The 144,179-nt window shown below is 37.1% G+C and overlaps 1 protein-coding gene across 1 annotated transcript; it reads left to right on the top strand.

Annotated features, from left to right (window-relative positions):
* Positions 1-48,329: 48,329 nt before the first annotated feature.
* On the top strand, positions 48,330-102,812 carry LOC309861960 (butyrophilin subfamily 3 member A2-like; the record flags this gene model as incomplete). The annotated part of the gene is made up of 4 exons (XM_082725227.1): positions 48,330-48,566; positions 93,876-94,223; positions 98,809-99,090; positions 102,805-102,812. Exons 1-4 carry the CDS (start codon positions 48,452-48,454, stop codon positions 102,810-102,812), a joined length of 753 nt encoding a protein of 250 aa, XP_082581353.1. The 5' UTR covers positions 48,330-48,451.
* Between the last annotated feature and the right edge of the window lie 41,367 nt (positions 102,813-144,179).

The following is a 144,179-nucleotide window of genomic DNA, read 5'->3' as shown; positions in this document are numbered from 1 at the left end:
TTACAAAGTTGAAGTAATCATCACAGTATTATACTGGTACAAAAGAAATAGACATATAGATCAATAGAATGTTACAGAAAGCCCAGAAATAAAAACATGATTATATGGTCAATTCATCTTCAATGAAGTAGGCAAAAATATACATTAGGGAAAAGGAAGTTCCTTGAATAAATATTCCTGTAAAAACTAGACAGCTACACACCAATGAATGAAACCAGATACTTTCTTAAGTTAATTTAATCTATTTAATTTATTATTAATTTATCAATCATTAATTATTAATTATATAATACTCATAAATGTATAAAATATATTAAATATATAATAATTAATTATTATATATTTATATTACTGTTTGTTATCTATAATACTAAATTATTGATTAATAATATTATTAAAATCGTGTTGATTTATTAATTTAATTAAATTAATTTAAAAATTAATTTAAGATGTACGAAGTACCCAAATATGATAACTGAAAAAACCTGAAAGAGAGCACAAAAGGTAATTTTTTTGTCATTGGCTATAACAACACCTTTCTAGATATGCCTCCTGAGGCAAGAGAAGCAAAAGCAAAAATAAACTATTGGGACTACATAAAAATAAAATGTTTCTGCACAGCAGAGGAAACAACCAACAAAACGAAAACGCAACCTTACTGAATAGGAGGATATATTTGCAAAGATCATATTTAAGAAAGGATAATTATCTCAAATATGTAAAAAACAAATAAACTGACTTTTAAAATGGGCAGAAAACATGGAGACATTTCTTCAAAGAATACATGTGGAGGTCAATAGACATATGAAAAGATGTTCAACATCACTCATTATCACAGCAGTGCAAATCAGGACCACAATGAAGTAACTCCTCATATCTATCAGAATGGCTAAAATGGAAATCAGAAAACAAAATAAGTGTTGATGAGAATGAGAAAATGGAGTGCTTATGCTAGTGCTGATGGGAATGCAAACTGGAATAGCCACTGTGGGAGATAGTATGGACATTCTTCAATAAATTATGAGTAATCCAATAATGGCAGTACTCTTTATTTCCTTAAAGGATGCAAAATTACTAATTCAGAAGGAAATATGGACCCTTATGTTCATTTCACAATTAATTATAAGAAATAAATTATGGTAGACACCTAAAGTACATTGATAAATAAATGGGGAATGAAGAAATAGTATGTATTGTGCAATTGCAGGGTCATAGGGAAGCTCTATTTTTAATTTCTTAAGTAATCTCCACACTGTTTTCCAAAGTGGCTGTACCAACATGCATTCCCACTAATAGTGTAAGAGGGTTCCCCTTTCTGCACATCCTATCCAACACACATTGTTTACTGTCTTGTTAATTGTGGCCATTTTAACTGGTGTAAGGTGATATCTCAATGTGGTTTTGATATGAATCTCCCTGATGGCTAATGATGATGAACATTTTTCATGTGTCTGGTTAGCCATTTTTATTTTTTCATTGGAGAAGTGTCTGTTCATGTCTTCTGACCTTTTTTTGACATGATTATTTATTTCGTGTGTGTTGAGTTTGAGAAGTTATTTATAGATCTTGGATATCAGCCATTTGTCTGTAGTGTCATTTGCTAATATCTTCTCCCATTCCATGGGTTTCCTCTTTGTTTTGCTGACTGTATTCTTTGCTGTGAAGAAGCTTTTGATCTTGATGAAGTCCCAAAAATTAATGTTTGCTTTTGTTTCCTTTGCCTTTGGAGACATATCTTGAAAGAAGTTGCTGTGGCTGATATCGAAGAGGTTACTGCCTATATTCTCCTCTAGGATTCTGATGGATTCCTGTCTCACGTTGAGGTCTTTCATCCATTTCGAGTTTATCTTTGTGTATGGTGTAAGAGAATGGTCAAGTTTCATCCTTCTACATATAGCTGTCCAATTTAACCAGCACCATTTATTGAAGAGACTGTCTTTCTTCCACTGTATATATTTTTTTCAGCTTTGTCGAAGATTATATGACCATAGAGTTGAGGGTCCTTATCTGTGCTCTCTACTCTGTGCCCCTCGTCTATTTTTGCTAGCACCATGCTGTCTTGGTGATCAGAGCTTTCTAGGAAAGCTTAAAATCAGGCAACATGATGCCTACATCTTTGTTTTTCTTTTTCAACATTTCCTTAGCAATTTGGGGTCTCTTCTGGTTCCATACAATTTTTAGGATTATTTGTTCTAACACTTTGAAAAATGCTGGTGGGATTTTGATCAAAATGGCATTGAAAGTATAGATTGCTCTAAGAACTATAGAGACTTTTAAAATGTTTGTTTTTCCCATCCATGAGCATGAAATGGTCTTCAATCCTTTTGTGTCTTCTTCAATTTTTTTTTTTCATGAATATTCTGTAGTTCCTTGAGTACTGATCCTTTACCACGTTAGTTAGGTTTTTGCCCAGGTATCTTATGGTTCCTGGTGCTATAGTAAGTGGAATGGATTCTCTAATTTCCCTTTATGTGTTTTCATTGTTAATGTGTGGGAAAGCAATGGATTTCTATACATTGACTTTGTATCCTGCCACATTACTGAATTGCTGTATGAGTTCTAGTAGTTTGGGGGTGGAGTCTTTTGGATTTTCCAAATAAAATATCATGTCTTCTGTGAAGAGAGAGAGTTTGACTTCTTTATTGCCAATTTGAGTGCATTTTATTTCTCCTTGTTTTCTGATTGCTCTTGCTAGGACTTCTAATACTATGTTGAACAAGAATGGTGAGATTGGGCATCCTTGTCATGTTCCTGATATCAGTTGGAAGGTTGTCAGCTTTTTTCAATTGAGGACGATATTTGCTGTGGATTTTTCATAGATAGATTTTATGAAGTTGAGGAATGTGCCTTCTACCCCTATACGTTGAAGCTTTTTAATCAGGAATGGATGATGTATTTTATCAAATGCTTTTTTCTGCATTAGTTGAGAGGGCCTTGTGGTTCTTCTATCTTCTCTTATTGATTTGTTCTACCACACAGATCGATTTGCAAATGTTGAACCACCCCTGCATCCCATGGATAAATCCCACCTGGTCATGGTGGATAATCTTTTTAATGTATTGCTGAATCTTATTAGCAAGGATATTGTTGAGAATCTTAGCAACCATATCCATCAGGGATATTGGCCTGAAATTCTCCTTTTTGGTGGGGACTTTGCCTGGTTTGGGGATCAGGGTAATTCCGGCTTCATAGAAAGAGTGTGGAAGTTTTCCTCTTGTTTCAATTTTTGGAAACAGCTTCCGGAGAATAGGTATTATTTCTGCATTGAATGTTTGGTAGAATTCCCCAGGAATCCATCAGGTCCTGGGCTCTTGTTTTTGGGGAGTGTTTTGCTCACTGCTTGAATCTTGTTACTAGATATTGCTCTGTTCAGGTTGTTGATTTCTTCCTGATTCAGTTTTGAAAATTTATAGGTTTCCCGGAATGCATCCATTTCATCTAGTTTGCTTGACTTATTGGCATATAACTGTTGATAATTTCTGAGGATTGTTTCTATTTCCTTGGTGTTAGTCATGATCTCTCCCTTTTAATTCATGATTTTGTTAATTGGGGTCTTCTCCCTTTTTTTTAGGATTAGTTTGGCCAATGGCTTATTGATCTTATTAATTCTTTCCAAAAATTAGCATCTAGTTTCATTGATGTGTTCTACTTTATCTCTAGTATCTATATCATTGATCTCTGCTCTAATCTTGATTATTTCCCTTCCGTTTGTGGAGTTGTTTTAATTCATTGGTGATTCTCCAGTTCTTTAAGGTGTAAAGAGAGCTGGTGTATTCTGGATTTGGTATTTATCACAAAGATACAGATGTAGTGAAAAGAAGGGTCATCTGCACCCCAATGTTCATAGAAGCTGTGGCCGCAGCAGCTAAACTCTGGAAAGAACCAAGATGTCATTTAAAAAATGAGTGGATAAAGAAGATTTGGTCCATATATACTATAGAGTGTTATGCCTCCATCAGAAAGGAAGAATACCCAAACTTTTTATCAACATGGAGGGTCTAGAAGAGATTATGCTGAGTGAAATAAGTCAAGCAGAGAGAGTCAATTACCATATGGTTTCACTTATTTGTGGAGCATAAAGAATAACAAGGAGGACATGGGGAGGTAGATAGGAAAAGTGAATTGGGGAAATCGGAGGGGGACATGAACCATGAGAGACTTTGGACTCTGTGAAACAAACTGAGGGTTTTGGAGGAGAGGTGGATAAGGGGTTGTGTGAGCCTGGTTGTGGGTATTATGGAAGGCATGTATTGCATGGAGCATTGGGTGTGGTGCTTAAACAATGAATTCTGGAACACTGAGAAGAAATTAAATAAAAACGATTTAAAAATCAGTCAATGACATACACAAAATAAATAAAATGGCTTATAAATTTAAAAAAAATAGTATGTATATTCAGTGAAATATTATTCAGTCATAAAAGAGAGTAAAAACATGGGTAGATGTATAAAGTATAATGTTAGTTCAAATAAATCAGTAAAAAAAAAAAGATTCCCATATGCTTTAAGTCTTATATTGAATTTCAGAAACAAAAAAGCAAATACAGGGAGATAAATGGACATACCATTAAAGAAACCCTCAGCTCTAGGGAAGAAACTGGTGATTACCAGAAGGGAAGTTGAAGGAGAAGGATGAAATAGGTAAAGGAAATTAAGAGTACACTTAACTTGATGAGCACTAGCTAATATATTGAATTGTTGAATCATTATATATTACACCTTGAAACTAATATTACATGAATGTTAACTACACAGCAATTAAACAAAATGAAATAAAAGATATACCTAAAATTGGAGAAAAAATTATCTTCTAAAATTAATACTTCATTCTCTCTTGTTTCCTTTCTTATTTTTAATTTATTTTTAATTTATTTTCAGCATAACAGTATTCATTATTTTTGCACCACACCCAGTGCTCTATGGAATCCATGCCCTCTATAATACCCACCACCTGGTACCCTGACCTCTCACCCCCCGCCCCTTCAAAACCCCGCAGATTGTTTTGCAGAGTCCATAGTCTCTCATGGTTCACCTCCACTTCCAATTTCCCCCAACTCCCTTCTCCTCCCTAACTCATCATGTCCTCCATGCTATTGGTTATGCTCCACAAATAAGTGAAACCATATAATAACTAACTCTCTCTGCTTGACTTATTTCACTCAGGATAATATCTTCCAGTCCCGTCCATGTTGCTATGAAAGTTAGGTATTCGTCCTTTCTGATGGAGGCATAATACTCCATAGTGTATATGGACCACATTTTCCTTATCCATTTGTCCATTGAAGGGCATCTTGGTTTTTTGCACAGTCTGGCAACTGTGGCAATTGCTGCTATAAACATTGGGGTACAGATGGCCCTTCTTTTCAGTACATCTTTATCTTTGGGGTACATACCCAGGAGTGCAATAGCAGGGTCATAAGGAAGCTCTATTTTTAATTTCTTGAGGAATCTCCTCACAGCCTCTCCAAATAGGCTGCACCAACTTGCATCCCCATCAACAGTGGAAGAGGGTTCCCCTTTCTCCACATCCACTCCAACACATGTTGTTTCCTCCCTTGCTAAGTTTGGCCATTCTAACTGGTGTAAGGTGATATCTCAATGTGGTTTTAATCTGAATCTCCTTGAGGGCTAGTGATGATGAAAATTTTTTCATGAGTCTGATAGCCATTTGTATGTCTTCATCGGAGAAGTGTCTGTTCATATCTTCTGCCCATTTTTTGATGTGATTGTCTGTTTTGTGTGTGTTGAGTTTGAGGAATTCTTTATAGATCCTGGAGATCAACCTTTTGTCTGTACTGTCATTTGCAAATATCTTCTCCCATTCCGTGGGTTGCCTCTTTGTTTTCTTGACTGCTTCCTTTGCAATGCAGAAGCTTTTGATTTTAATGAAGTCTCACAAGTTTATTTTAGCTTTTGTTTCCTTTGCCTTTGGAGACATATCCTTAAAAGAAGTTGCTGTGGCTGATATCGAAGAGATTATAGCCTATGAAGCTGTGACCACCAGGACATCATGGTACTGGCATAAAAACAGACACATAGAGCAGTGGAACACAATAGAAAGCCCATATATGGACCCTCAACTCTATGGTCAAATAGTCTTCGACAAAACAGGAAAAAATATACAGTGGAAAAACGACAGTCTCTTAATAAATGGTGCTGGGAAAACTGGGCAGCTATATGTAGAAGAATGAAACTCCACCATTCTCTTACACTGTACACAAAGATAAACTCAAAATGGATAAAATACCTCAATGTGAGACAGGAATCCATCAGAATCCTAGAGGAGAACATAGGCAGTAATCTCTTTGATATCTCTCTTGTTTTCAATAATTATATGGCGTGAAACTATGTCCTGACTTTGGGAATTTGTCTGAGAACAATATTAAATCCATCAAAAGCCTAAAAAGTAGCAATATTGTGTTGCACCTGATTTTAGAGGGAAAGCTATTTACCTATTTCATATTGCTTTACCTGCTAACTGAGCACTTCTAAGAAAGTTGCTTATTCTTAGAAAAAAAAAACTGCGCTAGAGATGTATTATCAATCATACTTAATATATGAGGAAATTGAAAACAACTACATTCTTATTTGTCACAAGGATTCCAAATATCTGACAGATTTTTATTTATATTCTTACTCTATATTCCATGTTAATTTACAACAGAGTACTATAGGGTAGACAAATTATTTCCCTGCAAAATAAAGAATTATTCTTATTGATGTCCCCATCAATATTCCCCTATTTCCATTTCCATTTTTCTAATGATTATTATTTTATCTGGGTTATTTTTTTAATAGACTTACACATAGTGATTCTTAGTAATAAGCTCAATGTACTTTCCCTTAATAACATAGTGATAAGCTTTTCTATCCACAATTACAAGTGGATATTGACCGCACTTTGTCTATTAATAATTATAAAGAATGCTTACAGCCTTATCTGCAATACTGACTGCATGGGGTAAATTCCACTGATTATCTTTATTAGGGCAATTTACTTTCATTTCCATGCAATTTCATTTGTTTCCACTAGCAGATGCCTCATAGAAACTGCAGAGGAAGATATATTCAGGTAAGAGTCCATCTTTATCCAATGAGAATTAACAAGGCACCAAATATTACCCCCACCGTCTGGTTTTCCTTTTCAGTAATAGTAGTGATTTATTTATTCAAAATAATCTTCAAATCATAGTTGTATAAATATTTAATAATAAGTTAAATTTCAAGTTGAAATTGTGCAGGCACTAGAGAATGTACATTAATGGAGTTAGGACCTTTAGTTCCTGTTATTTCAATTTATGGGGAATAAACAATTTTCAGAAAGTGTCATTAACTTTATAAAAAAGATTTCATTTATTTATTTGATAGAAAGAGACACAGTGAGAGATGGTATACAAGAAGTGTAAGTGAGAGAGGAGAAGCAGGCTTCCCGCCAAGCAGGAAGCCTGATGCAGGGCTTGATCCTAGGACCCTGGGATCATGACCTGAGCCTAAGGCAGACACTTAATGACTGAGCCACTCAGGTGCCCCAGTGTCATTAACTTTTGATCCTTCTACAAGAGATGGTACTTTAACATAATATGAATACAAGAATTGTACTGAAGGAAACTCCTTTAGTAGTAGAATTATGTTATTTTCCGGGGCACCTGATTGGCTCAGTGGGTTACAGCCTCTGCCTTCACCTCAGGTCATGATCCCAGGGTCCTGGGATTGAGCCCCACATTAGGCTCTCTGCTCAGCAGGGACCCTGCTTCCCCCTCTATCCCCCTGGGTGCCTCTCTGCCTACTTGTGATCTCTTGCTCTCTGTAAAATAAAAAAAAAAAATCTTTAATAAAAGAATTATGTTATTTTCTGAAATTGAACATTGTGAGAAAATTAAATTGATAATGAAGAATTGTTTAACATTTATGATAAGAGTAAATGTTCAGTATTTATGGTATTTACATACTATGTAATAAACCCTAAGGCATTTTCAAATAACAACACCTCAATTTTACATGTTATGAAATACACATAATTGGAAGCAGGGACACTCTTGAAAAAAGAACTTGGAAAATAATGAGTATGACCTGATGAAAGAGAAAGAACATTAGCTTACTAGTGACTGAGAGAACACAATCATAAGATTTAAAAATAGTGGGTTTACCACAACTAGGTGGAAAGGGGAGGATTCTTGGGGAATACTTTACAGATTCCCCTGAGCCAGACAGCAAATGTAACACAAATCTTGACGTCAGCAAGAACTCTCTCTAAAGACAGGGGAGGCTGGAAGATGTCATCTTTGTGTTCTCCATCTGCCTTATTCCAGTTTGGAAAATGATCATCAGGAAAACTGCCCAGTATTCCTGAGTGAGGCTGATTAGAAAATATTAAAAGCTAGAGCCTGAAGTTCTGACTTCTAGTATAATACATATCCCAGGAGCTTAGTCCAATCTCTGGAAACTGGAGATGCTGGTTTGTTCAGCAAATGTGTTATTTACCATGCTTCAAATTGATGGCATCTCCCTGTGAAGATTTTGTGTATTCTCAGTCACCTCACCTATTGTAGTTATGACTCAAGGGACACACTTTTGGTTTCTAGCTCTGGTATCCCACAGATTTACATTCCCAAGGGATTATAGCAAGAGAAGAAAAAAGAATCTTAAGTACCTATACTCTCAGGGCTCAATTAAGAGAGAAAAGACAAAAACCTCAATCTCCCAGTCTTTCTTCAAAAGCAGCCTATTTTCACACTTTAAATTCTGCCACCATAAGGTCTCACCCTCTATTAAACTGCAACTAGGTGATGAATGAGAGCCTCCTCTTCAGGATGCTTACACATCTTAGACCATACTCAACTACTAGGAGTCAATAAAAGAAATTAGATATCTTGGGCAATAATAATATTTTGAAGACAGCCAAAGATTAGGGCCAAGATGAATTAAAAATCTCATTCCCTATATGGTACCACTCTGTCAAGACTTGGAAAGGTAACTTTTCTCTGTAATACAGAGAAACAAACACAGTGGGTCACAGAAATAAAGAAACAGGAATTCCCAAATAAAAGAACAGGATAATCATGTTATATCCCAGAAATAACCCTTAATGAAATTAAGATCACTGGTTTACTTAATAAAGAGATAAAAAGAGTTCAATATAATGGCCACCAGGATGCCTTCAGAGGTCAGAAACACAGTGCATGAAGTAAGTAAGAATTTCAACAAAGAGTTGGAAAATATAGCAAATACTAAACTTAATTCACAGAGCTGAAGAATGCATAACTGAGTTGAAAAAAATCACTGGAGGGATTCAAGAGTAGGGAGAAAAAATGAAATACTTACAAATATCAAAAGACTAGAAAACAGAGCACTGGAATTCATCCATTAATTGGACAAAATTTCTCTCTGAAGGATACAGAGCATTTGGGTGGCCATGGAGAAATAGAAAGGTCGTTTTTAGGCAGCACCTGGGTGGCTCAATCAGTTAAGCATCTGACTTTGGCTCATGTAATGATCATGGGGTCATGGGATGGAGCCGCATCTCAAGTTTCCTGCTCCACAGAAAACCTGCTTCTCCCTCTTCCTCTGTCCCTCACACTGTTCATACCTTCTCTCACTTTCTCTCTCAAATAAATAAAATTTTAAAAACAAACAAACAAGAAAATGAAAGTTCATTTTGGAAGATGGAATAACATGAGTGAATACTAAGGTAAAATGTGATGTATTATTCCCTTGTTTCATAGTTACTGAATGCCTTCCATGGATCAAATATTGGGATATTCATTGGGATTACACAAATAAAAAGGGAAAGTCATTTTGTATAAAGAAAGAAAAGATCTAGTATTGAGAGCATTTTCTGAGAAATGAGGAGTCATATATAACTAGAATGCATACAGAATTTCAGAATGTAGGATGGGAAAAAGAAAAGAATATGTCCTGAAGATCCACATGCTAATACAACTTGAAAATTAGCATTATGATAAAAAAGTAAGAATCCATTAAAGATTTTTTAAAAATAAGTTGTTTGCTAAATAGTGTTTTAGGAAAATTCCTCCTGTTAAACTATCAGAGGTAAATTGTGCTAATTGATTGGTTAACACAAAAGATCAGCCAGAGACTCTTCTGACAAAAAACAAACACATATGAAAACCATGCTATTTTATTGTGAATAGAAATGGAACAGAAAGTTAGGCTCTAGGAACTTTTAAAAAAAGTGAGTGGGAATTGGAAAATAAATGGAAATGTTGGATGACTGCTCTTTAATCTTTCAGTGCAGGTAATTTGGCTCTACTACATTTTATATTTAACTCTTAACTCTTGAACCCTAAGTAGGCAATGTTATTAACAGGAAATTTGAAGTAACAAATGCCATGAGATATTCCATTCTGATCATAAATCCTATGTTTCCATTTTTTACCCTGTTGCTCCCACTATATAAATTATTCTAATTAAACACTAATCAAGGGGATTTATTTTACCTCTACCACCACATTCAGTCTTCACTTTTGTTACAGTCAGACCATGAAACCTCCACCACTTCAAATATGATCTTATAAAAACTGTCAATCCTCTTGTTATTTATTGAGAATGGAAGGCAAATCACTAACCCTGGATTAATTTAAAGTGGCTATTTATTTACTTTTTTTTTTCTTAAAAGCAGATGATTAGGCAAAAAATCAAATGGCTATACTGAAGACCTTTAATTTCAAAAATATCTGTGCTGTAAGTCGTTTCTTTTAAAAATTAAATATTTTCCTGACAGGCATTCTTTTCCACCACTTACCACCTGAAACTATATCAAAGTTGGCTAAACTTCTCATTCCTTTATACCACTCTGATATTTAATCTGTTAAAATAATCTTGTATCCTCCTTCAGACTCTACAAAATTGCTTACTATCCTTTTGTATTTCATGTGTCAAGGAAATTGTTTGTGTACTTTCTACTGATCATTTTCCAATCCCTCTTCTTGATATCCTTCCATTCCACCTCTTTTGGTGACAGCATTTCATGTCATGTCTTATCCTCTTTCATCTAAATTTGACCCTCATGTTACTAAAAATCACACAAATCACTTTATTTTCTATGTGTCCTTGGAATATGCTTCTAGATATTTTCTTGGATATTTCTTGCATACTGGGACACTTCCCCTAATTTATTACCACCTGGTCGTAAATAAACACTTCATTGCCAAATCCAGTCCATATATCCAAAAGATTTTTTTTCCTTTTTATTATCTGTTTGGTGTAAGAGTCTTTAAATACAGAGCCCAAGGTCTGAACCCCCATGACCAAATATAAAGATGGGTCTTCTCACCTGGGGACAGTCTGTGCCTTCTGCCTATGATGTCTTTTCCAGCACATGACTTGTGTGAAAGTCACAGTATAAAACTCTCATTGGGTACTGCACAGTTTATTTCTTCATTCACACATTTATCCTATAACAAGGCACTGAGTTGGGTAACTTTTATAAAGTCTTCCATATTGTTTTTCAGGCTACCTTGCCTTCACTTCAACTTCTACACTTCCAGACCCTTATTCTTGATACAATCTTAAAAAGTTCTACCATAATCATATTTAGTTTCAGCTCATTGACCAAATATAGAGACCCTTAATGGTTCATATTTATCTATATAGTTAATGCACAGGAGAATATGATTTGTGAATGAATTAACATATAACATAAAAAATCACATAAACCAAAACATAGGCCATCTGGGTGGTTCAGTGGGTTAAAGCCTCTGCCTTTGTCTTGGGTCATGATCTCAGGATCCTGGGATTGAGCCCTACATCAGGCTTTTTGCTCAGCAGGAGCCTGCTTCCCTCTCTCTCTCTGCCTGCCTCTCTGCCTACTTGTGATCTGTCAAATAAATAGATAAGATATTTAAAAAATAACAGACCAATGAAACAAGAGAAAGAGTCCAGAAATAAATCTACAGATATATAATTAATTTTTTATAAAGATGCCAAAGGCACATAATGGGGAAATGATAGCTTTTTCAATAAATGATGCTAAGAATACCGGATATTTACATGAAAATGAATGATAAGTGTTTTGTTTAAGATGGTTCTATGCAAGATCTTCAACTTGCCTCTTCTCACAGACACAACAAATCTAAAACTACACATGGAATATTGCCTCTTAAAGTGACCTGAAAATTGAATAAATAAAGCATCCATAAAGCATAAAATTATTCATTGAGATAGGAAAGTGCCAGAAACATAGGTTTACTATGGCAGAAACTACACCTCATTGTGATGTGTCACAATCAAGAGGGATATCAAAAATACAGAACTTTCGCTAAGGGGTGAGGGATTCAAGCCCTATATCAGGTATCTTAATCCATATATTCTACAAGAAAAGTACCCAAATCAGTAAGCACTGACAATCAATGGGGATTACATTCAAGAAAATTATAAAACTATAGGAACCCTTAATGGGCATTCATGAGGACTCACTCAAGTTAAACCCAGCACTAAGACATCATTTTTAAAATTTTTTTAAATTTATTTATTTTCAGAAAAACAGTATTCATTATTTTTTCACCACCACTCAGTGCTCCAGGCAATCCGTGCCCTCTATAATACCCACTGCCTGGTATCGCAACCTCCCAACCCCCGCCACTTCAAACCACTCAGATTGTTTTTCAGAGTCCATAGTCTCTCGTGATTCACCTCCCCTTCCAATTTACCCAACTCCCTTCTCCTCTCTAACACCCCTTGTCATCCATGCTATTTGTTATGCTCCACAAATAAGTGAAACCATATGATAAATGACTCTCTCTTGACTTATTTCACTCAGCATAATCTCTTCCAGTCCCGTCCATGTTGCTACAAAATTTGGGTATTCATCCTTTCTGATGGAGGCATAATACTCCATAGTGTATATGGACCACATCTTCCTTATCCATTTGTCCGTTGAAGGGCATCTTGGTTTTTTCCATAGTTTGGCGACCGTGGCCATTACTGCTATAAACACTGGGGTACAGATGGCCGTTCTTTTCATGACATCTGTATCCTTGGGGTAAATACCCAGGAGTGCAATTGCAGGGTCATAGGGAAGCTCTATTTTTAATTTCCTGAGGAATCCACACATTGTTCTCCAAAGAGGCTGTACCAACTTGCATTCACACCAACAATGTAAGAGTGTTCTCTTTTCTCCAAATCCTCTCCAACATATGTTGTTTCCTCCCTTGCTAAGTTTGGCCATTCTAACTGGTGTAAGGTGGTATGCCAATGTGGTTTTAATTTGAATCTCCCTGAGGGCTAATAATGAAGGACATTTTTTCATGTGTCTGATAACCATTTGTATGTCTTCATTTGAGAAGCGTCTGTTCATATCTTCTGCCCATTTTTTGATATTTTTGCCTGTTTCATGTGTGTTGAGTTTGAGTTCATTATAGATCCTGGGTATCAACCATTTGTCTGTACTGTCATTTGAAAATATCTTCTCCCATTCCAGGGGTTGCCTCTTTGTTTTTTTGACTGTTTCATTTGCTGTGCAGAAACTTTTGACTTTGATAAAGTCCCAAAAGTTTATTTTCGCTTTTGTCTCCTTTCCCTTTGGAGACATATCTTGAAAAAAGTTGCTGTGGCTGATATCGAAGAGATTACTGCCTATGTTCTCCTCTAGGATTCTGATGGATTCCTGTCTCATGTTGAGGTCTTTTATCCATTTTGAGTTTATCTTTGTGTATGGTGTAAGAGAATGGTCGAGTTTCATTCTTTTACATAGAGTTGCCCAGTTTTCCGAGCACCATTTATTGAAGAGACTGTCTTTTTTCGAATGTATCTTCTTTCCTGTTTTGTCAAAGATTAATTGACCATAGAGTTGAGGATCCAATTCTGGGCTTTCTACTCTGTTCCACTGGTCTATCTGTCTGTTTTAATGTCAGTACCATGCTGTCTTGGTGATCACAGCTTTGTAATTAAGCTTGAAATCAGGTAACGTGATGCCCCCAGCTTTATTTTTGTTTTTCAACATTTCCTTAGCGGTTCGGGGTCTCTTATGATTCCATACAAACTTTTGGATTATTTGCTACAGCTCTTTGAAAAATACCGGTGGAATTTTGATCGGAATGGTATTAAAAGTATAGATTGCTCTAGGCAGTATAGACATTTTAACAATGTTTATTCTTCCAATCCAAGAGCATGGAATGGTCCTCCATCTATTTGTGTCTTCTTCAATTTCTTTCATGAGTTTTCTGTAGTTCCTTGAGTACAGATCCTTTACCTCTTTGGTTAGGTTTATTCCCAGGTATCTTATGGTTCTTGGTGATATAGTAAATGGAATCGATTCTCTAATTTCCGTTTCTCTATTTTCATTGTTATTGTATTAGAAAGCCACTGATTTCTGCACATTGACTTTGTATCCTGCCACATTACTGAATTGTTGTATGAGTTCTAGTAGTTTGGGGGTGGAGACTTTTGGGTTTTCCATATAAAGAATCATGTCTGCGAAGAGAGAGAGTTTGACTTCTTCATTACCAATTTGGATAACTTTTATTTTTCTTTGTTGTCTGATTGCTGTTGTTAGGACTTCTAATACTATGTTGAACAAGAGTGTTGAAAGTGGGCGTCCTTGTCTTGTTCCTGCTCTCAACGGGATGGCTGCAAGGTTTTTCCCATTGAGGATGATATTTGCTGTGGGTCTTTCCTAGATAGATTTGATGAGGTTCAGGAATGTTCCCTCTATCCCTATACTTTGAAGCGTTTTGATCAGGAAGTGATGATGGATTTTGTCAAATGCTTTTTCTGCAACAATTGAGAGGACCATGTGGTTCTCTCTTCTCGTATTAATTTGTTGTATCACATTGATTGATTTGCGAATGTTGAACCATTCTTGTAGTCGAGGGATAAATCCCACCTGATCACGGTGGATAAACTTTTTAATGTGCTGTTGGACACTGTTTGCTAGGATCTTGTTTAGAATATTAGCATCCATATTCATCAGTGATATTGGTCTGAAATTATCCTTTTTGGTAGGGTCTTTGCCTGGTTTGGGGATCAGGGTAATGCTGGCTTCATAGAAAGAGTCTGGAAGTTTTCCTTCTGCTTCAATTTTTGAAACAGCTTCAGGAGAATAGGTGTTATTTCTTCTTTGAAGGTTTGGTAGAATTCCCCAGGGAATCCGTCAGGTCCTGGGCTCTTGTTTTTTTGGAGGTTTTTGATCACTGCTTCAATCTCGTTATTAGATATTGGTCTGTTTAGGTTGTCAATTTCTTCCTGGCTCAATTTGGTAGTTTATATTTTTCCAGGAATGCATCCATTTCATCTAGGTTGCTAAGCTTATTGGCATGTAACTGTTGATAATAACTTCTGATGATTGTTTCTACTTCCTTTGTGTTAGTGGTGATCTCTCGCTTTTCATTCATGATTTTATGTGGGCTTTCTCTCTATTTTTTTGGATTAGTGTGGTCAATGGTTGATCATTCTTATTGATTCTTTCAGAAAACCAGCTTCTAGTTCATTGATACATTCTACTGTATCTCTCGTTTCTACCTCATTGTTCTCAGCTCTAATCTTGATGATTTCCCTTCTTATGTGTGGAGTTGGTTTGATTTGTTGTTGATTCTCCAGTTCTTTAAGGTGTAGAGACAGCTGCTGTGTTCTGGATTTTTCAATTTTTTTGAGGGAGGCTTGGATGGCTATGTATTTTCCCCTTAGGACGGCCTTTGCTGTATCCCATAGGTTTTGTACTGATGTGTCTTCATTCTCATTGGTTTCCATGAATTGTTTCAGTTCTTCTTTGATCTCCTGGTTGATCCAAGCATTCTTAAGCAAGGTGGTCTTTAGCTTCCATGTGTTTGAGTTCCTTATGAACTTTTCCTTGTGATTGAGCTCCTGGTTCAAAACTTTGTGATCTGAGAATATGTAGGGAATAATCTCGGTCTTTTGGTATCAGTTGAGTCATGATTTTTGACCCCGTATGTGGTCTATTCTGGAGAAGGTTCCATGTGCACTTGAGAAGGATGAGTATTCTGTTGTTTTAGGGTGGAATGTTCTGTATATATCTATGAGGTCCATATGGTCCAATGGGTCATTCAACGCTGTTGTTTCTTTATTGATTTTCTCCTTTGATGATCTGTCTATTTCTGAGAGAGGCATGTTAAGATCTCCTACGATTAGTGTTTTCATATCAATATGACTCTTTATCTTGATTAACAGTTTTCTTAAGTAATTGGCTGCTCCCATATTGGGAGCATAGATGTTTACAATTGTTAGATCGTCTTGGTGGATAGTCCCTTTAAGGATTATGTAGTGTCCTTCTTTATATCTGACTACAGTCTTTAGTTTGAAGTCTAATTTTTCTGATATGAGAATCGCTATCCCAGCCTTCTTTTGAGGCCCATTGGCATAAAAGATGCTTCTCCATCCCTTCACTTTCAGTCTGCGTGTATCTTTAGGTTCAAAATGGGTCTCTTGTAGACTACATATGAATGGCTCCTGTCGTTTTATCCAATCTGCAACCCTGTGCCATTTTATGGGTGCATTTAGGCCATTCACATTGAGAGTGATTATTGATAGATACGTTTTAATTGACATCGAGTTACCTTTGTCTTTCTTTCTGTAGACTGTGTCTATATTTCTGTTCAATGCTATTCTTGGGATTTTTTCTCTTTTATAGAACCCCCCTTAATATTTCCTGCCATGTCGGCTTGGTGGTTGCATAGTCCTTTTAGCCTTGCTGGTCTTGAAAACTCTTTATCTCTCCATCCATTTTGAATGTCAGTCTTGCTGGATAAAGTATTCTTGGCTTCATGTTCTTCTCATTTAGTGCCCTGAATATATCTTGCCAGCCTCTTCTGGCTTGCCAGGTCTCTGTGGACAGGTCTGACGTTTTTCTGATGGGCTTCCCTCTGTAATTAAGGAGCCTCTTTGCCCTGGAGTCTTTCAAGAGATTATACCTACAATTATATTTTCTCAATTTGACTATCAGGTATCGTGATGTTTTTTGGAATGCATAATCTTGGGTGGAGACTGTTCAGCCTCTTGTACATAAAGGCTGGTTCCATTCGTGAGATTGGGAAAATTTTCATGAAGGACTTGTTCCACTATATCTTCTAGACCTCTTTCTCCTCCCCTTCAGGGATTCCAATAATTCTGACGTTGGAATGCTTCATGGCATCATTTATTTCCCTGATTCTATTCTCCTGGTTTCTAAGCTCTTTATTCCAGGCTTCCTCCTGATCCTTACTCTCTATCTGCTTGTCTTCCAGATCACTAATTCTCTCTTCTGTCTCAGTTACCCTAGCTTTGAGAGAGTTTAGATTAGATTGGAACTCTCTGATAGCATTGTGAACCTCCTCCCTGGTAGCTTTAAGCTCAGCCTAACATTGTGAACATCCTGTCTGGTCGCTTTCAGTTCAGCCCTAATCAATTCTGTTTGGTCATCCATGGCTTTCTCCAACCTAGCTATTGCCTGGATAATTGTTAGCCTGAATTGTCTTTCCAACATATTGTCTATGTTGATAGCCGTTAGCTCTGTTGCAGAAGGTCCATCCTCTGTATTTTTCTTCTGTTGGGCATTCTTCCTCCTAGTAATTATGGTGGGAGATGACTGAACAGATGTAGCTGGATGTATCAACTGTGGTGCAGTCAACATGCACCCTGGAACACTTCTGAGCAAACAGGTTTCTTCACCCAAACGAGAGACAAAAGAAAAAGAAAAAGAAAAAAATGAAGAAGAAAAAAAGAGAGAGAGAGAGAGACAGGAAAGAAAGGGAAGATTAAAAAGAAGGTTCAGCCCAGATGGGCCCCAAGGTAAGATTTATAAAGTAGACAAACAAAAAGAGATGAAAAGACTAATACAAGTATATGACAAGAGAAAAAAAAACACAAAAAACACAGAAACACTGGTGGAAGAAGATTGGAAAGTTCTTATAAATTCTCAGTGTGTGCGAGGAAGGTTGTTTTGATTCTTCTTGGATGTATCTTGATATCTTTATTAAAGGACTCAACTTTCCTAAGATAAAGGGGATTAAAAATTGGTTTACCTATAGGGCTAGTATTGATTGGGGAAAGGGGATTACTTTGAAGTTCAACTCTATATGAATATTAGAGGATAAAAATAAAAAGGAATAAACTAGACTAAACTAAACTAAAATTTTAAAAAAGGAATTCAAAAAATAAAAATGCAAAAGAAAAACATAAGTGTTTGTATCAAAAATTTCAGTTTATAAAGGTATTATGGAATTTGATGTACTATACAACTCGCTGTGATGGTAAATAGGTTAAAAAAATTACTTATGTGTAAAAAAAAAATTAACTGGAATAGTGGGAACGAGTGAACAATACAAGTTTTCCTATGAAGTAGTGGTTGTTCTCTTGTAGTCCTTTTTTTTTTTTCCTCTTTTTTTTTTTTTCTTTCTTGGTTTGTTTTCTGGGGAAGGGGCCTGCCACTTGGGTTGTCAGTCAATGATATTTCCTGAGTTAAATCCTCCCGCCCCCCTCAAGGGGTTGGGCTCTGAGGAAACTGGGTTTTTTCAGGCTTTTGTTCTCTGGAGGTTTTTATGCTTGTTCACTTTTTTTTCCTCTCACCTTGACAGCCTTTAATGGTTTTTGTAGTTTTAGAAGAAAACAAACTGCACCCTGATCTCCCTCTCAGAGAGAAGCCTCAGTCTGGGTGCAGAGTTTAAATAAGTCCCCCCTTGGCGGCTGGCAGAGCAGGTTTGAAGTTGCAGACCCTGGGGGCGCCGGATCTTGTGCTTGTACCCAAAGCCAAGTCAGTGGCAGCTGTCTTGGAGCTCCCGACCGCCAGAGAGAATCCAAGCAGCAATCGCACACTGAGATTTTGCCGCTGTCCCGGGCTGTGAGTGCCCGGCTTGCGGGCGCCTCTTTCAGAGGCGGCTATGGGTCGGGCGCACGTCTTGGGCACTGAGAATGGGGCGCTGGTCCATAAGCACCAGGCTGGGCTTTTGCGCACCTCTGTCAGGGGAGAGTTTGGGGTGCATGGCTTAGGCTTTGAAACAAAGAGCACCAGCCGGGCCTTTGTAACTCAGGGGAGCATGAGGGATGTGCACACATATCTCAAGTTTTGTGATAGGGCCCGCGTGTTCTGCCACCGGCGTGGCTCCATTCCCCTCACAGGAACTAGACTCACATTCTCGGGCACGCTGGCGACTTAGGGACCAAGACCTGGTTTCTCTGCTGCACTTTCTCTGCCTAAGCGCTGGGGAGGCTGTCCTGGGGACTTAAGCCCCTGTCCCTAGCCACCCCAAACCCCATAATTCCCCCCCCATGATCCTTTGCTCTTTTGGAGTGCTTTCAACCAGTCTCCAAGTTAATGCTGGTCTTCAGACGCAGGGCACTCTCGCTCGTTTGTGGTATTACTTTCTAACCAGTCGCCTCTGGTGGCTCCCTCCCCCTTTTCTTTATCTTCCGATATCAGTCAGCCGTTTCTGCTTTACCTGCCCACTGGCATCTTCTACCACTATAGAGAGCCAGACGTGTATAATTCTGATCTCAGGCTGATTTCATGGGGGATCGGAGTTCTTTGGTAGGTAATCAGCTCACTTTGGGGTACCGGCTGAAAAGGCACCTCCTCCTACTCCCCCGCCATCCTAAAAACACCAATTAGAAAAGTGCATAGATAATACATAAGGAGGCACATTTGCTAACCTTAAACTTCCTGCCACAGAGAAAGGAAACAATAGGGATTCTCCCTGGGAACTAAGAGAGTAGAAGTAACCATTTTGTTATTTTAGTTTTCTTTACCAAAACTAGTACTAATATGTGCTATTTTGGAATTCTGCCTCTAACCTACTAACATCAGTGGTTATATTCTGCTAGGAGCCACCCACCAATATAGCATAGCAGCAAAATACACTTAGCCCTGCCAAGCAAGGAACAATACCATCCACCAAGGCAAAGCACTAGTCCTATAACCAGGAAAGGACTAAACCTGTCAATGTGCCAGAGCATTAAAAGTCTTCCTGAATTCCAGTGGAGTGCCAACTACGCACTCCAAAATGCCACAATGGCTACCCTGCCTTTAAGAAGAGAGTGTAAATCTCTCACAAAGAAAAAATATTAATATCTGGTTTTGGTGGCCAAGAAATATTGTACTTCTAGGCCCTATGGAACATCTTTTACATATGGACACTCCTTCAAGAATGAGAAAGATACCTGGCATACCTCTTAATAGAAACAAACAGGCAGAATGAGTAGATAGGTATATGTTCCAAATAGAAAAGCGAGACAAAACTCCAGAAACAAATACTAAATGAAAGAGAAAGAATATTGTACTTGATAAGAATTTCAAAGTAATGGTCATAAAGATACTCATTAAAATTGGTAGAAGTATAAACACAGTGAAACCTTCAGCAAAAAAGATAGGAAAATTGGAAAATACTAAACAAGTTATATAAACTAAAACACACTAACATGTGTGTTTAGACTGGTGAGAAGAAGAAGGACTGGTAGAAGTAGAATGATGCAGCAGTGATCTGGAAGACAACAATAGTACCTATCCAAACAAAAGAGCAAAATTAAAAAAGAAACTTAAAAAGAGTGAAAATAACTTAAGGGAACTTTAGGACATCAAGTGGAATAACATTCACATTATAGGGATCCAGAAGGTGAGAGAAAAAGTCAGAAAAAAAATATTTAAATAAATTGTGGCTGAAATTTTTTCTATCTATGAAAGGGATCAGACATCCAGCTCCAGGGATCCCAGATAATTCCAAATAAGATAAAATCAAAGAGATCTATATCAAGTCATATTATACTTAAAATTGTAAATGTTCAGGATAGAGAGAAATTTCTAAAATCAGCCAGACAATACAACTTGCCACATACAAGGCAAACCACACTATGTTACCAGCATATTTTTCAACAGAAAGTTTACAGAATAAAAGAAAGTAGCATGACAGTCAGAGTTCTGGAAAACAAGAAAAAAAGCTGTTAAGCAAGAATGATTTGCCCTGCAAAATTAACAACCAAAAATAGAGACATTAAGAGCTTTCCAGAAAAACAGAAGCAGAAAATAACATCACCACTAAACTGGTCCTGCAAAATATATTAAAGGGATGTATTTATACAAAAAAAAAAAAAAAAGACACTAGATAATAGTAAGGAAACATAGATAAGTAAAAACCTCACAAAATTAGCAATCTTTAACAAAAGTAGTACATCAGTCACTTATAAAACAACGGTAAAGGTTTAAGAAGTAGTAAAATTAGCTAAAATTACAATAATTAGTAAAGCGAAGCATACAATAAAAAAGAAAGAAAATGTGTCATTAAAATAATAAATGTAAGGAGTATAAAAGGAAAGATTTATAATGTGTTTAAAATTAAGGTGTTATGAGACAGATCATTGAAGGAGGAAATCAATAAAGAAACAAGAGAATTGAATGACACATTGGACCAGATGGACCTCATAGATATATATAGAACATTCCACCCTAAAGCAACAGAACACTCATTCTTCTCAATTGCACATGGAACCTTCTCCAGATTAGACCAAATAATGGGTCACAAATCAGAACTCAACTGATACCAAAACACCGAGATTATTCCCTGCATCTTCTCAGATCACAATGCTTTGAAACCGGAGATCAACCACAAGGAAAAGTTCAGAAGGAACTCAAACACCTGGAAGCTAAAGGCCACCTTGCTTAAAAATGCTTGGATCAAGGGAGGAGTCAAGATGGCGGAGAAGTAGCAGGCTGAGACTACTTCAGCTAGCCGGAGATCAGCTAGATAACTTATTAAAGGATTGCAAACACCTGAAAATCCATTGGCAGATCGAAGAGAAGAAGAACAGCAATTCTGGAAACAGAAAAACAACCACTTTCTGAATGGTAGGACCGGCGGAGAAGTGAATCGAAAGCGACAGGAAGATAGACCCCGGGGGGAGGGGCCGGCTCCCAGCAACCGGCGGAGCAACCGCGCACAAAAACAGGACTTTTAAAAGTCTGTTCCGCTGAGGGACATCGCTCCAGAGGCTACACGGGGAAAAGCCCACACGGGGTCAGCATGGCCTCAGGTCCCGAAGGGTCACAGAAGGATCGGGGGTGTCTGAGTGTCTCAGAGTTTGCGGGTATTGGAACGGGAAAGCCGGCTACAGAGACAGAGCTGACAGTAAGCTCGCAGCTCGGTGTTACCTTGAACCGGTCGCAGGCTCAGTGAGCTCAGAGCGCGGCCGGAGGTCAGGCAGACGGGAGTAACTGGGTGCTGTTCTCTGGGGGCGCACTGAGGAGTGTGGCCCTGGGCTCTCGGCTCCTCTAAGCCGGAGACCAGGAGGCCGCCATTTGTATTCCTGTCCTCAAGAACTCTACGGAAAGCACTCAGGGAACAAAAGCTCCTGAAAGCAAACCCGAGCGGATTATTCACCCCGGCCCTGGGTAAGGGCAGTGTAATTCCGCCTGGGGCAGACACTTGAGAATCACTACAACAGGCCCCTCCCCCAGAAAATCAACAAGAAATCCTGCCGAGACAAAGTTCACCTACCAAGCAGTGTGGATTCAATACCAAGGAGAGCAGCAGAATTCCAGAGGGGGAGAAAGCCAAGCACGGAACTCATGGCTTTTTCCCTGTGATGTTTTTTAGTCTTGTAGTTAATTTAATTTTTTTCTTTTTCATTTTTTGTTTTTTTTTTCTCGCCTTCGGGTAAAATTTTTTTTTTAACTGTTACCTTTTTCTTTTTTAACGATGTTTTACTAGTTCATCTAATATATATATATTTTTTATTTTATATTTTTCTTAGGTGTTTTTTTTTAATTCTTTTTTTTTCTTTTTTCTTTTTTTTTTTTCAATTTTCTTTCTTTCTTCCTTTTTGAACCTCTTTTTATCCCCTTTCCAGCACTCACAATCTTGGATTTCTACTAATTTGGTTAAAGCATATTTTCCAGGGGTTGTTGCCACTCTTTTAGTATTTTACTTGCCCCTTCATATACTCTTATCTGGACAAAATGACAAGACGGAAAAATTCAACACAAAAAAAAGAACAAGAGGCAGTACTGAAGGCTAGGGACCTAGTCAATACAGACATTGGTAATATGTCAGATCAAGAGTTCAGAATGACAATTCTCAAGGTTCTAGCCGGGCTCGAAAAAGGCATGGAAGATATTAGAGAAACCCTCTCGAGAGATATAAAAGCCCTTTCTGGAGAAATAAAAGAACTAAAATCTAACCAAGTTGAAATCAAAAAAGCTATTAATAAGGTGCAATCAAAAATGGAGGCTCTCACTGCTAGGATAAATGAGGCAGAAGAAAGAATTAGTGATATAGAAGACCAAATGACAGAGAATAAAGAAGCTGAGCAAAAGAGGGACAAACAGCTACTGGACCACGAGGGGAGAATTCGAGAGATAAATGACACCATAAGACGAAACAACATTAGAATAATTGGGATTCCAGAAGAAGAAGAAAGAGAGAAGGGAGCAGAAGGTATACTGGAGATAATTATTGGGGAGAATTTCCCCAATATGGCAAAGGGAATGAGCATCAAAATTTAGGAGGTTCAGAGAATGCCCCTCAAAATCAATAAGAATAGGCCCACAGCCCGTCACCTAATAGTAAAATTTACAAGTCTCAGTGACAAAGAGAAAATCCTGAAAGCAGCCCGGGAAAAGAAGTCTGTAACATACAATGGTAAAAATATTACATTGGCAGGGCGCCTGGGTGACTCAGTGGGTTAAGCCGCTGCCTTCGGCTCAGGTCATGATCTCAGAGTCTTGAGATCGAGTCCCGCATCGGGCTCTCTGCTCAGCAGGGAGCCTGCTTCCCTCTCTCTCTCTCTGCCCGCCTCTCCATCTACTTGTGATTTCTCTCTGTCAAATAAATAAATAAAATCTTTTAAAAAATATTACATTGGCAGCTGACTTATCCACAGAGACCTGGCAGGCCATAAAGAGCTGGCATGATATTTTCAGAGCACTAAATGAGAAAAACATGCAGCCAAGAATACTATATCCAGCTAGGCTATCATTGAAAATAGTAGGAGAGATTAAAAGCTTCCAGGACAAACAAAAACTGAAAGAATTTGCAAACACCAAACCAGCTTTACAGGAAATCTTGAAAGGGGTCCTCTAAGCAAAGAGAGAGCCTACAAGTGGTAGATCAGAAAGTAACAGAGACCATATACAGTAACAGTCACCTTACAGGCAATACAATGGCCCTAAATTCATATCTCTCAATAGTTACCCTGAATGTTAATGGGCTAAATGCCCCTGTCAAAAGACACAGGGTATAAGAATGGATAAAAAAAAAAAAACAAAACCCATCTATATGTTGCCTCCAAGAACTCATTTTAAGCCCGAAGACACCTCCAGATTTAAAGTGAGGGGGTGGAAAAAAATTTACCATGCTAATGGACATCAGAAGAAAGCTGGAGTGTCAATCCTTATATCAGATCAATTAGATTTTAAGCCAAAGACTATAATAAGAGATGAGGAAGGACACTATATCATACTCAAAGGGTCTGTCCAACAAGAAGATTTAACAATTTTAAATATCTATGCCCCCAACGTGGGAGCAGCCAACTATATAAACCAATTAATAACAAAATCAAAGAAACACATCAACAATAATACAATAATAGTAGGGGACTTTAACACTCCCCTCACTGAAATGGACAGATCATCCATGCAAAAGATCAGCAAGGAAATAAAGGCCTTAAACAACACACTGGACCAGATGGACATCACAGATATATTCAGAACATTTCATCCCAAAGCAACAGAATACACATTCTTCTCTAGTGCACATGGAACATTCTCCAGAATAGATCACATCCTCGGTCCTAAATCAGGACTCAACCGGTATCAAAAGATTGGGATCATTCCCTGCATATTTTCAGACCACAATGCTTAAAGCTAGAACTCTACCACAAAAGGAAGTTTGGAAAGAACCCAAATACATGGAGACTAAACAGTATCCTTCTAAAGAATCAATGGATCAACCGGGAAATTAAAGAAGAATTGAAAAAATCATGGAAACAAATGATAATAAAAATACAACGGTTCAAAATCTGTGGGACACAACAAAGGCAGTCCTGAGAGGAAAATATATAGTGGTACAAGCCTTTCTCAAGAAACAAGAAAGGTCTCAGGTACACGACCTAACCCTACACCTAAAGGAGCTGGAGAAAGAACAAGAAAGAAACCCTAAGCCCAGCAGGAGAAGAGAAATCATAAAGATCAGAGCAGAAATCAATGAAATAGAAACCAAAAAAACAATAGAACAAATCAACGAAAGTAGGAGCTGGTTCTTTGAAAGAATTAATAAAATTGATAAACTCCTGGCCCAAATTATCAAAAAGAAAAGAGAAAGGACCCAAATAAACAAAATCATGAATTAAGAGGAGAGATCACAAATGACACCAAAGAAATACAAACTATTATAAGAACATACTATGAGCAACTCTATGGCAATAAATTTGACAATCTGGAAGAAATGGATGTATTTCTAGAAACATATAAACTACCACAACTGAACCAGGAAGAAATAGAAAGTCTGAACAGACCCATAACCAGTAAGAAGATTGAAACAGTCATTAAAAATCTCCAAACAAACAAAAGCCCAGGGCCAGACGGCTTCCCGGGGGAATTCTACCAAACATTTAAAGAAGAACTAATTCCTATTCTCCTGAAACTGTTCCAAAAAATAGATATGGAAGGAAAACTTCCAAACTCATTTTATGAGGCCAGCATCACCTTGATCCCAAAACCAGACAAGGATACCACCAAAAAAGAGAGCTATAGACCAATATCCTTGATGAACACAGATGCAAAAATACTCAACAAAATACTAGCCAATAGGATTCAACAGTAGATTAAAAAGATTATTCACCATGACCAAGTGGGATTTATTCCAGGGCTGCAAGGTTGGTTCAACATCCGCAAATCAGTCAATGTGATACAGCACATCAATAAAAGAAAGAACAAGAACCATATGATACTCTCAATAGATGCTGAAAAAGCATTTGACAAAGTACAGCATCCCTTCCTGATCAAAACTCTTCAAAGTGTAGGGATAGAGGGCACATACCCCAATATCATCAATGCCATCTATGAAAAACCCACCGCAAATATCATTCTCAATGGAGAAAAACTGAAATCTTTTCCGCTAAGGTCAGGAACACGGCAGGGATGTCCATTATCACCACTGCTATTCAACATAGTACTAGATGTCCTAGCCTCAGCAATCAGACAAAAAAAGGAAATTAAAAGCATCCAAATCGCCAAAGAAGAAGTCAAATTATCACTCTTCGCAGATGATATGATACTATATGTGGAAAACCAAAAAGACTCCACTCCAAAAGTGCTAGAACTTATACAGGAATTCAGTAAAGTGTCAGGATATAAAATCAATGCACAGAAATCAGTTGCATCTCTCTACACCAACAGCAAAATAGAAGAAAGAAAAATTAAGGAGCCAATCCCATTTACAATTGCACCCAAAATCATAAGATACCTAGGAATAAACCCAACCAAAGAGACACAGAATCTATACTCAGAAAACTATAAAGTACTCATGAAAGAAATTGAGGAAGACACAAAGAAATGGAAAAATGTTCCATTCTCCTGGATTGGAAGAATAAATATTGTGATAATGTCTCGGGTACCTAAAGCAATCTACACATTTAATGCAATTCCTATCAAAGTACCATCCTTCTTTTTCAAAGAAATGGAACAAATAATGCTAATATTTATATGGAACCAGAAAAGACCTCGAATAGCCAAAGGGATATTGAAAAAGAAAGCCAACGTTGGTGGCATCACAATTCCGGACTTCAAGCTCTATTACAAAGCTGTCATCATCAAGACAGCATGGTATTGGCTCAAAAACAGACACATAGATCAATGGAACAGAATAGAGAGCCCAGAAATAGACCCTCAACTCTATGGTCAACTAATCTTTGACAAAGCAGGAAAGAATGTCCAATGGAAAAAAGACAGCCTCTTCAATAAATGGTGCTGGGAAAATTGGATAGCCACATGCAGAATAATGAATTTGGAACATTTCCTTACACCACACACAAAAACAGACTCAAAATGGATGAAGGACTTCAATGTGTGAAAGGAATCCATCAAAATCCTTGAGGAGAACACAGGCAGCAACCTCTTCGACCTCAGCCGCAGCAACATCTTCCTAGGAACAACGCCAAAGGCAAGGGAAGCAAGGGAAAAAATGAACTATTGGGATTTCATCAAGATCAAAAGCTTTTGCACAGCAAAGGAAACAGTTAACAAAATCAAAAGACAACTGACAGAATGGGAAAAGATATTTGCAAACGACATATCAGATAAAGGACTAGTGTCCAGAATCTATAAAGAACTTAGCAAACTCAACACCCAAAGAACAAATAATCCAATCAAGAAATGGGCAGTGGACATGAACAGACAGTTCTGCAAAGAAGACATCCAGATGGCTAACAGACACATGAAAAAGTGCTCCATATCACTCGGCATCAGGGAAATACAAATCAAAACCACAATGAGATATCACCTCACACCAGTCAGAATGGCTAAAATCAACAAGTCAGGAAATGACAGATGCTGGCTATGATGCGGAGAAAGGGGAACCCTCCTACACTGTTGGTGGGGATGCAAGCTGGTTCCGCCACTCTGGAAAACAGCATGGAGGTTCCTCAAAATGTTGAAAATAGAACTGCCCTATGACCCAGCAATTGCACTATTGGGTATTTACCCTAAAGATACAAACGGAGTGATCCAAAGAGGCACGTGCACCCGAATGTTTATAGCAGCAATGTCCACAATAGCTAAACTATGGAAAGAACCTAGATGTCCATCAACAGATGAATGGATCAAGAAGATGTGGTATATATACACAATGGAATACTATGCAGCCAGCAAAAGAAATGAAATCTTGCCATTTGCGACAACATGGATGGAACTAGAGCGTATCATGCTTAGCAAAATAACTCAAGCAGCGAAAGACAACTATCATATGATCTCCCTGATATGAGGAAGTGGTGATGCAACATGGGGGCTTAAGTGGGTAGGAGAAGAATCAATGAAACAAGATGGGATTGGGAGGGAGACAAACCATAAGTGACTCTTAATCTCACAAAATAAACTGAGGGTTGCTGCGGGGAGGGTGTTTGGGAGAAGGGGGTGGGATTATGGACATTGGGGAGGGTAAGTGCTTTGGTGAGTGCTGTGAAGTGTGTAAACCTGGTGATTCACAGACCTGTACCCCTGGGGATTAAAATATATGTTTATAAAAAATAAAAAATTAAAAGTAAAAAAAAAAAAAAAGGAATGCTTGGATCAACCAGGAGATCAAAGAAGAACTGAAACAATTCATAAAAACCCATGAAAATGAAGACACTTTGGTCCAAAACCTATGGGATACAGGAAAGGCTGTCCTACGGGAAAATACATAGCCATCCAAGCCTCCTTCAAAAAAAAAAAAATGGAAAAATCCAGAACTCACCAGCTGTCTCTACACCTTAAAAAACAGGAGAATCAACGACACACCAAACCAACTCCACACTTAAGAAGGGAAATCATCAAGATTAGAGCTGTGATAGATGAGGTAAAAACCCGAGATACAGAAGAATGTATCAATGAAAATAGAAGCTGGTTTTTTGAAAGAATCAATAAGATTGATAAACCAATGGCCCACTAATCCAAAAGAAAAGAGAGAAAGCCCAAATACATAAAATTATGAATGAAAAGGGAGAGATCACAACGAACACAAAGAAACAATCATCAGGAGTTATTATCAATAGTTATATGCCAATAAGCTAAGCAACCTAGATGAAATGGATGCATTCCTGGAAAACTATAGGCAAAAACCCTACAAAAAAGGAGAATTTCAGACCAATATCACTGATCAATATGGATGCTAAAATTCTCAACAAGGTCCTAGCAAACAGGATCCAACAGCACATTAAAAAATATTATCCACCATGACCAGATGGGATACATTCCTGGGCTACAAAGATGGTTAAACTTTCACAAATCAATCAAAGTGATAGTACAAATTAATGAGAAGAGAGAAGAACCACATGGTCCTCTCTGTTGATGCAGAAAAAGCATTTGACAAAATCCAGCATCTGTTCCTGATTAAAACAATTCAAGGTATAGGGATAGAGGGAACATTCCTGAACCTCATCAAATCTATCTAGGAAAGAGCCACAGAAAATATCATCCTCAATGGGAAAAAGCTTGTAGCCTTTCTGCTTAGATCAGGAACACGACAAGGATGCCCACTCTCACCACTCTTGTTCAACATAGTATTAGAAGTCCTAGCAACAGCAATCAGACAACAAAGAGAAATAAAAGGTATCCAAACTGGCAGTGAAAAAGAAAAACTCTCTCTCTTTGCAGATGATATGATTCTTTATATGAAAATCCCAAAAGGCTCCACTGCCAAACTACTAGATCTCATACAGCAATTCAGTAATGTGGCAGGATACAAAGTCAATGTGCAGAAATCAGTGGCTTTCTTATACACTAACAATGAAAATACAGAAAAGAAAATTAGAGAATTGATTCCATTTACTAGCACACCAAGAAGCATAAGATACCTGGGAATCAACCTAACCAAAGAGGTAAAGGATCTGTACTCGAGGAAATACATAAAACTCATGAAATAAATTGAAGAAGACACAAAAAGATGGAGGACCATTCCATGCTCTTGGATCGGAAGAATAAATATTGTGAAAATGTCTCTACTGCCTACAGCAATCTATACTTTTAATGACATTGCAATCAAAATTACACGAGTATTCTTCAAAGAGCTGGAGCAAATAATCAAAAAATTTGTATGGAACCAGAAGAGACCCCGAATCACTAAGGAAATGGTGAAAAACAAAAATAAAACTGGAGGCATCACGTTACCTGATTTCAAACTTTACTACAAAGCTGTAATCACCAGGAGAGCATGTTACTGGCATAAAAACCAACACATAGACTAGTGGAACAGAGTAGAGAGCCCAGATATCGACCCTCAACTCTATGGGCAAATAATCTTCGACAAAACAGGAAAAATTATACAGTGGAAAAAAGACAGTCTCTTCAGTAAATGGTGCTGGGAAAACTGGGCAGCTATATGTAGAAGAATGAAACTCGACCATTCTTTTGCACCATACACAAAGATAAACTCAAAATGGATAAAAGACCTCAACGTGAGACAGTAGACCATCAGAATCCTAGAGGAGAACATAGGCAGTAATCTCTTCAATATCAGCCACAGCAACTTCTTTCAAGATATGTCTCCAAAGGCAAAGGAAACAAAAGCGAAAATAAACTTTGGGGACTTCATCAAAATCAAAAGCTCTGCACAGCAAAGGAAACAGTCAAAAAAACAAAGAGGCAATCCACGGAATGGGAGAAGATATTTTCAAATGACAGTACAGACAAATGTTTGATATCCAGGATCTATAATGAACTCCTCAAACTCAACACACATGAAACAAGCAAACATATCATAGTATGGGCAGAAGATATGAACAGACACTTCTCCAATGAAGACATACAAATGGCTATCAGACACATGAAAAAATGTTCATCATCACTAGCCCTCAGGGAGATTCAAACTAAAACCACATTGAGATATCACCTCACACCAATTAGAATGGTCATAAATAACAAGACAGGAAACAACATGTGTTGGAGGTGATGTGGAGAAAGGGGAACCCTCTTCCACTGTTGGTGGGGATGCAAGTTGGTGCAGCCTCTTTGGAGAACAGTGTGGAGATTCCTCAGGAAATTAAAAATAGAGCTTCCCTATAACCCTGCTATTGCACTCCTGGGTATTTACCCCAAGGATACAGATGTAGTGAAAAGAAAGGCCATCTTTACCCTAATGTTTATAGCAGCAATGGCCATGGTCCCCCAAACTGTGGAAAGAACCAAGATGCCCTTCAATGGACAAATGGATAAGGAAGATGTGGTCCATATACTCTATGGAGTATTATGCCTCCATCAGGAAAGATGAATACCCAACTTTTGTAGCAACATGGATGGGACTGGAAGAGATAATGCTGAGTGAAATAAGTCTAACAGAGAGCACCAAGTATCATATAGTTTTACTTATTTGTTGAGCATAATAAATAGCATGGAGGACAAGTCGAGTAGGAGAAGGGAGTTGGGGGAAATTGGAATGGGAGGTGAACCATGAGAGATTTTGGACGCTGAAAAACAATCTGAGGGTTTTGAATGGTCAGGGGGTGGGTGGTGGGGGTACCAGGTGGTGAGTATTATAAAGGGCACGTATTTCATGTAGCATTGGGTGTGGTGCAAAAATAATGAATAATGTTATGATGAAAATAAAAAAATAAATTAAAAATAACAATGAATACTGTTATGCTGAAAATAAATTTTAAAAAATCAAAAAAAATTAAGGTGCTATCAATTTGAAATAGACTTATTTACATAGGAAAGCTACATGAACCTATTGGTAGACACACACACACACACACACACACACACACGCACGCACACAAACCTTAGTGTCAAGAACCAAAAGAAAATGAGAACCCAAGAATAAACCTAATGTTCATGATCAAAACCTTTATGGAAATTCAGACTTCACCACTTTCTTTGTATAGCCCCCCCCAGGAAATGTCATCTGAGAACATGCAGGTTGTGAGGAGAATGTGAGGGCAGACAGCACTTTCTTACCACAAGAGGAGTCGGTTTCTCACATTATCTGATGCTCCAATTATATCATTTGAATGGAGATTTCCATGACATTTCTGCAGCTAACATCCACCACATGTAAAGTGGTAAGTACTGGGATGCCTGGGTGGCTCAGTTGGTTGAATGACTGCCTTCGGCTCAGGTCATGATCCTGGAGTCCCGGGATCGAGTCCCGCATCGGACTCCCAGCTCCATGGGGAGTCTGCTTCTCTCTCTGACCTTCTCCTCGTTCATGCTCTCTCTCACTGTCTCTCTCTCAAGTAAATAAATAAAATCTTTTTTAAAAAAGTGGTAAGTACTATCTTGAACAAGAATTTGAATATCCTGTCTTTTCTATCCAGAATGGGGATAGGGGGAGTCAACTAAAGTCCATATGCTTGTCACAGAATTGTTGAGGATTAAGAAAAGCCCCTAAATGGGAGAAATCTTATCAGTTTTCACACCAGGAAAAAGTTATATATCATAGGAGACACTGAATTAATATTTCACTGAATTACTTATCTGGACCAAATCCTTCACTTTATAAGTGAGGAATGTGAGATCTATGACTTTTAGAGATCAATGAGCATCATGCTGACAGAGCAGAGATAGAGACCCTGCACAACTGAGTGTATATATTGTACTCTGTATTCTGCCACAGTGTCATTTCCAGACAATCCAGTCTTTATTTAAAATACTTTGTTGATAATATTCATGCTCAACAATGAATAACATATTGAAGAAAACTTTCTTCTATGATCTACATGGATATTTCCTCAAATGCTTAAATATTATCCTAATCTGCCATCCTTCATATCCAAATACACCTTCTGTGGACTCATGTGCTTCAAAGTCCTAATTAGTTTGCCCAGGGTGACAGGTAGGAAATGGCTAAATTCCTATACAAAACTCAACATAGTTGTATGACTTATCCTTGGTGATCATTACCCACCAAGAAAGATTTCACTTATTTCAAATAGCTAGTATGACTACACAATTATTTAGTAACCAAAATTTATTACATATGTTGGAATACTAACAGGAATAAAGAGTGATGAATTTTAAATTTAAATTAAATTAGCCAACAAGAAGTACATCATGAGTTTAAGATGCAGTGTTCAGTGATTTGTCATTTGCCTTGAAAACCCAGTGCTCATCACATCACCTGTTACCCCATTCCTCCATCCTTCTCCCCTTAATTTTGTTTCCAATAGGTAGGAGTCTTTCACATCTCCCTCTCTGCTTCTTCCCATTCAGTTTTCCCTCCTTTCCCTTACAGTCCCCTGCACTGTTTATAATATTTCACATATGAGGGGAACCACATGAAAATTGCCTTTTTCTGATTGACTTATTTCACTTAGTGTAATACCATACAGTTACACGATGTCGATGTAAATGGTGAGTATTCATCCTTTCTGATGGCTGAGTAATATCCCATTGTACACATGAACCACATTACATGCCAAGTGATGTGGCACATATTTTCATGTGTCTGTTGGCCATTACTATGACTTTGGATAAATATCTGCTCATGTATTCTACCCATTTATTGACTGGGTTCCTTGTTTTGGGGGTGTTGAGTTTGATAAGGTCTTTATAGAACTTGGATACAAGCTGTTTATATAATAAGGCATTTGCAAATATCTTCTCCCATTTGATATGTTGCCTTTTAGTTATTTTTTAAAAGATTTTTTAAAATTTATTTGACAGACAGTCAAATTACAAGTAGTCAGAGAGGCAGTCAGAGAGAGGAGGAAGCAGGCTCCCTGCAGAGCAGAGAGCCCAATGCGGGGCTCAATCCCATGAACCTGGGATCATGACCTGAGCTGAAGGCAGAGGCTTTAACCTACTGAGCCACCCAGGTGCCCCTGTTGCCTTTTAGTTCTGTTGACTATTTCCTTTGCTCTGCAAAATCTTTTTATCTTAATGAAATCCCAGAAGTTCATTTTTCCTTTTGTTTCCCTTTCCTTTAGAGACATATATTCCAAAAAGTTTCTGTGGCTGAGGTTGAAGTGGTTACTGCCTCTGTCCTCCCCTATGATTTTTATGGATTCCTGTCTCACATTTAGGTCTTTCTCTATTTTGAGTTTACTTGTGCATATGGTGTAAGGGAGTTTCATTCTTTTGCATGAGACTGTCACTTTTCCCAGCAGAATTTATTGAAGACACTGTCTTTTTGCCATTGGATATTCTTTCTTGATTTGTCAAATTACATAGAGTTGAGAGTCCATTTCTGGGACCTCTATTCTGTTTCTTTGATCTATGTGTCTGTTTTTATGCCAATACCATGCTGTTTAGATGATCACAGCTTTGCATTATATCTTGAAGTCAGGCATTGTGATGCCACCAGCTGTGGTATTCTTTTTCAATATTCCCCTTGTTATTTGGGGTCTTTTCTGTTTCCATAAAATTTTAGGATTGTTTGTTCAAGCTCTGTAAAAAAATGTTGATGGTATTTTTTTATGGATTACATTGAAATAATAGATTTCTCTGTGCATCATAGACATTTTCACCACATTTATTCTTCCAATCCATGAGCATTGAATCACCCCCATCTCTTTGTGTCTTCCTCAATTTCTTGCATAAGTGTTTTGTAGTTTCTAGAGTATAGATTTTTTTACCTCTTTGGTTAGATTTATTTCCTGGGTATCTTATTGTCTTGGGTGCTATTGTAAATGGAATTGATTCCTTAATTTCTCTCTCTTCAGTCTCAGTGTATAGTAATGCCACTGATTTCTGGAGATTGATTTGGTTGCTTGCTGTATGTGTCTTAGTAATTTGGGGGTAGATTATTTTGAGTTTTCTACATAAGGTATCCTGTTGCATGTGTAGAAAGAGAATTTGACATCCTTTTGCCAATCTGAACGCCTTTTATTCCTTTTTGTTTTCTGATTGCTTAGACTAGGACTTCTAGTACTATGTTGAACAAAAGTGGTGAGAGTGGCATCTTTTCCGTGTTCCTGTCTGGAGAAAAGCTCTGTTTTTCCCATTGAGAATTCTATTCACTGTGGGCTTTTCATAGATTGCTTTTATAATATTGAGGTATGTTAGTTCTATCCTTATACGTTGAAGAGCTTTAGTCAATACATAATGTATTTTGTCAGATTATTTTTCTGCATAAATTGAGATGTTCATATGGTTCTTGTCCCTGCTTTTATTAATGTGCTCTATCACACTTATTTCTTTGTTAGTGTTTAACTACCCTTGAATCCCAGGCATAAATCTCACTGGTTTTTAGTGAATAATCCTTTTAATGTATTGTTGGATCTTATTGACCAGGAACTTGTTGAGTATTTTGGCATTCATATTCATCAATGATTGTGGCCTGAGACTCTCCCCTGGTAGGGTTCTTTGTCTGGTTTTGTAATCAGGATAATGTTGGCCTGATAGAACTAGTTTGTTAGTTCCCATTCCATTTCTATTTTTCAAAAACAGCTTCAGGAGATAGGGATCATGTATTTTTTAAAATGTTTGGTAGAATTCCACTGGGAAGATATTTGTCTCTGGACTCTTGCTTCTTTTGGAGGGATGCTGATTATTGATTTAATTTTCTACTTGGTTATTTGTCTTTCAGATTGTTTATTTCTTCATTATTCAGTTTGGTAGCTTATAAATTTCCAGGAAAGTATCCATTTCTTCCTGATTGGTTAATTTTTTTGGAACATAGCTTCTGATAATATTTTCTAATATTTTTCTCTATTTCCTTGGCATTAGTTTTGATCTCTCTGCTTTCATTCATGATTTTATTAATTTGGGTTCTTTCTCTTTTCTTCTGAATAATTCTGACCAGAGGTTAATCTATCCTATTAATTCTTCCAAAATAGCAGCCTCTAAACCTAAATATTTGTTCTACCTTTTTTGTTTGTTTGTTTGTTTCTATTTCATTGATATCTGCTCTAGTTATTATTTCTATTCTCCTTGGTTTAGGCTTTTTTGCTGAACTTTCTACAGGTCCTTTAGGTGTAAAGTTAGCTTGTGCATTTGGGATTTGTCTACTTTTTTTAGAGAGGTTTGAATGGCTGTGTACTTACATTTAAGAACCACCTTTACATTATCCCATGGATACTGAATGCATGTGTTTTTATTTTCTTTGGTTTACATGAAATATGTAAGTTCTTTAATTTCCTGGTTGACCCATTCATTCATTTATGAGATGCTCTTTAGCCTCCAAGTGTTTGAGGTCCTTCCAAAATATTTTCTTGTGATTGGGTTCATTTCAAAAGGTTGTGGTCCAAAACTATGCAAAGAATAATCTCAATATTTCAGTAACAATTAAGACCTGATTTGTGACTTAGTATGTGATCCATTCTATAGAATGTTTCAAGTGCAGTCGATAAGAATGAGTATTTTGTTTTAGGATGGAATATTCTCTACATATCTACAAAGTCTATCTGGTCCAATATGTCCTTCAAAGCTTTTATTTCTTTGTTGATCTTCTGTTAGATGATCTGTACATTGCTTTGAGTGGGGTTTGAAGTTTCCTACTATAATGCATTAGTATCTTCGTTATTAACTGGTTTATATAATTAGTTGATCCTACCTTGGTGATATAGACACCTACAATAGTTAGATCTTACTAGACAACACTTTATGTATGATATAGTGTTCCTCTATATCTCTTACTACAATCTTTGGTTTAAAATCTAATTTGTCTAACATGAGAATTGCTACTCCAGCTTTCTTTTGAGGTTGTTCAGCATGGTAAATGATTCACAGTGGCAAACTCTGATTTTCTGTGTCTGCTTTTTGGTCTTTCTAATTTCTCTCTAATTTGGGGACAGCAGTATTCCCTGTGATATCAACTTTCTGATGAACCTAGGAAGAATTATTGCTTCTCGGCCTTTTGGCTAAGATCAAGTGTGAACCTAGGAAGAATTATTCATTTCCAGTTTCTTTATTTTTTTTTCTTTTTTCTTGATGTGAGAATGGGAGTGTGGGCTTCCAAGCTCCTTATTGGCCAGATTAGAAAACATACTTTCCATATATTTATTTATTTTAGATATTAGTGTGGCTTAAGAATTTAGAAATAAATGAACATAATAAAATGTTAAGTTAATAAGTCATGAGTGGTGACAAGATGGCAGAGATGTAGGAGGAGGCACCTTTTTAACCTGTCTCCTAAAGTGAGCTGATTACCTACCAAAGAACTCTGATCACCTATGAAATCAAAGTGAGATTAGAATTTTACACTTTTGCATCTCTTCAGGAGCAGAAGAAGCCAGTGGACAGGTAAAGTGGAGTGGGAACATCCGACTGATATCAGAAGATAAACAAAAGGGGGAGGGAGCCACCAGAAGTAACATATTGGAAAGTAATACTCCAATACAAGAGTGCCCTGTGATTGGGGATCAGCATTAACTTGGAGTCTCATTGAAAGCACTCAAAAAGATCAAAGGATCACATGGAGTAAATGGAGGAATTGGGCGGTTAGGGACAGGGGCTTAAGCCCACCAACCCAGGACAACAACAGCTGGTGTTGAGCCAGACAGGGTGCAGCAAAGTAGCCAGGTCTTGGTCGCTGAGCTGCCGGCATGCCTGACAGCATCTGGGCGGTGGTGCCTGTGAGAGTGAGAGAGCCTCACCAGCTGGCAGAACCACAACCTTTTGCACTCTGCACACATACACTGTGCAAGACCACAGTCTGAGTCACACCCTACACTGTCTCCTGAGAGAGATCCAAGCAGGGGCCAGCCAGATGGCATTGTCTAGGACCCGGAGTCTGAGCACACCCAGTCAGGGCTAGCAGGAAAATCTCAGTGCTCTATTGCTTCTTGAGACCTCTCTGAAATTCTGGAGCTGCTCAGACAGCCATGGCTAGTATTTCTCTTGGTTTTGGGTAAAGGAGGAGTTCCTGAGGCCCCAGAGACCATGACTGAGCATGTGCTCTGCCAGCAGCAGAGGGTGAATTTGTGTGATCTGGAGCACACAGAGGAGAAGAGACTGAGGCTTCTCTCTCAGATGGAGGTCTGGGTCAAGTTTGCTTTCCTCTAAATCTCCAAAGAACCACCAAAAGTTGCCAAAGGGAGAGAAAAAAAATGAACAAACCCACAAAATCCTCCAGAGAACAAAAGCCTGAAAAAAAAAAAAAAAAAAAAAAACGGTTTCTTCAGAGCCCAGTCCTTTGATAGGGTCAGGAGGACTTACCTCTAGCAACACTGCCTGAAGAAACACATGGCAGGCCCTTCCCCCAGAAAGTCAGTCAGAAAATAAAGGAAAAAAAAAAAGGACAAGAGGAAAAGCACCACTACTTAATAGATACAACGTTTATTTTTAATTTGTTCCAACTATTCTGGTTATTTTCATTTTTTTATATAACTCTTTAACCTATTTACCATCACAGTGAGATGTTCAGTACACCAATTCCATAAAAACCTTTTAATCTGAACTTTTTAAATAAATATACCTGTTTTTATTTTGCTCTTCTATTTTTAATTTTTTAATTTAATTTATTTTTTTAAAAAATATTTATATGGAGATAAGCTTCAAGGTAATCCCCTTTCCCCAAACAATGCTACCCCTATAGGTAAACGAGTTTTAATCCCTTTTATCCCAGGAAAGTTGAGTTCTTGATTAAGGATAACAAGATACATCCCTGAAGAATCAAGATAACCTTCCTTGCCCACACTGAGATTTTGTAACCACTCTCCCATCGTTTTCTTTTGTCAGTATTGCTGTGTATTTGTTTTTGTCCTAGTAGTACATAAATCTTATACTTTGGACAAGGGGAGTTATAGAAGAGAAGGGAGTTGGAGGATATTGGAAATGGAGGTGAATCATGAGAGACTATGGACTCTGAAAAACAATCTGAGGGGTTTGAAGTGGCAGGGGTGTAGGAGGTTGGGGAAACAGGTGGTGGGTATTATAGAGGACATGGGTTGCATGGGGCACTGGGTGTGGTAAAAAATAATAAATATTGTTATGCTGAAAATAAATTAAAAAATTTTATACTTTGGTTTCATTTTGATGGGGTTCTTTTTAAATTTTATTTATTTATGTATTTATTTATTGTCATCTAATTTAGTTGGTCTTTTTGTTTTTCTGTTTGTGTTGTATACTTCATAAATATTATCTTTAGTGACATTTGAACTGGGCCTTCTCTTTTATCTTTCTTTATTTTTCCCTCTCTCTTTCTTTTCTTTTTTCTTTATTTTTTTCTTTCTCGATTGCTCAGAAGTGTTCCAGGGTGCACCTTTCCTGCACCATGATCAATACATTCAGCTACACATGCATTCAGCCCTCTCTCAGCAAAATGACTAGGAGGAGGAATGCCCAACAGAAGAAAAATTCAGATACTGGGCTCTCTATATCAGAGCTATTGGATATGGACATAGATAGTATGTTGGGAAGGGAATTCAGGCAAATAATTATCCAAGCAATAGCTAGGTTGGAGAAAGCCATGGATGACAAAATGGAATTGATTAGGGCAGAACTGAAAGCCACCAGGTCTGATGTTAACAATGATCGTAATTAATTTAAATCTAACCTAAATTCTCTAATAGCTAGGGTAGCTGAGGCAGAAGATAGAATTACTGGTTTGGGAGACAAACAGATACAGAAAAAGGAACAGGAGGAAGACCGAAACAAACAGCTTAGAAGCCATGGAAACAGAATTAGGGAAATAAATGGTGCCATGAAACATTCCAACATCAGAATTATTGGAATCCCTGAGGAGGAGGGGAAAGATAGAAGCCTAGAAGATATAGTTGAACAAATTCTCCAGGAAAATTTTCCCAATCTAGCGAATAGAACCAGAGTTTGTGTCCTAGAGGCAGATAGGACTACCCCCAAGATTATAAAATCTAGAAAGACCTCAAGACACCTCACTGTGAAAACTATGAATCATAATTTAAGACAGGAGCTCTTGAAAGCAGCTAGGGTGAACAAATTCCTTATGTACAGAGGAAAGCCCATCAGAATATCAGACCTGTCCATAGAAACCTGGAAAGCCAAAAAGGGTTGGCAAGACATATTCATGGCACTAAATGAGAAGAACATGCAGCCATGAATACTTTATCCAGCAAGACTGGCATTCAAAATGGATGTAAAGATAAAGAGTGTCCAAGACCAGCAAGGTTTAAAAGAGTATGTGACCACCAAACCAAAACTGAAGAAAATACTAAGGGGGGTTCTATAATGAGGAAAAAAACCTAAGAATATCATTAAACAGAAATATAAAGATACAATCTGTAGAAACAAAGACTACACAGGTAACACAATGTCAATAAAAACATATCTCTCAGTAACCAATGATCTCAATGTGAATGGCCTAAATGTCCCCATAAAATGACACAGTGTTGCAGATTGGATAAAACAATAGGACCCATCCATATGCTGTCTGCAAGAGACCCATTTGGAACCTAGAGGATACATCCAGACTGAAAGTGAAGAGAGGGAGAAGCATCTTTCATGTCAATGGGCCTCAAAGGAAGGCTTGGGTAGCAATTCTCATTTCAGATAAATGAGATTTTAAATTAAAGACTGTAGTCAGAGATACAGAAAGATATTACATAATTCTTAAGAGACTATACACCAAAATGATCTAACAATTGTAAATATTTATGCCCCTATTATGGGAGCAGCCAATTACACAAGAACTATTAATCAAGATAGAGTCATATTGGTATGAATATATTAATAGTAGGAGATCTTAACAAGCATCTCTCAATAATAGACAGATGATCTAAACAGAAAATGAATAACAAAACAAAAGCATTGAATGACATATTGGACCAGATGGACCTCACAGATATATACAGAACATTCCACCCTAAAACAACAGAATACTCATTCTTCTCGAGTGCACATGGAACCATCTCCAGAATAGATGACACACTGGGTCACAAGTCAGGGCTCAGCTGATAACAAAATATTGAGATTGTTCCAAACTATTCTCAGATCACAGTGCATTGAAACTGGAGCTCAACCACAAGGAAAAGTTCAAAAGGAACTCAAACACCTGGAAACTAACGACCACCTTGCTTAGAAATGCTTGGATCAACCAGGAGATCAAAGAAGAACTACAACAATTCGCAGAAACCCGTAAGAATGAAGACATATTGGCCCCAAAACTATGTGATACAGCAAAGGCGGTCCTAAGGAGGAAAGAGATAGACATCCAACCCCCCTCAAAAAAATTGAAAAATACAGAACACAACAGCTGTTTCTACACCTTAAAGGACAGGAGAATGAACAACAAATTAAACCAACTCCACACAAAGGAGGGAAATACTCGAAATTAGAGCAGAGATCAATGAGATAGAAACTAGAGATACAGTAGAACTCATCAATGAAACTAGAAGCTGTTCTTTTTAAAGAATCAATAATATTGATAAACCACTGGCAAAAATAATCCAAAAGAAAAGAGAGAAGGCCCAAATTAATAAAATATTGAATGAAAAGGGAGAGATCACAGCTAACACCAAGGAAATAGAAACAATATCCAGAAGTTATTATCAACAGTTATATGCCAAAAAACTAAGCAAACAAGATGAAATGGATGCATTCCTGGAAACCTATAAACTTCTAAAATTGAACCACGAGGAAATTGCCAACCTCAATAGACCAATATCTAGTAATGAAATTGAAGCAGTGATTGAAAACCTCTCAAAAAACAAGAGCCCAGGACCTGATGAATTTCCTGGATTATTCTACAAAACATTCAAAGAAAAATAATATCTATTCACCCAAAGCTTTTCCAAAAAATTGAAGCATAAGGAAGATTTCCACTCTTTCTATGAAGCCAATATTACCCTGATCCCCTAACCAGGCAAAGACCCCACAAAAAAGGAGTATTTTAGACCAATATCACTGATGAATATGAATGCTAAGATTCTCAACAAGATCCTAGCAAACAGGATCCAATAGCACATTAAAAAGATTATCCACCATGAACAGGTGGTATTCATTCCTGGGCTACAAGGAATGAACATTCACAAATCAATCAATGTGATAGAACAAATTAATAAGAGAAGAGAGAAGAACCACATGGTCCTCTCAATTGATGTAGAAAAAGCATTTGACAAAATCCAGCATCCGTTCCTGATTAAAACGCTTCAAAGTATAGGGATAGAGGGAGCATTCCTGAACTTCATCAAATCTATCTAGGAAAGACCCACAGCAAATATCATCCAATGGGAAAAAGCTTGCGTCCTTCCCACTGATATCAGGAACACAACAAGGATGCACACTCTCACCACTCTTCTTCAACATAGTATTAGAAGTTCTAGCAACAGCAATCAGACAACAAAGGGAAATAAAAGTTATCCAAATTGGTAGTGAAGAAGTCAAACGCTCTCTCTTTGCAGATGACATGGTTCCTTATATGAAAAACCCAAATGACTCCACCCCCAAACTACTAGAACTCATACAGCAATTCAGCAACCTGGCAGGATACAAAGTCAATGTACAGAAATCAGTGGATTTCTTATACACTAACAATAAAAATACAGAAAGGGAAATTAGGGAATTGATTTCATTTATTATAGCACCAAGAACCATAAGATACCTGGGAATAAACCTAACCAAAGAGGTAAACGATCTGTACACGAGGAACTACAGAACACTCATGAAAGAAATTGAAAAAGACACGAAAAGATGGAAGACCATTCCATGCTCTTGGATGGGAAAAATAAACAATGTTAAAATGTCTATACTGCTTAGAGCAATCTATACTTTTAATGCTATTCCGATCAAAATTCCACTGGTATTCATCAAAGAGCTGGAGCAAATAATCCAAAAATTTGTATGGAATTAGAAGAGACCCCGAATCGCTAAGGAAATGTTGAAAAACAAAAATAAAGCTGGGGGCATCACGTTACCTGATTTCAAGCTTTACTACAAAGCTGTGGTCACCAAGACAGCATGGTACTGGCATAAAAACAGACACATAGACCAGTGGAACACAGTAGAGAGCGAAGATATGGAACCTCAACTCTATGGTCAAATAATCAACAAAACAGGAAAAAATATACAGTGGAAAAAATACAGTCTCTTCAATAAATGGTGCTGGGAAAACTGGGCAGCTATACGTAGAATAATGACACTCGACCATTCTCTTACACCATACACAAAGATAAACTCAAAATGGATAAAAGACCTTAATGTGAGACAGGAATCCATCAGAATTCTAGACGAGAACATAGGCAGTAATCTCTTTGATATCTGCCACAGCAACTTCTTTCAAGATATGTCTTCAAAGGCAAAGGAAACAAAAGTGAAGTTGAACTTTTGGGACTTCATCAAGATCAAAAGCTTCTGCACAGCAAAGAAAACAGTCAACAAAACAAAGAGTCAACCCATGGAATGGGAGAAGATATTTGCAAATGACAGTACATACAAAAGGTTGATATCCAGGATCTATACAGAACTCCTCAAACTCAACATACACAAAACAGACAATCATATCAAAAAATGGGCAGAAGATATGAACAGACACTTCTCCAATAAAGACAGACAAATGGCTATCAGACACATGAAAAAAGGTTCATCATCACTAGCCATCAGGGAGATTGAAATTAAAACTACATTGAGATATCACCTTACACCAGTTAGAATGGCCAAAATTAGCAAGACAGGTAACAAAATGTGTTGGAGAGGATGTGGAGAAAGGGGAACCCTCTTCCACTGTTGGTGGGAATGCAGCCTCTTTGGAGAACAGTGTGGAGATTCCTCAAGAATTTTAAAATAGAACTTCCCTATGACCCTGCCATTGCACTCCTGGGTATTTACCCTAAAGATACAGATGTTGTGAAAAGAAGGGCCATCTGTACCCCAATGTTTATAGCAGCAATGGCCATTGTCACCAAACTGTGGAAAGAACCAAGATGCCCTTCAACAGACAAATGGATAAGGAAGATGTGTTCCATATATACTATGGAGTATTATGCCTCCATCAGAAAGGACGAATACCCAAATTTTGTAGCAACATGGACGGGACTGGAAGAGATTATGCTGAGTGAAATAAGCCAAGCAGAGAGAGTCAACTATTATATGGTTTCAATTATTTGTGGAGCATAACAAAAAGCATGGAGGACATGGGGAGTTAGAGAGAAGGGGTTGGGGTAAATTGGAAGGGGAGGTGAATCTAGAGAGACTATGGACTCTGAAAAACAATCTGAGGGGTTTGAAGTGGCGGGGGCGGGGGTGGGAGGTCAGGGTACCAGGTTGTGGGTATTATAGAGGGCATGGATTGCATGGAGCACTGGGTGTGGTGTCCTGCCTGTGATCTCTGTGTGTCAAATAAATAAATAAATATTTTTTTCAAAAAAAAAGAAATTAAAAATAGAGCTTCCCTGTGACCCTGCCATTGCACTACTGGGTATTTACCCCAAAGATAGAGATGTAGTGAAAAGAAGGGCCATCTGTACCCCAATGTTTATAGGAACAATGGGACGGTCACCAAACCGTGGAAAGAACCAAGATGCCCTTCAATGGATGAATGGATAAGGAAGATGTGGTCCATATACACTATGGAGTATTATGCCTCCATCAGAAAGGATGAATACCCCACTTTTGTGTCAACATGGACAGGACTGGAAGAGATTATTCTGAGTGAAATAAGTCAAGCAGAGAGTCAATTGTCATATAGTTTCACTTATTTGTGAAGCATAAGACATAACACAGAGAACATGGAGTGATGGATAGGAGAAAGGAGTTGGGGGAAATTAGAGGGGGAGATGAACCCTAAGGGACTATGGACTCTGAAATACAATCTGAGGCTTTTTTAGGGGCAGAGGTGAGAAGTTGGGTGAGCCAGGTGGTCGGTATTATGGAGGCACATATTGCATGGAGCACTGGGTGTGTTGCATAAACAATGAATTCTGGTACACTGAAAAAAAAATTAAAAAGGAAAAAAATTAAAAATTAAGTCATGAGTTTCTTCTAATTTTTGTAAAGCCATCAACGGTAATGATTTTTTGGAAATTAGAAAACGCTTACTGATTAACGTGATTTTACTAATCCTTAATACATTTATACCGCCCCACATTAATATATGTGATTTTCCAATGAAATCTGATATTATGCCTTCCAATTCTCTAACCTAAAAAATCATGTGTTTAATTTCAATGAACTTATATTGTAAGGGTCTATTCAGCCAGAAGAGCTCCACCCCAGCTGAACTGCCATTTTGTTGTAAAACTTAAATTGACTTTGCCCCCACCACCAGGGGAACTTAAAAAACAAGTCGTAGAAACCAGTCCCACATAACAAAGTCCAAATACAAGGGTGGGTCAGGCCAGGTGGAGGTATTCAATCAGTGGGTGTGCATACTGTCTCCTAGCTACCAAGGTGATGGGCTAGTTTCCATGGCTACTGTGGGATGAATTTTAATTCAATAAGCCACCTGTGTGTGGCCAGGGCCACCCACATGGCCTTTGCTCTATAACAGTTAGTATGGAAAGCAGTTAGTATGGTAAGTCCGCTCTGTAAGGGGTGGCCCCAACCGATCTGTTTAATGGTTGGTTTGATTCTTGATGCTTGGTGCGAAATAAAGTTTTGCTTGACTTTCGCTTTGTATCAGTCTTATTCCTTTAATCACTGACCCATTATTGGGGTACCGATTTTTGGGGGGACCCAACAATATTTTCTTTATTTATGTAAATTCATTAGATAATACATCATTGGTTTCAGAAATAGTGTTCAGTGATTCACCATTTGCATATAAAACCCAGTGCTTAAAACATCACTTGCCCTCCTTAATGTTCATTACTCAGTTACGCAATTCTCCCACCCACCTTACATTGTGCTACACTGTTTGTTTTCCAGAGTCAATAGGCTCTCATGGTTTATCCCCCTCTCTGATTTCTTTCCATTTAGTTTCACTCCCTTCCCCTATGATTCTTGCACTATTTCCTTTATTCCACATATGAGTGAAACCATATGATAACTGACCTTCTTTGCTTGATTATTTCACTTAGCATTGTACCCTACTGTTGCATCCAGGTTGATGCAAGTGTTAGGTATACATGCTTTCTGATGGCAGAGTAATACAGCATTGCATGTATAAAAACATCTTCTTTATCTATTCATCTGTTGAAAGCCATCTCAGCTCCTTCCAGAGTGAGGCTACTGTGGATATTACTGCTATGAATATTGGGGAGCAGGTGTCCTTTTTTTTTTTTTCACTGCATCCATATCTTGGGGGTAAATACCCAGAAGGCAATTTCTGGGTCATAGGGTACCTCTATTTTTAACTTCTTGAGGAACATCCATACTGTTTTCCTGAATGGCTGTATAAGCTTGCAATCCCACCAACAGGTTAAGAGGGTTCCCTCTTCTCCAAATCCTTGACAACATTTGTTTCTCGTCTTGTTAATTTTGGCCATTCTAAATGGTGTAAAGTGGTATCTCATTATAGTTTTGAGTTTTATTTCTCTGATGACAGGTGATATGGAGCATTTTTAAATATTCGTTGGCCACTGTATATTTTCCTATTTTATTGATAACTTTTATTTTGCTTTTCATGTATTAAATAATTCAATTAAAAAAAATAATGCAGTGTTTCACACCATATATTACACTGTATCAAATTCTGGAACAATTATTTCCATATATAAATTTAACATATTATCACTATATAATTAACATATTATTAATTAAGTATGTTGATTAATACATAACAACATATTATCATTTGATATCACTGATTTTCCTATGACCTTGACTTTCTTAATTTTACATTCTTTTAAAGATTTGATTTATTTGCTTGAGGGAGTTACTGAAGAATAGCTTCTGCAAAGGGAGAGAGGGAGAAGGAGAGGACGAAGTAAACTCCCTGCTGAGCAGGGAGCAAGACAAAGGCCTCAATCCCAGGATCACAAGATCATGATTTGAGCTGAAGGCAGACACTTAACTGATTGAGCTAACCAGGTGTCTCTATTTTACATTTTAAATAAATAAATAAGTGTATTTATATATATATAGAGAGAGGGTATAGAATATATATATATATATATATATATATATATATATATATATATAGTTTGAGATGATTATAGATTTGTGAATAGTAGCAGATTTGGTACAGTGAAGTCCCTTCCCCAGTTTCTTTCAGTGGTGATATTTTGTATAAATTTTGTATAACCCAATATAATGCCACAACCAGGAAACTGAATTGACTACAATCCACAGAACTTGTTCAGATGTTGCTACTTTGCTCATTTAGTGTGTGTATTTGTGTGTAGAGGAGTAGTTTATGTAATTCTATGCCATGGTAAATGTGGGTAACAAGGTCAACCAAAAAATAGAAAAGTAAAATCACCATAAAGATCTCTTATGTTATCCCTTTTTAGTCACATTTGCACCCATATTTCATTTTGACTCCATTGCCAGTCCCTAACTTCTGTTAAACCAATTTATCTATTGAAATTTTGTACTTTAAAGAACATTTTAGGAACAGACTCAGATAACATATAATCTTTGTCATTGCTTTATTCACACTTTATTCACATTGCTTAACTCAACTGAGATCCATAGAAGTTGATTTGTGTACCAACATTATCTTTTTTATTCATTAAGAGTATACTATATTATGGATGTGCCACAATTTAATTACTCACCCACTGGAGGACATTTGGATTACTCCAAAATTTTGACTATTGCAACTTAAGGCATTATGAACATTTATGTATATTATGAATACACACTCTGAATATTGCCAACAATTGCAATTTTAGTGTCATGTGGCATTTAGATATTTACTTTTATTAGAAAATACAAATTTTTATGAATGTCTGTGGCATTTTACATTTTTAATAGCAATGTATGTTTGATCCAGTTTACCTGTGTCTTTCCCAGCTTTGGTATTTTCACTTAGAAAAAAGAATATTTATTGTTTACAGCAGATGTTTATTGATATTTCATAATGTTTTTATTTCATATCTTCTTTATGGCTAAAGGTGTTGTGTATATTTCATATAAGTATTTTAATAACTATGTATACTCTATAGCTACCACAGAGTAACATAGACAATGCCTATTATGTTGTTTGGCCCATTTTTATAGTTAGTGTATTTCTTTTCATTTTTACTATTGATTTGCAATATTTCCTTATATATTATAGCTAAATTATTCAGCACGGCTGATTACCTGCTTGCTCCCAAAATGTAGGATTAGGGAAGGAAATGACTCCTTCTATTAAAACAAGTTCAGCAAGAACTTGGATCCCATGAACCAAAAAAAAAAAAAAAAAAAAAAAAAAAAATTCATTTTTTCACACCATACATTGAATTATTTGGTGAATTATCTTTTTAAATTGAATCATTTTATATAGTAAGAACAAAATAGAAGTTATCAATAAAATAAGAAAACATACACATGGTCAACAGACTCATGAAAAAATGGTCTACATCACTTGCTGACGAAGAAATACAAATAAAAACCTCTATTAAATTGTTCTAATTGTAATCAAGATCTCTACTAAAATTGGAGGACTAGGCAATCTTTCCAACCTCTGTACTTCTGCACAGGAAATTCCATCTACATTGCATAACACAATTTGTGTTTGCTTTGTGCCAAATAAGAAAACTTAATTTTCACTCATTTCATTTTCAAAAGAGTGGTTTTGAATTTTAATTCACAAAACCGATCTTGATGCTAAACTGATGATAGAATCAAAATTCTTTTTTTTTCTTTTCATTATGAAAAGTTTTTATTTCATCCTGTGATCACTAACTCTGCTTTAACAATCTTCCTTATTGGGCCCTTTAATATATAACGGCATGAGTCAGTTTGTTCAGAGTCCAACTTGTGCTTTCACTTTCCCATATGTGAGTTTCCTAACAAGCCAGTTTTCTGTTTGAGAATTATGTTCACAGTGTTTAAGAAACTATGTGAATATAAGTGAACCAGATTTCAGGACTGGGACCTATGACAGCTTATGGGAGAGCAGAGGTCTGATATTCCACCCTTGGGACCACCAGCTGGGATGCAGCCTCTATGTGTCAACTTCAGGACCCTTCTTCTCTTGGCTCTGCTTCCCTGGCCAGGTGCAGGTGAGTAAGATGAAAGGACAGCTGGGTTTTTCTTTACCCTGGAATTTAACTCAAAAATAATTTTGCTATACAGTACATTGTCAGGTCTCTGCTCTTCCTAATACCTGGACTTCCGAATTGTTCTCCTTTCAGTATTTTCCCAACACTGTATTCATGTTTCCCTTTCCTTTTCTATAATTTTTAGTATAAAATAATATAACTATGCAAAGTTATTTTGTAAACTGTAAATAATAAAAGAAGAATATCTCAAAACATTCTCATTTATTCAGTCTAGTTGATGAAAACGCATTTTCTAACCTGAACCAGAAAAGAAAAGTCAATGTGTGTCCTTGGGGAATGCTTTCTGCACACTGCTGTCAGATCCTCAAGTCAGAAACTTTGGGATCTCATGGCCATGTTGCACTTAACAAGTTGCATGACCCTTGGCAGGGTATTGTATATTCTTGGCTTTAATAAGTTCCCTTTTGTTCACATGAGTGCAGTTAAACTTAGATTGAATATCACTTCAAGTATGGAAATGTTACATGTCCACAGGGATGTAATAAAATTGGTCAAAGGAAAAGACATGCAGATTAATTGAAAGAAGTATGATATATTCTATTTCATTGCAAAAATTAAAACTGAAATTTCAATACATTTTTAAATTTATTTTTATTTGTTTTCAGCGTAACAGTATTCATTATTTTTGCACCACACCCAGTGCTCCATGCAATCTGTGCCCTCTCTAATACCCACCACCTGGTACCCCAACCTCCCACGCCCCGCCCATTCAAAACCCTCAGATTGTTTTTCAGAGTCCATAGACTTTCATAGTTCACTTCCCCTTCCAATTTCCCCCAATTCCCATCTCCTTCCTATCTCCCCATGTCGTCCATGCTATTTGTTATGCTCCACAATTAAGTGAAACCATATGATACATGACTCTCTCAGCTTGACTTATTTCATTTAGCATCTCTTCCAGTCCCATCCATGTTGCTACAAAAGTTGGGTATTCATCCTTTCTGATGGAGGCATAATACTCCATAGTGTATAGGGACCACATCTTCCTTATCTATTTGTCCATTGAAGGGCATCTCGCTTCTCTCCACAGTTTGGCAACCATGGCCATTGCTGCTATAAACATTGGGGTACAGATGGCCCTTCTTTTCACTACATCTTTGGGGTAAATACCAAGGAGTGCAATTGCAGGGTCATAGGGAAGCTCTATTTTTAATTTCTTGAGGAATCTCCACGCTGTTCTCCAAAGTGGCTGCACCAACTTGCATTCCCACCAACAGTGGAAGAGGATTCCCCTTTCTCCACATCGTCTCCAACACAGGTTGTTTCCTGTCTTGCTAATTTTGGACATTCTAACTGGTGTGGTTTTAATTTGAATCTCCCTGAGGGCTAGTGATGATGAACATTTTTTCATGTGTCTGATAGCCATTTGTATGTCTTGATTGGAGAAGTGTCTGTTCATATCTTCTGCCCATTTTTTGATATGACTGTGTGTTTTGTGTGTGTTGAGTTTGAGGAGTTCTTTATAGATCCTGGATATCAACCTTTTGTCTGTGCTGTCCTTTGCAAATATCTTCTCCCATTCTGTGGATTGCCTCTTTGTTTTGTTGGCTGTTTCCTTGGATATGCAGAAGCTTTTGATTTTGATGAAGTCCCAAAAGTTCAACTTCATTTTTGTTTCCTTTGCCTTTGGAGACATATCTTGAAAGAAGTTGCTGTGGCTGATATCGAAGAGATTACTGCCTATGTTCTCCTCTAGGATTCGGATGGATTCTGGCCTCACATTGAGGTCTTTTATACATTTTGAGTTGATTTTTGTGTGCAGTGTAAGAGAATGGTCGAGTTTCATTCTTCTACATGTAGCTGCCCATTTTTCCCAACACCATTTATTGAAGAGACTGTCTTTTTCCACTGTAAATTTTTTTCCTGTTTGGTCGAAGATTATTTGACCATAGAGTTGAGGGTTGATATCTGGGCTCTCTTCTCTGTTCCACTGGTCTGTGTGTCTGTTCTTATGTCTTGGTGATCACAGCTTTGTAGCAAAGCTTGAAATTAGGTAACATGACGCCCCCATTTTATTTTTGCTTTTCAACATTTCCTTAGCGATTTGGGGTCTCTTCTGATTCCATACAAATTTTAGGATTATTTGCTACAGCTCCTTGAGAAATACCAGTGGAGTTTTAATCGGAGTGACATTAAAAGTACAGATTGTTCTAGGCAGTAGAGACATCTTAGCAATGTTTATTATTCTAATCCAAGAGCATGGAATCGTCTTCCATCTTTTTGTGTCTTTTTCAATTTCTTTCATGAGTGTTCTGTAGTTCCTCGTGTACAGATCCTTTACCTCTTTTGTTAGGTTTGTTCCCAGGTATTTTATGTTTCTTGATGTGCTAGTGAATGGAATTGATATTCTAATTTCCCTTTTTGTTTTTTCATTGTTAGTGTATAAGAAAGCCACTGATTTCTGTACATTGACTTTGTATCCTGCCATGTTTCTGAATTGCTGTATGAGTTCTAGTAGTTTCGGGGTGGAGTCTTTTGGGTTTTCCATATAAAGAATCATGTCATCTTTGAAGAGAGAGAGTTTAACATATTCATTGCCAATGTGGATACATTTTATTTCTCTTTGTTATCTGATTGCTGTTGCTAAGACTTCTAATACTATGTCGAACAAGAATGGTGAAAGTGGGCATCCTTGTCTTGTTCCTGATCTCAACGGGAAGGCTACAAGCTTTTTCCCATTGAGGATGATATTTGCTGTGGGTCTTTCCTAGATAGATTTGATAAAGATCAGGAATGTTCCCTGTATCCCTATACTTTGAAGTGTCTTAATCAGGAGGGGATGCTGGATTTTGTCAAATGCATTTTCTGCATCAATTGAGAGGACCATGTGGTTCTTCTCTCTTCTCTTATTGGTTTGTTCTATCACATTGATTGATTTGAGAATGTTGAAACATCCTTGTAGCCCAGGCATGAATCCCACCTGATCATGGTGGATAATCTTTTTAATGTGCTGTTGGATACTATTGGCTAGGATCTTGTTGAGAATCTTAGCATCCATATTCATCAGTCATATTGGTCTGAAGTTCTCCTTTTTGTTCGGGTCTTTGCCTGGTTTGGGAATGAGGTTAATGCTGGCTTCATAGAAAGAGTCTGGAAGTTTTCCTTCTGCTTCAATTTTTTGAAACAGCTTCACGAGAATAGGTGTTATTTCTGCTTTTAAAGTTTGGTAGAATTTCCCAGAGAATCCGACAGGTCCTGGGCTCTTGTTTTTTGTGAGGTTTTAGATCACTGCTTCAATTTTGTTACTAGATATCAGTCTCTTCAGGTTGTTGATTTCTTCCTGGTTCAATTTTGGGAGTTTATAGTTTTCCAGGAATGCATCCATTTCATCTAGGTTGCTAAGCTTATTCGCATATAACTGTTGATAATAACTTCTGATGATTTTTTCTACTTCCTTGGTGTTCGTTGTGATCACTCCCTTTTCATTCATACTTTTATTAATTTGGGCTTTCTCTCTTTTCTTTTGGATTAGTGTGGCCAATGCTTCATCGATCTTATTGATTCTTTCAAAAACCAGCTTCTAGTTTCATTGATATGTTCTTCTGTATCTCTGGTTTCTACCTCATTGATCTCAGTCTATTCTTGATGATTTCCCTTCTTATCTGTGGAGTTGGTTTGATTTGTTGTTGATTCTCCAGTTCTTTAAGGTGTAGAGACAGCTGGTGTGTTCTGGATTTTCCATTTTTTTGAGGGAGGCTTGGATGGCTATGTATTTCCCCCTTAGGACTGCCTTTGCTGTATCCCATAAGTTTTGCACCAAAATGTCTTCATTTTCATTGGTTTCCATGAATTGTTTAAGTTCTTCTTTGATCTCCTGGTTGATCCAAGCATTCTTAGCAAGGTGGTTTTTAGCTTCCAGGTGTTTGAGTTCCTTCTGAACTTTTCCTTGTGACTGAGCTCCTGTTTTAAAGCATTGTTATCTGAGAATATGCAATGAATCATCTCAGCCTTTAGGTATCGGTTGAGTCCTGATTTGTGACCCAGAATGTGGTCTATCCTGGAGAAGGTTCCGTGTGCACTTGAGAAGAATGAGTATTCTATTGTTTTAGGGTGGAATGTTCTGTATATATCTATGAGGTCCATCTCGTCCAATGTGTCATTCAATGCTCTTGTTTCTTTATTGATTTTCTGCTTTGATGATCTGTCTATTTCTGAGAGAGGCATGTTAAGATCTCCTACTATTAGGGTATTCATATTAATATGACTCTTTATCTTGATTAACCACTTTCTTATGAAATTGGCTGCTCTCATTTGGGGCATAGATATTTACAAGTATTAGATCATCTTGGTGGATAGTACTTTTAAGAATGATGTAGTGTCCTTCTGTATCTCAGAATACAGTCTTTAGTTTAAAATATAATTTGTCTGATATGAGAATCGCATCCCCGGACTTTTTTTGAGGCCCATTGGCATGAAAGATGCTTCTACATCCCTTCACTTTCAGTCTGGGTGTAACTTTAGTTACAAAATGGGTCTCTTATAGACAACATATGGATGGGTCCTGTCGTTTTATCCAATCTGCAACCCTGTGCCGTTTTATGGGCACATTTAGGTCATTCACATTGAGAGTGGTTAATAATAGATATGTTTTTATTGACATCATGTTATCTTTGAAGTCTCTCTTTCTGTAAATTGTCTCTGTATTTCTCTTCAATGCTATTCTTAGGATTTTTCCTCTTTTATAGAACCCCCCTTAATATTTCCTGCAGTGTTGACTTGGTGGTTGCATAATCTTAAGCCTTGCCAGTCTTGGAAACTCTTCTCTCCATCCAATTTGAATGTCAGTATTGCTGGATAAAGTATTCTTGGCTGCATATTCTTCTCATTTAGTGCCCTGAGTATATCTTGCCAGCCCTTTCTGGCTTGCCTCATCTCTGTGGATATCAGTCCGGCCATTCCCACATTGCTTTACCTGCCCACTGGCGTCTTCTGCCCCTGTAGAGATCCAGACGTGAATAATTCTGATCTCAGGCTGATTTCATGCGTGATAAGAGTTCTTTGGTAGGTAATCAGCTCACTTTGGGGTACAGGTTGAAAAGGCGCCTCCTCCTACTTTCCCACCATCTGGTCCTCCCTGTTGAAGGGCATTTTTGTATTTTTCCACACTTTGGCTATTGAGGACATGGCTACTATGAGTATTGGGGGTATGTGCCCCTTTTTTCCCAATACATTTGGATCTTTGGGGTAAATCCCAAGTAGAGAAATTGCATGGACATAAGACAGCTCTATTTTTAATGTCTTGAGGAACCTCCATAATGTTTTTCAGTGTTTATATATCAGGTTGCATTTCCACCAACAGTGTAAGAAAGTTACACTTTCTCCAAATCCTTGCCTACCCTTGTCCTTCCCTGTATCGTTATTTTTGTTAATTTTGGCTGATCTAAAAACTAGTGTAAAATGGTATCTCATTGTGACTTTGATTTGTATTTCCCTGATAGCTAATGATGTTGAACATTTTTTCTTGTGTTAATTGGCCCCTGTATGTTTTCCATCTAGAAGTTCCTTTTCATGTGTTCTGCCCATTTCTTGACTGTTTTGTATTTTTTTTTTTTATTTTTGGGGAGTGTTGAGTTTGATCACTTCCTTATAGATCTTGGATACCAGGGCTTTAAATGAAGTATCATTTGCAAATATATTCTTCCATTCTATGAATTACCTTTCAGTTTTGTTGACTGATTTTTCTTTTTGCTGTGAAAAAGACTTTTATCTTGATGAAATCCCAAAAGTTCATTTTTATTTTGTTTCCCTTGTTTCTCTGTAGAAAGCTTATATTGATTAAGTTTAAATGCAGCTTTCCCATTAGTTTTGGAGATTCTTACCCATGTTTGTTTTATTAATATGTACCTTGCTTTTGCCAAATATCCTTTCTATGAATCTCCTTGAATTCAAAACACATTTTGCAAAAGAATAAAAAAAAATAAGAATAAATGACAAAAATATTTCATAAATGGTTATGGTTAAATATCAATACGTGAGTCTCTTATGATATAATTGAAGAGGAAATGTGACTATTTCTGTGGCACACAATATTCTAATAATTCAAATAATTACCTTTGACCAGGACATATTATAACTACAGAAAATTCAGATTTTTTTAAAGAGTTACAGTATTTTCCCATAAAATGCAACCAAAGTTTATCACTATTGTTCTGATAATGCTGTCGAAAAAATTCAGATACAAAATAAACAAACATAATTAGTAAAAAACACTTTACCTGGGTATACCAGGGTGGTTCAGTCGGTTAAGTGTCTGCCTTAAGCTCAGGTCATGATCCTGGGGTCCTAAAATTGAGTCCCACATTCTCCCTCTCCACCTCACTCATGTGCTCTCTCTCATTATCTCTGTCATTCTCTCAAATAAATATATAAAAATATTTAAAAAAACTTCACCTACCATGTAATTTTGTAAAGTTTGTTAAAAATCTCAGAATGTTTAAAGCACATGCTTAGGGGTGCCTGGGTAGCTCAGTGGGTTAAAGCTGCTGCCTATGGCTCAGGTCATGACCCCAGGGTTCTGGGATCGAGCCCCACATTGGGCTCTCCGCTCCACAGGGAGCCTGCTTCCTCCCCTCTCTCTCTCTGCCTGCCTCTCTGCCTACTTGTGATTTCTCTTTCTGTTAAATAAATAAAATCTTTTTAAAAAATTTTAAAGCACATATTTAAAAACTATTACATTATTATAAATCTAATATTTATACTTAACGAATGTGACAATAAGAGATTATATAGGAAAACATATAATTGTTAACAGCACTTAGCTCCTTCGACATAGCAGTTTCTATTTATTTATTTATTTGTTTATTAATTTATTATGTAGGCTTTATACCCAATATGGGATTTGAATTCACAACCCGGAGATCAAGAATTGTATGTTTTACAACTGACCCAGCTTGGTGCTCTGAGGAGTTTTATTTCTCTTTAGTAATAAAAGACCTGATAAAGAGGAGACATAGAAGCCTTCCCCCACCCTGGTATAGATAAAGAAAGAAAAAAGAAACCACAACGGAACAAGAAAAAACAAAACAAAACAAAACAAAAAGATGTTTTACTGGGTAGAAAAAGAAAAATTAAAACTTTCTTTACATTTTCTTATCTAGAGCAGACTAGTGATTGAAAGAAACATTTTTTTTTTTGTAAACGGTGAAAAGCAAAATGTTAGTCTTATACCAATGTGCATTAAAATCCATCCATTGAAACCAAACTCTTAAGCACAGATAACAATGTTTTCTAAAGTTTTACTTTACAAAACTTATACAAAACTTATACAACCTTCCTTTTTTTTTTTCTTTTTGTTTTGCAGAGTGATATTGTAGGACGTTTTATTGAAAGTTCTTCAGTTAAGATTGAACAATTTGCATGTGTCTGTGTGGTGCTCTACAATTAATATATTGCACATAGTTCTCTTTTTCACTCAAAATTTATCTGAAGTATTTTGTCACCAAAGAAACAGTCTCATTTGAGGGCAAGATTACTTTTCTTAAATATCACCCTTCAACAATGTATTCTTATTTGAAAAAGACTTTATTATCTAATGAATTCAATCTAATTGATCATTTAACTTAGCAAAACTTCAAAGATTCAGAATACCAAATATTTGGAAATCTATTAAGTTTTATATATATATATATATATATATATATATATATATATATATATATAATTTATTTAACCTACTTGTTTTTTTATCTATTATCCATGAAAATTTTGAGACAGACAAAATTAACCATTATTCTCATTTATCGTCTTAATGAAAAATTGCAATATAGTCCCATGAGCTTGTTTGATCTTTAGCAAAGTTTGGCAGAATATAAGTTTTATATTTAATGTTTATAACTCTAAAGACATGTCTACCTTAATTAAGCTAACAATCTTAAATTAATTAAAGTACAATCATGTTGCACCTGGGTCCACTTAAATGTTAATCAATTTGTTCCCAAGTATTGGTTTTTACCTGGCATACCTATCAGTTTTTACATGGAAGTTTATGTCTAAAGGAACCCTTGGGACACAACAACTTGATTAAGTATGTCCTCCAGGTGAACATCATAAAGAGGTGGCCCAATTACTTTGGGTGCTCTTTATTCCTTGATAAAAAGCATATTAGGAGCAGCCAATGACATTGGAGACATGGAATATGGTATAGGGGATAGTTATGCAAGCTTCACACATAATGATGCAGAAACAGAAAGGGAAGATGGAGGCAAAAGTTGTGAGGTGCCACCAGTAAGCCTGTAGGAGGATGAAAGTCCCTGAGGGTTAAGGAGGTGGACTGTGTGTCTTAAAGCTGGTCAGCTCAAACAAAGGAACAGACACACATTTTATCTCAACAGCAACAACAACAACAACAACAACAACAACAACAAAACTGAATATTGGCAGCCCATATTGGGCTGAGAAGATAGGAAACCTCCCTGGAACAAAAGGAGTTTCAGCAGCTGCTTGGAAATATTTCTTAAGGTCCCTGTCTTGAGGTAGATTAACCAGATATTTGACTCTATTTAACATGGCCATTAAATCTAGAAATGAACAAGGGAGAAAAACCCAAATACAACAAGAGTCAGGTAACATTCATTCACTTCTCTCAAAACATATGCAATACCTGGCACATAAAAGAAGAAGCAAACAAAGAGGAGATAAGTGATTCAGGAAGATAGAGGGAGGCAGGTACAGTATCTTGGCAGCAACCACTTTACAAGAAATACAAGGTGGGGACACATAGAAAACATAACAAATCACAGGTGACATGGTGGATAAACAGAACTAGAAGTGTTTATGCACCTGAACTGATGGTGGCTTGAGAGGTAGATTGTAAGGAGAGCAGTCTCTTTAGGCCACCTCAACTAGGATGGGCAGATCAGCATTTTGGTACTGGACCAATTGTTCCTGACCATATGGGATTTTGGTCGATTTCCCCTGCCATCTACAAAAATAGTCTACCTTGTAAGCAGTATTGAAATTTAAAAACCCTCTAATTGGCCACGTTTAATCATCCTCTAGAGTACACTGAAGCTAGGCATTATTCTTTAAATCCTGCTGTCCAAATTGACTCCAGTGTGTTAGGAGACAGCCCCAAAGGGATTCATTTGGGACAGAGTGAATTGATCCTATAGTCAATCCCTGCAAAATAAGGACATTACACTAAAAACCTAGGAGTCCTTTACCAAAATACTCCTCAGCTTCCAAACGGCATCACATCAAGAATATTGATGAAGAGTCCTGTGGTTTAGAGAGCTGGTATGCACCCCTCTTGAGCACTGTGACACCTTTGCTTTTGCTGAGAAGGAATATCAATTTCCCTTCACTTCCCTATTGCATCCTAGGCTCCATCATTTGCTGGTGAATTGAATGACTTCCCAAATATTGGAGCATTCTTTTTATTTTGAGGGAGTCAATATATTTGCTAACTAATAATGATACTATTTATGAGCCTCAGTGGGTAATGGTCCTGTTTTTTTAATTATATTTAAATTATTTTCAGCATAACAGTATTCCTTATTTTTGCACCACACCCAGGGCTCCATGCAATCCATGCCCTCTATAATAACCACAACCTGGTAACCCCAACCACCCACCACCGCCCCTTCAAAACCCTCAGATTGTTTTTCTGAGTCCATAGTCTCTCATGGTTCACCTCCCATTCCAATTTCCCCCAACTCCCTTCTCCTAACTCCCCATGTCCTCCATGCTATTTCTTATGCTCCACAAATAAGTGAAACCATATGATAATTGACTCTCTCTGCTTGACTGATTTAACTCAGCATAATCTCTTCCAGTCCTGTCCATGTTGCTACAAATGTTGGATATTCATCCTTTCTGATGGAGGCATAATACTCCATAGTGTATATGGAACACATCTTCCTTATCCATTCGTCCGTTGAAGGGCTTCTTGGTTCTTTCTACAGTTTGGTGACGATGGCCATTGCTGCTATAAACATTGGGGTACAGATGGCCCTTCTTTTCACTACATCTGTATCTTTAGGGTAAATACCCAGGAGTGCCATAGCAGGGTTGTTGGGAAGCTCTATTTTTAATTTATTGAGGAATCTCCACACTGTTCTCCAAAGAGGCTGCACCAACTTGCATTTCCACCAACAGTGGAAGAGGGTTCCCCTTTCTCCACATCCTCTCCAACACATGTTGTTTCCTGTCTTGCTAATTTTGGCCTTTCTAACTTGTTTAAGGTGATATCTCAATGTAGTTTTAATTTGAATCTCCCTGATGGCTAGTGATGATGAACATTTTTCCATGTGTCTGATAGCCTTTTTTATGTCTTGATTGGAGAAGTGTCTGTTCATATCTTCTGCCCATTTTTTCATATGATTGTCTGTTTTGTGTATGTTGAGTTTGAGGAGTTCATTATAGATCCTGGATATCAAACTTTTGTCTGTACTGTCCTTTGCAAATATCTTCTCCCATTCCGTGGGTTGCCTCTTTGTTTTCTTGACTGTGTCCTTTGCTGTGCAGAAGTTTTTTCATGCCTTTTGTTATGCTCCACAAATAAGTGAAACCATAAGATAATTGACTCTCTCTGCTTGATGTATTTCACTCAGCATAATCTCTTCCAGTCCCATCCATGTTGATACAAAAGTTGGCTATTCATCCTTTCTGGTGGAGGCAAAAATCCCATTATTCTTTTTGATGTAATTGCAAATGCAATTGTTTTTTATTTGCTCTTTGTTTATTTTTCATCTGAGGTCTCAGTACCATTATGTATAAACACACCAGGTTTTTTTTACAGAAAACTTTGTATCCTAAAAATTTATCATCTATGCATTAGTTCTAATAGTTTCTTGGTGCCGTCTTGAAGGTTTTGCATATATAATATTTTGTCATCTGCAAATAGTGACAGTTTTGCATTATCTTTTATAATATGGATGCCTTTTTTCTTTCTTCTTCATGCTCAGTTCCTCAACTAAAATCTCTAATAAAATGTTGAATAAAAGTGGCAACATTGGGGAATTTGATCGTGTTCTTGTCTCAGGAAATGCTTGCAGATTCCATGTTAAGTGCAATGTTATTGTGGGGCTTCCATAAATGGACTTTATGGTGTTGAGGTACATTACATATATGTCTGCTTTTTTGAGATTTTTTATCATGAATGAATGTTGAATTTTGCCAAATGTGCTTTTTTTATATCCAATAAATTTTCACATGATTTTTTTTAACTTTTAATTTTTTATTTTTTATAAACATATATTTTTATCGCCAGGGGTACAGGTCTGTGAATCACCAGGTTTACACACTTCACAGCACTCACCAAAGCACATACCCTCCCCAATGTCCATAATCCCACCCCCTTCTCCCAAACCCCCTCCCCCCAGCAACCCTCAGTTTGTTTTGTGAGATTAAGAGTCACTTTTGGTTTGTCTCCCTCCCAATCCCATCTTGTTTCATTGATTCTTCTCCTACCCACTTAAGCCTCCATGTTGCATCACCACTTCCTCATATCAGGGAGATCATATGATAGTTGTCTTTCACTGCTTGACTTATTTTACTAAGCGTGATACGCTCTAGTTCCATCCATGTTGTCGCTAATGGCAAGATTTCATTTCTTTTGATGGCTGCATAGTATTCCATTGTGTATATATACCACATCTTCTTGATCCATTCATCTGTTGATGGACATCTAGGTTCTTTCCATAGTTTGGCTATTGTGGACATTGCTGCTATAAACATTCAGGTGCATGTGCCCCTTTGGATCACTCCGTTTGTATCTTTAGGGTAAATACCCAATAGTGCAATTGCTGGGTCATAGGGCAGTTCTATTTTCAACATTTTGAGGAACCTCCATGCTGTTTTCCAGAGTGGCTGCACCAGCTTGCATTCCCACCAACAGTGTAGGAGGGTTCCCCTTTCTCCGCATCCTCGCCAGCATCTGTCATTTCCTGACTCGTTGATTTTAGCCATTCTGACTGGTGTGAGGTGATATCTCATTGTGGTTTTGATTTGTATTTCCCTGATGCCGAGTGATATGGAGCACTTTTTCATGTGTCTGTTGGCCATCTGGATGTCTTCCTTGCAGAAATGTCTGTTCATGTCCTCTGCCCATTTCTTGATTGGATTCTTCAATAAATGGTGCTGGGAAAATTGGACAGCCACATGCAGAAAAATGAAATTGGACCATTTCCTTACACCACACACAAAAATAGACTCAAAATGGATGAAGGACCTCAATGTGAAAAAGGAATCCATGAAAATCCTTGAGGAGAACACAGGCAGCAACCTCTTCGACCTCAGCAGCAGCAACATCTTCCTAGGAAGAACGCCAAAGGCAAGGGAAGCAAGGGCAAAAATGAACTATTTGGATTTCATCAAGATCAAAAGCTTTTGCACAGCAAAGGAAACAGTTAACAAAATCAAAAGACAACTGACAGAATGGGAGAAGATATTTGCAAACGACATATCAGATAAAGGACTAGTGTCCAGAATCTATAAAGAACTTAGCAAACTCAACACGCAAAGAACAAATAATCACATGATTTTTTATCATCAATTTATTAACATGTTAACAATTTATTAACATGTATTACCTTGTTTGATTTGTTGATGTTATCATCATTGAGTCATTGAAATAAAACCAACTTGATTATGATGTATAATCCTTTTTAGATATTGTTCAATTTATTTTGATAATTTTCAGGGATTTTTACATTTATGTGTTTATTAGAGATATTGGCCTCTAATTTTATTTTCTCTCTTGAGATCCATGTCTGGTATTGGTATAATGGGAATTGTGTTCTCATGAAATGAATTTACAAGCATTTTGACCTTTCCTGCTCTTTGGAAGGCTTTGAGAAATATTATTGTAAATTCTTCTTTAATTTTTGGAAGAATTCACCAATGAAGCGATCTGGTCCTACAATTTTGTTTGTTGAAAGTTTCATTTCTGGCTGATTTAATTTCTTTGCTTTTAAACACGGCATTCAGATTTTCTATTTGTGTGTGTGTGTGTGTGTGTGTGTGTGTGTGTGTGTGTGTGTGTGTGTCTTTTGTTTTGTTTTGTTTTGTTTTGTTTTAATCAATTAATTAATTAATTAATTTTTTCAGCATAACAGTATTCATGGTTTTTGCACCACACCCAGTGCTCCACGCAATCCGTGCCCTCCCCAATAGCCACCATCTGGTTCCCCCAACATCCCACATCCCGCATCTTCAAAACCCTCAGATTGTTTTTCAGAGTCTAGAGTTTCTCATGGTTCACCTCCCCTTCCAATTTCCATCAACTCCCTTCTCCTTTCCATTTCCCCTTGTACTCCATGCTATTTGTTATGCTCCACAAATAAGTGAAACCATATGATAATTGGCTCTCTCTGCTTGACTGATTTCACTCACCATAATCTCTTCCAGTCCTGTCCATACTGCTACAAACGTTGGGTATTCGTCCTTTCTGATGGAGGCATAATGCTCCATAGTGTATATGGACCACATCTTCCTTATCCATTCATCCGTTGAAGGGCATCTTGGTTCTTTCCACAGTTTGGTAACCATGGCCATTACTGCTATAAACATTGGGGTACAGATGGCCCTCCTTTTCACTACAACTGTATCTTCGGGGTATATACCCTCGACTGCAATGGCAGGGTCATAGGGAATCTTTATTTTTAATTTCTTGAGGAATTTCCACACTGTTCTCCAAAGTGGCTGCACCAACTTGCATTCCCACCAACAGTGGAAGAGTGTTCCCCTTTCTCCACATCTTCTCCAACACACGTAGTTTTCTTTCTAATTTTGGCCATTCTAACTGGTGTAAGGTGGTATCAAAATGTGGTTTTAATTTGCAACTCGCTGATGGCTAGTGATGATGAACATTTTTCATGTGTCTGACAGTCATTTTATGTCTTTATTGGAGAAGTGTCTGTTCATATCTTAGCCCCCCCTTTTTTTTTAAAGATTTTATTTATTTATTTGACAGAGAGAGATCACAAGTAGGCAGAGACACAGGCAGAGAGAGAGAGAGGAGGAAGCAGACTCCCTGCTGAGCAGAGAGCCTGATGCGGGACTCGATCCCAGGACCCTGAGATCATGACCTGAGCCGAAGGCAGCAGCTTAACCCACTGAGCCACCCAGGCTCCCAGCCCCCCCCTTTTTTTTATAAGATTGTCGTTTTGTGTGTGTTGAGTTTGAGAGTTCTTTATAGATCCTGGATATCATCCTTTTGTCTGTGCTGTCATTAGCAAATATCTTCTCCCATTCTGTGGGTTGTCTCATTGTTTTGTTGACTGTTTCCTTTGCTGTGCGGAAGCTTTTAATCCTGATGAAGTCCCAAAAGCTCATCTTCACTTTTGTTTCCTTTGCCTTTGGAGACATATCTTGAAAAAAGTTGCTGTGGATGATATCGAAGATGTTACTGCCTATGTACTCCTCTAGGATTCTGATGGATTCCTGTTTTACATTGAGGTTTTTTTTATCCATTTTGACTTTATCTCTGTGTATGGTGTAAGAGAATGGTCCAGTTTCATTCTTCTGCATAGAACTGTACAGTTTTCCCAGCACCATATATTGAAGAGACTGTCTTTTTTCCACTGTATATTTTTTTCATGTTTTGTCGAAGATTATTTGACCATAGAGTTGAGGGTTTATACCTGGGCTCTCTACTGTGTTCCACTGGTCTATGTATCTGTTTTTATACCAGTACCATGCTGTCTAAGTGATCATAGCTTTGTAGTAAAGCTTGAAATCTGGTAACGTGATGCACCCAGTTTTATTTTTGTTTTCAACATTTCCTTAGCGATTCGGGGTCTCTTCTGATTCCATACAAATTTTTCGATTATTTGCTCCAAGTCTTTGAAAAATACTGGTGTAATTTTGATCAGAATGGTATTAAAAGTATAGATTGCTCTAGGCAGTAGAGACATTTTAAAAATGTTTATTCTTCTGATCCAAGAGCATGGAATGGTCTTCCATCTTTTTGTGTCTTCTTCAATTTCCTTGATGAGTGTTCTGTAGTTCCTCAAGTGCAGTTCCTGTAACTCTTTGGTTAGGTTACTCCAAAGTACCTTATGGTTCTTGGTGCTATAATAAATCGAATCGATTCTCTAATTTCTCTTTCTGTATTTTCATTGTTAGTGTATAAGAAAGCCACTGATTTCTGTACATTGACTTTGTATCCTGCGACATTGCTGAATTGCTGTATGAGTTCTAGGAGGTTGGGGGTGTAGTCTTTTGGGTTTTCCATATAAAGAATCATGTCATCTGCAAAGAGAGAGAGTTTGACATCTTAATTGCCAATTTGGATACCTTTTATTTCTCTTTGTTTTCTTATTGCTATTGCTAGGACTTCTAATCCTATGTTGAAAAAGAGTGGTGAGAGTGGCCATCTTTGTCATGTTCCTGAATTCAATGGGAAGGGTCTGAGCTTTTTCCCATTGAGGATGATATTTGCTGTGGGTCTGTTATAGACAGATTTGATGAAGTTGTGGAATGTTCTTTCTATCCCTATACTTTGAAGCATTTTAATCAGGAACGGATGCTGGATTTTGTCAAATGTTTTTTCTGCATCAATTGAGAGGACCATGTGGTTCTTCTATCTTCTCTTATTGATTTGTTGTATCACATTGATTGATTTGCGAATGTTGAACCATTCTTGCAGCCCAAGAATGAATCCCACCTGGTCATGGTGGATAACCTTTTTAATGTGCTGTTGGATCCTGTTGCTTGGATCTCGTTGATAATCTTAGCATCCATATTCATCAGAGATACTGGTCTGAAATTCTCCTTTTGTGTAGGGTCTTTGCCTGGTTTGGGAATGAGGTTAATGCTGGCTTCATAGAAAGAGTCTGGACGTTTTCCTTCTGTTTCAATTTTTTAAACAGCTTCAGGAGTAGAAGTATTATTTCTTCTTTGAAAGTTTGGTAGAATTCCCCAGGGAATCTGTCAGGTCTTGGGCTCTTGGGAGGTTTTTGATCACTGCTTCAATCTCATTACTAGATATTGGTCTCTTCAGGTTATCAGTTTCTTCCTGGTTCAATTTAGGGAGTTTATAGTTTTCCAGAAATGCATTCATTCCATCTAGGTTGCTAAGCTTATTGGCATATAACTGTTGATAGTAACTTCTGATGATCGTTTCTACTTTCTTGATGCTGGTTGTGATATCTCCTTTTTCATTAATAATTTTATGAATTTGGACTTTCTCTCTTTTCTTTTGGGTTAGTTTTAACAATGGTTTATTGATCTTATTGATTTTTTCAAAAAACCAACTTCTAGTTTCATTTTTACGTTATAATGTATTTCTAGTTTCTACATCATTGATCTCTGCTCTAATCTTGATTATTTACCTTCTTATGTGTGGAGTTGGTTTGATTTTTCAATTTTTTTTTGAGGGAGGCTTGGATGGCTATGTATTTTCCCCTTAGTACCACCTAGGCTGTATCCCATTGTTTGGAACCTGTTTTCATTCTCATTGGTTTCCATGTATTGTTTCAGCTCTTCTTTAACCTCCTGGTTGATCCAAGCATTCCTAAGCTAGGGGGTCTTTCTCTTCTAGGTGTTTGAGTTCCTTGGGAACTTTTCCTTGTGATTGAGCTCCAGTTTCAAAGCATTGTGATCTGAAAATATGCAGGGAGTCATCTCAGTATTTTGGTATCAGTTGAGTCCTGTTTTGTGACTCAATATGTGGTCTAATCTGGAGAAGGTTCCATGTGCACTTAAGAAGAATGAGTATTCTGCTGTTTTAGGGTGGAATGATCTGCATATATCTATGAGGTCCATCCGGTCCAATGTGTCCTTCAATGCTCTTGTTTCTTTATTGATTTTCTGCTTCAATGATCTATTTCTGAGAGAGGCATGTTAATATCTTTTACTATTAATGTATTCATATCAATATGACTCTTTATCTTGATTAACAGTCTTCTTATGTAATTGGATGCTCCCATATAGGGGGCATAGATAATTACAATTGTTAGATCATCTTGGTGGATGATCATCTTTAAGAATGATGTAGTGTCCTTCTGTATCTCTGACTACAGTCTTTAGTTTAAAATGTAAATTTATCTGATATGAGAGTAGCTACCTTGGTTTTCTTTTGAGGCCCATTGGCATGGAAGATGCTTCTCCATCTCTTCACTTTCAGTCTGGGTGTATCTTTAGGTTCAAAGTTGGTCTCTTATAGACAACATATGGATGGGTCCTGTCGTTTTATCCAATATGCAATCCTTGGCCATTTTATGGTGCATTTAGGCCATTCACATTGAGAGTGATTATTGATTGATACATTTTTATTGACATCATGTTACCTTTGAAGTCTTTCTTTCTGTACACTGTCTCTATATTTTTGTTCAATGCTATTCTTGGGATTTTTCATCTTTTATAGTACCCCCCTTAATATCTCCTGCAGTGTTGACGTGGTGATTCCATAGTCTCTTAAGCCTTGCCATTCTTGGAAACTCTTTATGTCTCCATCAATTTTGAATGTCAGTCTTGTTGGATAAATTATTCTTGGCTGTATGTTCTTCTTATTTAGTGCCCTGAATATATCTTGCCAGCCATTTCTGGCATGCCAGGTCTCTGTGGATAGGTCTGACGTTATTCTGATGGGGTTTCCTCTGTAAGTAAGGAGCCTCTTTGTCCTAGAGGCTTTCAAGAATTTATAGATACATTTATGATTCCTCAATTTGACTATCAGGTGCCTTGATGTTTTTCTGGAATATATAATCTTGGGTGGAGACCGTTCAGCCTCTAGTACATGAAAACTGGTTCCATTCGCAAGATTAGGAAAATTTTCATGAACAACTTGTTCCACTGTATCTTATAGACTTCTTTCTTTTTCCTCCCCTTCAGGGATTCCAATAATTCTGATGTTGGAACATTTCGTGGCTTCATTTATTTCTCTTATTTTGTTTTTGTGTCTTCTAAGCTGTTTGTTCCAGGTTTCTTCCTGATCCTTTCTGTTTGTCCATCAGATCACTAATTCTTTCTTCTGTGTGAGTTACCCTAGCTTTGAGAGATTTTAGATTAGATTGGAACTCATTGAGAGCATTGTGAACATCATCCCTGGTAGCTTTCAGCTGTGCCCTAACATTGGGAACATCATGTCTGGTCGCTTTCAGTTTGGCCCTAATCAACTATGTTTGGTCATCCATGGCTTTCTCCAACCTAGCTATTGCCTGGATAAATGTTACCCTGAATTCTCTTTCCGACATATTGTCTATGTTGATAGCTGTTAGCTCTGTTGTAGAAGGCCCAACCTCTGTATTTTTCTTCTGTTGGGCATTCCTCCTCCTAGTTACTTTGGTGAGAGATGACTGAACAAATGTAGCTGGATATATCAACCATCGTGCAGTCAAGGTGCAACCCGGAACACTTCTGAGCAATCAGGGTTCCCCACTCAAACGAGAAAAAAAATAGAAAAAGAAAAAAAAAAGAGAGAGAGAGAGAGGAAGACAGGAATAAAAGGGAAGATAAAAGAGAAGGTTCAGCCCAAATGGGCCCCAAGGTAAGATTGATGAGGTATACAAACAGAAACAGACAAACAAAAAGACTGATAAAAGTATATGACAGAGAAAAATATATATATATGCAAAGAAAGGAAGAAACTCATCAAAAAGAACCCTGAGTATAAGATTTCTATACTATCAGGACAAAAACAAAAATACAGAAACACTGGGGGAAGAAAAAGATGGGAGAGTGGTTATAAATTCTCAGTGTCAGTGAGAAAAATGGTTTTAATTCTTCTTGGATGTATCTTGATATTTTTGTAAAAGGACTCAACTTTCCTAAGATAAAGGTGGATTAAAAATTGGTTTTCCAATAGGGGTAGCATTGATTGAGGACAGGGGATTACCTTGAAGTTTAACTCTATATGAATTTTGGAAAATACAATAAATAAGGAATAAACTAGACTAAACTAAACTAAATTTAGAAAAAAAATTAAAAAAATAAAAATGCAAAAGAAAAACACAGGTATATGTATCAAAAATTTCAGGTTAGAAGTTTATTATGTAATTTGATGTACTGGACATCTCACTGTAATGGTAAATAGGTTAAAAATTATCTGTATTAAAAAAATACGAGTCTGAATAGTGGGAACGAGTTAAAAATAAACGTTGTCCTATGAAATAGTGGTTGTTGTTCTCTTGTCGTCTTTTTTTTTTTTTTTTCCTGGTTGGTTTTCTGGAGAAGGGGCCTGCCACGTGGGTTTTCAGTCAATGATGTTCCCTGAGTTAAGTCCTCCCGCCCCCCTTAAGGGGTTGGGCTCTGAGGAAACCTGTTTCATCAGGCTTTTGTTCTCTGGAGGTTTTTATATTTGTTCACTTTTTTTTTTTTTCTTTTGCCTTGACTGCTTTTAATGTTTTTTGTTGGTTTAGAGGAAAGCAAACTGCACCCTGATCTCCCTCTCAGAAAGAAGCCTCAGTCTGGGACCCTGTGGGTGTTACAGAGTGCATATAAATTCCGCCTTGGCTGCTAGCAGAGCAGGTTCTGAGTCACGGTCACAGGGGGCGAAGGGTCTTCTGCTTGTACCCAAAACCATGGCAGTGGTGGCTGTCTCAGCAGCTCCAGACTCCCACAGTGGTTCCAAGGAGCAATTGCACACTGAGATTTTCCCACTCGTCCGGGCTGGGAATGCCTGGTCTTTCTGGGTCTAAGAGCACCTGGCTTGCATGCACATCTCTCAGGGGAGCCTGTGAGTGGTGCAAGCATCTCAGGCTCTGAAAGCCTGGCGTGGTCCGAAAGCACCAGGCTGGGCCTTCATGCACCTGTCTCAGAGGAGGGTGAGGGGCGTGCGCATCTCAGGCTCTGTAGCAGGGCTTGGCATTTTGCAGGCTGGCGAAGCTCCCAGCCCCTCTTAGGAGCCAGACCCCAGGCATTCTCTGGCATGCTGGTGGCTCAGGGAGCAAGACCTGGTTTCTCTGTCGCACCAGTGGAGGCTTTCCTGGGACCCGGGACTTAAGGCCCTGTCTCTAGCTGTCCCGATTCCCACAATTTCCCCCCATACACACACCCTGCTATCCTTTGCTCTTTCGCACTGCTTTCAACCAGTCTCCAATTAATGCTGGTCCCCTGATGCAGGGTACTCTCGTATTAGGGGTATTACTTTCCAATCAGCCACCTCTGGTGGCTCCCTCCCGCTTTTGTTTATCTTCTGATATCAGTCTGGCGTTCCCATTCCACTTTAACTGCTCATTGGTGTCTTCTGCCCCTGTAGTGATCCAGACATGTAAAATTCTGATCTCAGGCTGATTTCATGGGTGATTGGAGTTCTTTGGTAGGTAATCAGCTCACTTTAGAGTACAGGTTTAAAAGGCGCCTCCTCCTACTTCCCCGCCATCTTGTCTCCCCATATTTTCTATTTATTTAATTATTTAGTCTCAATGTTTTTCTAACATTGTCCCTTTCTTCTAAATTTTCCAATGTATTGACGTATAATTGATTACAGTGGATATTGTTATCCTTTGTATCTCTGTGGTAAGAGATGTAACATCTAGCTCTTTATTTCTTGTTTTATTCATTTGAATTCACTTTTTTTAAGTGAGATGATCTAAAGATTTGTCAACTTCAATTGCTTTTTCAAAGAATCAAATCTTTACTGATCTTTTCTATTGTCTTTTTAGTTTCTATTATATTTAATTCTGGTTTTATCTTTGCCGTTTCCTTCTTAACACATGCTTTGGGCTCCTTTAATTCTTTTTCTAGTTCTTTAAGTGTAAATTAAGGATTTTTAGGTTTTCCCAGATTTTTTGATTATGCACTTATTGCTATGAACATGTGTTTGATCCATAGTGATATCTGTAATCAATAATTGCACTAATAGTAAAATATCTGTGCAAAATAAAGTGCAACTGGTGTAAAGGTGAAGTCTGCCTTTCTTCCAGAGTATGTGAGTTTGATTAAATGTAAGACTAATAGCCACAGCACTGTGCATTTAAATAGTTTTTCAAGCATCTTTTCATGATTTAATCTTCTGTTTCATTTTTCCAGATTTTCAAAGTAACGTGAGGAAGGGGATACCTGGGTGGCTCAGTCAGCTTAGTGTCTGAATCTTAATTTAAGATCCCAACCTTAGGCTCCATCCTCAGCGTGTAGTCTGGGATTTTAACTCCCTCTGCCTCTCCCGCTGTGCTGTCTCACTTGATCTCAAATTAAGAAATAAAATATTTTTTAAGTAACATTATTTTTCATTTATTTTCTACATAACAGAATTCATTGATTTTGCACTGCACCCAGAGCTCCATGCAACCTATAATACCCACCACCAGCTCCCCCAACCTCCCACCGCCCACCCCTTCAAACCCCTTAGATTGTTTTTCAGTCTCTCATGGTTAACCTCCCCTTCCAATTTCCCTCAAGTCCCATCTCCTCTCCATCTCCCTAGGTCCTTCATGTTATTTTTTTATGCTCCACAAATAAGTGAAACCATATGATACTTGACTCTCTCTGCTTGATTTATTTTACTCAGCATAATCTCTTCCAGTCCCGTCCATGTTGCTACAAAAGTTGGGTATTCATCCTTTCTGATGGAGGCATAATACTACATAGTGTATATGGACCACATCTTCCTTATCCATTTGTCCATTGAAGGGCATCTCACTTCTCTCCACAGTTTGACGACTGTGGCCATTGCTGCTATAAGCATTGGGTTACAGATGTCCCTTCTTTTTGCTACATATGTATCTTTGTGGTAAATAACCAGTAGTTCATTTGCAGAGTTATAGGGAAGCTCTATTTTTAATTTCTTGAGGAATTTTCACACTGTTCTCCAAAGAGGCTGCACCAATTTGCATCCCCACCAACAGTGGAAGAGGGTTCCCCTTTCTCCACATCCCCTACAACACATGTTGTTTCCTGTCTTGCTAATTTTGGCCAATCTAAATTGTGTAAGGTGGTATCTCAATGTGGTTTTAATTTGAATCTCCCTGATGACTAGTGATGATGAACATTTTTTCATGTGTCTGATAGCCATTTGTATGTCTTGATTGGAGAAGTGTCTGTTCATATCTTCTGCCCATTTTTGGATATGATTATCTGTTTTGTTTGTGTTGAGTTTGAGACGTTCTTAATAGATCCTGAATCTCAACCTTTTGTCTGTACTTTCATTAGCAAATATCTTCTCCCATTCTGTGGGTTGCCTCTTTGTTTTTTTGACTGTTTCCTTGGCTGTGCAGAAGCTTTTGATCTTGATGAAGTCCCAAAAGTTCATCTTCACTTTTGTTTCCTTTGCCTTTGGAGACATATCTTGAAAGAAGTTGCTGTGGCTGATATTGAGGAGATTACTGCCTATGTTTTCCTCTAGGATTCTGATTGATTCCTGTCTCATTCAATGGTACTTGGTATCTTCTACATAATGTGACTTAATTACAAAGTCTCTGTATGATATAGATTGTTCATTCTTTAAGTAAAGGTTAAATAATGTTATCTTAGAAAAGTTATGTTTAAGTCATATTATAAAAACTAGATAAGCAATCTGGTACATTAGACAAAAATCACATTTGCATAAAAATATCTTTTTAAGTTTTATATAGCATGATAAGAACTACTACTATAAAATGTGGTTGACAGAAGCCAATTATTCCTCTTAGAGCTACTCTTGCTGTAACCCCTGTGTTTTGGTATGTTTTCATTAGCCTCACAGTACTTTTCTTTTAATTTCTCTTTTGATTTCATTTTCTAACGATTGATTTTTCAGTAACATGTTGTTTAATCTTCACATATTGGTAAATTTTTTTTTCTTGTAATTAGCTGTGATTTTTATACCATTGAAGTTTGAAAACATGTTTGATAAGTTTCAAATCTTTTTAAACTTACCAAGTATTTTTGTGTGTGTTTATGCAGCACAATAAATCTTGGAACACTAAAAAAAATAAAATTTAATTTAAAAAAGACTACTTAAAAAAAGGAATTTTTTTGACTTAACATATGCTCCATTTCAGATAATTTCCTATGTGCATTCAAGAACACTGTGTATTCTGTTGCCTTTCTAAGGAATGCTCTGTATATATCCATTAAGTCCTTCCAGTCTTAAGTGTCATTTAAGGCTAATGGTCCCTTATTGATTTTCTGTTTGGATTATCTATTCAAAGATGAATTTGCAGTATTGATGTCCTCTACTATTACTGCATGCTGTATATTTCTTTCATTGTCTGCTAATATTTTCTGTATATATCAGGTAGTCTTATACTAAGGATGTAAAAATTAAAAATATTATATTGTCTTATTACTTTGAGCTATTAATCATTATATAATGACATATTTGTTTCTTATTGCAGTATTGTCTTAAAGTAATGTTTTTGTTTGTTTTGTTTTCTTTAGATACCATTGCAACACCTCCCCCAACATTCTTTCAATTTCTATTTTTATGGAGTATATTTTCCCTTTAATCTTTTTTCCCCCCTTTCAGTATTGACTATGGGATGGATGGACTGTTGTGAAGCATTTAAGAACTATTTATCAGTTTCCTATAGGCTAGGGGTCTTGTGGATGCACACGCCATTGGATCCCAAATATAGATTTCTTTTTAAAGATTTTATTTATTTATTTGACAGGCAGAGATCACAAGTGGGCAGAGAGGCAGGAAGAGAGAGAGGAGGAAGTAGGCTCTATGCTGAGCAGAGAGTCTGATGTGGGGCTCAATCCCATAACCCTGGGATCATGACCTGAGCTGAAGGCAGAGGCTTTAACCCACTGAGCCACCCAGGCGCCCCCCAAATATAGATGTTTTTGAGGGCTTATCCCTCAGGTATAGTTTTTAATATTTGGGTGGCCAGATGTAAAGTTCACATCCTTTGCTCATTAAGCAAAAGTTTATCATTGTAAGTTCCCTCCCAATTATGGCTTATTATTCTGGTTTTGGGGTTTATAGGGAGATTATGTCTCAGCCTCACGTTTTTACTTCCGTGTGAATTTTTTCCTCACTCACTTGATATATAGGAGCTGCTCAGTTACTTTTTCCCTAGAGAATATTCTTCCATGTGTAGCTGTAGACTCATTTTTTCTTCTATGGGGAGTGAACTTTAACATTCGCCTACATCACTATCTTAAACTAAAACCCTCTAAACTAGTATTTTTCATTAATTCTGTTTAGTTTAACATGACTCTTCTTCTAAAACTGGGCCTAGAAAAATTTTTCTGTGGCCCTACGAAGCTTGCTCACTGCTCACTGCTGTCAGGACATGATTTAGAACTCTGGTATTCTAGGGCCCTGCTGTATCCAACCACCAGGAGGACCTTTGGAAAGGTGTTTAAAATATTTTGTTTTTAATAAAATTACTTATGTTTCACATAAGTGTGTGAAGTGTTTAAATTCAATGTCACTTCCAATATGAAAATCCAGATTTGTATGAATATTAATCCAATTGAGGATTCATGTGATCATGTGATTGTCAGCTGCTGGGTTAATAGAAATAAGTATTAAATATGCTATTTAAATGAAAAATTTCAGATGGAAGAGTTAATCAGTGAATCATCATAGAGATGATATTTATTTTATGAAAGACATGCTGTTGAATATTAAGGTAAATATATATATATATTGCCAAAAAAGAGAGAAAATAAAAAGAAAAAAGAAAAAAGAAAGAAAGAAAGAAAGAAAGAAAGAACCTCTTGCCTGTACCGTCCTTTGGAAATATCTTCTCCCATTCCGTGGGCTGCCTATTTGTTTTCTTGATTGTTTCCTTTGCTGTGCAGAAGCTTTTGATTTTCATTAAGTCCCAAAAGTTCATCTTAGTTTTTGTATCATTTGCCTTTGGAGACATATCTTGAAAGAAGTTGCTGTGGCTGATATCAAAGAGATTACTGCCTATGTTCTCCTCTAGGATTTTGATGTACTCCTGTCTCACATTGAGGTCTTTTATCCATTTTGAGTTTATCTTCATGTATGGTGTAAGAGAATGGTCGAGTTTCATTCTTTTACATATAGCTGCCCAGTTTTCCCGGCACCATTTATTTAAGAAACTGTCTTTTTTCCACTGTATATTTTTTCCTGTTTTGTCAAAGACTATTTGCCCATATAGTTGAGGGTCCATATCTGGGCTCTCTACTCTGTTCCACTGGTCTATGTGTCTGTTTTTATGCCAGTACCATGCTGTCTTGGTGATCACAGCTTTGTAGTAAAGCTTGAAATCAGGTAACATGATGCCCCCAGTTTTATTTTTGTTTTTAAACATTTCCTTAGCGATTCAGGGTCTCTTCTGATTCCATACAAATTTTTGGATTATTTGCTCCAGCTTTTTGAAGAATGCCGGTGGAATTTTGATCAGAATGGCATTAAAAGTATAGATTGCTCTAGGCAGTATAAACATTTTAACAATGTTTATTCTTCCGATTCAAGAGCATGGAGTGGTCTTCCATCTTTTTGTGTCTTCTTCAATTTCTTTTATGAATGTTCTATAGTTCCTCGAGTACAGATCCTTTACCTCTTTGGTTAGGTTTATTTCCAGGCATCTTATGGTTCTTGGTGCTATAGTAAATGGAATCAATTCTCTAATTTCCCTTTCTCTATTCAGCAACATGGCAGGATACATTGTACATTGACTTTGTATCCCTCCACGTTGCTGAATTGTTGTATGAGTTCTAGTAGTTTGGAGGTGGAGTCTTTTGGGTTTTCCATATAAAGAATCATGTCATATGTGAAGAGATAGAGTTTGACTTCTTCATTGCCAATTTGGATACCTTTTATTTCTCTTTGTTGTCTGATTGCTGTTGCTGTGACTTCTAATACTATGTTGAACAAGAGTGGTGAGAGTGGGCATCCTTGCCATGTTCCTGATCTCAACGGGAACAAGAGAACAACTACCACTTCATTGGACAATTTTTATTATTAATTCAATCCCACTATTCTGGCTTATTTATTTATATCGACAATTTTTTATTATTATATAGATAATTTTTAACCTATTTACCATCACAGTGAGATGCCCAGTACATCAAATTCCATAATAAGCTTCTAACATGAACTTTTTGATACATACACTTGTGTTTTACTTTCACATTTATATTTTTTAAATTTCTTTTTTTAAATTTTAGTTTAGTCTTGTTTATTCTTTTTTTATTTTTTATTTTCTAATATTCATATAGTGTTAAACTTTAAGGTAATCCTTTTTCATTATTATTTTTAATATATTTCATTTAAAACAAAATTTGAGAGAGAGCACAGGCAGAGGGGAAGGTGTGAAGACGGAGAGAAAGAACTTTAAGCCGACTTCGTGCTCACCTTGGAACCTGATGCAGGGCTCTATCTCAGGATCCTGAGATCATGCCCTGAATCACAACCAAGATATGGACAATTAATTGACTGAGCCATCCAGGCACCCTAAGTTCCCTTTTATACCTAAATTCTTGTACTAATTGCTTTTGATTTTTCTCACTCATTGCCTCTGATGTTACTGCATTCTTAAATATGTATTCTCTTATTTCATTATTTATCAGTTCTCCAGCATGATCTTTCGAGCTTGAAAGATTATTAATTAGCCCACACTGTCCTCTTCTCAACTCCTTTCTTCATAATGCTAACAGAGTCCTATTAAATTTTTTGTTCAAACTCATGTTAAGTAATTGTGTCAGCGTGACAATGCAAATGCCCCTACTGCTCTTTCTGTAGTAAATTTTATCATGCATTACCTTTCATTTTTCCCGAAGTTGGCATTAACCTCCATCTACTCATTCGTATGTTTTTAATTATCTGTTCTTCTAGAAGTCTCCTCTATGTTCTCTTTATAAGTAATATATTTTCCATATACTTAAAATCAATAATTTCATTGTATTCAAAGACATTTGCTTTGGCTAAATCTTCATCCCAGGCATAAATCTGGAATTTCTGTTTCTTGGTCTTGTGTTGAGCTCTCTATACTCTGCGTCTTTCTCTTGGCCTTCTGTGGTGTTTTAGTCAATCACATCTCCCTATAAGTTTCAAAAATGAATATAGCTGATTAATATTCCATTTTATATGTGAACTGAGATGTCCTTGAACATATGACTAGATAAAGAATATGTGGTTCATATATGCATAGGAAGATTACTTAGCAATCAGACAGGATGAATACCCACCATTTGCATCAACATGAATGGAACCAAGGGTTATGTCAAGTGAAATAAGTCAAGAAAAGAAAGACAGTTATCATATGGTTTCACTCATATATGGAATATAAGGAAAGTGCAGAGGATAATAGGGGAAGGGAGGGAAAAGTTAATGAGAATAAATCAGAGACAGAGATAAACCATGAGAGACTCTGGACTTCAGGAAAGAAACTGAGGGTTGTGGAATGGGTATGTGGAATAATGGGGATGTGTGATGGGCATTAAGGAGGGCACATGATGTTATGAACACTGGGTGTTATATAAAACTAATGAATCATTGAAAACTGCACCAAAAACTAATGATATGCTATATATTGGCTAATTGAACTTACAAATACTAAATTCATTATAAAATATATATAGCAGTGGTATATGTTTTCTCTAATTTTTTAAATAAGACTTAGGTTGTTATGGCCTTCCCTCTTGGACCACCTTTGCAGTATCCCAGAGGTTTTGAACTGATATGTTTTCATATTCATTAGATTTAATGAATTTTTTAAGTTCTTCTTTGATTTCACATTTGAACCATTCATTCTTTAACAGGATGCTCTTTAATTTCCAAGTGTTTGAGTTCCTTCCAGATTTCTTCTTGTGATTGAGGTCCAGTTTCAAAGCACTGGTGTCTGAAAATATACAGGGATTAATCTCAGTCTTGGTATCAGTTGAAACCTGGTTTGTGACCTAGTATGTTATCTATTCTGCAGGAAGTTTCTTGCACACTCCAAAAGAATGAGTATTCTGTTGTTTCAGGGTGGAACATTCTGTATATAACTGTGACATCCATCTGGTCCAGTGTGTCATTGAAAGCTCTTCTTTCTTTACTGATCTTCTGCTTAGATGATCTGTTTGTTGCTGTGAGGGTGGTGTTAATATCCCCTACTATTCATATATATTTATCAATATGCTTTTTACTTTAGTTTTTAATAGGCTTAAGTAATTGATTGCCCTCATGTTGCAACATAGATATTTTTAATTATTAGACCTTCTTGTTGAATAGACCCCTTACATAAAATGTAGTGTTCCTCTACATCTCTTACCACAGTCTTTGGTTTAAAATCTAGTGTCTCTGATAGGAGGATTGTTTACCCAGCACTTTTGACGTCCACTAGTATGGTAAATGATAATCCACCCCTTCACTTTCATTCTGGAGGTGTCTCCAGGTCTAAAATGAGTCTCCTGTAGATAGCATATGGATGGGTCTTGCTTTTTTTAAAGATTTTATTTATTTGACAGAGGTAACAGGTAGGCAGAGCAGCAGGCAAAAGGATAGGGAGAAGCAGGTTCCCTGAGGAGCAGAGAGAGCCTAAAGTAGGGCTCGATCCCAGAGCCCTGGGCCTGAGCTGAAGGCAGATGGTAACAAACTGAGCTGCCCAGGTGCTCCTGGTTCTTGTTGTTTTGTTTGTTTGTTTGATTGTTTTTTGTTTGTTTGATTGTTTTTTGTTTGTTTGTTTGTTTTTTGTTTTTTTTTTTTTCCAATCTAGTGCCCTATGTCTTTGGTCAGAGCATCATGTACACCCAGAGTAATTACTAAAAGATATGCATTTAGTGTGATTGTATTGCTTGTTAATTCCCCGTTTCTGAAGTTTTTCTCTGTTTCTACCAGTATATGTTATTCTTGGGGTCTCTCTTCAATTACAGAATCACCTTTAATATTTCTTGCAGAAGTGGCATGGTGGCCATATATTCTTTTTTTCTGCCTGTCCTGGAAGATCTTTAACTCTCCTTCAATTCTGAATGATAGCTTTGCTGAATAAAGTAATTTTAGCTGCATGTTCTCCTCATTTAGCTCCCTGAATATATATTGCAAGCCCCTTCTACTCTGCCAGGTTTCTTTGGATAGGTCTTTTGTTTTCTGTTGTTCCACCCTCCATACTTAAGGAATCCCCTCTCCCTAGTTGTTCTCAGGATAGTTTCTTTGGCTATAAGATTTTCAAGCTTCATTATTATATGTTGGGGTGTTGATCTGTTTTTATTGATTTTTGGAGGGGTCCTCTATGCCTCTTGGATAAGAATGTTTCTTTCCCAAGATTAGGGAAATGCTCAACCATGATTTACTGAAATAAACCTTATAGCCCTTTCTCTCCATCCACTTGGGAATGCCAATAATTCTGACATAAGTTCATTTCAAAGCATCATTAAATTATTAAAGATTTTCCTCATGGGCTACTAGTTGTCTCTTTTTTCTTCAACTTCATTTCTATCAGCTTCCCTTTTAGATCACTTATTCCTTATTTAGCCTCATTGACCTTAGTGTTGGAACATCCAATTTAAACTGCATCTCATTCATAGCATTTTTATATTTGATCTCATTTCCTCCCTTAGTGATTCTGAGTTATCATATATTTTTTTCCAAGCCTAGCTATAAACTTTATAATTGATATCCTGAATACCATCTCTAACACCATACCTATATCCATATTGATTCACTCTGTGTCAGAGAATGTTGCCTCTGGTTCCTTCTTTGTTGTGAGTTCCTCCTTGCCCTTGGAAGGATGGGTGTAAATGTACCCAGACCAAAATATCAACCAAAACTCAAGCAAACTTCACTCTAGGAAAAATCCAAGGTGATCAGAAGTCACCACACAAAAGCACACAAAGCCCAAATGCAACAAAGATATATATATATATATATTATGGTTCTGGGAGGAAAGACTATAATCTTCCAGGATAGGAAAAAAAAAAAAAGGTGATCCACTTGTTCTTGATTGAGTTTTTTTTCTGTGTGTTAGACAGTACATCCCAAAATTGCAAAAATAGTAATGTTTATATTTATATAAAAATAAAATTGAATATATAGAAAAAATATCTTGAAGCATATATATTTTATATGTAGATGTGAAAGTATAAAATTTAAAAGGAGACTTAAAAACATAAGCTAGCAAGTAAGAACCTAGTTGAAATGGGGAAAATAAAAAAAAAAAGTAAAATTATTTTTACTGCAGGATAAAGGAGTAATGAGGAATCACCTGTATCTCAATGTGTTATTTTCCACTGGTGCTGGATAGTTACAGTCTCGTGGGATCCATAAGTTTGTCATTCACCTGTTCTTCCAGTCTGTCTTCGTGGGTGGAGTTGGGGTTTTGCTGCTCTACTTTTTTCTGGTATTTGTGCCTGGGAGGAGTTGCTGCACCCCTTGTAAAGAAGAGGGGCTTAATGTAAGTTGGGCCTTTATGTGGCTTTTGTTATCTGGTGGCTTTCTGTCCTTTTTCAGAGAGTTAGAGCAAAAATGGTAATGACTGGATTCCCAGACTGCAAGATTATTCTCTCCCCTTTTCAATAAACTCTACCAGTCAAACCAACCCCACTTCTGTGTGCACCATGATTCACAGAAACCTAAGGACCAGGCCCACAGAAATGCTCCTGGGGGATTAGCAGGGGTCCATGTATGTCTATGCACTTTGTTTCTTTGGGAATTTGAATGTTTGTGGGTTTGCACAAGAATTCTACTCTGCTGATGCCAGGTGATGGATGGATGCCAATCTTACTATTCTATCCAGGGCCACTATGACCCTGAGAGCTTTTTCACAGTCAGGGGCACAGTCATTATTCCCTACCAGAGAATGGTAAGTGACCTGCACATTCTAGACCTTTTCTGGGTGCTCAGGCAAAGAGCAGTCTCCCTATCAGTCTGGCATGGTTTATGGCAACAAAAGTCTCTCCTGGGACTGCTGAGTGTTAACTAGTTTCCCCACTTTGCTATTTGGGAACTCTATCAATTTAGGCACCCAGTTCTTTCCATGATTCCTGGGATCCTGAGACCACAGTGACCCACCTGGAATCCTGCCTTTTGCATCCCCTGAGCTGCTTTCAGAAAGGGATGTCTCACTGGGGTAGATTTCTAAGGTTTCCTACTTTGCTATGTGGTGTTATATGACTTTCCAGTACCCAGCTTATGGAGGCTCCCTACCCCCTATTTATCTTTGGATGTTTTCCTGCTGATTCATGATTCCATACCTTCAACCTTGAAAAATCTGTCATTTGTTTTGCTTGTAGATTTCTGCATATATTTCCTTACATCTCAGGCTGAGTGTGTGGATATTCAGAATAGTTATATAGGTATCAAACTAGATTCCAGAGACCAGATGACCCTACTCTTCTTCCTTCTTGCCTCCCTCCCCCTTGATATGATTCTTAATCACATTTTTGGATACAAGTACTCAACTTTGGATAACAAAATAAAAATGCATACATGTATGCATATATGCATACATACACAAGACCACACTATGTTAAAAAGTTTTTGCACAGGAAATGAAACATCCAATATATGAAAGAGGCAACCTACTGAATTAGAGAAGATGTTCTCAAATGATATATCCGATAACAGATCCATATACATCCACATATTTGAAAAACTTATACTCCTCAGTGCATAGGAAAAATATGAATCAGAATGAGGTGCAGAGAACCTAGGTAGACATTTTCCAAAGAAGATATACAGATGGCCCAAAGGCAAATGAAAATTCGCTAAGTTTTTCTCTCAAAGAAATGCAAATCAAAACCATGTCATACCATATTACACCTATCAGAATACTCATATCAAAAAGTGAAGGAATACCTAGTGTTGGGAGAATGTTGAGTAAAAGAAATCCTTATGCACTGTAGGTGGAAATGCAAATTGTGGCATGTTCTATGGAAAAGAGTATGAATATTTCTCAAAAAAATAGAACTACTATATGATTCAGTAGTCTATTTTTAATACTTAAAAAATGAAAACACTAATTTGAAAAGACACATACAATCCAAATTAATTGAAGCAATTTTTTTTTTTTTACTATTGACAGGATATAAAGAAAACCTAATCTGTGAATAGGTAAATAGATAAAAAATATGTTACACACACACACAATTAAATAATACTCAGACATAAGAAAGAATAAACTCTTGCCATTTGTTAAAACATTAATGGACTTAGATGGTCTTATGCTAAAAGATATAATTGAAGACAGAAAAACACAAACACCATAAAATCTCATTTATATGTGGAATCTCAAAACAAAATATATGAAGAAACAACCCAGAAACAAAGTCATAGTTACAGAGAATACACTGATATTTGACAGAAGTCAGGGAATGAGTATACAGATGAGAAATTAGGGGGATTAAGACGTACTATCTGCCAGTTTTTAAATAACACATGGGGATGTAATGTAATGTAGATAGTTAATAATTTTTTTCAGTGTTTATTTTTTTCATTTATTTATTTTCAGCATAACAGTATCATTATTTTTTCACCACGCCCAGTGCTCCATGCAAACTGTGCCCTCTATAATACCCACCACCTGGTACCCCGACCTCCCACACCCCCACCACTTCAAACCCCTCATATTGTTTTCCAGAGTCCATAGTTTCTCATGATTCACCTCCCCTTCCAATTTACCCTCTCCAATTTACCATCCTCCATGCTTTTTGTTATGCTCCACAAATAAGTGAAACCATACGATAATTGACACTTTCTGCTTGACTTACTTCACTCAGCACAATCTCTTCCAGTCCCGTCCATGTTGCTACAAAAGTTGGTTATTCATCCTTTTTGATGTAGTCATAATACTCCATAGTGTATATGGACCATACCTTCTTTATCCATTCTTCCATTGAAGGGCATCTTGGTTATTTCCACAGTGTGGCGACCATGGCCATTGCTGCTATAAACATTGGGGTACAGATGGCCCTTATTTTCATGACATCTTTATCTTTGGGGTAAATACCCAGGAGTGCAATGGCAGGTTCATAGGGAAGTTCTATTTTTAATTTCTTGAGAAATCTCCACACTGTTCTCCAAAAAGGCTGCACCAACTTGCATTCCCACCAACAGTGGAAGAGGGTTCCCCTTTCTCCACATCCTCTCCAACACATGTTGTTTCCTGTCTTGCAAATTTTTGCCATTCTAACTGGTGTAGGTGATATCTCAATGTAGTTTTAATTTGAATCTCCCTGATGGCTAGTAATGATGAACATTTTTTCATGTGTCTGATAGCCATTTGTATGTCTTGATTGGAGAACTCTCTGTTCCTATCTTCTGCCCATTTTTTGATATGCTTGTCTGTTTTGTGTGTGTTGAGTTTCAGGAGTTCTTTATAGATCCTGGATATGAACCTTTTGTCTGTACTGTCATTTGTAAATATCTTCTCCCATTCCATGGGTTGCCTTTTTATTTTCTTGATTGTTTCCTTGGCTGTGCTGAAACTTTTGATTTTGTTGAAATCCCAAAAGATCACCTTAGCTTTTGTTTCCTTTGCCTTTGGAGATATATCTTGAAAGAAGTTGCTGTGGCAGATATCAAAGAGATTAATGCCTATGTTCTCCTCTAGGATTCTGATGGATTCCTGACTCACATTGAGGTCTTTTATCCATTTTGAGTTTATCTTTGTGTACGGTGTAAGAGAATGGTCGAAATTCATTCTTCTACAGATAGCTGCCCTGTTTTCCTGGCACCATTTATTGAAGAGACTGTCTTTTTTCCACTGTATATTTTTTCCTGTTTTGTCGAAGACTATTTGCCCATATAGTTGAGGGTCCATATCTGGGCTCTCTACTCTGTTCCACTGGTCTATGTGTCTGTTTTTATGCCAGTACCATGCTGTCTTGGTGATCACAGCTTTGTAGTAAAGCTTGAAATCAGGTAACATGATGCCCCCAGTTTTATTTTTGTTTTTCAACATTTCCTTAGTGATTCGGGGTTTCTTCTGGTTCCATACAAATTTTAGGATTATTTGCTCCAGCTCTTTGAAGAGTACCGGTGGAATTTTGATCAGAATAGCATTAAAAGTATAGATTGCTATAGGCAGTATAGACATTTTAACAATGTTTATTTTTCAGATCCAAGAGCATAGAATGGTCCTCCATCTTTTTGTGTCTTCTTCAATTTCTTTCATGAGTGTTCTGTAGTTCCTTCAGTACAGATCCTTTACCTCTTTGGTTAGGTTTATTCCCAGGTATCTTATGGTTCTTGGTGCTATAGTAAATGGAATCGATTCTCTAATTTCCCTTTCTGTATTTTCATTGTTAGTGTATAAGAAAGCCACTGTTTTCTGTACATTGACTTTGTATCCTGCCAGGTTGCTGAATTGCTGTATGAGTTCTAGTAGTTTGGAGGTGGAGTCAATAATATTTTAACAATATTGCATTGTAATGGTAACCAGAGATGTTGGTGACCATTTTTAAATGTATAATTAGGGTGTACATCTAAAATTAAAACAAAATGATGTGTCAATTATTATTCAATAAAAAAGAAATGAATTGTTTCATGAATAATAAATACCAAGCCACACTGTAATGCACATGGTAAACAATCTGCCAATGAAAATGATCGTGTAACACTTAATCAGTGAGACTGTAAGAGAGAAAGAAATCTCACCCACTTTTCCAAACAATTGGTTCAATCCATTACATGCAAGTCTCAAAATATACAATAAAAACTTTGTCTTAACTAAAACAATTTGATATTACTTTATGCTACACATTTTAAATTCATATATTTATTAAGGGATTAACTGTGCTAATCATTTGCTTCTATCCAAAAGAAAAATAGAGCTTTCTTTACATGTATGAGAAGCAAGAAGTTAGAGCTTGGAGCTATATGGTTCTAGGTTTAACATACACAGGGAAGGGGAAATATGGCAGAGAAGTAGGGATGCTGCTTCAACCAGTCCCCTAAAGTGAACTAAATATCTACCTGAACACTCTGAACACCCATGAAATCAGCCTGAGATATAGGATTATACACTCCTCGATTTCTTCCAGGGCAGAGGACATCAGTGGAGGTGTAAAGTGGAGTGGGAAGGCTTTAACTGAGATAGGAGGATAAGCAGAAGAGGGAGGGAACCACCAGAAGTGATGCATTGGAAAGCAATACCCCAATAAATGCCCTGTGGTTGGAGACCAGGATTAACTTGGAGTCTGGTTTAAAATCACTAAAAAAGAGCAAAAGATCTTAAGGGGCAAACACCTGAGCCAGAAAGAGTGCAGCAGCACCTTCAGTTCCTGGTCCTGAGCCCCAGGCTGTGTGCTGCTTGGACCATCACTCAACTGGTCGTACTCCCGCTTACCCATGAGGGAGTCTGGTGGGCTAACTAGAACCACACACTTTTTTAAAAATTAATTTATTATTTCCAGTGTGACAGTTTTTATTATTTTTGCACCACACCCAGTGTTCCATGCAATCCGTGCCCTCTATAATACCCACCACCTGGTACCCCGACCTCCCAACCCCTGCCCCTTCAAAACCCTCAGATTGTTTTTCAGACTCCATACTATCTCATGGTTCACCTCCCCTTCCAATTTCCCCCAACTCTCTTCTCATCTCAATCACACTTTTGCACTCTGCAAGCACTGTGTGATCAGGGTCTGACTGCACCCCACCTACACCAAAGAAAACATTCTTGCCCTGGCGAGAGGGCACTCGGCAGCAGTCTCTAGGACCGCTGAGGGTCTGGATCCTCCCAGCCAGCACCTGAATAAACTTGGCACAATCTCAGGATTTATCAGCAGCCTGAGTTGCTTGACTGAACGCACCCTGCAGTGTGGGCCTGGTCCTCAGACAGCAGTCCCAGCAAAGGTAGCCACCAGAAATGGGATCCCTGGACAAATATTGCTCATGGTTTTACTTGCACTGGGGTGCAGAGACAAGCAGGTGTTTCAGGCAATGCCTGAGACAGTGGCTGGAGGCCCACATATGGTCTGTGGGAGGTTGTGGTGTTCAGTGGAGTTTGCAGAGTGGGAGTCTGAGTGTTCTGGACAACCCAGGGGGAGAAGAATGAGGCTTCTTTTTGAGGTGGAGGTTTGGGTAGAGTTGTATTACCATTAAACCTCCAAAATGCTGCAAAAAGCTGCCAACACCCCCCACACAAAAGCCTGAAAAACTGGTTTCCACAGAGTCCAGCTGTTTTATAGGGGGAATGGCGACTCAGCCTTAGGAAGACTTACTGAAAAAAAATGTATCAAGCCCCTTCTCCAGGAGGCAAGCCAAAAGAATGAGACAACAACCACCAAAGGGACCCCATAAAATTGTAAAACTCCAACATTAGGAGAAAACATATATTAAGCTCCTGGTATTGCCCTAAAACCTGTATATTTCATACATTCATTTTTTTACAAATTCATTTTTATGATTCTTGTTTTTTTAATTTCTTTAACCTACCTAATATTACAACTAAAGGTTTAATACGACACACTCCATAATAACCTTTTAAGTTGAACTTTTTCATAAACATACCTGTGTTCCTCTTTTTCTTTTCTTTTTTCTTATTTTCTTAATACAAATAGATATATGCTTCAAGGCAATCATTTTCCTCTATTCAATACTACCCCTACATATAAACCAGGTTTAGTATCCCTTTATCTCTGGAAAGTTTAATCCTTTAACAAAGATAGCAAGAGGAAGAACCAAAATAACTTTCCTCACCTACATAACGATTTATAACCACCTTTTCCTTCTGTCTGTGTTTCTGTGTATTTGTTTTTGTTCTAGTATTATATGAATCTTGGGTTTATTTCGGCTGTGCTCTTTGTGTTCCTTTTTGTTTTTTCCTCAACATTTACTTTTGTCAGTCTTTTTTTTTCTTTCCATTTTTGTTTATATTCCTTATAAATTTTATTTTTGGTGCTCACCTTGCCTGGGTTTTCTTTTTTTCTCTCTCTCATCCCCTTTCTTTCTCTCTTTTTTATTTTCCTTTCTTTTTGGTAGTGACTTCTGATTGCTCTGAAGTTTTCCAGGGAACAACTCACCTGGATCATGGTTGGCATATTCAGCTACAGATTCCCTCAACCACTTCTCATCAAAATGATTAGGATGAGGAACACCCAACAGAGTAAAATTTCAGAGGCTGTGCCTTCTCCATCAGAACTGTTGGATGTGGATGTGAACAGTATGTTGCAAAAAGAATTCAGGGTAACAATGATCTAGGCAATGACAATGTTGGAGAAAATCATTAGTGACAACATGGACTCTCTAAAGGCAGAAGTGAAAGCCACCAAGGCTGAAGTTAAAAATGCTATGAATGAGATCCAATCTAATCTAAATACTCCAATGGTATTAGTATTAATATTAGTTTTAGTATTAGTATTATAGTAGAGTAACCGAATCAGAAGATAGAAATAGTGATCTAGAGGACAAAATAAAAAATAAAAAAGATGAGGAGGAGGCATGGTTCAAACAGCTTAAAAGTCATGAAAACAGAATTAGGGAAATAAATGATGTGATTAAATATTTCAACATCAGAATTATTGGGATCCCTGAGGGGACAGAAAAAGACAGAAGACTATAAGATATAGTTGAACAAATTCTGGATGAAATTTTTCCCAGTCTGGGGAATAGCACAAGCATTCATGTCCTAAAGATAGAAAGAAAACCCCCCAAGAGCAAGGAATCTAGAAAAACCTAAAGACATTTGATTGTAAGACTCATGAACCACAATTTTAGACAAGAGGTTCTGAGGACAGCTAGGGGGAAGAGATTCCTTAAGTACAGAGGAAGATCCGTGAGAATAACCTCACATCTGTCCACTGAAATCTGGAAATCCAGAAAGGGCTAGCAAGACATATTCAGGGCACTAAATGAGAAGTACATGCAGCAGGAATACGTTATCCTGCAAGGCTCACATTCAAAATGGATGAGGAGATACAGATCTTTCAAGACTGGAAAAATTTAAGTGTATGTGTCTATCAAGCCAGCACTATAAGAAATATCAGTGTAGTTTGATTAAAGAAGAATGAATCCAAGAGTGAAACAAAACAGAAATTTACAGACAAACTATAGAAACAAGGATTTCACAGGCAACATGATGTCAATAAAAATGTATCTTTCAATAATCACTATCAATGTGAATAGCCTAAATTCTGCCATAAAACAGGAAAGTTTTGTATGTTGGATAAAATGACAGGGTCTGCCCATATGCTGTCTACAAAAGACCAATTTAGAACTTAACGATATATCCAGACTGAAAGTGAAGGGATGGAAAAGTAAATTCCATGACAACAGGCCTCAAAAGAAAGATGGGGCAATGATTCACATATCAGATAAATTAGATTTTAAACTGAAAACTCTAGTCAGAGCCACTACATCAATGAAAGGATATATCCACCAATAAGGTCTAACAATTGTAAATATCTATGTCCTCCAATATGAGAACAGCCAACTACATAAGCCAAATGTTAATCAAAATAGACAGTCATAATGATATAAATACATTAATAGTAAGGGATCTTAACCCACCACTCTTAGTAATAGATCACCCAAGAAGAAAATCAACAAAGAAAACAGAGCTTTGAATGACTCATTGGATCAGATGGACTTCATAGATATATACAGAACATTCCACCCTAAAACAACAGAATATTCATTCTTCTAGAGCACACATGGAACTTTATCCAGAAGAGACCCCATACTGGTTCACAAATGAGGGCTCAACCAATGCTGAAAGATTGAGATTACCCCCTGCATATTTTTAGACCACAGTGTTTTGGAACTGTAATTCAATGACAAGAAAAAGTTTGAAAGTGATTCAAATATTTGGAAGCTAAAGAACACCCTGCTTAAGAATGTTTGGATCAACCAGAAAATCAAAAAAGAACTTAAAGAATTCATGTAAACCAATGAGAATGAAGACTCATTGGTCCAAAACCCTTGAGATATGGCAAAGGTGGTCCTAAGGGGGGGAAAAATAGCCATTTATGCCTTACTTAAAAAAAATACAGAATACACGAACTCTCTTTAAAAATAGAGTTCTCTGGGGCACCTGGGTGGCTCAGTGGGTTAAGCCTCTGCCTTCGGCTCGGGTCGTGATCTTAGGGTCCTGGGATCGAGCCCCACATCGGGCTCTCTGCTCAGCAGGGAGCCTGCTTCCCCCCTCTCTCTCTGCCTGTCTCTTTGCCTACTTGTGATCTCTCTCTCTCTCTGTCAAATAAATAAATTTTAAAAATAGAGTTCTCCTTAAAGAAATAGAAAGTCAACAACAAATTAAGCCAACCCCATGCATAAGAAGGGAAATAATTAAGATTAGAGTTAAGATCAATGAGTTAGAACTAGAGATACAGTACAACACATCAACGAAACTGGAAGCTGGTTTCTTGAACGAATCAATAAGATTGATAAACCACTGGCCAAACTGATCCAAAAGAAAGGAGAGAGGACCTAAATTAATAAAATAATGAAGGAAAAGGGAGAGATCATGACTAATACCGAGGAAAAAGATATAATCATCAGAAGTTACTATTAACAGTTATATGCCAACAAGTTAAGCAATCTAGATGAAATGGATGTGTTCCTGGAAACCTATAAACTTTAAAAACTGAATCAGGAATAAATTGACAACCTGAATAGACCAATGTCTAGTAACAATATTGAAGCAGTGATCAAAACCTCCCAGAAAACAAAAGCCCAGGACCTCATGGATGCCCTGGAGAATTCAGAGAAGAAATAATACCTATTCTCCTGAAGCTGTTTCAAAAAATATAAGCAGAAGGAAAGCTTCCAGACTCTTTCTATGAAGCCAGCATTACCCTGATCCCCAAACCAGGCAAAGACCCCATCAAAAAGGAAAATTTCAGACCAATATCCCTGATAAATATGGAAGCCAAGATTCTCAACAAGGTCCTAGCTAATAGGACTCAACAGTACATTAAAAAGTTTATACACTATGACCAGGTGTGTTTTATCCCTGGGTTGCAAGGGTGGTTCAACATTTTAAAATCAATCAATGTGATAGAACAAATCAGTAAGAGAAGAGAGAAGAACCACATGGTCCCTTCAAATGTTACAGAAAAAAAAATTGACAAGATACAGTATCCAGGGCATGTGGGTGGCTCAGAGGGTTAAGCCACTGCCTTCGGCTCGGGTCATGATCTCAGGGTCCTGGGATCGAGTCCCGCATTGGGCTCTCTGCTCAGCAGTGAGCCTGCTTCCTCCTATCTCTCTCTGCCTGCCTCTCTGCCTACTTGGGATCTCTCTCTGTCAAATAAATAAATAAAATCTTTAAAAAAAGATACAGTATCAATTCCTGATTAAAATGCTTCAAAGTATAGGGATAGAGGAAATATTCCTCAACTTCATAAATTCTGTGAAAAACCCACAGCGAATATCATCCTCAATGATGAAAAGCTGACAGTCTTCCCTTTGAGATCAGGAACACGACAAGGATTTCCACTTTCACCATTGTTGTCCAACACAGGGCCAGACGTCCTAGCAACAGTAATCAGACAATAAAGAGAAATAAAAGGTATTGAAATTGGCAAAGAAGCAGTCCAACTCTCTCTCTTCACAGATGACATGACACTTTATATGGAAAACCCAAAAGAGTCTACTCCCAAACTACTAGAACACATACAGGAATTCAGTGATTTCAGGATACAACATCAATGTACAGAAATCAGTTCCTTTCTTATACACTAACAATGAAAATATGGAAAGGGAAATTAGAGAATTGATTCCATTTACTATAGCACCAGAACCATGAGATACCTGGGGATAAACCTAACCAAAGAGGGAAAGGATCTGTACTTGAGGAACTACAGAACACTCATGAAAGAGACTGAAGAAGACAAAAAAAAGATGGAAAAGCATTCCATGCTCATCAATTGGAAGAATTAACATTGATAAAATGTCTATACGGCCCAAAGCAATCTATATTTTCAATGCCATCCCGATAAAAATTCCACTTTCATTTTTCAAAGCGCTGAAACAAACAATCCTAAAATATGTATGAAACCAGAAGAGACCCTGAATTACTAAAGAAATGTTGAAAAAGAAACACAGAACTGGGAACATCATGTTGCATGATTTCAATCTTTACTGCAATGCTGTGTTTCCCAAGGCAGACATAGTGTTGGCACAAAAAACAGACACATAGAACAGTGGAACAGAGTAGAGAGCACAGGTATGGACCAACAAGTCTATGGTCAACTGATCTTTGACAAAGCAGGAGAAATATACAGAGGAAAATGTCTCTTCAATAAATGGTGCTGGGAAAATTGGACAGCTATGTGTAGAAAAATGAAACTTGACCATTCTCTTACACTATACACTAAGATAAACTTGAAATGGATAAAAGACCTCAACATGAGGAAGGAATCTATCAAAATCCTAGTGATGTACATAGACAGAAACCTCTCTGACATCGGCAACAGCAACTTCTTTCAAGATATGTCTCCAAAGGTAAAGAAAACAAAAGCAAAAATGAACATTTGGGACTTCATCAAGATAAAAAGCTTCTTCACAGCAAAGGAAACCGTCAACAATAAAAAGAGAAAGCCCAAAGAATGGGTGAATATATTCTCAAATGACAATACAGACAAAGAGTTAATATCCAGGAACTATAAAGAACTCCTCAAACTCAACACACACACACACACACAAAAACAGATAATCACATCATAAAATGTGCAGAAGACATGAACAGACACTTCTCCAAAGAAGATATACAAAAGGCTAACAGTTACATGAAAAAATGTGCATAATCATTAGCCATCAGGGAGATTCAAATCAAAACCACATTAAGATACCACCCTCACCAGTTAGAAGGGCCAGACTTAACAAGACAGGAAATGACAAGTGTTGGAGAGGATGTGAAGAAAGAGGAGCCTTTTAAACTGTTGGTTGGGATGCAAGTTGGTGCAGCCACTTTGGATAACAGTGTGGAGCTTCCTTATGAAATTAAAAATAGAGCTTCCCTATGACGCTGCAATTGCACTACTGGGTATTTAACCCTAAAGACACAGATTTAGTGAAAAGAAAGACCATCTGTAATGCAATGTTCAAAGCATCAGTGGCAACTGACACCAAACTGGAAAAAAAAAAACAAAACAAGATATCATTCAACAGATGAATGGATAAGGAAGATGTGGTCCATATACACTATGGAGTACTATGCCTCCATCAGAAAGGATAAATACCCAACTTTTGTATCGACATGGATGGGAATGAAGGAGATTCATGATGATGATGATGATGATGATGATGATGATGATGATGATGATTTACTGACTTGAAATAAGCAAAGTAGAGTGAGTCAATTATCATGTGCTTTTACTTACTTGTGGAGCATAAGGAATAACATGGAGGACATTAGTAGATGCAGAGAAGTCAGTTGGGAAATCATGTGAGACTGTGGACTCTGAGAAACTGAGGATTTTGGTGAGCCTGCTGGTAGGTATTAAGGAGGGCATGTGTTGCAGGGAGTACTGGGTGTGGTGCCTAAATAATGAATCTTGTAACAATTGATTTAAAAGTAAATTTAAATTTAAAAACATTAAAGAATTTTGGATTATTTGCTCCAGCTCTTTGAACAATACTGGTGGAATTTTGATCGGAATAGCATTAAAATTATAGATTGCTCTAGGCAGTATAGACATTTTAACAAAGTTTATTCTTCCAATCCAAGAACACGGAATGATCTTTCATCTTTTTGTGTCTTGTTCAATTTCCTTCATGAGTGTTCTGTAGTTTCTCAAGTACAGATCCTTTACCTCTTTGGTTAGGTTTATTCCCGGGTATCTTATGATTCTTGGTGCTATAGACAATGGAATCAATTCTCTAATTTCCCTTCCTGTATTTTCATTATTAGTGTATAAGAAAGCCACTGATTTCTGTACATTGACTTTGTATCCTGCCATGCTGCTGAATTGTTGTATGAGTTCTAGTAGTTTGGGGGTGGAGTCTTTTGGGTTTTCCATATAAAGAATCATGTCATCTGCAAAGAGAGAGAGTTTGACTTCTTTACTACCAATTTGGATACCTTTTATTTCTCTTTGTTGTCTGCTTGCTGTTGCTAGGACTTCTAATACTATGTTGAACAAGAGTGGTGGCATAAATACAGACACATAGACCAGTGGAACAGAGTAGAGAACCCAGATATGGACCGTCAACTCTATGGTCAAATAATCTTCGACAAAACAGGAAAAAATATACAGTTGGAAAAAGACAGTCTCTTCAATAAATGGTGCTGGGAAAAATGGGCAGCTATATGTAGAAGAATGAAACTCGACCATTCTCTTACACTGTACACAAAGATAAACACAAAATGGATAAAAGACCTCAATGTGAGACAGGAATCCATCAGAATACTAGAGGAGAACATAGGCAGTAATCTCTTCCGTATCTGCCACAGCAACTTCTTTCAAGATATATCTCCAAAGGCAAAGGAAAGAAAAGCGAAAATGAAATTTTGGGACTTCATCAAAATCAAAAGCTTCTCCACAGCAAAGGAACCAGTCAAGAAAACAAAGAGGCAGCCCACAGAATGGGCGAAGATATTTGCAAATGACATTACAAAAGGTTGATATCCAGGATCTATAAAGAACTCCTCAAATTCAATACACACAAAACAGACAAGCATATCAAAAAATGGGCAGAAGATATGGACGGACACTTCTCCAATGAAGACATACAAATGGCAATCAGAGACAGGAAAAAATGTTCATCATCACTAGCCATTAGGGAGATTCAAATTAAAACCACATTGAGATATCACCTTACACCAATTAGAATTGCTGAAATTAGCAAGACAGAAAACAGCATGTGTTGGAAGGGATGTGGAGAAAGGGGAACCCTCTTCCATTGTTGGTGGGAATGCAAGTTGGTACAGCCTCTTTTGAAAACATGGTGGAGATTCCTCAAGAAATTAAAAATAGAACTTCCCTATGACCCTGCAATTGCACTCCTGGGTATTTACTCCAAAGATACAGATGTAGTAAAATGAAGGGCCATCTCTACCCCAATGTTTATAGCCACAGTCACCAAACTGTGGAAAGAACCAAGATGCCCTTTAACGGATGAATGGATAAGGAATATGTGGTCCATATACACTATGGAGTATTATGCCTCCATCAGAAAGGATGAATACCCAACTTTTGTAGCAACATGGTTGGGAATGGAAGAGATTATGCAGAGTGAAATAAGTCAAGCAGAGAGAGTCAATTATCATATGGTTTCACTTATTTGTGGAGCATAACAAATAGCATGGAGGACATGGGGATATAGAGAGGTGAAGGGAGTTGGGGCAAATTGGAATGGGAGGTGAACCATGAGAGACTATAAACTCTGAAATACAATCTGAGGGTTTAGAAGTGGCAGGGAGTGGAAGGTCAGGGTACCAGGTGGTGGGTATTATAGAGGGCACGGATTGCATGGGGTACTGGGGTGGTGCAAAAATAATGAATACTGTTATGCTGAAAATAAATAAAAAATAAATTTAAAAAAATAAAATAATAAAAATGTTAAAAAATACACAAAGAGATAAGAATATTATCATTCTTTATGTTTATATTTTAAAGTGATAACCCTAGATCCTTATGAAAGAAGTATTTGAACATGAATACTTGAAGAAAAGAACTTTGAATGATTTAAACCAGGAAAAAATTATTTTTTGTAAGATTTGTATTTAATCTATGGTTGTTCATTATGTGTATTTCATTGTAAAACATTAGAAAATTTATGTTGTATACAGGGTCTTACACTTATTTTCTAAATTAGGAAAATATATAAATAGTCCATTTTTTAACAGAAAAACTGCATTTCTAAAAGTTTTTCATTATATTTCATAATTAGTTATATAAGATTTGATAACATGTTTTAAAGCTTGGAAATGTTTGTTTGTTGCTTTTAGAATTCTCAGTTCATTTTCATCAGTAAGTATTTTTTTAAAGATTTTGTATATTTATTTATTTGTCAGAGAGAGAGAGAGATTAAGAGAGAGAAAGAGCACACCAGCTGGCAGAGTGGCAGGCAGAGGTGGAGAGAGAAGCAAGCTCCCTGCAGAACTGGATCCCAGGACTCTGGGATAAGGACCTTAGCTGATGGCAGCAGCTTAACTGACTGAGCCACACACGTGTCCCCGTCATTAAGCATTTAAGGAGAATTTACTATTCACTCAATTTATTAATCACGGACCCAATAAATAATTATTGACTGATTCAATATTCCCATTTTTAAATGAAAATAATAATTTATATCACATAGAATGAATATAAAGCATAAAGAATGAGATTGATATAATTCCAACCATAGGCAAAGGGAAAACCCAATTAAGTTTTTATTAAGATTATATGACTATTGTACATTGACATCATGTCCTCTACTATCTGGCTACACTTAAAGTGTATTGTGTATCCTTATTTTAGATCTGTTCATTAAATGGCTTACTGTCATTTAGTTTACTGTCAATTAGCCTGGTTTACTTGGTAACTGATCAGATGGTCACAATGATGCCTGTCACAGTCTCAGTGATGATCCATTGTTTTTGAAATTATTTCCAGGACAATTCTATGTGATAGGACCCAGAGCACCAGTCATTGGCTTGGTTGGGGAAGAGGCTGTGTTGTCCTGCCAGCTCAGCCCATCAATGGATGCTCAGAACATGGAAGTGAAATGGTACCGTAATGATCCTTTTGGCCTGGTGCATCATTATAGTACTTCCCAGGTTGACATGGAGCAGCAGATGCCAGAATACCAAGGGAGAACAGAGTTCCTGAAGGAGAATATTACCAAAGGGCATGTTGCCTTAAGGATACGTCCCATCCAACTTTCAGATGGAGGGGAGTATGCATGTTTCTTTGAAAGCTCCACATATTACAATGATGCAACATTCCAAGTGTTGGTCACAGGTAAGTTTCTGCAAATTAAAACTCATACACAATTATTATTATTATTATTATTATTAGTGCTATTGTTATTTATTTTTGATCAGGAGTCTAAAGTATCCTTTAGATGGTTAAAGTTGGCTAAATCTATACATACACTATGATGGAATATCAAGAAATTTAAATAAGTAAAATCATTCTAATCAGTCCATCCCAGCATTCTTTGGCTCTAGTAAAAATATATTTTCATCTTTTCTATGCCAACATCTTTACTTTGAAGGAAAGAAAGAACAGGGGTTATAGTAGGTATGATCTCAGAAGATTCAGTCCCAGAAATGTATCTTAGTCTCTATTCAGAAACACAGAATGAACTAAACAGAGGCAGAAAGAATCTTACCAGCCTGCTATCAAGCTAGGTTTTTTGAACCTTGCTGCTGCCCATTCTGATAATAGTCCAATCAAATGTAGTGTTTCTGACTCCCAGTATGACATCCATATTTATTCAGATCCTTTCATAATTTGTCCCCTTAGATCTCACTCCTCTCAGATATTTTCCAAACAAACAAGACAAAATAAAACAAAACAATGTAACTGTACTGACAGAATGAAAGTTAAGCATTCCAATTCAATCATGCAATGAGCGATAATTAGCATTTTCTCTATAAACATTGTGAGACCTTATATTGAGCTCAGATGATAAGTTTCTCTATCCTCTCCTTTATAATGGACATTATGAGACACAAACCCAATCCATCAGATGGAGGCAATAATATTGCCTTCTTCCCAAAGACTGGGAAATTTTCTCCTCCTCCCTTACCTGTTTCTAAATATTCCTACCTCCTATTTAGTAAAAATTCTGATTATGAACTAAGTAGCCATAATCCATATTTACATACTAAAGGGTGGATGCTTATATAATTTTCATAAATTAAAAGAAGTTGTTGTGAAGAGATTTTCTTGCAAGTTTTAAACACTTTTTTGAGTCAGAGTTTTTTGTTACCAGACACTTTGATTCACACATCCCCTAATAGTTTTTCTGCAGAGTAAAGGAGCAAATAGTTGCCTCCTTCTGTGATTCCTTCCTGGGTTTAGAGTAAATCTGCATCTTTAGGTAAGTAGACAGGGATTCCTCAGTGGAAGTCTCTATTGCATGCAAATGAGTGTCACTCCCATGGAGGCATTTAGCCAGGCACTAGGAATGAATGAGATCAATTATGTTTACCTATTCACTGAGTTTTGCCTTTAGAGCAGGGATCAGTCACTCTACTGTGGTAACTTCTAAAGCAATCCAGGTGTTAGACATCCACTTCATGAATTCCTACAGACATTTCCTAAACCTTAGGTAAACCCATATTAGGAGGTCTGAATTTGAGAGCCAATTGTTACTGTTGCTTCTTGAATAAACAACATGCCACTTCTCAAGATCATATCAATTTTATCTCAGACTTGTTATTTGTACAGTTATCCTATCACTAAATAGAAAACAACTTTCCAGTAGTCTTCCATTTTACCCCAGTTTCTTTAGAAGAATGCATTTCCTATCTTGAAGTTATTACCACTCAACTCTGGCATTGTGTTTCAGAATGAGTTTGTCATTAGCTGCAAAAATTGTCAGTTGACACACATCCTAGAATTTACTTTACAATCTCCTATATCTTATAAATGAGGTTATCTGATACATCACTTTGTTGATTTTTCCAAATCATATGGAAGGGAAGTTGTATTTGCTACCCAAGCACAATTTTTTTTAAATAAAACTAAGATATGTATATATGTACTGTATAGAATCTAATATAACAATAAATTTTTTAAAAAAGTAAAGATAAAAATAAACAAAAAATTCAGACATAAAAATAAATAAATAAAACTAAGATAAATCCTATGCTGATCTTAATTTGTACTATGGATATATATTACAAAAAAATAGTGATAAATTCCACCCACCCATTTTACTAGGCCTAGAACATCCAAAGAAATTTTAACTAAACATAACAAAAAATATCTCCTAAAAGCTAAGAAAGAAAATTGAAAGTTCTGATATAAGAGGACATAACCTTATAATGATGATAAACACTATAGGTTTTCTCTCCTTGCCATGGTCATAAGACAATGAAAATCCAAGAGATTCAAAATGGGTAAAGAATGGTATTTAAGTCAGCCTGTGCTGTGTCAGAAGCCATCCTGGCCTCATGTATGCCAGTCAGAAACCCACATTAGTAAGAGAACCATGGTGACTTGATTTCCTCTCTTATTAGCTAACTTTTCTTTTTTTCCACTTCAGCCCCTCAGTCTTGACTTGATAACTCAAGTTACATCACGAATGCCTAAGGCAACATTTGGAATACATGTTTCAATCCTCTAAAAATATCCATTCCCTCACCCATATTTCCCACTGCTATTTTTAATTGAGGCTTAACCCACACAATGCATTTTACCAACAGACCACAAATTTAAAGAGGTAAAGAGAATGGTATAACTTGAAGTACAACATTACTTTTCTCTCTCCAAAAAATCAGATACTAATGAAACATTTATTGTGTTTCTACCAAAAAATAAAAAAAGAGTTATTGAATTTTGTCTTCAGAAAATCCCCACCCATAATTGCATTTCTCTTCAAGTCCTAGAAGGTAGCCTGAATATGTGAAATGTAATGTGATGGCCTTTCAAATGTAAAGATCCTGGAAAATGAAAAACATAATTTCTTTGTATTCTTAATTGATGAACTCTTTAAGGTGAATAATATTTATTACAACCCAGTAAGCAGTTTAATAGAGTAATTTTTATACCCATTACATGGGTTGAGACAATTTTTATCGTCATTTCACAAACAGGGAATGGAGGTATAGAGAGGTTGGTCCATTGGTGTTGCCAGCCAGTACAAATGTAACTTTTGAATCTAGAACTTATCCTTATAATCATGATTCTCCATTGATTCTCAAAGCTATTATATTCTGAAAATACTGTTTATCAGTACCAGCACTGGGAGACACCACTGTGCCAATGAAGTCATCCTTGGTGTAACATGTTATTTACTAACTCCTGGTGATTTGTCAGGGTCTGGCCTTCCATGCAGTATCAGATAACATTAGATCATTTTCTTTCACCAACTTAATAGAAGGACTGCCATAACAAATTACTGTAAATAAGATGGCCCAAAACAACAGAAGTGTACCTTCTCACAATTCTGGAGGACAGAGTCCACAATCAAGATATCATCAGCATTATGGTCTCAGGGAAGCATCTGAGAAGAATGATTCCTTGCCTCTTCCAGGTTCTTGTAGCCCCAGGCATGACTTGTCTTATGCTGAAATCTCTACATTCTCTGCTGCAAACTTCACAGGGCCATTTTCCTGTGTCTCTGTGTCCAAATTTCTTTCTTATATAGACCACATTCACTTTGGATTATAAGCCACCCCAATCCTGGATAAATTCCTCTTTACTAATTACTTGTACAAAATGGTATCCAAATAAGTGCCAGATATTGAAGGTTAGAACTAGAATATATCCTTTCAGAAGACACATTTCAACTCACAATAGGGCTAATTTGATCCCAGTAAATTTGATCTTTGTTGGTTTTGTTGTTATCACTGTATCAGTTACTCTACATAATACTGCGTGGAATGCTGCACTAATATCCACTGAACTACAGAAGACAGTAGCTTAAACCAGAGCTTCTTTATTCTGTGATAAAAGCACAAAGGAGCACAGAATTAGAAGAGTTGGCTAGACACTGTGCGATTTGCACATTTCTTATCTGGATGTTTTCGCCACATCCATACAATCCACTGTTGAAGATGACTCACACTCTGAATTCTCCAGCCCTTGAGAAGGGAGAAAAAATGTAGAAAAGGAGTATCTCTTTACTTTGAGGGAAAGCATATACATCATTTTCATTTGAAACACACCATTGATATCTCAAAGTCACTTCTAATTTTAAGTCTGGAGTGTTGGAACATGCATTCTTAACCAGGGCTGATATATACACAGTTAAAATTTATATTGTTTCCCAAAGGGTTCTATCCAAAATGGTGGCTACTAACCACGTGTTAAATTGAAATTTAAATGTTTTTGATATACATTTGATTGATGTAAATATAAAATTCAGTTCCTAACAATATTTCAGGTATGTAGTAGTTACCTGTATCTAGTTTATCTGGACCACATTGATGTCAGTAACATTCCCAACATTATAAGTTCTTATAAAAAAATAACATCTTTAGAATTAGACATTAATAGATATTTGAGAATGACTAGTAACTTGCCTCAGAAAACCACTAACTAATGTGTGCCTTTAGCTTTGTGGTTCCAAGTGATTTGATGGATGTTTTTCTTCCCAACTTTAAGAATCATCGAATAAAATTACTCAGTGATGTTTCAAAGTAGGGGAGGTAAAAAGTAAACAATTAATTCAGGCATGCTGGGCATTTGGGTACTTTATTAAATGTTGATACAGCTGGTTTCTTTTTTTCCAAAATTTTCTGTGACTAGTTTATTTTCTTAACTCCACTTTTATAAATAAGAAAATTGAGTTTCATAGAAGTTAGTTAAAATGTAAAATGGCAAGAAAACATTTGGAGATGTGTAATTTCTCTGTCTTTGACTATTCTAGTCTCGGGTAGGGCCCCTCATATCCACATTGAACCTGGAAATAAAAAGGACTTTAAAGTGACCTGCATGTCCACGGGGTGGTATCCAGAGCCTGAGGTTCAATGGAGGAACCATCAAGGACTGCATCTGGCACCAGGCTCTGAGACAAAGACAATGGAAGGAAGTGGATTGTTTCATGTGGAATCATCTCTCACAGTGGACAAAAGTTTAAGAGCAGATGTGTCCTGTGTTGTAAGGAACACAATACTCAATGTTGAGAAGGAAGCGCATGTTTCCTTGGCAGGTCAGTTATCATTAGCAATATCATTGCTAATTAAGATTTATTTTTTATCATTATGTTAGTCACCATACAGTACGTCATTAGTTTTTGATGTAGTGTTTCATGATTCATTGTTTGTGTATAACACCCAGTGTTCCATGCAGTCTGTTCCCTCCTTAATAGGGATCACCAGGCTCACCCATCCCCCCACTCCCCTCCATTCTAAACTCCTCAGTTTGTTTTCTGGAGTCCTTGGTTTTTCATGGTTCATCTCCCCCTCTTGTTCCCCCCTTCATTTTTCCCTTCCTCTCCTAATGTCCTTCATGCCATTCCTTATATGCTGCAAATAAGGGAAATCATATGATAATTGACTTTCTCTGCTTGACTTATTTCACTTAGCATAATCTCCTCTAGTCCCATCCATGTCAGTGCAAATGGTGGATACTCATCCTTTCTGATGGTTGAAGAATATTCCATTGTGTGTATGGACCATTCTTTATTCATTCATCTGCTGAAGGGCATCTTGGCTCCTTCCACAGTGTGGCCATTATGGACATTGCTGCTATGAACGTCAGGGTGCATATGGCCCTCCTTTTCACTATATCTGTATCATTGGGATAATTAAGATCTTGCTGACAAAGATCCATGACTGACACACCAAGAATATTCTAGTTTATCCATTTGTGATTCTTAATGTGGAAGACTTGTAAAAATTCACATTTGGTCTTGTTTTGTATTCCTTTTTATGTTAGAAATGTCATTGTTCTACTTTATAAAAATAAATATATGAGTTCACAAAGGCATTCAAAGTGAGAAAAAGAATTTTGAGGAATATTTCAAAGTTCCTCCTAAATGTCTGATCCCACTGTCTAGGGAAAGCTACTTTTCACTACTTGGTGTTTTCTCCCATCTGTCAAATTGAATTTGAATTCTGGCAGAGCCATTTACTAGCTTCATGATCTTGGGTAACTATTGAGCTCTCTGTGCTCAGTTTCCATCTGTTATATATGGGTAATATTACTGTCTACCTCATGAATTTTTTACAGTAACAAAAATAATATCACAGGCAAAGAAGAGCTCAGACTTCTGTCTGTTCTTTATACCTACCAAAAGTGATCTTTCAAAGAAAGAGATTGTCCAAACTATCTCACTACTTACTGTATATGCAAATACCATTATTTGAAGTATTTCACCCTATCAACAGCAACCCCGTCTCTCTCTCGTCCTTCCTATTTCTTCAGCTTCATTTTTCATCCCTGTCTTCCATGTCTCTAATTCTCCATATCCCACATAATTCTCTGAACATATTCAAACATGCAATACCCCTTGTAGCTTGTCATTGACACATTTGCTCTGCTTTTCTGTAACTGAGAGTTTCCTTCTCGTCCCTCAATACTTTATCTTATCTTCCCATGAAATGGTCATCAACTTTTCTGTGTTCAGTGACCTCTTTACTCATACATTTTTGTGATTATATGTTTCACTATTTCCCCAGATAGAATAATAAACTCCTGAGGACATTTCACCATATTTCTATTATGTTTCCATTTCTTAGAAAAATACTGAGCCATAATATGGTTTCCTACAGTAGATAAATATTTGTTTCACCTCCTATCAACAAGCAAAGTGTCATTTCTTTTTTTATTGTTTTCTTACTATTTTTAATTTAATTTTATTTTTCCAGTGTTCTAAGATTCATTGTTTATGCGCTACACCCAGTGCTCCATGCAATACGTGCCCTCTATAATGCTTTTAGTTTGGGAAGTCACATTATTTTAAGACAATAAAGAAAATGAAGAACTGATATCTGAGATTTATAAAGAACGCCTCAAACTCAACACTCAAAAGACAGATAATCACGCCAAAAAGTGGGCAGAGGCCATGAAGAGACACATTCAAAGAAGACATACAAATGGCTAATAGACACATGAGAAAATGTTTATCATCATTAGCCATCAGGGAGATTCAAATCAAAAGTACATTGAGAGGAGGCAGCTGGGTGGCTCAGTGGGTTAAGCCTCTCCCTTTGGCTCAGTTCAGGATCTCAGGGTCCTGAGATCAAGCCCCACATCAGGCTGTCTGCTCGGTGGGGACCCTGCTTCCCCCTCTCTTTCTGCCTGCCTCTCTGCCTACTTGTGATCTCTCTCTCTCTCTCTCTCTCTCTCTGTCAAATAAATAAATAAAATCTTTTTAAAAAAGCACATTGAGATACCACCTTACACCAGTTACAATGGCCATAACTACAGTAAACAATACGTGTTTGGGAGGATTTGGATTAAGGGGAACCCTCTTCCACTGTTTGTGAGAAGGCAAGTTGGTGCAGCCACTTTGGAGAGCAGTGTGGAGGTTGCTTAAGAAATTAAATATAGAGCTGCCCTATGACTCTGCAATTGCACTACTGGTTATTTATCCCAAAGATAGAGATGTAGTGAAAAGAAGGGCCATCTGTACCCCAATGTCTATAGCAACAATGACAACAATTGCCAAACTGTGGAAAGAGCCAAGATGACCTACAACAGACAAAGGATAAAGAAGACATGGTCCATATATACAATGGAGTACTATGCCTCCACCAGAAAGATCAATACCCAACTTTTGTATCAACATGGACAGGACTGGAGGATATTATGATGAGAGAAATAATTCAATTATCCTATGGATTTTACTTACTTGTGGAGAAAAATAAATAATATGGTGGACATTAGGACAAGGAAAGGAAAAGAGAATGGGGGAAAATGGAGGGGAGATGAACCATGAGAGACTGTGGACCCTGAGAAACAGAGTTTTGGAAGGGAGGGGGTTAGGGGGATGGGTAAGTCTGGTGGTGGGTACTAAGGAAAGCATGTATTGCATGGAACACTGGGTGTGGTGTATAAAAAATGAACCTTGAAACACTGAAAAAATAAAATAAAATTTAAAGAAATAAAAAATTAAATTAAAAAAAAAGCACACACACACACACACACACACAAACACAGATAATGAGGAAGAGAACTTGAGTTTGGGAATGTGAAAAAAGCAAACACACATACAAAATAGAGGATTTTTGTTCAACAACTTTAGTATTACAAAGAATAGAGGAATTTAGGAGTTTCTTACTGAGATTTTTATACCGAAGAAATGAGTTGAAACATATAATAAGGTATTATGAGTTGGGAAAATATTATAATGCTCTTGAAAGTCTGAATGTAGGAGATACATTTTTTTTTATATTTTAATATACTAATGGGTTTGAGATCACCAAATAAAAATTCTAGAGACATCTTGTTGAAATCTTAAATGAGGGTAGTGTCTGAAGGAATGTGTCCTTGACACCTCTTTTAAAATAAGTATTCATTAGAAAAATAAGAAAACAATAGTTTTTAATTTTACTGATTAAAGTTGCCAGTTGGCAGATATCCCATAAGAAACCTTAAATTGAATTAAACATTTGTCTCTAAAACCTAGACTGTGAATCCCATTTGGCTTATTATCCAAGATGTCACAGTTTCTCCTTTAATCTTTAGAGAAGCTCCACATGCCTCTCATTCATTGACATATTTTCAAGATCACATATATATTTATGTAGAAAATAATTGGATAGAAAGAACACATGACAAAGACAGTTTGGGGAACCAAAGGTGAAAAATTGGAAACAAATATGAAAAGAAATACCTTATTGCATTTGTAGGTTTTTATTAATTATGACAGAATTATTTTACATAGAGTAATATTAATGTTGCTAAATCTTTATTGTAGGTACATAGATGTCTGAAGCATTACTTGTATGTTTTCAGCGTATTAAAACATTATGATTTATAAAATAAAATTTCTGCATCTCCATACATTAGGAACAACAAAGGGAATGGAAGCCACTTTATCATTCCTGAATTCTGTAGAATTCCAGGGAAGGATAGGTGAGGCTTAGAATCTGGGGGTGCCTGGGTGGCTTGGTGGTTAAGTATCTGTCTTCAGCTCAGGTCATGTTCCCAGTGTCCTGGGGTTGAAACCTGCATTAGGCTCCTTGCTTCCACTCTCTCTGCTTCTATTCTCTTTCTCACTGCGTTGCTGTCACATAAATAAATAAAATCTTTAGGGAAAAGATAAAAAGAATCTGTGTCATTTCTAGCAATGTCTCCTAAAAGAAAACTCTTGGGATCTGTTCACAGAAGCCAAGCCACTGTTACCAAGCTAGATACTTAATGAAACAATCTCTATTTTTCAGATTCCTTATTTCTTGAGGACTTTACCTGGATAGTGTGGTTGGTTGTTCTCCTGGTTCTCCTGGTCATCAGTGTAACCATCTGTGTTCTATTTCTGCGTGTTAGAAAAGCCAAAGGTAAATGAAACAACAAGAACAACAACAAACAACTCAAAGGAACCCAAGACAACAACAGCAAAAACTGTGGAGATTGGGTTCATTTGTGGAAGAAGTACATTGTAATATTAACACCAAATTCATAATTGGTTTGTAGGGGGCCTTTAGCATTTCAAATTGGGAACAAGAAAAACTAATCAGAAAAAATATGTAAGTACATATTCAAAACTCTGAGCGTTTTTCAGAAAATAGAGGTTGTCTGGTTAAGGTCAATTATTTTCACGTAGTTTTGGGATCTAGATGAGGTGCAGTGGAGTGGAATCTAGAGACAAAGACCAAGAAAGAATTATTAAAACATCTTTGGTGCAAAATGGTGGTTTATTAAAGCACAGGAGCAAGACCCATGGGCAGAAAAAGCTGCTTCTCTGGGGTTTGTGAGGTGTGGCTGATTATATCTCATGGGATTTGGGGAGTTAAGGAAAAAGAGTGGTCTAAAAGAACTTTCATGTATTAAAGAAGACACACAGGATACTGGTATTTTGCCATTTGTTAAGGTTGTTTTTCCTTTAAGTAAGTCATTAATAGTAAGATAGTTGGGAAATTCTTGCAAGAATGTCACACTCCTCCTATCATACATCCTTGTCAATGAACTTTAGGCTTAGAAGAAATTCAACTTTATTTACATTTTGCTCTGCCTCAGCCTCCCTCAATTTTATGGAGGATGATATTAGGGTTTCAGGAATGGAGTTATGGACCTCTGAAAGTTAGGCTATTGATAAGAAAGCTTTTTCCTTGTAAATAACTGGGACATTTGTAGACTTAGAGAGACTCAGGTCTTTCAGGATTGTGATCTCTACCAATTAAATGTTTTTTTTTTTTTTTTTTTTTTTTTTTTTTTTTTCTCTAGGGCAGCCTGGAGTGCCTAAGGAATATCACATATTTCTCATAGGGGGAAGTGTGGGGTGTCAGCTTCTGCCTTGTCCTCAGCTAGCCTTCTGCTTCTTATCAATTTCATCAAGAAAAAAATGCACTTCATTTCTGATCTACACTTAAATTTGAGGGTTTAGAAACCAGATTATATCTCTGTTTGATTATGTGCTTGTTTATGTATCCAGAGGTAATACAATTCTCTGTGACATCATTTGTTAATTGAAGTTAGTTTTGCATCAGGATGGCATTTTCTGGTTTCAGAATGCATGTGTTCTTTCATGTATTTGGGGGGAATAATCTAGAGCAGTATTCAGAACATTACTTCATGAGCATAACCAAGAAGACATTAAGAAGTTAAAGTTTTTACTAAGGCCATGACTCCCCATGATGGCCTTTCTCTGCAGGGGGTGAAATGTCTCATAGAAAGCCTGTTTCTCTGTCCTTTAAATTGATAATTTTTATCTAAGCAGGACTGACTACCATAGCCTGTGACACTTCCGTGCCTCACTTTTCAATGTGTCTGATGAGATCTTTAAACAAATGCTCTCCTTGGAACTAATAGAAGTATTCTAGAGGCATTACATTAGTTATTCCTATAGAGCTAAGATGTATATTGTTCTCCATTGATTGAATTTCCAGTATCTTAAGCATTACCTTCCTCCCAACTTTACCTCAATTTGTGTTGAAAAGAATCAGGACAGTAATCAAAGGTAAAACTAAACAAGGAAACAAACAGTAATAGCAACTATAAAAATTCCCAGAGTGTGAAGAGATGTATAGTGGGGTGTTAAAGTTCTACTCTCATCACCTACCAGTTCACACAAATGATTATGCTTCATATCCCTAAATTAATGTACAATGTAGACTTTTCTCAAAATGTCCAATACTGAGGACATCTGTGTGGCTTAGTGGGTTAAGCCTCTGCCTTTGGCTCTAGTCTGATCTCAGAATCCAGGGATGGAGCCTGCAACAGGCTCTCTGCTCAGCAGGGAGTCTGCTTCTCTCTCTCTCTTTCTCTCTCCCTGCCTCTCTGCCTACTTGTGGTTTCTGTTTCTGTCAAATAAATAAATACAATCTTAAAAAAATGTCCAATATTGTTTACTCGGTCAATATGAAAAAAAATTGTTTTTTTCTAAAACCATTTGAAACACATTTTTCAAGGTAGAAAAAGAGGATTTATTAACTAGAGGGTCATAAATCAAAACTTAAGGACATTATTGGGTATTCTTTGAAAAAATTGACTAAGTGGCTAATTATTTGAAAGATTTACATAATTTACAACTCAGCTGTCATTGCTTATTATCAATACACTAATTCAGTCAATAATTGCTTTGTTTAATCAAAAAGATTAAAACAAATTTTAATTTGAAAAATAATTGCTGATTATACTAGAATTAAAACGAAAAACAATAAAAAGTATAGTTGACGAACAATATATTACTTTCAGGTATACAACATAGTGATTCAATAAACTCCATACATTATGCTTGGTTCACAAAGTGTAGCTATCATCTTTCACTATGCAATTATTCTAATACCAGAGATTATATTCTCTATGTTGCATCTATCATCCACATGATTTATTCATTTCATAGTGGGAAGCCTGTACCTCCCACTTCCTTTCACCCTTTCACCCCCAATCCCTGCAACCACCAGTGTGTTCACTGTATTTATGGATCTGGTTCCATTTTATTTATTTTGTTTTTTAACATTCTGCATAAAAGTGCAACCATAGGCTTTGTTTTGTCTGACATCTCACTTATCTTAACATCCTCTAAGCTCATCCATGTTGTTGCAAATATCAAGATCACATTCTTTCTCTGGCTGAATAAATACAAATCCATTGTCATATATATACATATATATGTATATGTATATATTTGTGAGACAGATATCTAGATATTAGATATCTATCTCATATCTATGTATATAGATATATCTATATATAGATGATACAGATCTATATATATAAGATACATAGATATAGATATAGATCTATGTATAAAAACATAGATAAATATATAGATATCTAGATAACTATCTCACATATAGATATCTATATAACTCACATAACTAGATATACATATAGATATAGATATAGATATCTATGTATCTATCTCACATATTATTTGTTCTTTCATCTGTGAAGGACACTTCTTAGGTCACTTCCAGATCTTGGGTATTGTAAATAATACTGCAATAAACTTAAGGGAACCCTTATGTTTCTGAACTAATGTTTCCATTTCTGGAGGTTAAATACCCAGTAGTGGAACTACTGAATTGTCAAGGATTTCTCTTTTTAATTTCCTTTTTAAAAATTAAATTTTATTTTTTCAGTGTCCCAAGATTCATGGTTTATGCACCACACCCAGTGCTCCATGCAATATATGCCACCACCTTTTTAATTTTCTAAATAAATCTCCTGCTCTTTTCCACATTGTCTGCAATAGCTTAGATTCTCATTGCAGTATGTGAGAATTCCCTTTTCTCCACATCCTTGCTAACACTTAGTATTTATTATATTTTTGATAATAGTCATTGTGACAGGTATCAGATGATATCTCTTGGTTTTGACTCACATTTCACTGGTAATAAGCTATGTTGACCATTTTCACCTGTATCTGTTGGCCATCTATATAGATTTTTGAAAATCATCTAATCAGGTCCTTTGCACATTTTCAAATGAATTACAGTTGGGTTTTGTTTTGTTTTGTTTATTTTTTATTTATTTTCAGCATAACAGCATTCATTATTTTTGCACCACAACCCAGTGCCCCATGAAATCCATGCCCTCTATCATACCCACCACCTGGTACCCCGACCTGCCACCCCCCCCTTCAAAACCCCCAGATTGTTTTTCAGAGTCCATAGTCTCTCATGGTTCACTTCCCCTTCCCATTTTCCCCAACTCCCTTCTGTTCTCTATCTCCCCATGTCCTCCATGCTATTTGTTATGCTCCACAAATAAGTGAAACCATATGATAATTGACTCTCTCTGCTTGACTTATTTCACTCAGCATAATCTCTTCCAGTCCCATCCATGTTGCTACAAAAGTTGGGTATTCATCCTTTCTGATGGAGGCATAATACTCCATAGTGTATATGGACCACATCTTCCTTATCCATTCGTCCATTGAAGGGCATTTTTGTTTGTTTGTTTTGCTTTTCTTCTGGTTTTGGTTTTGAGTTGTATATGTTTTATATATTTTGGATGTTAAAGTCTTATCAGATATCAATACAAGACTCTTTTCCCATTAAGTAGTTTGTGTTTTTGTTTTGTTTTGTTGATATTTTCCTTCACTGCATAAAAGCTTTTCTTTAAGGATTTAAGGGTGTTTATTTTTGTTTGTTTGTTTGTTTGTTTTTTTAAGATTTCATTTACCTATCTGAGAAAGAGAGAGAGACAGTGAGCTGAAGGGAGAGGGATAGAGAATCTGAAGCAGACCCCATGCTGAACACAGAGTCTGTGGTAGTAACTGATCTCAATACCACAAAATTATGATTTGAACCAAAACCAAAAGACTGATGCTTAACAGACTGAACTTAGCCACCATTGTGTAAGGTTTTTAAGTTGGTCCAGTCCCAGTAGTTTGGTTTTTGTTTGCTTCCCTTGCCAGCACAGACATATACATACAGATGTTGCTAAGAACAATGTCATAGAGGGGCACCTAGCACCTTGTGTCAGCCTCTGTGCTTAGGAAAGAATCTGCTTGAAATTCTCTCGATTTCTCTCCTTCTGCCCCTCCCCTGCTCATGCTCTCTCTCTCTCTATCTGACTTTCGTTCTCTCTCATTGAACAAATAAAACTAATAATCATATATATATATATATGTATATATATATATATATGTCAAAAAGACTTGCCTATGTTTTCTTCCTATAGCTTTATGAGTTCAGATCTCAGTCCTTAAACCGTTTTTGTTTCTGTGTAGGGTTTAATGAAGTGTATCAGTTTTATTATTTTGCATGTAGTTATCTAGTTTAAATAGGACCATTAATTAATTTATTTATTTTTAAGATTTTTATGTATTTATTTGACAGACATATCACAAGTAGGCAGAGAGGCAGTCAGAGAGAGAGAGAGAGAGAGGAGGAAGCAGGCTCCCCACTGAGCAGAGACCCCAATGCGGGGCTCGATCCCAGGATCCTGGGATCATGACCTGAGCCGAGGGCAGAGGCTTTAACCCACTGAGTCACCCAGGCACCCCAACATGGGACCATTTATTGAAGAGAATTTATCTTCCCCGTGTACATGCTTGCCTTCTTTAATTGACCATATAAGCATGGGTTTATATTTGGTATCCCTATTTAATTCCATTTACTGTGTGTCTATTTTCTGTGCCAGTAACATACTGCTTTAATTATAATAGATTTGTGGTATATTTTGAAATCTGGGATTATTAGATATCCAGCTTTATTTTTCTTTCTCACCATTGCTTTGGATATTCAAGGCCTTTTGTGTTTCTATACACATTGGACAATTATTTGTTTTAGTTATGAGAAAACTGTTATTGGTATTTTGATAAGGATTACCTTGAATCTGTAGCTTTATTGGGGTAGTTTGGATGTTTTAACATTATAAATTCTTCCAGTCTATCTGCATGGAATATCTTTCTATTCGTCTTTGTCATCTAATTCCTTTAGTTGATATTTTATAATTTTCAGAGTATAGGTCATTTAACTTCTTGGAGAAATTGAAACCCAGATATTTTGTTTTTCTCATGAAACTTTAAATAAGATTTTTAATTTTTTTCTTCTGCTTCATTTTTAGTGTATATAAAATAAAATTATTTCTTTATAGTAATTTTGTATCATGCAAATTTACTGAATTTATTAATTCTAAGAGCTTCTCAGTGGAGTCCTTAGAGTTTTCTATGTATAATACTATGTCTCTCTCAAGTTGTTATAGCTTTCTTTTTTCCTTATGGATTCAGATGCATTTGTTTCTTTGCACAGGATTATACAGTGATAGGATTATGATTTCCAGTACTATTTAGAATAAATGTGGAAGAGTAGACATTCTTCTCTTGTTGCTGTTTTTGGAGGAAAAGCTCTCAACTTGTCACCATTAAGTATGATGTTAACTGTGGGTTTGTCATATATGATATTAATTGCCTAGGGGTATATTCCCTCTAAAAGCATTTTGTTGAAATTTTTTAAGGATGAAAAACTTGAAATTACGTCAACTTGTATTTTCTGCATCTATGAAGATGATTATATATTTTTTATCCTTTATTCTATTAATGTGGTATTTCACACTGGCTTGTGGATACTGAACCATCTTTGCATTACCCAAAGAAACACACTTGATGATGATGAATGGTCATTTCAAAGTATTGTTGAATGTGGTGTTCTAATATTTTGTTGAGAATTTTTATCTATGTTCATCAGGAATACTGACCTGCTTTTTTTTTTTTTTTTTTTTTTGGATTTACTTTAGTGTTTTTGGTTTTAGTATCAAGGAAAAGTTGGCCTCAAGGAATGTATTTAGAAAGTTTCCTTCCTCTTATATTTCTTGGAATAGCTTGAGGAGAATCAGTATTAACTTAAATTTTGGGTGGAATTCATTTGTGACTCCATCTGGTCCTTAATTTTGTATTGTTTTAGTTAAATTTTTACATATGTATGTGTGTATGCTTGTATGCATGTATTTTTAAATTTTATTTCTTCAGTGTTCCAAGATTGATTTTTTTACACCACAACCAGTACTCCATGCAATATATGTCCTTCTTAATAAACCCACTACCAATCTCACCCACACCCCACCCCCATTCACTCTAAAACTCTCACTTTGTTTCTCAGACTCCAGTCTCTCATGATTTGTCTCCCCCCTTTGATTTCCCCAGCTCACTTCTCATCCCCATCTCCCAATGTCCTCCTTGTTATTCCTTATGCAGAACAAGTAAGTTAAACCGTATGATAATTGACTCTTTCTCTTTGATTTATTTAACTTAGCAAAATCTCTTCCATTCCAGTCCATGTTGATACAAAAGTTGAGTATTCATCCTTTCTGATGGAGGTATAATACTCCAGAGTCTATATGGACCATGCCTCCTTTATCCATTCATCTGTTAAAGGGCATCTTGATTCTTTCCACAGTTTGGTGACTGTGGCCATTGAACATTGGGGTACAGAAGGCCCTTATTTTTACTTCATCTGTATCTCTGGGGTAAATCCCCAATAGTGCAAGTTCAGGGTCATTAGATAACTCTATTTTTAATTTCTAAAGGTATCTCCACATTGTTTTCCAAAGTGACTGCACCAACTTGCATTCCCACCAACAGTGTAAGAGAGTTGCCCTTTTCCCAAATCCTCTACAACATATGTTGTTTACTGTCTTGTTAATTTTGGCCATTCTAACTGGTGTAAGGTGGTATATCAATGTGGTTTTTATTTGAATCTCCCTTATGGCTAATGATGATGAACAATTTTCATGTTTCTCTCAGGTATTTGTACGTCTTCTTTGGAAAAGTGTCTGTTCATGTCTTCTGCCCATTTTTATGAAATGATTATCTGTTTTGTGTGTAGTTTGAGTTGGAGGGGTTCTTTATAGATTTTGGATATCAGCCCTTTGCTTGTAGTGTGATTTGCAAATATTTTCTCTGATTCCATGGATTACCTCTTTGTTTTGTTGAGAGTTTCCTCTGCTGTGGCATAATCTTTTATCTTGATAAAGTCCCAAAAGTTCATTTTTGCTTTTGTTTTATTTGCCTTTGGAAGCATATCTTGAAAGAAGTTGCTGTGGCCAATGTCGGAGAGGTTACTGCCTATGTTCTCCTCTAGGATTTTGATAGATTACTGTCTCACATTGAGGCATTTTATGCATTTAGGGTCTATCTTTGTCTATGGTGTAAGACAATGTTTGAGTTTCCTTCTTCTACACATTGCTTTTCAATTTTCACAGCAGCAATTATTGAAGAGACTTTTTTCCACTATATATTTTTTCCTTTTATGTCAAAGATTATTTGACCATAGAGTAGAAGATCCCTTTTGGACTCTCTAATCTGTTACACTGGTTTATGTGTCTGTTTTTTGCACCAGTACCATGTTGTCTTGGTGATCACAGCTTTGTAGTAATTATTGAAATCAGGCAATGTGATGTTCCCAGCTTTGTGTTTCTTTTTCAGCATTTATTTAGGAATTCAGAGTCTTTTCTGTTTCCATACAAATTTTAGAACTGTTTCTTCCAGCTCTTTGAAAAATGATGGAGGAACTTTGATTAAGATGGCATTGAAAGCATAGATGGTTCTAGGCAGTATAAACATTTTATCAATGTTTATTCTTCTGATCCCTGAACATGGAATACTTTTCCATTTTTTTGTGTCTTCAATTTCTTTCATGAGTCTTCTGTAGTTCCTCAAGTATAGATCCTTTACTTCTTTGGTTAAGTGTATTCCCAGGTATTTTATGGGTCTTGGTGCTATAATAATTTGAATCAATTCTCCAATTTCCCTTTCTATATTTTCATTGTTAGTGTGTAAGTAAGCAATGGATTTCTGTACATTGATTTTGTATGTTGCCACATTACTGAATTGCTCTATGAGTTCTAGTACTTGAGGGGTGGAATCTTTTGGGTATTCTATATAAAGTCTCAATTCATCTGTGAAGTGAGAGAGTTTGACTTCTTCATTGCAATTTGAATACCTTTTATTTCTTTTTGTTGCCTGATTGCTGATGCTAGGGCTTCTAGTACTATATTGAACAACAGAGGCATGAGCTGATATCCTTGTTGTGTTCCTGATCTCAAAGGGAAGGCTGTTTTTTTTTTCCCCATTAAGGATGATATTTGCTGTGGTTTATTCGTAGATAGCTTGTATGAAGTTGAGGAATGTTCCTTCTATACCTATACTTTGAAGCATTTTAATCAGGATGGATGTTGTATCCTGTCAAATGCTTTTTCTGCATCAACTGAGAGGACAATGTCATTTTTTCTCTTCCCTTATTGATCTGTTACATCACATTAATTGATTTGTGAGTGTTGAACCACTCTTGCATATAGGGGATAAATTCCAACTGGTCAGAGTGTATAATCTTTTTAATGTACTGTTAGATTTTATTAGTTAGGATCTTGTTGAGAATCTTAGTATCCATATTAATCAGGCATATTGGTCTGAAGTTCTCTTTTTTGGTTGTTTCTTTGCCTGTTTGGGGGATTAGGGAAATTCTGGCTTCATAAAAAGAGTCTGGAAGTTTTCCTTTTGCTTCTATTTTTCGAAACAGCTTCAGGAGAATAAGTATTATTTCTTCTTTGAATTTTAGACAGAAGTCCCCAGGGAATCCATGAGGTCCTGTGCTCTTGTTTTTGGGGAGGTTTTTGATCACTGCTTCTATCTTGTTATAGATATTGGTATGTGAGGTTTCAATTCCTTCCTGATTCAGTTTTGAAAGTTTATAGGTTTCCAGGAATGATTCCATTTCATCTAGGTTGCTTATTTGTATATAAATGTTGATAATTTCTGATGATCATTTCTTTTTCCTTGGTGTTAGTTGTGATCTCTCCCTTTTCATTCATAGTTGGATTAATTTGGGTCCTTTCTTTTTTATTCAGATTAGTTTGGCCCATGTTTTATTGATCTTATTGATTCTTTCATAGAACAACTTCTGTTTTTTTTGATGTGTCCTACTGTATCTCTAGTTTCTATCTTATTGATCTCTGCTCTAATCTTTATTATTTCCCATCTTGTGTGTTGGGTTGACTTAATTTGATGTTGACTCTCCAGTTTTTTAATGTGTAAAGAGAGTTGGTGTATTCTGGATTTTTTTTTTTTTTTTTTTTTTTTTAGTGAGCCTTGGATGGCTTTGTATTTCTCCCTTAGGACTGCCCATAGGCTTTGGGCCAGAGTGTCTTCATTCTCATTGGTTTCGATGCATTTTTAAAGTTATTCTTTGATTTCCTTATTGATCCAAACATTCTTAAGCAGGGTTGTTTTTACATTCCAAGTGTTTGAATTCCTCCCAAACTTGTTCTTGTGCTTGAGTTCCAGTATCAAAGCATTGTGGTCTGAGAATATGCAGAGAATAACTCAGTCTTTCCATATTGGTTGAACCCTGATTTGTGACCCAGTACATGTTCTATTCTGGAGAAAATTCCATGTGCGCTGGAAAAGAATGAGTATTTTGTTGTTTTAGGATGATATGTTATGTATATCTAAGAGGTCCATCTGGTTCAATGTGTCATTCAATGCTCCTGTTTATTTATTTTCTGTTTGGATGATCTGTGTGTTTCTGTGAATGACATGTTAACATCCCCTTCTATTAATATATTACTCTCAATATGACTTTTTATTTTGATTAACATTTGTCTTATGTAGTTGGTGGTTCCTCTTTAGGGGGCATAAATATTTACAATTGTTAGATCTTCTTGGTGGCTAGACCATTTCAAAATAATGTATTTTACTTCTTTCTTTCTGACTACATTCTTTAGTTTAAAATCTAATTTCTCTGGGTGAGAGTCACTACCCCAGCTTTCTTTTCATGTCCATTGACATGAAATATTCTTCTCCATCCCTTCACATTCAGTCTGAATGTCTCCTTAGGTTCAAAATGGGTCTCTTGTAGACAATATTTGGATAGGTCCTGTCGTTTTATCCAATCTGTAACCCTGTGCTGTTTTATTTGAGCATTTAGGCCATTCACATTGAGAGTGATTATTGAAAGATATGTTTTTATTGACATCATGTTGCCTTTGAAGACCTTGTTTCTATAGAGAATTTCTACAGAAATTCTGTAAATTTCTGTTCTATGTAACTCTTGGGTTCTTTTTATTTTTTTTTTTATAGAACCCCTTAATATTTCTTAGAGTGCCAGATTCATGGTCATATACTCTTTTAAACGTTTCCATTCTTGAAAGCTCTTTATCTTTCCATCCATTTTGAATGTCAACCTTGTTGGATAAAGTACTCTTGGCTGCATGTTCTTTTCATCTAGTGCCCTGAATACGTCTTGTCAGCTCTTTCTGGCATTCCAGCTTTCTGTGAATAGGTCTGATGTTATTCTGATGGACCTTCCTCTGTATGTAAGGAATCTCTTCACCCTAGCTGCTCTCTAAAACTGTTGTCTCAAATTTTGATTCATCAGTCTCACAATCAAGTGTCTCGTGGTCTTTCTATATTTGTTGATTTGAGGGGTGATCTTTCAGCCTCTAGGAAACAAAGGTTGGTTCCATTCCCCCTACTGGTAAGATTTTCATGGAGAATTTGTTCAAATATATTTTCTAGTCTTCTTTTTTTCTCCTCCCCCTCGGGGGGGGGATAATAATTATTCCCAATAATTCTGATGTTAGAATGTTTCCTGGTGTCATTTATTTCCCTAATTCTGTTTTCATGCCTTCTTAGCTGTTTGTTCCAGGCCTCCTCCTGTTCTCTATGATTTTGTGCTCTCGATCACTAATTCTATATTATGCCTCAGTTACTCTAGCTGTTTGAATATTTAGATTACATCGGAACTCATTGATAACATTTTTAACTTCTTTCCGGGCTGCTCTCACTCTGCCCTTAAAGATTCTATATTGTCACTAATGGTTTTCTCCAACCTAGCCATTGCCTGGGTAATTTTTACCCTGAATTCCCTTTCTGACACACTGTTTATGTCTATATCCAATAACTCCAAAGGAAAGGGCACAGTCTCTGAATTCTTCCTCTTTTGGGTGTTTCTCTTCCTAGTCATTTTGGTGAGAGGTAGTTGAGGGGATTTATAGCTGAATATATCAATTGCCATCGAGGCAAGGTGCACACTGGAATGCTTCTGAGCAATCAGAATTCACCACCAAAAAAAAAAAAAAAAAAAAGAAGAAGAAGAAAAAAAGAAAGAAAAAAAGAAAAAAGAAAAAAAGAGAGAGCAAGGAAAAAAAAAAAAAAAGACAGAATGGGCCCCCAAATTAAGATTCATAAGGTATACAACCAAAAATGGGTAAACAAAAAGATAGACAAAAGTAAATGACAAGATAAAAGAAAAAAGAAAAATGAACCCAGCCGATATGAACCCCAAGGATAAGAGTTTTATAATACCCAAACAAAAACCAAATACACAGAAATGCTGACAGAAGAAAAAAGGTGGGAGTGTGGTTATAAATCCTCCAATTGGGTGAGGAAGGTTATTTTGATTCTCTCTGTGTGTTTTGATAACCTTGGTAAAAGACTCAAATTTCCAGAGATAAAGGGAGATTAAAACTTGTTTATATTATAGGGGTAGTATTAGTTAGCAAATAGGATTACTTTGAAGCTCATATCTATGTGTATATTAATAAAATAAAGGGAAAATTAAAACACATGTATATGTATGAAAAAAAATCAAGTTAAAAAGTTATTATGGAATATGCTATATTAACCCTCTAGTTGTAATGGTTAAAAAAAAAAAACTAAGTAGGTTTAAAAAAAGTAGGTCTAAAAAACTAAGTAGGCTCAAAAATTAAAAGGAACAAGAATAGTGAAAATGAATTAAAAATAAAAGTTCTATCTATGAATTATACTGATTTTAGGACAATAACCAGAGCTTAATATATTGTTTTTCCCTGATATTGAGGTTTTACAGCTGTATGGTGACCCTGAGGTGGTTGTCCTCTCCTTCTTTTGGCTGACTTTCTGGGGGAGGGGCTTCCCGGGTTGTTTTTCAGTTAGTCTTGCTTGGGTTTAGTCCTCTTGCCCTCTATCAAGGGGCTGGGCTCTCTGGAAACCAGTTTTTCAGGCTTTTGTTCTCTGGAGGTTTTGTGTTTTTCTTCCCTCCCCGCCCCCTTTAGTTGTTTACTATGGCTTTTCAGAAGTTTAGTGGAAAGCAAACTGGACCCAGGCCTCTGTCTCAGAGAGAACCTTCAGTATGCTCCCCTCTGGGTGGTCCAGAATACACCGACTCCCCTCTGCAAACTCTGCTGAGCTATGCAACCTCCCACAGGCAGAGGAGGTCCCCAGTGACCATCTCAGGGGATGCCAGAAGTGTCTACTTGTCTCTGCACCCAGATACTACTAAAACTGTGAGTGATATTTGTCCAAGGAGCATTTTTCAGATGGCTGCCTTTGCTGGGACTGCTGGGGTCTAGACATGAGGTTGCCACCATGGGTGATTGCACTGGCCCCATCTAGGAGAGTCCAGACCCTTGATTGGTCCTATCTCAAGGGTAGAGCTTTCTCAGGCACTGGCAGGAAGTGGGTAAGACCCTGGTCATGCAGTACACAGAAGTTCAAGGGAACACAGGCTGGTTTTGTCACCAGACTTGCTCCTGGAGGGGCAGCAGTGTTCCCAGCTGAGTTGTGGTGCAAGCCACGCAACCCCACAGGCTCCATCACACTCTCTCTGGGACAGGTGGTCATAGGTGATGGCTGTTCTGGGACCATGTGTTTAGGCCTATGCCTATTACCCCCTGATTCCACCAATGGCCACTTAAGATCTTTTGCTCTTTTTGAGTGCTTTTAACCAGAATCCAAGTTAATTCTGGTTATCAGGGCACTCTCATATTGGGTTATTACTTTCCAGTGGGATGCTTCTGGTGACTCCCTCCCTCTTCTATTTATGCTCTGATATCAATCCAATCGTGCCCACTCTGTTTTATTGCTCGACTGGAGTCTTCTGCCCCAATAGAGACCTAGAACTATATAATCCTACATTTCAGGATGATTTCATGGGTGTTCAGAGTGTTTTGGTAGATAACTAGCTCTTTTTAGGGGAAGATTGAAACAGGGTCTCCTACTTCTCTGCCATCTTGCCCCTACTCAGCATATAGGTTTTCATAATATTTTCTTATAATTGCATTTCTGTAGTGTCCTTCATTATTTCTCCTCTCATTTGTGATTTCATTTATCTGTGTTATTTCTGTTATATTTTTGATAAGTCTGAATTCTCAATTTCATTTATTTTTCTTTTTTTTCAAAGAACCAGTTTCTCTTTCATTGTTCTGTTCCACTGTTTTGTTTGTGTGTGTGCGTTTGTGTGTGTGTGTGTGTATAATTTATTTTTGATACTAATTGCAATTATTTACTTACTACAGGACTTAGGCTTTGCTTTTTGTTATTTTCCAAGTTAATTTCAACGTATGGTTAAGTTTTTTTATTTGAGTTTTTTTTTTGGTTCTTTTGTTAATTCTTGCTTTATATTTCCTCTTGTGATCAATTTTGTTGTATTCTAAAGGTTTTGAAATTCTGCATGTTCATTTTTATTTGCATTTATTTATTTATTTATTTATTTATTTATTATTTTTGATTTCTTCTTTGATCTGCTTGACCCATTCATTCTTTACTAACATGTAGTTTACATTCATGTGTTTGTGGTCTTTCGATCCCCCCCCCCCCCGTGGTTAACGTCAACTTCCATACCTCTATGGTCAGAAAAGATGCATGGTATGATGTCTCTCTTTTTATATCTGTTGAGCTCTGATTTGTGATCTAGTATGTGATCTAGTATGGGAGAACGTCCCATATGTATTTGAGTAGAATGTGTACTCTGCTGCCTTAAGATATGTGCATTAAGTCCATGTAGTCCAGTTGTCATCCCAAGCCATTATTTCTTTGTTGATATTCTGCTTGGATGATTTGTCCATTGATAGTAGAAGTGTGTCGAAATCCCCTACTATTACGATATTATAAATGAGTTCTGTTGTGTTTATTATTAATTGTTTTATATGTTTGGGGCTTCCATGTTGGTAGTATCAATGTTTATAATTGTTTGATTTTCTTGTTTAATAGTCAAGTTTATTATAGTATAATTCCCTTCTTCATCTTTTATCACAGTCTTTGGTTTAAAATCCACTTTGTCTATTACAAATATTGCTACTCTGGTTTTCTTTTGACATCTGTTTACATGATATAAGTTTCTCTATATACATACTTCCAATCGCAGGTGTCTTGAGATCTTAAATGAGCCTTTAGGCAGCATATAGTCGAGTTTTGTTTTTTTTTTTATGTTTGTTTTTCTTTATTTTTTGTGACACTTTATTTCTTTTGATTAGGGTGTTTAGTCCACTTACGTTCAGAGAAATTATTAGTAGATATGTATTCAGTGTCCTTTTATTATTTTTTCTTTCATTGTTTCTGTACATTTTCCTTCTGGTTTTTGTCATGTTTGAGCTTTCCCTCCCACTCAGAGTCCCCTTTAACATTTCTTGCAGGGCTGGTTTAGTGATCACAAACCCCTTTAGTTTTTATTTGTCTATGAAACTCTTTTTTTCTCCTTCTATTCTTTGTGATAACCTTGCTTGACAGACTATTCTTGGCTATATATTGTTCCCTTTCAGTGTGTTGATTATATCATGCTTTCTATTCTGTCTTGACAAGTTTCTTTGGAGAGAACTGCAGCTAGACTTATGTCTTCCCTTGTAATTTAGTGACTCTTTTTGTCTTGGTGCTTCCTAGATTTTTTACTTAATAACCATATTTTGCAAGGTTAACCACAATATTTTTTTTGTGTGTTGAACTGTTTTTATTTATTTTGAAGGGAGTTGTCTATGCCTCCTATATTTGGAGGCATTCCCTAGATTAGGGAATTTTTCAGTTATTATTAACTCAAATAAGTCTGGCTCCTTTTTTTTTCTCTTCTGTTATTCCTATGATACAAATATTATGTTGGATGGAGTTCCTGAGTTGCCTATGTCTATTCTCTTGATGCATAATTCTTCTTTCTCTCTTTAGTTTAGCCTTATTGTTTTCCATTATTCTATCTTCTTTATCACCAATTCATTTTTCTGCTTCTTTCATCCTGCCATTGCATTGAATCTGTTTTAAATCTAAGTTATTTCATTTTTCTTTTCTTACAGATTGTTTTTTTTTTTAACTTTTTTATCTCTGCAGTAAGGACCTCCCTAAGTCTTTTATTCTTTTGGTCAATCCCACCTAGAATATTATGATGGTTACTTTAAATTCCCTATTAGGCATATTAATTATATCTGTTTTGCTTAGATCTCTGCTGAGACCTTATATTTTTGTTTGATTTCAGAGGATTTCCTCAGTCCTGACATTTTTTCTGTCACTGTCTTCTCTGTGTTAGGAAAGCATGTTTTGTTTCCTGATCTTGAGAGGAATGACTTTATGAAAATAAGAATTCATATGGTATCCAGAGACTGATGCTTTAGGGACTGTCTCTGTTGTATTCTGCATATATTTTTCTGCTGTGTTTTGGTTGTGCTGTCTTTCAGGATGGTCATCTTCTGAGGCTCTCCTTGCCTGCTGTGGATGGTGTTTGAAGCTGTGTAATAGTGTGGCAAGTTTTAACTAGGTGTGCTCTTATCTGGTTATTAAATGAGGTCTGATTTTAGTTCCACTAGAACTGAATCCTTGCAGAACTCTCTGGTTGGGAGACAAGCTGTGGATAACCATTCTGTTGGTCCTCTGAGGAAGAGGCCTACTGTCTTGGGACTGAGGCAGGCTTGACAGAGAAAAGCAGTGGAAGCAGAGCACTGGTATGTGAAGTCTGGTGTAAGAATGTTAGGCAGCCAATCTCAGCATCATGGTGTTTACTGAAGGTAAGTCTGTGTTTATGTTGAGGAGTTTAGGAGGAAAATGGCACTAGTCAATTCCCTTTTCTCCAGAGAGGGGGTATCCATTCCTGCTGTTCTCAAGGAAGCACTCCCAGTACCATGATTAATCTTCCCAATGTGCCCTGGGTATTTCCCAGATCCTCATTTTCATGTAGTGTTCCTAGGGGTTGTTTACCTGTCTTCTTTCAGGAGTAAGATAGTTCTCTCAGGGCTGTATTCCAGTGGAGTCCTTTGATCTTTAAAACTCCAGTCTTTAAAGCCTGCTTAAAAAAAAAAAAGGCAATAATAACAACAACAACAACTAAACAGCCAAGCAAACAAACACACAAAGAACAACAACAAGAACAACAACACACACACAAACACAAATCAGCTTGTCTCTTTCCACACAATGGCTTTGGGGAAGTGTCCTTCTTTTGTCTTCCCTGTTGTGTTTCTCTCTCTCTCTCTCTCTCTCTCTCTCACCTTTCTCTGCAACCAGGACTCCCCTCCTTCCACAGAAGCTGTGATCTATTTCTTTCTAAAACCATGTCTCTGAACTTCCTACCTACCTCAATGTGACCCTTTCTCTCCCTTTAATTGTGGATTTGTTCTGTATTCCTCATGTTTATTTACCAGGAATACAGAATAATTTGATATCTAATTGTGTTTGAAGAGTGAAAGAAGCCTGACAATGTTGCCATCATAGCTCAGAAGCAGGAAATCTTGATAAGGAGGAAAAATCTGGAAGTATCAGCCTTCTGGATTTCATGGTTTAACATATATAGCTATAGTACTCAAAACAGTGATTTACTAGCACAAAGTAGATACATACATAGATCAGTACAACAGAACAGAAAGCCTACAAAGAACTCCACACTTACATGGTGAATTATTCTATGACAAAAGAGGCAAGAAAACACAATGGGAAAAATATCCCTTCTATAAATGGTGTTGAGAAAACTAAGAAGATAATTGCAAAAGAATAAAATTTGATTAAATGTAAGCTCTAAACCATAAAACTCTTAGAGGAAATATAGGCACTGAGTTCTTGACATCAGTCTTAGCAAATTCACTTGAATTTGTTAAATCAGGCAAGGACAAGAAAAACAAAAATAAACTAATAGGACTACCTCAAAGTAAAAAACTTAAGCACAATGCAGGAAACTATTAACAAAATGAAAGGGTAACCTGTTGAATGGGACTAGATATCTTCATATGATATATCTGATAAGGGATTAATAAAAAAATATATAACAAACTCAAATAAATCAATATCAGAAATTCAAACAATCCAATTAAATATGGGCATAACCAGACTAATGTCAAAAAAAGACATACAGTTAGCCAACATTTACAGGAAAAGATGTTACATATCACTAACCACTAGGGAAACATCTACTATCAAAACCACAATAAGATATAATATCATGCACATCACAATGACTGTTATCAGAAGGAAGGGTATAACAAATGTTCCTGAAGATGTAGAAAGGGAGTACAGTGAGCTCCTGGTGGGAATATAAATTGGTGCATACAATATTGAAATAAAACTTTCATGCTTCTCAAAAGAATAAAAATGGAATTACCATATTATTCTGTAATTCAAAAACAAAATATTTATCAGGACAAAATAAGAACAATACTGCAAAAAGCTGTATGCTATTCCCTATGTATATCAGAGAATTTTATATAGTGAAGCAAGACATGGAGGTAATGTAAATGTCCAAAGATAGATATATGATAAAGAAGATATGGATATAGATATGTATATAGAGATAAATATGTTACAGATACAGATATAGGTATACTTATAGACAAATTATAATTTGTATATATCCAGATATATCCAAGTGTCCTGGGCAGTGATGGAATATATATATTATATATATAATATATATTATTTATTTAATAATATATATAATATATATTTTTATATATTATAAATTGTATATATTGTATATATGCAATATATACACTTATATATTGCACTTATATATATTGTATATATATTATTTATAAATATAAATATAAATAATATATAATATAATATATATATAACATATTATATATAATAACATATTATATATATATATTATATATAATATATTAATATATATATTCCAACACTGCCCAGGGATATATAGGTTTTCCAAGTGCATTATATACAAGCTTCAATTTCTCAATTTCCAAAGAAGTGGCTTAGCAAGGAAAAGATACATGAAAATTAATAAAAACGTTGAAAATAGCTCACATTAGTAGACATTTAATGGTGGAACAGGCTGTCCTCTGCATTGAAATGGAGCACCATGAGCCTTCTCGTGATATATCCCTGGGCAGTGTTGGAAGGTCAAGTCTCAGAGCTCTGTGAATCATGGCACGGGTTATCAAAAATCTGTTAAGAATCTCTATGTAGTTGAAACTTGTGCTTTTCTCTTATGTAGCTGCACAACACTTGGCTCTTACACACAAAATTTATAATTTATTATTCCCAGTCCTATCTATAATGAGATTCACTGCCTTCAAAGAGCAATGAACTGTCAGAAGTTTTACTTTCATTCTCTAACTTTCTGTATTTTTTTTTTAAGGTAAACTTCAGGTAGAACATGGTAAGTCATCCATTACTTCCTTGTACTGACAGTCTCTAAAAATATAGGAAATAAATAGCAATTTGGGTTTTGGAATTGTGTATTTACTCCTTTTTTTATGAATTTTGTTGTCCAAGTGTCCATGAGCTCTGTTATATCATTGCATCTATAATTCCTTGAAGTTTGCAATTATAGCCTGGATTCTACAGAGAGGTGACCTGGTTAAAATATGGGAAATGTAGTAAATGAAGGTATGCAGTAAACGCCCCAGAAATCACGAGAAGGCTCATGGTGCTCCATTTCAATGCAGAGGACAGCCTGTTCCACCATTAAATGTCTACTAATGTGAGCTATTTTCAAAGTTTTTATTAATTTTCATGTATCTTTTCCTTGCTAAGCCACTTCTTTGGAAATTGAGAAATTGAAGCTTGTATATAATGCACTTGGAAAACCTACTTCCTCTTCTGCATTTTTGAAATTTCCCCATGTATGGGGTTTCTTCTCACTTACATTTATGCACTCAATTTTTAAAAATCTTTCATAACCTGCTTCATACCTGTGTCCAAGGTATGAATTGATATATGTGTTATCATCAGATTAAGTATGAACTTTACAAAATGTCCATGGACAATTTTGCCTTTAAATAACCACAGATTTTCTTGGGATGAGCAATGAAGCCTGCTTGACTTTTTGGGTTACTGACTCTGGATGTCACCATTTTCTAAAGTCTCAAAGATCCAATCCCCGTCAGTTTCAGCTCAGACTCCATGGGTAATCTGCATGAACTTTGAGGCTTGTCCTTGGATGAGTGCTACATAATCAGCAGATGGATATCCATGCACTGGCTTAATTAATGAGTAAAGGATACAATAAATGATGTAATTATAGCATATTTCATGATATTTTGGAATGTCAGAGACCTTCTCTTTCAAATGATGAATACAATACCTGCTTTACTTTCTCTCTTTTCTATCTCGTATTTTCACCCTCTTGGATAAGTACTGACTACTACTCTAGCCATTTTTCCACACATACATTGTTGAATTATTATTTATATCTTTTGTTTTTATACAGAACTCTTAGCTAAAAAGAAACATGATTAGTCTTTTTTTTTATATTTTGGAGGGGAAGTTTTCTTGGAAAAAATGTATTTGATCTATGAAAATCACATTAGTAAATGGTTTCCACATCACAAATTATCAGTTGTTTTCTATTTTTTGTATTTTTATTTTTTATTTTTTTTATAAACATATATTTTTATCCCCAGGGGTAGAGGTCTGTGAATCACCAGGTTTACACACATCAAAGCACTCACCAAAGCACATACCCTCCCCAATGTCCATAATCCCACCCCCTTCTCCCAAACACCCTCCCCCAGCAACCCTCAGTTTGTTTTGTGAGATTAAGAGTCACTTATGGTTTGTTTCCCTCCCAATCCGATCTTGTTTCATTTATTCTTCTCATACCAACTTAAGCCCCCATGTTGCATCATCAATTCCTCATATCAGGGAGATCATATGATAGTTGTCTTTCTCTGCTTGACTTATTTCGCTAAGCATGATACGCTCTAGTTCCATCCATGTTGTCGCAAATGGCAAGATTTCATTTCTTTTGATGGCTGCATAGTATTCCATTGTGTATATATACCACGTCTTCTTGATCCATTCATCTGTTGATGGACATCTAGGTTCTTTCCATAGTTTGGCTATTGTGGACATTGCCGCTATAAACATTCAGGTGCATGTGCCCCTTTGGATCACTCCGTTTGTATCTTTAGGGTAAATACCCAATAGTGCAATTGCTGGGTCATAGGGCAGTTCTATTTTCAACATTTTGAGGAACCTCCATGCTGTTTTCCAGAGTGGCTGCACCAGCTTGCATTCCCACCAACAATGTAGGAGGGTTCCCCTTTCTCCGCATCCTCGCCAGCATCTGTCATTTCCTGACTTGTTGATTTTAGCCATTCTGACTGGTGTGAGGTGATATCTCATTGTGGTTTTGATTTGTATTTCCCTGATGCCGAGTGATATGGAGCACTTTTTCATGTGTCTGTTGGCCATCTGGATGTCTTCTTTGCAGAAGTGTCTGTTCATGTCCTATGCCCATTTCTTGATTGGATTATTTGTTCTTTGGGTGTTGAGTTTGCTAAGTTCTTTATAGATTCTGGACACTAGTCCTTTATCTGATATGTCTTTTGCAAATATCTTCTCCCATTCTGTCAGTTGTCTTTTGATTTTGTTAACTGTTTCCTTTGCTATGCAAAAGCTTTTGATTGATGAAATCCCAATAGTTCATTTTTTCCCTTGCTTCCCTTGCCTTTGGCGTTGTTCCTAGGAAGATGTTGCTGCGGCTGAGGTCGAAGAGGTTGCTTCCTGTGTTCTCCTCAAGGATTTTGATGGATTCCTTTCACACATTGAGGTCCTTCATCCATTTTGAGTCTATTTTTGTGTGTGGTGTAAGGAAATGGTCCAATTTCATTTTTATGCATGTGGCTGTCCAATTTTCCTAGCACCATTTATTGAGGAGGCTGTCTTTTTTCCATTGGACATTCTTTCCTGCTTTGTCGAAGATTAGTTGACCATAGAGTTGAGGGTCTATTTCTGGGCTCTCTATTCTGTTCCATTGATCTATGTGTCTGTTTTTGTGCCAATACCATGCTGTCTTGATGATGACAGCTTTGTAATATAGCTTGAAGTCCGGAATTGTGATGCCACCAACGTTGGCTTTCTTTTTCAATATCCCTTTGGCTATTCGAAGTCTTTTCTGGTTCCATATAAATTTTAGAATTATTTGTTCCATTTCTTTGAAAAAGATGGATGGTACTTTGATAGGAATTGCATTAAATGTGTAGATTGCTTTAGGTAGCATAGATATTTTCACAATACTTATTCTTCCAATCCAGGAGCATGGAACATTTTTCCATTTCTTTGTGTCTTCCTGAATTTCTATCATGAGTACTTTATAGTTTTCTGAGTATAGGTTCTGTGTCTCTTTGGTTAGGTTTATTCCTAGGTATCTTATGGTTTGGGGTGCAATTGTAAATGGGATTGACTCCTTAATTTCTCTTTCTTCTTTCTTGCTGTTGGTGTAGAGAAATGCAACTGATTTCTGTGCATTGATTTTATATCCTGACACTTTACTGAATTCCTGTATAAGTTCTAGCAGTTTTGGAGTGGAGTCTTTTGGGTTTTCCACATATAGTATCATATCATCTGCGAAGAGTGATAATTTGACTTCTTCTTTGCTGATTTGGATGCCTTTAATTTCCTTTTGTTGTCTGATTGCTGAGGGTATGACCTCTAGTACTATGTTGAATAGCAGTGGTGATAATGGACATCCCTGCCATGTTCCTGACAGCGGAAAAGCTTTCAGTTTTTCTCCATTGAGAATGATATTTGCGGTGGGTTTTTCATAGATGGCTTTGATGATATTGAGGTATGTGCCCTCTATTCCTACACTCTGAAGAGTTTTGATCAGGAAGGGATGCTGTACTTTGTCAAATGCTTTTTCAGCATCTATTGAGAGTACATATGGTTCTTGTTCTTTCTTTTATTGATGTGTTGTGTCACATTGACTGATTTGCAGATGTTGAACCAACCTTGCAGCCCTGGAATAAATCCCACTTGGTCGTGGTGAAGAATCCTTTTGATGTACTGTTGAAACCTATTGGCTAGTATTTTGTTGGGTATTTTCGCATCTGTGTTCATCAAGGATATTGGTCTATAGCTCTCTTTTTTGGTGGGATTCCTGTCTGGTTTTGGATCAAGGTGATGCTGGCCTCATAAAATGAGTTTGGAAGTTTTCCTTCCATTTCTATTTTTTGGAACAGTTTCAGGAGAATAGGAATTAGTTCTTCTTTAAATGTTTGGTAGAATTCCCCCGGGAAGCCGTCTGGCCCTGGGCTTTTGTTTGTTTGGAGATTTTTAATGACTGTTTCATTATCCTTACTGGTTATGGGTCTGTTCAGGCTTTCTATTTCTTCCTGGTTCAGTTGTGGTAGTTTATATGTTTCTAGGAATGCATCCATTTCTTCCAGATTGTCAAATTTATTGCCGTAGAGTTGCTCATAGTATGTTCTTATAATAGTTTGTATTTCTTTGGTGTTAGTTGTGATCTCTCCGCTTTCATTCATGATTTTGTTTATTTGGGTCCTTTCTCTTTTCTTTTTGATAATTCGGGCCAGGGGTTTATCAATTTTATTAATTCTTTCAAAGAACCAGCTCCTAATTTCGTTGATTTGTTCTATTGTTTTTTTGGTTTCTATTTTATTGATTTCTGCTCTGATCTTTATAATTTCTCTTCTCCTGCTGGGCTTAGGGTTTCTTTCTTGTTCTTTCTCCAGCTCCTTCAGGTGTAGCGTTAGGTTGTGTACCTGTGACCTTTCTTGTGTGTTGAGGAAGGCTTGTACCGCTATATATTTTTCTCTCAGCACTGCCTTTGTTGTGTCCCACAGATTTTGAACTGTTGTATTTTCATTATCATTTGTTTCCATGATTTTTTTCAATTCTTCTTTAATTTCCCGGTTGACCCATTCATTCTTTAGAAGGATGCTTAGTCTCTATGTATTTGGGTTCTTTTCAAACTTCCTTTTGTGGTAGAGTTTTAGCTTTAGAGCATTGTGGTCTGAAAATATGCAGGGAATGATCCCAATCTTTTAATACCGGTTGAGTCCTGATTTAGGATTGAGGATGTGATCTATTCTGGAGAATGTTCCATGTGCACTAGAGAAGAATGTGTATTCTGTTGCTTTGGGATGAAATGTTCTGAATATATCTGTGATGTCCATCTGGTCCAGTGTGTCGTTTAAGGCCTTTATTTCCTTGCTGATCTTTTGCTTGGATGATCTGTCCATTTCAGTGAGGGGAGTGTTAAAGTCCCCTACTATTATTGTATTATTGTTGACGTGTTTCTTTGATTTTGTTATTAATTGGTTTATATAGTTGGCTGCTCCCACGTTGGGGGCATAGATATTTAAAATTGTTAAATCTTCTTTTTGGACAGACCCTTTGAGTATGATATAGTGTCCTTCCTCATCTCTTATTATAGTCTTTGGCTTAAAATCTAATTGATCTGATATAAGGATTGCCACTCCTGCTTTCTTCTGATGTCCATTAGCATGGTAAATTCTTTTCCACCAACTCACTTTAAATCCAGAGGTGTCTTCGGGCTTAAAATGAGTTTCTTGGAGGCAACATATAGATGGGTTTTGTTTTTTTATCCATTCTGATACCCTGTGTCTTTTGACAGGGGCATTTAGCCCATTAACATTCATGGTAACTATTGAGAGATATGAATTTAGGGCCATTGTATTGCCTGTAAGGTGACTGTTACTGTATATGGTCTCTGTTCCTTTCTGATCTATCACTTGTAGGCTCTCTCTTTGCTTAGAGGACCCCTTTCAAGATTTCCTGTAGGGCTGGTTTGGTGTTTGCAAATTCTTTCAGTTTTTGTTTGTCCTGGAAGCTTTTAATCTCTCCTTCTATTTTCAATGATAGCCTAGGTGGATATAGTATTCTTGGCTGCATGTTTTTCTCATTTAGTGCTCTGAAAATATCATGCCAGCTCTTTCTGGCCTGCCAGGTCTCTGTGGATAAGTCAGCTGCCAATCTAATATTTTTACCATTGTATGTTACAGACTTCTTTTCCCGGGCTGCTTTCAGGATTTTCTCTTTGTCACTGAGACTTGTAAATTTTACTATTCGGTGACGGGCTGTGGGCCTATTTCTTATTGATTTTGAGGGGTGCTCTCTGAACCTCCTGAATTTTGATGCTCGTTCCCTTTGCCATATTGGGGAAATTCTCCCCAATATTTCTCTCTAGTATACCTTCTGCTCCCCTCTCTCTTTCTTCTTCTTCTGGAATCCCAATTATTCTAATGTTGTTTTGTCTTATGGTGTCATTTATCTCCCAAATTCTCCCCTCGTGGTCCAGTAGCTGTTTGTCCCTCTTTTGCTCAGCTTCTTTATTCTTTGTCATTTGGTCTTCTAGATCACTAATTCTTTCTTCTGCCTCATTTATCCTAGCAGTGAGAGACTCCATTTTTGACTGCACCTCATTAATAGCTTTTTTGATTTCAACTTGGTTAGATTTTAGTTTTTTTATTTCTCCAGAAAGGGCTTTTATATCTCTCGAGAGGGTTTCTCTCATATCTTCCATGCCTTTTTCGAGCCGGGCTAGAACCTTGAGAATTGTCATTCTGAACTCTAGATCTGACATATTACCAATGTCTTTATTGATTAGGTCCCTAGCCTTCGGTACTGCCTCTTGTTCTTTTTTTTGTGTTGAATTTTTCCGTCTTGTCATTTTGTCCAGATAAGAGTATATGAAGGGGCAAGTAAAATACCAAAAGGGTGGCAACAACCCCAGGAAAATATGCTTTAACCAAATTAGAAGAGATCCAAAATCGTGAGTGGGGAGAAAGGGGATAAAAAGAGGTTCAAAAAGGAAAAAAGAAAAAAAAGAAGAATTTTAAAAAAAGAAAACACCTAAGTAAAATATAAAAAAGAAAAAATATATATATTAGATAAACTAGTAAAAATTCGTTAAAAAAGAAAAAGGTAACAGTTAAAAAAAAAAATTTTACCCGAAGTCGAGAAAAAAAAAATTAAAAAGAAAAAAATTAAATTAACTGCAAGACTAAAAAAAAAAATCACAGGGAAAAAGCCATGAGTTCCGTGCTTGGCTTTCTCCCCCTCTGGAATTCTTCTGCTCTCTTTGGTATTGAAACCGCACTCCTTTGTAGGTGAACTTGGTCTCAGCTGGATTTCTTGTTGATCTTCTGGGGGAGGGGCCTGTTGTAGTGATTCTCAAGTGTCTTTGCCCCAGGTGGAATTACACTGCCCTTACCTGGGGCCAGGGTGAGTAATCCACTCTGGTTTGCTTTCAGGAGCTTTTGTTCCCTGAGCGCTTTCCATAGAGTTCTGGAGGACGGGAATACAAATGGCAGCCTCCTGGTCTCTGGCCTGGAGGAGCCGAGAGCCCAGGGCCGCACTCCTCAGTGCGCCCTCAGAGAACAGCACCCAGTTACTCCCATCTGCGTGACCTCCTGCCGTGCTCCGAGCTCACTGAGCCTGTGACCGGTTCAAGGTCACCCTGAGCTGTGAGCTTACTGTCGGCTCTGTCTCTGTAGCCGGCTTTCCCGTTCCAATACCTGCAAGCTCTGTGACACTCAGACACCCCCGATCCTTCTGTGACCCTGCGGGACCTGAGGCCACGCTGACCCCGCGTGGGCTTCGCCCCAGGTAGCCTCTGGAGCGATGTCCCTCAGTGGAACAGACTTTTAAAGTCCTGATTTTGTGCGCGGTTGCTCCCCCGCTTCCCGGGAGCCGGCCCCGCCCCTCGGGGTCTATCTTCCCGTCGCTTTGGAATCACTTCTCTGCCGGTCCTACCTTTCAGAAAGTGGTTGTTTTTCTGTTTCCAGAATTGCTGTTCTTCTTCTCTTCGATCTGCCGATGGATTTTCAGGTGTTTGCAATCTTTAGATAAGCTATCTAGCTGATTTCCGGCTAGCTGAAGTAGTCTCAGCCTGCTACTTCTCCGCCATCTTGACTCCTCCTCCCTATCAGTTGTTTAAATGGACTTCTTTATCTGTTGACATATAACCTGAAAGAAAGCTGTCCTTTTGTAGCATTATAAATTGTAGGTTGTACAGTAGCATCTTTGTTCAATTATATTCCATGTTATTAACTGTTCTTACATTTTAAAAGGTTTCCATTACTTAGTTTAGAGAGATAGAAAGAGAGAGAGACAGAGCATGAGAGAGGGTAGAAGCTGAGGGAGAGGTACATGTAGACTACAAACTGAGCAATGCGCCCCAAGAGGGGCTGGAACACATGATTCAGTGGTCAGCCCATGAGACAAAACCAAAAGTCACCACTAACAAGCCAAGACAACCAGGTAACCCTAGTGTTTTTGTTGTTGTTGTTGTTTTAATTTTTAAAGGCCCAATAAATATTCAGTTATCCCTTGATGATTATTTTCTATTATCACTTCTAAAATAAAATTCCATATGTGAACTTTGACATTGACCTTGGTTTTGTCTAATCCCTTAGTTATTTATTATTAAATGATAATTAGTGCTAATTTGTATTTTTTATGATAAGAGTCCAAATCAATGCATCAACAACCTTATTGGGCTATTTTTTTAAAGATGTATTTATGTACATAGGAAAGTCAGTGTGAGAGTGAGAGTGAGGGAAGGGAGAGAGGGAGAAAAAATCATGAGGAGACTTTGTTCTGTGCATGGAGCATGATGTGGGGCTTGAGCTCCTGATTTTGAGAACATGACCTGAACCAAAAGCAAGAGTTGCTGGCTTAAACAGCTGGACCACCCATGTGTCCCAATAGTTGGCTCCTTTAAGGCTTTACATTTTTCACTATGTTTGTTGACATAAAAGATGCATAAGTTTCATATACTTTATTCATGTATTTTATTATTTGTTTTTATTTTGTTTTTAACTCTTCACCAGGTTATTTATGTTATTTTCAAAGTTATTTGGTCTATATGCATTTGCACTTGTTCCCTATTCCTGAAATATCTCTTTTCTGTGGTCATTTCCTAATTTCTTTTGATTTCCATTTAGAAACGGAGAACCCTCAAAATTTCAGAGAAGGATCTAAGTACTCTCTGGGACCCCACAGGCTTACATACCCACTTCATTGCTTTGGATGGTGCTCTGAACATGGGACTGGTCAGCGCTATGTGATCTTCTTCACTGAGAGTCAGTGGCCTGATCAGTGCAGAATTGAGTGTGACTAGTCCACCATTACACTTTGGGTGGAAAAAAACTGATTTTTTATGACTTTTTCCTTGTTTGTTTTGCCCCCTCCTTTTCTGGATTATGAAGGGAAGAGAACATAATCTCTGGCTTCTTCTCTGGCCTAGGTATAAAAAAAATCCCAATATAGTTAATTTTCACAGAATCACTTATGTGAAAATGAAACACTTTGATTGACTTCAACTTTTTTTTTCCAGTGGTGATATGTTTATTTATAAATATTATCATCTAGACATTTTTAAAATTAGTATTAATTTGGACTGACTTCATCTTATTTTAGTCTGAACATTATGTATTTGGACATACTCCACTGAGCCAAAAGTAAAACATTTATAAGAGTCTTGATTAGGAGCTGCTTAGAAATAGACATGTATCACACTTCGCATTAGGCTCTATGAGACCTCAGACGGATCATGCAAAGGGAGATGTCCTTAAGAGACTTACTAAATATTCATACCCCATGAAAGGATATAAATGGGATTTGAATTCTAAGGTAGGATGTTGAGAAATCTACCAGAATCATCCCCAAAGGAAAGAGTCAGTGTTTCATCCTCTGAACACATAGATGAAAAAATACCTGGCACAATGTTTTTTATAAAACAGAGAAGAAACTTTGGTGAAGGTGTAGAGAGGGAACATGATGACCTACTGATGAGAATATAAATTTGTGCAGCCAATATTGGAAAAAATATTTTCATGTTTCTCAACAGAACAAAAATGGAATTAATCGAATCATGCAGTAAATCAAGTACTAAGTATTTATCAGGAGAAATTAAAAACACTACTGCTAAAAAGCTCATGCTCTCCCCAATGTTTATTAGAGGATTTTTCATATAGCCATGCAAGAAAAGCAAGTAATATAAATGTCCACAGATGATACATATATGATAAAGATGATACATATATGATAATGATATGATGCATTCTTAGGAGACTTATTATATATTGATTTATGAAAGGATATAGATGGGTTGGGAAAAGAGGTAGAACATTGAGGAAACTACCAGAATCATCTCCAAAGGAAAGAGTGAGCATTTCATTCTGTAAGAACACAGACGTAAACATCGGACATAATGTTTTAATCAGAAAGAGAAGGAACTTTGGTAAAGTTGTAGAAAGGGAACACTGGAAAGCCCTGGTGTGGATATCAGACAGTACAGCAAATATCAAAACATGTCTCACATTTCTCAGAAGAAAAAAAAAAGGAATTAGCATATTATGCAGTAATTGAAGTACAGGTGTTCATCTGTACAAAACATAAACCCTACTGCAAAAAGGCGGTTGCTCTACCCTATGTATATTAGAGAAATTATATATAGCCAAGCAAGAAACGGAACTAATGTATATAACCTCATGTACATATGTAATAAGGAAGATAGGTATATGATATATAGAGCAAGAACTACAGATAATGTAGACATAGGTATGTTTTTGGACATAGATAAACTTATAGATACTGAATATCTCTCTGGGCAGTTTTGGAAGGTCACGTATAGAACTCTGTGAATCCTGGTGTGGTACATCAAAAGTCAGGTAGAAATCTCTATGTGGTTGAAACGTCTGCATTTCTTTTAAGTAGCTGCAAAACACTTGGCTCTCTCAGTCAAACTTTATAGTTTCTAGTCCTATATAAAGAATTTCATGGCCTTCATAGAGCCATGAAAGGTCAGAAGGCTTAGTTCCATTCAATAACTTATTTCTGTATTTCTTTTTAAAGGCAAACTTCAGGAAGAATATGGTAAGTCATTCATTCTCTGTGTTGAATGGATTGTTCAGAAATTAAAGGTTGGGCATTATAAAAGGAAAGATTTAAGACAAAACAGTCTCTCCAGACATAAGGAAGTAAATAGCAATTTGGGCTTTGGAATTGTGCATTTCCTTCCCCATTTTATGAATTAGGCTGTCCAAGGTTCCCAGAGTTCTGCTGGATTGTTACATGTATAATTCCTCAAATTTCTCATTCATAACTTGGATTCTGTGGAGAGGAGAGGCCCATCAACCTTGGGAAGTGCAGTAAATGAAGGTCTGTAGTAAATGCCCCAAAAAAACTGAGAAGGCTAATCGTGTTCCATTTCTATGGGGATCACAGGCTGGTCCACCAACAGTTCTCTACCTATGCCACCTAGTTTCACATTTTGCTGTTAGTTGGCAGGTAGATATTCTTTGTTAATCCACTTCTTTGGAAATTGAGAAAAGGAACCTTGGATACGATGTCCTTGGAGAACCTTTTCTTTTTTGCACTTCTGACTACCCCCACCCCATACACACTGTCTTGACCTACTCTGACCACTTCCAATTTATAAATATTTCATAACCTGCTGCATCCCTTTTCCCACGGTATCAGGTGATATACATATTCTCAGCAGATTATGTAAGATCTTTTTCAAGCATCTAGGCATCATTTTGTCTTCAAATGCCCCATGTTCTCCTTAGGATGAGCAGTGAAACTTGCTGGCTGTTTCAGCGTACTACTGATTCTGAATGTTGTACTTTTTCAAAGGTTCAATGATCCATTCCCAGTTTCCTGCAGCTCAGACCCCATGGGTATTCTGCACAGAATTTGGGAATGCTGTTGAAAGAGCTCAACACAGTCAGCAGATGGATCTGAATGGACTGACTGAATTAATGATCAAAGGAGACAGTGGATGATAGAATTACAGCCATCTTTCATGACACTTAGAAATGCTTCGACACCAACTATTTCACAAATGCACATATTGCCTGCCTCCATATCTATCTTATATGTCTCTTATTTTCATGAACTTGCCTAACATATGACCAAGTAACAGCTTGAAAATTTTGAGTTGAGAATACTTCTCTAGAAATTTTTCTACACATACATAGTTGAATTAGTTATTATATATTTTGGGGTTTTTTTACAGAAAAATTAACCGCAGCGAACTGTGAGTAGTCATGGTTTATATATTGGAGGGGAAGTTAATTTAAAAAAATGCATTTGATCTAGGACAATCACAGCAAATGGATTCCACATCATAAGTTATCAGATTTTAAAATTGTCTCCCATTTAGTGTTCATATATCAGTTGAAACAATGCTGTCCTTCTGAAGCATTGAAATTGCAAGTGGTATAACTAAATTTCTTTTTAAAATGGTGACACTGTTGCATCTCTCTTAATTATTTTCCATATTGTTAACTGCCCTCATTTTTTTAAAGATTTTATATATTTATTTGACAGATAGACATCACAAGTAGGCAGAGAATCAGGCAGAAAGAGAGGAGGAAGCAGGCTTCCCGCTGAGCAGAGAGCCTAATGTGGGGCTCGATCCGAGGACCCTGGGATCATGACCTGAGCCGAAGGCAGAGGCTTTAACCTACTGAGCCACCCAGGTGCCCCTGCCCTCATGTTTTAAAAGATTTCATTTTCTTGTTGAGAGAGAGAGAAAAAGGTTGTAGTAGCACAGGGAAAATGACAAGTGGACTCAACACTGAGCGAGGAGGTCAATGAGTTGATGCGACACCAATGTCTGAGATCAGCCAAAGAGACAATAACAAAAGTCAATGCTAACTGACAAAGCCACCCAGGCACTGCTAGGTGACTTCATTTTAATACCCCCAAAATGTACAGATACCCTTGAGGAATGTTCCTGTTACTTCTAAAATAGAATTCCATAACCGAAATTTATCTTTAAACTTGGTTTGGAAAATTATGTCTAACATCTGTTTTATATGATAAGATGCCAAGCCAATTCATCAACATCCACATTTGCCTCTTATTTAAAGAGAGATTTCTTTACTTTGCGGGATCAGTGTGAGACACATGGTGGGGGGTTGATGGACTGAGAGGAAATCACAAGAAGACTCTGTGCTGGCCACAGAGCATAACATGGGACTTGAGCTCCTCATCTTGAGATCAAGACCTGAGCCAAAAGCAAGAGTCGCTCATTTATGTGGCTGTACCACCCATGTGTCCCGATATTTGGCCAAATTAAGCTTTAGGTGTTTCACTATAATTCCCGTGTTCACATATCCAATGCCTAAGTTTCATGTACCCTTTCCATATATTCTTGGATCAATAGTTTTCTATTTGTTTCTTCACTTTCTCTTGTTCCTTTGGAGAATACTGTCAGAGTATTTTGGTCAGTATGCATTTGACCGTGTTTGTCCATATTTTCTGAACTATTTCACTGCTGTGATCATTTCCCAATTTCCTAAGATTTCCCTGTGGGAACCTGCTGAGCCCTCACTAGATCAGAGGGGGGATCCGAGTACTCTTTGGGACTCTAGATTCTCACAACCTCACTTTATTGCTTTCCTGGGAGTTGTGCATATGAGCCTGGACAGGGCTAGGTGTCCTTCTTCACTGAGAGCCAGGAGCGTGATCAGGCCAGGATTACCATTGGCCAGTCACCAGGACTTTTGGCGAAGAGAAACTTCTTTAGATGTATTTTTTTTCCATTTTTTGCTTGGATCCATCCTTTTCTGGATTAAGAGGGAAAGACAATGTGAGCTCCATTTCCATCCCTGGTCCAGCTTTTAATGGCCACCCAACAATGCCTTTTCACAGAATTGCTCATGTCCAAAGTCAACCCGCTGATGGATTCCATCCTATTTAGGTCTTAACCTCATGTCTTTGGACGTAATCATCACAGGAAAACAAAAGCACCTCACAGAAACATGGTCAGGAGCTGCTGAGAAATAGACTTGAAGGAGACTATGGGCTAGGCTGTATGAGATTCCAGAGGGAAAGTGCAAAGGGATGTGTTCTTATGAGACTTACTATATATTCAACCTTATGAAAGGATATAAGTGGTTTTGGAATAAATGTAGACTATCGAGGAACCTACCGTAATTATCTCCAAAGGAAAGAGGGAGCATTCTGTTATGTGAGCACACAGAAGAAAAAAAAAAACTGACCTAAATTTTTTTTATCATAAAGCGAGGAAATTTTGGTCAAGTTCTAAAAAGGGAACACCAAAATCCTTGGTGTGAATATCAAAACGCACATCAAATATTGTAACATGTCTCACATTCCTAGGAGAAAAAAAAAGTAATTAGTAAATTATGCAGTAATTGAAGTACAGGTGTTCATCTATACAATATATAATTCCTACTGCAAAAAGGCAGTTGCTCTACCTTATGTATATTAGAGAAATTATATATCGCCATGAAGTAAAGAATGAATGTATATGCCCTTGTGTATATATCTATAGATACACACACACACACACACACACACACGTGATAAGTAAGATAGGTGTATGATATATACAGATAATGTAGACATAGTTATGCTTTTAGCCATAGATGAACGAATAGATATAGATACGGAATATCACCCGGGGCAGTTTTGGAAGGTCACATATATTGCTCTGTGAATCAAGGTGCGGTTTACTAAAAGTCAGCTCGAAATCTCTATGTCATTGAAAATTTTGCCTATGTTTTAATAGATGCAAATGACTTGGCTCTCTCAGACAAAGTTAATAGTTTCTAGTCCTATATATAAAGAGATACACGGCCTTCACAGAAAAATGAATGGTCAGAAGTCTTATTCCATTCTATAACTTATTACTGTATTTCTTTTAACAGGCAAACCACAGGAAGAAAATGGTAAGTCACCCATTGCTTCTGTGTTAAAAGGATTTTTCACAAATTAAAGTTCAGGTTTTTTTTTTGAAGGAAAGATTTAAGACAAAACATTCTCTCCATATATAAGGAAGAAAATAGCAATTTGGGCTTGGGAATTGTGCATTAACTTTCCTGTATTATGAATTAGGTTGTCCAAGGTTCGCTGAGATCGGTTGGATCGTTATTTGTATATTACCTCAAATTTCTCATTCATAACTTGAATTCTATAGAGAGGAGAGCTCTGTAAACCATGGGCAGTGCATTAAATGAAGATCTGCAGTAAATGCCTCAGAAAATCTGAGAAGGCTCGTGGTGCTCCATTTCCACGGGGAGCACCGGCTGGTCCACCAACAGTTCTCTACCAATGTCACCTTTTTTCACCTTTTGCCGTCAGTTTGCAGGTAGACATCCCTTGCTAACACACTTCTTTGGAAATTGAGAAAAGGAACCTTGGATATGATGTCTTTGGAGAATATTGCTGTCTTCCCCACTTTGCAAACTCCCTACCCACACACATGCCATCTCCAGGAATCTTTTGACCCTACTCTGGCCCCTTCCCATTTAAAAATCTTTCATAACCTGCTGTATGCCTTTGTCCACGATATCAGTTGATGTATGTACTCTCAGCAGATTATGTATTAATTTTGTCAAGTGTCTAGGCAAATGCCCCAATGTTCTCTGTGCGATGAGTGGAGAATCTTGCTGCCTGCTTCAGCCTACTACTGAATTTGGAGTTTGCACTTTTCCAAACATCAATGATCCATTCCCAGTATCTTGCAGTTCAGATCACATGGGTATTTTTTTTAAGATTTTATTTATTTATTTGACAGAGAGAGAAACAGTAAGAGAGGGAACAGAAGCAGGGGGAATGGGAGAGGGATAAACAGGCTTCCTGCAGGGCAGGGAGCCCGATGTGGGGCTTGATCTCAGGACACTGGGACCATGACCTGAGCCAAAGAAAGATGCTAAATGACTGAGCCACCCAGGTGCCCCTCCCATGGGTATTCTGCATGGATTTTGGGGAATGCCCTTGGAAGAGCTCAATACAAACAGCAGATGGATCTGCATGGACTGAATGAATTAATGATCAAAGGAGACAGTGGATGATGGAATTACAGCCATTTTTCATCACACTTTAGAATTGTTTAGACAACAAATATTTACCAAATGAAAATACTGCCTGCCTGCCTCCTTAACTCTATTATGTATCACGTATTTTCACAAACTTGGCGAACATAGGAACAAGTTAGAGATTAAAAAATTCTGTAGAGTCTACTTCTCTAGACATTTTTCGTCACACACACTGTTGAATCATTTATTGTATCATTTGTTTTTTTTTTTACAGAACCATTAACTGCAGTGAAATGTGAGTAGTCTTGGTTTATATTTTGGAGGGGATGTTAATTTGAAAAATATGCATTGATCTAGGACAATCACCGTTATCAGTTTTTAAAATGGTCTCCTATTAAGTGTTGGCATAACAGTTGAAATAATGCTGTCCTTCTGAAGCATTCTTAATTGCAGGTAGTATAACTAAGTTTCTTTTTTGGATGGTCACAATGTTGCATTTTTCTTATAATTCCATATTATTAACAGCTCTTATGTTTTAAAAGACTTCATTTTCTTAGTTGAGACAGAGAGTGAGAGAAAGGCTGATTGTAGAAGTGCAAGGAAAATGACAAGTGAACCCCCCACTAAGCAAGGAGGTCCATGAGTTGATGCGACACCAATAGTGAGATCAGTGAATGAGCAAAAAGGAAGGGTCAACACAAACTGACAAAGCCACCCAGACACTGCTAGGTGACTTTATTTTAATACCCCCAAATATACAGGTAACCCTTGAGTAAATTTTTCTGTTACTTCTAAAATTGAATTCCATAACCAAACTTTGTCTTTAACCTCGGTTTCCTTCTAGTTCCCCAATTCTTTATTATGTAAGGATGATTATGTCTAACTTCTGTTTTATATGATAAGAGGCCAAGCCGATTCATCAACATCCACATTTGCCTCTTTATTTACAGAGAGATTTCTTTACTTTGCAGGATCAGTGTGAGACACAGGGTGGGGGGTGGATGGACAGAGAGGAAATCACAAGAAGACTCTGTGCTGGCCACAGAGCATAACATGGGGCTTGAGCTCCTTATCTTGAGATCATGACCTGAGCCAAAAGCAAGAGTCGCTCATTTATGTGGCTGTACCACCCATGTGTCCCGATATTTGGCCAAATTAAGCTTTAGGTGTTTCACTATAATTCCCATGTTCACATATCTGATGCCTAAGTTTCATGTTCCCTTTCCATATATTTTTGGATCATTTGTTTTCTATTGATTTGTTCACTTGCCCTCGTTCCTTTGGAGAATACGGTCAGAGTACTTTGATTGCTATGCATTTGGCCTTGTTTCTCCATATTTTCTGAACTATTTCATTGCTGTGATCAATTCCCAATTTCCTAAAATTTCCCTGGGAACCTGCTGAACCCTCACTAGATCAGAGGGCGATCCGAGTACTCTTTGGGACCCGAGAGTCTCACATCCCCCTCTTTATTGTTTTGCATGGAGCTGTGCATATGGGCCTAGACAGGGCTAGGTGTCCTTCTTCACTGAGAGCCAGGAGCGTGATCAGCGCAGGATTAACTTTGGCCAGTCACCAGGAATTTTGGCGAAGAGAAACTTCTTTAGATGTATTTTTTTTCCATTTTTTGTTTGGATCCTTCCTTTTCTGGATTAAGACGGAAAGACAATGTGAGCTCCATTTCCATCCCTGGTCCAGCTTTTAATGGCCACCCAACAATGCCTTTTCACAGAATCGCTCATGTCCAAAGTCAACCCGCTGATGGATTCCAACCTATTTAGGTCTTAACCTCATGTCTTTGGACGTACTCGTCACAGGAAAACAAAAGCACCTTGCAGTAACTTGGTCAAAAGTTGCTGAGAAATAGACTTGAAGGAGACTATGGGCTAGGCTATACAAGATTCCAGAGGGAAAGTGCAAAGGGATGTGTTCTTATGAGACTTACTATATATTCAACCTTATGAAAGGATATTAGTGGTTTTGGAATAAACGTAGAATATCGAGGAACCTACCGTAATTATCTCCAAGGAAAGAGGGAGCATTCTGTCATGTGAGCACACAGAAGAAAAATAACTGACCTAAAATTTTTTATCATAAAGCGAGGAAATTTTGGTCAAGTTCTAAAAAGGGAACACCAAAATCCTTGGTGTGAATATCAAAAGCACATCAAATATTTTAACATGTCTCACATTCCTAGGAGAAAAAAAAATTATTAGTAAATTATGCAGTAATTGAAGTACAGGTGTTCATCTATACAAAACATAATTCCTACTGAAAAAGGCAGTTGCTCTACCTTATGTATATTAGAGAAATTATATATCGCCAAGAAGTAAAGAATGAATGTATATGCCCTTGTGTATATATCTATAGACACACACACACACACACACACACACACACACGTGATAAGTAAGATAGGTGTATGATATATACAGATAATGTAGACATAGGTATGCTTTTAGCCAGAGATGAACGAATAGATATAGATACGGAATATCACCCAGGGCAGTTTTGGAAGGTCACATATATTGCTCTGTGAATCAAAGTGCGGTTTACTAAAAGTCAGGTCGAAATGTCTATGTCATTGAAAAATTTGGCTATGTTTTAATAGCTGCAAATCACTTGGCTCTCTCAGACAAAGTTAATAGTTTCTAGTCCTATATATAAAGAGATACACGGCCTTCACAGAGAAAAGATTGGTCAGAAGTCTTAGTTCCATTCTATAACTTGTTTCTGTCCTTTTTTTTAAAGGCAAACCTCAGGAAGAAAATGGTAAGTCACCCATTACTTCTGTGTTTTAAGGATTTTTCACAAATTAAAGCTCGGGCTTTTTTTGAAGGAATGATTTAAGACAAAAGAGTCTCTCCAGATATAAGGAAGAAAATAGCAATTTCGGCTTGGGAATTGTGCATTAACTTTGCTGTGCTATGAATTAGGTTGTCCAAGGTTTGCTGAGTTCAGTTGGATCATTACTTGTATAATCCTTCAAATTTCTCACTCATAATTGGAATTCTATGGAGAGGAGAGCCCTGTAAACCATGGGCAGTGCCGTAAATGAAGATCTTCAGTAAATGCCCCCGAAAATCTGAAAGGGTTCGTGGTGCTCCATTTCCCCGGGGAGCACCGACTGGTCCACCAACAGTTCTCTACCAATGTCACCTTGTTTCACTTTCTGCCATCAGTTAGACATCCCTTGCTAATGCACTACTTTGGAAATTTGAAAAGGATCCTTGGGTAGGATGTCTTTGGAGAATATTGCTGTCTTCCCCACTTTGCAAACTCCCTACCCACACACACGCCATCTCCAGGAAACTTTTGCACCTACTCTGGCCCCTTCCCATTTAAAAATCTCTCATAACCTGCTGCATCCCTTTGTCCACGATATCAGTTGATGTATGTACTCTCAGCAGATTATGTATTAATTTTTTCAAGCGAATAGGCAACAATATGTCTTCGAATGCCCCAATGTTCTCCTTGGGTCAGCAGAGGATCTTGCTGCCTGCTTCAGCCTACTACTGAATTTGAAGGTTGCACTTTTCCAAACATTCAATAATCCATTTCCAGTCTCTTGCAGCTCACATCTCATGGGTATTTTTTTTTATGATATTATTTATTTATTTGACAGAGGTAGACACAGTAATGGAGGGATAAGAAGCAGGAGGAATAGGACAGGGAGAATCAGGCTTCCTGCAGGGCAGGGAGCACGATGTGGGGCTTGATCCCAGGACCCGTGACCATGACCTGAGCCGAAGGTAGAAGTTTAATGACTGATCCACCCAGGTGCCCCTCCCATGGGTATCCTGCATGGATTTTGGGGAATGCCCTTGGAAGAGCTCAGTACAGTCAGCAGATGGATCTGCATGGACTGACTGATGCATTACTGCATGGCTCTGAGGGAATTACAGCCGTTTTTCATGACACTTTAGAAACTCTTAGACAACAACAATTTCCCAAATGGACAGATTGCCTGCCTCCTTATCTCTCTTATGTATCACGTATTTTCCTGAACTTGGCTAACATATGAAAAAGTCACAGGTTGAAAAAATTCTGTAGAGTCTACTTCTCTAGACATTTTTCCACACATACACTGTTGAATCATTTATTGTATCATATGTTTTTTTACAGAAAAATTAACTGCCGTGGAATGTTTGTAGTCTTGGTTTATATTTTGGAGGGGATGTTAATTTGAAAAATATGCACTTGATCTAGGACAATCACATTACCAAATGGGTTCCACATTATCAGTTATCAGTTTGGAAAACGGTCTCCTATTAAGTGTTTGCATATCAGTTGAAATAATGCTGTCCTTCTGAAGCATTGTAAATTGCAAGTAGTATAACTAAGTTTCTTTTTTAAATCGTCACACTGTTGCATCTTTCTTAATTATTTTCCATATTATTAACTGCTCTTATGTTTTAAAAGACTTCATTTTCTTAGTTGAGACAGACAGAGAGAGAGAGAGAGAGAGGCTGGTTGTAGAAGCCCGGGAATATGACAAGTGGACCCGCCACTGAGCAAGGTGGTCCATGAGTTGATGGGACACCAATATCTGAGATCAGCCAATGAGCAAAATGGAACACTAACTGACAAAGCCACCCAGACACTGCTAGGTGACTTTATTTTAATACCCCCAAATATAGAGGTAACCCTTGAGTAAATTTTTCTGTTACTTCTAAAATTGAATTCCATAACCAAACTTTGTCTTTAACCTCGGTTTCCTTCTAGTTCCCCAATTCTTTATTATGTAAGGATGATTATGTCTAACTTCTGTTTTATATGATAAGAGGCCAAGCCGATTCATCAACATCCACATTTGCCTCTTTATTTACAGAGAGATTTCTTTACTTTGCAGGATCAGTGTGAGACACAGGGTGGGGGGTGGATGGACAGAGAGGAAATCACAAGAAGACTCTGTGCTGGCCACAGAGCATAACATGGGGCTTGAGCTCCTTATCTTGAGATCATGACCTGAGCCAAAAGCAAGAGTAGCTCATTTATGTGGCTGTACCACCCATGTGTCCCGATATTTGGCCAAATTAAGCTTTAGGTGTTTCACTATAATTCCCATGTTCACATATCTGATGCCTAAGTTTCATGTTCCCTTTCCATATATTTTTGGATCATTTGTTTTCTATTGATTTGTTCACTTGCCCTCGTTCCTTTGGAGAATACGGTCAGAGTACTTTGATTGCTATGCATTTGGCCTTGTTTCTCCATATTTTCTGAACTATTTCATTGCTGTGATCAATTCCCAATTTCCTAAAATTTCCCTGGGAACCTGCTGAACCCTCACTAGATCAGAGGGCGATCCGAGTACTCTTTGGGACCCGAGAGTCTCACATCCCCCTCTTTATTGTTTTGCATGGAGCTGTGCATATGGGCCTAGACAGGGCTAGGTGTCCTTCTTCACTGAGAGCCAGGAGCGTGATCAGCGCAGGATTAACTTTGGCCAGTCACCAGGAATTTTGGCGAAGAGAAACTTCTTTAGATGTATTTTTTTTCCATTTTTTGTTTGGATCCTTCCTTTTCTGGATTAAGACGGAAAGACAATGTGAGCTCCATTTCCATCCCTGGTCCAGCTTTTAATGGCCACCCAACAATGCCTTTTCACAGAATCGCTCATGTCCAAAGTCAACCCGCTGATGGATTCCAACCTATTTAGGTCTTAACCTCATGTCTTTGGACGTACTCGTCACAGGAAAACAAAAGCACCTTGCAGTAACTTGGTCAGAAGTTGCTGAGAAATAGACTTGAAGGAGACTATGGGCTAGGCTATACAAGATTCCAGAGGGAAAGTGCAAAGGGATGTGTTCTTATGAGACTTACTATATATTCAACCTTATGAAAGGATATTAGTGGTTTTGGAATAAACGTAGACTATCGAGGAACCTACCGTAATTATCTCCAAGGAAAGAGGGAGCATTCTGTTATGTGAGCACACAGAAGAAAAATAACTGACCTAAAATTTTTTATCATAAAGCGAGGAAATTTTGGTCAAGTTCTAAAAAGGGAACACCAAAATCCTTGGTGTGAATATCAAAAGCACATCAAATATTTTAACATGTCTCACATTCCTAGGAGAAAAAAAAATTATTAGTAAATTATGCAGTAATTGAAGTACAGGTGTTCATCTATACAAAACATAATTCCTACTGAAAAAGGCAGTTGCTCTACCTTATGTATATTAGAGAAATTATATATCGCCAAGAAGTAAAGAATGAATGTATATGCCCTTGTGTATATATCTATAGACACACACACACACACACACACACACACACACGTGATAAGTAAGATAGGTGTATGATATATACAGATAATGTAGACATAGGTATGCTTTTAGCCAGAGATGAACGAATAGATATAGATACGGAATATCACCCAGGGCAGTTTTGGAAGGTCACATATATTGCTCTGTGAATCAAAGTG

This window comes from Mustela nivalis (genome assembly GCF_964662115.1).
Source record: "Mustela nivalis genome assembly, chromosome: 3".
Taxonomy (NCBI): Eukaryota; Metazoa; Chordata; class Mammalia; order Carnivora; family Mustelidae; genus Mustela; species Mustela nivalis.
The sequence above is the reverse complement of the archived record's forward strand: the minus strand, read 5'-3'. Positions and strand labels throughout refer to the sequence as shown.